This window comes from Muscardinus avellanarius, assembly GCF_963383645.1.
Source record: "Muscardinus avellanarius genome assembly, chromosome: X".
In the NCBI taxonomy this organism is placed as follows: domain Eukaryota; kingdom Metazoa; phylum Chordata; class Mammalia; order Rodentia; family Gliridae; genus Muscardinus; species Muscardinus avellanarius.
In genome coordinates this window covers 30,539,288-30,683,466 of record NC_137792.1, presented here as the reverse complement: position 1 = coordinate 30,683,466, position 144,179 = coordinate 30,539,288, and the positions used below count along the sequence as shown (strand labels likewise).

At 36.1% G+C, this 144,179-nt stretch overlaps 2 protein-coding genes across 2 annotated transcripts; both read right to left on the bottom strand.

Annotated features, from left to right (window-relative positions):
• Nucleotides 1–9,504: 9,504 nt before the first annotated feature.
• LOC308278839 (protein FAM47E-like) lies at nucleotides 9,505–11,417 on the bottom strand (the record flags this gene model as incomplete). The annotated part of the gene is made up of 2 exons (XM_080718848.1): nucleotides 9,505–9,518; nucleotides 10,136–11,417. The coding sequence occupies 2 exons, from the start codon at nucleotides 11,415–11,417 to the stop codon at nucleotides 9,505–9,507; spliced, it is 1,296 nt and encodes a 431-aa protein (XP_080574974.1).
• Nucleotides 11,418–39,688: 28,271 nt separating this feature from the next.
• Nucleotides 39,689–120,213, bottom strand: PRRG1 (proline rich and Gla domain 1; the record flags this gene model as incomplete). Its single annotated transcript, XM_080718847.1, has 5 exons — nucleotides 39,689–40,174; nucleotides 63,884–64,044; nucleotides 89,014–89,063; nucleotides 104,596–104,653; nucleotides 120,078–120,213. The coding sequence occupies 5 exons, from the start codon at nucleotides 120,211–120,213 to the stop codon at nucleotides 39,689–39,691; spliced, it is 891 nt and encodes a 296-aa protein (XP_080574973.1).
• Between the last annotated feature and the right edge of the window lie 23,966 nt (nucleotides 120,214–144,179).

Here is a 144,179-nt window from a genome sequence, read left to right as displayed (position 1 = left end):
ATACAATATCAAATTGTGAAAATATTTCTCTGCAAATAGTACATTTGACCAGCCACTTAATGCTATGTTCTATAATGCATGGCACTTCAAAATATTTTTAGTTCTTCGTGTATTTTTAATAAAGGTTGGTTTTGTTCGTTTGAATTTAAAATATAAATGGCAAAGCTCTAAAGTTGAAAATTCCTCAAAGGTGTGAGAATTGATGCTATTGCTAGGCATGTACACTGTAGCTTAAAATTAATTCTGATCTAAAACCTTTAAAGGCAGTCAGGTGTGGTGTCACACGCTTGTAATCTCAGCGCTTGGAGGCTGATACAGGAGGATCACACAGGTTCGAAGACAGCCTCAGCTACTTAGTGAGGCTCTCAGCAACTTAGTGAGACCATGTTTCCAAATAAAATATTAAATAGGTTTGGGAGTATAGCCTGGAGGTAGAAGGGTTTCCAGGAACCCCAGTACCACCAAAAATAAAAAAAAGTAAAAATTTTAAAGGACACCTGTTAATGTATCTGTCATTTTGCTGTCATTTTGTCATTTTGTTGACCTTTTGCTAACAATTTTAACACATCAGGTCAATTTTTGTTGACTTAATGGGGCCACATATAAAAATTAGGTGACTTGAAATGTTCTATAAAGAACATATTTGATTCCAATTGTGTTTTGTTGTTGTTGTTTGTTTTTTGTGGTACTGGGGATTGACCCCATTCTACCTTCAAACTACATCCTCAGCCCTTTTTATTTTTTTATATTTTGTTTTAAAATGGTCTCACTAGTTGCTGAGAGTCTAGCTAAGTTGCTGAGGCTGTTCTCTAGTCCACAATCCTTAGGTCTCAGTCTCCCAAGTACTGGAATTACAGGTGTGTAGCATCATGCTTGGCTAATTCCAATTGTTAATTGCATCTACAAACTTAAATAGGCTTTTACAAAAAGCATCTGGTAAATATAAATAATACTCTAAGTATATAGTGAGTATTGTTAAATGGACTAAAACAAAGGGGCACCAAGATATAATAGATGCTCAATGACTTAGAAATTGCTGAAGAATCATAGAGTCAGAAAAAAAACATTAGTCCATTCTCCTCACTTTAAATTGAAAAGGTAGCCAGACATGGTGAAAGATTATATATATATATATATATATATATATATATATATATATATATATATGTTTTTGGTGGTACTGGAGGTGGAACTCAAAGGTTTTCTACCTCTGGGCTATACTCCCAAACCCGTTTTATACTTTATTTGGAAGCTGGGTCTCACTCATTTGCTGAGAGCCTCACTAAGTAGTAGCGAGTGGCTTTGAACCTGTGTGATCCTCCTGTCTTAGCCTCCCAAGTGCGGGTAATACAAGCGTGTGCCACTACGCCCAACTTACTCATATAATTTTTGCTAACCTCATTATGAGGTCTGTTCTGTTACTATCCCCATTTATGAGTGAAAAAAATTGAGGCATAAAGTAGTTCAAAAATTTTCTTCATATTATTGAACTATGAAAGTAATACAGTCAGACTGCAAACACTAGTAGCTCACCCTGAGTCTGTACCTTTAACCAATAAAACGTAGATATGCCTTAATAGTCACCATACTTTAAATATATCTTGGATAATTTTCTTCTCTCTAGATAGTATGCTCCTGGGGGGAGAAGATGTACTCATATTACTGATCATGAACTTATAAATATTTTATTACTAGCACATAGTAGGTTTCTTCTAAATGAATTACCAGTAACTTTTGAGCACATTTTCACTGGGAGAATATATATATATATATATATATATATATATATATATATAATTTTTTTTTTTTTGCGGGTCTGGGGATGGAACCCAGGGGCATTCTACGTCCAAGCTACACCCCCCAACCCTACTTTTTAAAAATTCTTTATTTTGAAACAGGGTGTCACTGAGTTGCAGAGGGCCTCACTAAATAGATGACGCTGTCCGTGAACCGTGATCCTCAGGTCTCAGCCTCCCAAATGCTGGGATTACAAGCATGCACCACCAAGCCCGGTTAAGTACAGAATATTTAAAAAGTCAAAAAGCTAATCTCCTATTACCTTTGCCAAGAGTCTTAGCTACTTATTTAGCCAAGAAAATGAACGTTAAAAATTTCTATGTACTTTTTTCTTTTCTTGGTGGTACTGGGGTTCCTGGAAACCCTTATACCTCCGGGCTACACTCCTAGACCTGTTTTACACTTTGATTTGGGAACAGGGTCTTTTTTTGGTGGAACTGGGGTTCCTTGAAGCCTTTCTACCTCCAGGCTACACTCCCAGACCTATTTTATACTTTTTTTTATTTTTGGAAACAGGGTCTCCTAAGCCAGCGCGTGCGGCTGGCTTCAAATCTGCGTGATCCTCCTGTCTCCGCCTCCCAAGCGCGGGGATTACAAGCATGTGCCACCACGCAGGGCGAAACAAGGTCTCTTAAACCAGCAAGGCTAGCTTTGAACCCGCTGATCCTTTTGTCTCCGCCTCTCAAGCACGGGGATTACAAGCGTGCGCCACTACGCCCGGCAAAATTTCTATGTACTTTTCATATTTATTTTCCCCTCATTTCAGGTTTACCCCTTATGACATAGATATAAAAATGAATAAATTCAACTGAAATTGAAAGAAAGTAAAGTCTTCACAATTTAAAAAGACCACTAAAAACAAGGTCCATTCCTTCCTATCCTTCATAGGTTTTGTGTGAGACGTCTATACTATCTACCAGCAGGTGGCACTGTAGCATAGGACTTCAAACAAGGCCTATGAAAGATGAATTTCCAATGCTGATGCTGAAGTATGTATTTTGTTTGTCTAGTTTGTAATATGGCTTGGCAATATATATTAAAGCTGAACAGGTCTGAAGGTAATTTTTAAAATCTTGATCTTATATTGGTCCCATGGCTATTTTTAGTATATGTAAATACAAATATGTCTTGGGTAATTTTCTGCTCTAACATTTTGTAAGATACATCTTTGTGCCTTTTATCTATATTTATGTTATATATCAATAAGAAATCAAAACCAGAAAATGGATGCTTTCATCTATTGGGACTGCTATAACAAAATGCCATAAACTGTGTAACAACAGAAATCTAATTCTCAAAGTAATGGAAGTTGAGAAGTCCATGACTAAGACACTAGCACATTGTCAGGTGAGGGCCTGCTTCCTCATTTTGCATGGTAGAAGAGACAAGAGAGTTCTCTCAGGCACTAATCCCACTCATGAGGGCTCTGCCTCTATAACCTAATCATCCCCCAAAGGCCCTCACCTCCCTATATTATCACCTTGAAGGCTAGTGTTCCAACACATGGACTTCTGACAGTCTGGTGTGGTGAGTTAAGATGGTTCCACCATGGCACCCATAGCCACAGCTGTTAGAGGTGGGCAGTATACTTATCTGCTCCCTGATTAGCCTTGTAGCTTTTTTCAGCTACTTTCACTTCTCGTGCTCTTCCTAAAATTATGCTGCGTTTTTTCTTAAATCAGAATACTGTTTTCACCATAATGGAGACTGTCAGCAGGACTGATATGTGGTGCTTCCCTCGGTTGATATCTTTCTGGAAGTCCACAGATATTCCTTTTATAATGATTTGTTAATTGTACATTTATGCTATATGTCCTCTACTGTAGGCATATTTCATAATAAAATGGATTCTAAAAAGCACATTTAAATAGGACACGCAGCTTACCTTAAACACCCATAATCTGATCTTATCTGATCTCAGAAGTCAAGTACTGTCAGGCCTGGTTATTGCTTAGAAGAGACATCACCTGGAACAAACAGGGATCATAGGCTTTTTTCAAAAAGTATATACACATTTCACTTGTAAACTACATTTCTTATTAATTGCTACAAAACATCTTGCCAATGAATAATGTATGATTATAAAAGTAAATTAAGTCAGGGACTGGTTATAGATCAGCCCTGTCCAATAAAGCTTTCAGTGATGATAGAATACCTTCACTGTTCCATACAGTAGCCACTGGCCACCTCTGTCTATTAAGTACTTAAAATGTGTCCAGGGTGACCCAAACATTAAATTTTAAATTTTGTTCAATGCTAATTAATTTAAATTTAAGGTCTTGTATGTGACTAGTGGCTACCATATGGGACAAAATAAGTGAGCATGATTTGGCATGTGTAGTCAAATGCTGGCAAGGATGTAGTCAAATGCTGGCAAGGATGTGAGGAAAAGGTAACATGTACACACTGGTGATAGAAATGTAAATTAGTATAAGCTCCATGGACATCAGTATGGTGGTTCTGCAAAAGAAGAATGGAGCCAACATATGACTCAGGCATACCACTGCTTGGCATTTTTTCAAAAGAAGTATGAATAGTATGTTAAGGCAAGTATACCCATGTTTATGGTGGCACAATTCATAATAGCCTAGTGATAGAATCAGCCTAGGGGTCAGTCAACAGATGAATGCATACTGAAAGTGTGGTATACACACACAATGAACATTTACACAGCCTAAAAGAAGAATAAAGTTCTTGTAATTGCCAGAAAATGGCTGGGTCTGGAAAAAGTGCTATGTGAGGTCAGCCAGACTCTGAAAATCAAGTGTAGTATGTTTTTTTTTTATAATATGTTGAAGATAGAAAGGAGAAAGGGCCTCATGAAAATTAGGAGGGAGATCAGTAGAGTAGGAGAAGTAGATTAGGTGAGAAAGGAGGGAAAGCGAGGAGGGAAAGGGGAGATTTAAGGAAGGAAACAGACCAAATAATGTTATGTGCATATATGAAAATATCGCTATAAATATCACTCTTATGTGTAAATATAATAAGGTGATAAAAATTTTTAAAGAAACATCTAACTTGTTTTTAGATAAATCTCAATTAGAACCACAAGTCTGGAGCCTGGCGTGGTGGTTCACACTTGTAATCTCAGCATTGGGGAGGCTGAGACTAGAGGATCAGGGTTCATGGACAGCCTCAGGTACTTAGTGAGGCCCTCTGCAACTCAGTGAGACCTGGTTTCAAAATAAAGAATGAAAAGTAGGGCAGGGAGTGTAGCTTGGAGGTCAAATGCCTCTGAGTTCCATCCCCAGATCCATTCCCCCCAGAAAAAGAACCACAAGTCTGTCACTACCATCAATAAGACTTAAAGTGGTTTACTTGGCTTCTCTGCTTCTCAATATACTCACCAGGGAAATGGAGATAAAAGGGGATATTTCTTAATTTTGGCACAAGGACTCTAGTAAATTAATTTATAATAGGAACTAATTCTGTATTTTCCAGTATTTTATATTAAAAAATGTTTTCCTTCCCATACTTATATAGTCAGCTTGAATGTGTGTGATCTCCTTCAAATGAGGGCTGAGTAGAAGAATTCAGATGATTTTGTGCAGCATATCCAATATTCCCAGGACATATCTGCAGGGCAGTGACACCATCCTTGTAGTTTTTCAGCAGGCTTCTTTCAAAATAAAGCTGCTCATGTTTCCAACAAGAGACACATGGTATCTAAAATATAGAAAAAGACCTCCTTTTCACACTTTATTTTGTTAGGCTTATGTTTATACTTTTTTTTCATTTTCTAAGCATGATGTATTATTTGTCTTCCTTAGTGAATACCTTTTCAAAAATTTACCCTTTGATATAAAGAGGTATCATCCTTTATATAATATTAAAACAATTTATATTGTTTCTCAACATTTCAATTTTTTTTCAATTTTACTTTAATGTGTGTTAGGATATGACCAGTAGTTCTGAAAAAATTTAAGTGTGTGAAAAATGGAATTTGTATTCACAATCTCTCTCCCCATGAGACATCTCAATATGTGTGTATTTATAAATATACCTTGCCAGATTTTTTTTACCAGCTATCCTGATTCAATTGCTTTAGTTTATATAAAAAGGTGTGGTGGCTGCAGTTGACCATACACTTCTGCATGAGCCAATAATGTAAGAAACTCTTAAAAGTGTAACACTTTGGGTCTGAGATTGTATCACAGTCACATGATCTCTATAGAGGAAGTAAAGTTTCCCCCTCACTCATGACCAGTCATTCCACAACTGAAACACTTTTTCAATTATGTGTAGCACATTGAGAAGGGAGGTAAAAGCCACATATTGTACAATAACCATGTGTGGAGCACCAAACTATGTGCACTTTGCACACTCAAGCCTCCCACCAACCCATCAAAGTTGGCATTGATCCATTCACCCATTGTTAAGATGAGGAGGCTAAGGGTAAGGGAGTCTGGAATCTCCCTGAGGTAACACAGCTGTTAAATGCAAGAAAATTCAGTGTAATTTCATCAAACCAATTTGTAAACAAAGGAGTGCAGGGAGAGTGGGAAGGGGCCTGGATGTGGAGCTGTCTGCCAAGATTGGAAAGGCTTGCTGTTTTTAATCTGAAGAAAATAAACCAATACCCTGTGGATTCCTGAAAGGAAGAGAAAATAGGATTAAGTGAGGTCATGTATACCATAGAACCATCTCTTCTGAAGTCTTCTAATGCATGTGGACAATCTCATGAGTTCCATGGATCTCTTGTTCCCTCATCCCCACAAAACCTTTTCACCGCACACCTACCTGTGCTCTTACCCCATGGCTAACAAGATCTTATTCATCCTCAGCTCTTCTCTATATAAGTCCACCAGTTTGGGGCTTTCTTTCCTCTCATAGGATCACTCAGTTCCACAGAAAGTTCAACTGAAGAAGTTTGTTGTCTCGCTGATATGGCTATAAGAGTAGTTGTCTCTTTTTCAATGTCATGTACTGACCTCATGGATGCTTTCTTGAGAACTGAACTATTGCTGTAAAGTCAATCTTTTCCACAAGAACACTTTATTCTTTCTGGGTGATGTTCAGAAAATCTTGTGTGGTTGCCTCATTCAGAGACCTTCACCTTCTTCTACTTCTGCCATCCTTTCTCATTGTCACAATTTCTCATTGTCACAATTTCTCATTGTGATTTTCATCTCTAAGTGTACCACCTCTAAAGTCTCCATCTCACATATCCACCCTCTGACAACCATCTCTTGCTCCTTCCAAGATATAAATAAATGCACACAGCCCTTCCTTTATTTAGAATTGAATGTCTCCAAAGAACTATATATTAAATGTCTTCATACTCAGAGTGGCACCATTAGTAGTTAGTGGGACCTTTAGTAAGTAGAGCCTGGTAGGAGATCCCTCTGTTATTGAGGGTGTTCCCTTGAAGAGTATTGTGGGACCCCAGTTTCTTTCTCTCTCTCTCTTTCTTTCTTTCTTTCTTTCTTTCTTTCTTTCTTTCTTTCTTTCTTTCTTTCTTTCTTTCTTTCTTTCTTTCTTGTTTTTGTATGGTCCTAAGGATTGAACCCAGGGGCATTCTATTTTTGAGCTATATCTATTCTGTTTTTTTATTTTTTATTGTTGAGTTATATTCATACATCTTAATGGGGCACAAGATAGTGGAGGCAAAAATACACACTTCACCCAATTAGCCCTTACCCAGTTCCCGCCCCATTCTCTCCCCCTACTTCCTTCTCATATTTGGCTTAGTGATTGACTTTGATGTTTGTCAATGTAAATCATGTGGATTCAAGAATTTCTCTCTTCCCCCCTCCCATCCCCTCATTTAGGTCACCTTATTTACTGATCTAAAATAACACCTTCTTCATCTAGATTTCCTCCTATGACCCATCTGGTTTTTAAAATTTTGAAACAGGGCCTCGATAAGTTGCTGAGGTCTTTAATAAGTTGCTAAGGCTGGCTTCAAATCTGTGATCCTTCTGTAGCAAACTCCCAAGTACTGGGATTATGGTAGTGCACCACCATACCCAGAATTCAACCTTTCCTTCCCTCTCTCTTCCTTCCTTCCTTCCTTCCTTCCTTCCTTCCTTCCTTCCTTTCTTCTTTCTTTCTTTCTTTCTTTCTTTCTTTCTTTCTTTCTTTCTTTCTCTTTCTTTATTTCTTTCTCCATTTCTTCCTCCCTTTCTTTCTTTCTCTCATGTTTTCAGGCCACGAAGTGAATGATGTATGAATCATTTGACAGGTATTATCCCATTAAGAAGCCTGCCATATGTTGAAAACAATAGAAATTCCTTTGGCCAAAACTTTAGCTAGAATAAGATAAAAGAAAGAACTCTCAAATAAATATAATCAGAAAAGAAAGAGAAGACATTATAACACATGCTTCAAAAATAAAAATGGTCATAAGGGATTATTATGAATTATTACATACCAATAAATAAGATAATCTAGAAGAAGTAAATGAATTTCCTGAATATGATATCTACTAAGACTGAATCATTAAGAAATACATAGCTGTAACAGACCAATAACAAGTAAGATTTAGTCTATAATCATAACCTCCTGCTATGATATAGATGAGGTTCATTTACAATATTACTCAGCTTTTATAGCACTGTAACAACCTACTAAGGTAATCAACTTAAAAGATGAAAAGTTTATTTGGGCTCACTATTTGGGAAGTTTTAGTCCACGATCAGGTGGTCCCATTCCTTCTGGTCTGTGGCAAGGCAGGGCATCATGGCAGGGGGTGCATGGAGGAACAAGCTTCTCATTTCATGGATGCTGAGAAGCAGAGAGAAAATACTCATGCTCAACAATCCCCTACAAGTGAATGCCCCCAATAACCTAAGATACTAATAATGGGCCTGTGGGACCATGTTATCTTACATGCAAACTGTAGCACCCCTCAAAAATCATTTAGTTAGAATATTAGTCCCCAGTATGATGTTAATGATCTGGTAGAATCTTTTAGAAATGAGGCCTATTAGAAGGCGGTTTAGGTCATGGGGGAACTGTCCTTGGAGGTGAATAATGCTGGTCTTGTAGAGTGAGTTATTCCAAGAGTATAGCACTTGTTTCTTTTTAACTCAGTCTTTTTTTCCTTTTCCCAACTGTGTACCATATTTTGATGCAACCAAGGTTGCTCTGACCAGAGGCTGAGCATATGGGGCTGCCTGATTTGAATTTTTATTTTCCAAAATCTGTGAGATAAATAAATCTCTTACTTAGCATCAAGTATCCTGTCATAGCAATATAAAACAGACTAATATACCTCCCAGCAAAGAAAATTTAGAAACAGATGGCTTCATGGCTGAATTCTAGACAACATTCAAAGTGAATGAATACAAATCCTTCCTAAACTCTTTCAGAACTAAAATGAGAAAAAAATTCTAACACATTTTATGAGGTAAAAATCACTCTAATATCAAAACTAGGTTACAACACTAAAAGAAAAGAACCGGCCAATATCTGATGAATGTAACTATGAAAATTCTCAATAAAATATTAGCAAGCTCAACTCAATAGCACATTAAAATATCATTCAACATGACCATTGGAATAAAGAAATAGTGATACATATACACATTGGAATGTTTTTCAAACTTTCATATGAAGATGTTACAGTGCCATTTGTGATATCATAGATGAATCTGGAAGACATCATACTAAATGTAACAGGACACAGAAAGATAAATACTGCACGAAGTCTCTTATGTGTATATTCTAAAACATTCAAATTGATAGAAGCAGAAAGGAATTTTCCTAGTTGTCAAATGCTGCAGGCAAAAAGATATGAGGAGATGTTACTGGAAGTGTACAAAGTTTCAGTCATGCTAGATAAAATCATATTGGAGATCTAATGTACAACAATGTTACTATACTTAATAATACTGTATTGTGTGCTTCAAGTTTACCCAGAGGTTTGCTCTAAAGTATTCTCAGTACATACATGCAATAAGAATGAATGATTGGTTTAGAGATATAGTGGTTGTCGTGGATGTCTAAGGTCTATATTTTGAATGCCCGAGTCACCACAAAAAAGAATATATGATGGATTCCAAAACATAAATAGACACATAAACATTTAAAAATTATGGTTGTGAGCCCCCCAAATAATTTGAAACTAAAATCATTAAAGATCATTATGTCTGGAAAGAACATAAAATAAATGGCAAGAAAATACTGATGAAAACAAAGCAGTTTATTGATAAATGTTTTACAGACATTAGATGTTGAACTTACAAATGTTTCCAGTTAGAATTGTACATCTATAGTAGTACACTCAGATACTCTTGTTGATGCTTACAATAAGAGAAAGAGAAAGCCAAGTGAGTAGTAAATAAGAAAGCTGTCTAGTCATCATCATCATTATCATTATCATCATCATCATTACCACCATCATCATTATCATCATCATCATCATCATCATCATCATCATTATCTAACATTGCATATGCTTTGAGTATTCTTGGTATTGGAGTCGTAACGACATCATAATCCCATCCCTTCCTTATAAACAACCTCTCAAGGATGTCTGGCATATCATAGCCCTTGCTTACAATGAAATCCTTAAAGGCAATTACCCCATAAAGATCATCAATAATGTCTGGTTGAGGATTCATGTTAGCTTGAATTTCAAGTAAGACCTTAGGATCAATCAAAGGTTCATTATTTACTAGTTTTCTCCATAACTTGGGCTTCAAGTACCATGCTCCGTATCTTATCTCCACCCAGTCAGGTTTATAAGGATTCCGTGGCTTCCAGAATTTTCTTTTAAAGTCCATTTCCTTTAAGGAAAATCTTACCTCCTTCACTTTGTTTAGCTTGGTGCAGGACTTGATTTCAGAAGGAAGCAGGTTTACCCTCTTCTTGTGATAGTCCTCAAATGTTGGTGTGTACTCAAAGCCAACTTCAATCTGCTGCATCATGAAGTCTTCATCAATGCCCAGGTCTCCAAAAGTAGCAACCCATTCACAAAAATCATGGATTCCTTTTGGTACGTACATGTTATAGGGAGGCTCAGGCAGATCGTTTTTGCTTGGTTCCTTCTCTTGAATTGACTTTTCTTGATGTGATCGAGGCACCTTGAGAGGTGCCAGGAAGCCTTTTGTTCGACGACGGTGTTTGGGAACCTTAGCAGGCTCCTTGGCTCCTTTGCTGTGGCCCTCGCCACAGGTGTGCTCCATCTTCTTATCAGGGTTCAGCACTTCTAATGCCTTTCCTAAGATGTCTGCAGGAATATCTTCTTTCAGTGTCGGGTAGAGAGCCAAGGGATTCTGGGTGAGGCGGTCCTCGATGTTCTTCACATATGCCTTGCGCTCTAGCTGGGCTGCTGAGAGTGTGGAAAACAGCCCTTTGTCCTTAGACAGCTTTCTGCGATTTTTGGGGGGAGCAGGGCGGGAGACTGGGTGAGAAATTGTGGGGAGAAAAGCCTCCTTGGAGCCACGAGTGATGAACCCTTCGCACGGAGGACAGCCTTTCCTGAAGTCGTCCAGCCCTTCCTTCACAAATATCCAGCGCCGGCCGTCCAGGGAGGTGGGGAACTTCATCAGCTTGTTCTTGTGCTTTGCGAAACACTTGGAGGGCAGACGGTCATTGTACCAGGGCTTGCAGTTCATGCCCAAGGGCATTGGCTCCAGTACCCAAGGCCGAAACGGCCGCCTCTCGTCTGCCATTGTGTGTGTGGGGCTCCAGAGCCACCGCCTGAGCTTCAGTGTTGTGTTTCCTAGAATCCATTCTGGTCTCTAGGATACCAAACCCACACAGCTGGGGTTCCACAGGAATAGTCAGAGACTGAGTGCTCCACCTACATCTCATTCTATAGGAAATCTTATTTACCCATTTGAAATTGATGGACTTTTGTGATGTTTCCTATTCAGATTATTATAAAGGATGTTTCTATGAATGTTTGTATCTACATCTTTGTGTGCTCATGGACTTTCATTTCTCTTGAGAAATGATAGCTAGGAGTGCAATGGTGGGATCAAGGAAGATGCATGTTTGTTTAAGCAGCCGCTAAACATTTCCCAAGTGCTTATACTATTTTTTAAAATGACAGAAAACAATTGTATGTGTTTATCGTGTGCAACATGATTTTTGTAATATATTTATATGTGCACATGTGTGCACATATAAATCTAGCTTATTAACAGTTGTATTACCTCACATAGTTATCAGTTTTTTAGTGAGAAGAGTTATCTTCTAATTTTTACTGTGTTAACATTTAAAAAAAATTCAACATATTCACAATTGTCAGTTTTTATATAGTAGATCTTTTCAACTTATTCCGCATATCTACCTGATTTTTTTTATCATTTGACCAAATGGTTGTACTATTTTGTATTCCTTCTAGCAGTGTGTGAGAATTTCAATTTCTCCACATGCTCCCAAAGGAGATATGGTTAATCATTTTAAATTCATTTTAATTTTGGCTTTTCTGCTAGTTATGTGGTCCTAGCTCATCATAGTTTTAATTTATACTTCTCTAAATAGTACTTTTGTTCAACATTTGTTGACATGCTGATTTGACATCCATATATCCCTTTGAGAAAATATATGTTCACATGTTTATTAACTTTTAATTATGATGTTTGATAGCTCATTGAATTTTGAGAGTTATTTGTGTTCTGGACTTAAGTCCTTTATCAAATATATTATTTGAAAACTTTTTTTTACTTTGTCTTGTCATTTTATTGTCTTATCAGTATATTTTAAAGACAACTTTGGTGAAGCCTATTTTATCAATTTGTTCTTTTATAGATTGATGTTTTTATACTGTATCTATGGAAACTTTGCAGATCCAAAAGTCACATGATTTTTATTCTTTTAGAAGTTTGCAACCTACTTTTTCACACTTTGATTTGTCATCTATTGTATTTAGTTTTGTAGATGATGCAAGGCATGGATCAAAGCTGTTCTTATTTTCTGCCTATGGATAGAAAATAATTATACAACTATTTTTGAAAAGATGAGGATTCTCCACTGAGTTTCCTGATAACTTCATAGAATATCCATTATGTATATTTCTGTGGATTCATTTCTGATCCATTGATTTTTCTATTTTTGAAGCAATTCCACACTGTGTTGTTTGCCTCTAGAATAATAGGTGCTGAAATCAGGCTATATTAATCTTTAAATTACATTCTTCTTTTCACAAAGCTTTTTTTTGTTCTCCTTCATCCTTTTAATATTTATGGAATTTTGTAATCAGTTAATGAATGCCTACAGAAAAGTCTACTTGAAGTTTTATGAGTGAGTATTCTGTAGAAACTATAAATTGAGGATAATTGACACCTTAATATATATATATATATATATATATATATATATATATATATTAGTGGTACTGGTGTTCATGGAAGTCCTTCTACCTCCGGGCTACACTCCCAGACCTATTTTTATACTTTTTAAAATTTGGAAACAGGATCTCTTAAGCCAGCGCGTCTGGCTTCGAACCTGCACGATCCTCCGGTTTCTGCCTCCCAAGCACAGAGAATACAAGATTATTTTGTAGTTCTGAGTGTCTTCTTATCTTTTTTCTCTGGATTTTTCCTGAATGTTTTTTTTTACACTATTATGAGTGGTATTAAATGTAAGTTCTGAGAAAGGGAAAAGAGTACACTGTACTACATGTTTGCTGGTGATGAATTTATCTCTTTTATTTGTCTGAAAAAGGTCTTGTTTTGCCTTGGTTTAGAAACATGTTCTCTGTGTATAAAAATTCTAGATTAATAGCTTTTTAACAGTAATTCAAAGTAGTAGCTCTATTCTTATTTTACTTTTATTTTTTTGAAATGAGAATTCTGAAGCCTCTGACTTTTGTTTCTTTGCACCTAGTGTGTCCTTTTCCTCTGGATGGTTGTAACAGTCACAATTCCATGCTCTGTGTGTGTAACAAGCACTTGCGATCTTTTTAGGTGATTCTTTTCTTGAACCAAATCACTTGGTTTAATCTCCTCAACTTGATAAGACTGTGGGTCTCTGCCTAGCTTTCCCTTTCTGAGCTATGGACCTAAGAACCCAACATCAACTCTGAGGGTGATCATAGTGCTTTTGTTTCCCATTCCTAAAAGATTAATCTGTGTTACCTGATACCCAGTGCTTTGCACACTATTGGCTTAAAGTTTTTCCCAATCTTTAATTATCTTAAAGAATACAGCTGATTCTTTTTAGTTTATCTTATGAAAAGAAACATAAATTACTTTATATTTCCCCATTACCACCAATCATGTGAAGGTGCTTTCTCCAGGGTCACCAGAGACTTGGAAAGTATCAAACTCGTCATTATATTCTTACTGATTCACTATATGAAAATGTGGATCATATTCACTTATGGAAATCAACTTATTCCTTAGATTTACAAAATTCTACATTGATTTTTCTCCTAATGTGCATGATAAATATTGCATTTAAATTCTATAAAATGAATAACAAACTCCTCAGCATACCATACTCAGCATTTTACAGCTTTCATCCAGTATTGCTCTCCTCTTTTTCATCACTAAAAATTCTCTAGGATGCAAATAACAGATTAGACATCATTCCTCAACCTTGGTGTATTCTGGGAAAGAACACTGTTAACTATATGGGTGGATTTATTTCCTCCAATCTTGATTGCATCTTCACTGCCACTCAGCAAGCCTTTTAAAAATTCTGTCAATTATGTTCTATAATGTAAGCTACATAATCTATACAAAAATTATCTTACCCAACTCTCAGCAAATCACTGTTTTCACTTTTGGTATTGGAGTCATTTGATTACTAACCACTGATCTCAAGCACTGGCAGATAATTTCAGGGTTATTGTAAAGATGGAAAAAACTTTTGTTCCTTTAGTGTTCATATTCTAGTAAGAAAGAAAAATAAATAAAAAATAAACAAAATTGCCATTTTTCTCTTATTTTCCCACATAAGTATATAAAAGTTAGTAAACATGCATATGAAAATTAAAGTATGATATATATTAAAGCCATAGTAATAAAAACGGCATGACATTGGCACAAAACCAAACACAGATCAGTGGAGCATAATAGAACACTCAAATCCACACACTTAGAGCCAATTGATTTTTGTCAGGTGGGCCAAAAACATACACTGGAAAAAAGATCACCTCTTCAAAAATGGTGTTGGCAAAACTGGTTAATCATATGCAGAAAAATGGAAAAAAAATACATCACTCTCTTACCCTGCACAAGAGTCAATTCAAGTTGGATCAAATACTTGGAAATCAGATCAGAGACCTTGCAGCTCCTTGATGATGGCATACGTCCAACACTACAGCATATAGGCACAGGTAAAAAACTTTCTCAACAAGATCCTAAAGGCATAATAGATTGAAAAAAGGATCAACACATGCGATTACATTAAATCAAAGAGCTTCTATACAGCACATGAAACTATCAAGAACCTCAACACAGTGTCTACACAGTGGGAAAATTTTTGCCAACTATTCCTCTGATAGAGGACTAATACATAGAATATACAGAAAACCCAAAAACCTCACTGCTAAGAAAACAAATTACTCAATAAAAATGGCAAGTGAACTAAATAGACACTCCACAAAAGAATTCAAAATGGCTAATAAATGTATGAAAAAATGTTCAACATCATTAACAATCAAAGAAATGGAAATAAAAACTACCCTGAGATTTCACCTAACTCCAACTAGAATGGCAGTCATTCAAAACACAAACAACAAATGATGGTGAGGATGTGGAGAAGTGGGAACTCAAATACATTGTTGGTGAGATTGAAAATTAGTGCAATCACTTTAGAAAACAGTATGGAGGATCCTCAGAAGAATGGGAACAAAACTACCATATGATCCAGCAATACCATTCTGGGTATCTACCCAAAAGTATGGAAGCCAAACTACCAAATGAATACATGTATATCTATGTTCATAGCTGCACAATTCACAATTACCAAATGATGGAATCAGCCAAGATGTCCATCAACAGATGAATGGATTATAAAACTATGGGATATATACACAATGGAGTTTTACTCAGCCATAAAGAAGAACAAAATTACACAATTTGCAGGGAAATGGATGGAATAGGAGAACATTGTGCTAAGTGAGATTAGTCAGTGACAAACAGTAAGAAATCAAATACTCTCCCTAATATGCAGAAGCTAGGGAAAAAAGGGTCATAGGAGAAACTCTAGATGAAGGAAAAAACATAGATAAGTATATAAGGCCACCTATTGAGGGGGTCGGGGGAGAAGAGAGAAATTCTCTAATGTACATGATGTACATTCATAAACATATCAAAATTAATCACTAATCCAAACAGGAGAAGGAGAAAGGGGGGAAGGAATGGGGTAGAAATTGGGAAAGGACTACATAAGCAATGTGTGCATGTATGCCTCTAACATCATTTACTCCATTCAGATGTAGGACTACAATGAACCAATAAAAATTTTAAAAACAAAGAATTCAAGGTTTTATAGTGGAATACATAAAACCAAAAACATGGTAATTATAATTAATATTTTTGTGCTATAAATAAATGACCATTCATTTATTCCAAATATGTATCTCTCAGTGTGCTTGCTTCTGAGGACACAGCAAAGAATCCAGTTTGGTCCCTCTTCATGAAATACAACATAAAACTAGACAAGCTTATATGTGGCCTAAGTTGATTTTAAAGTTACAAATACAGTACTATTTTCACTTAATCGTTTATTCACATGGCTGATTGGTATACCCATTTTAGTTTCTAGCTTCTTTTTTTCTCTTTTAGATATGGATACTGTGTTATATTCAGTGTTTATTTATTCATTGTGTTGAGTTTTTAATTTTTTAATAAAATTTCTGGTATTTCAGAGTTTTTTTTTGCTATTATTACCTCCTATAATACCCTATTCTCCTTTATAAATCTATTGTCTTCCTTAAAATTCTGAGAATATGAATTGAAAAATTTTGGTAATATTCTTTCTATAGTACTATATCTGTTCTTCCTCAAGAATTAGATTTTTTATCACCATCTCATCTAATTCTCTTAAATATTTGTCTAACCTTTGTTCATTTGTAATAGAAAATCATGGACATTTTGTATTCTCCTAGGAAATTAGCATGGTACAGATGGACAGCTGTGAAGGCCTCTTGACTAACAGGCTTCTCTGATGGTGAGGCTAGATTGCTTAAATTATTTTATATTATTTTATTATTTGAAATTTTTATTGGTGCACTGGAATCATGCATCTTAATATGATAAAAGACTTATGGAGACATACATGCACACATCACCCAATTAGCCCTTACCCAGTCCCACCCTATTTCCTCCCCATCCCACCTTCCCATGCTTTGCCTAGTGATTGATTTTGATATGTTTAAGTACATCATGTGCTTTAGAGAGTTTTTCCCTTCCCCACTCCCATACCCTCATTTAGGTCGCCTTATTTGCTCCTCTATAGGATCTTCCTCTTCATCTAGAGTTCCTCCTGTTATCCATTTTTCTCTAGATTTCAGATATTAGGGAAATAATCTGATTTCTTATTTTTTTGTGACTGACTAATCTTACTTATCATAATGTCCTCCAGTTCCATCCATTTCCCTGTAAATGATGTAATTATGTTTTTTAATGGCAGAGTAAAATTTTATTGTATACATATCCCACAATATTGTAATTCATTCATCTGCTGATGGACATCTTGCCTGGTTCCACAGGTTGGCAATGGTGAATTGTGCAGCTATGAACATAGATATATATGCATTAGTTTGGTAGTTTGGTTTCCTTTCTTTTGGGTAGTTACCCAGAACTGGTATTGCTTGATCAAATGATAACTTCCTTCCCATTCTTCTGAGGATCCTCTATGCTGTTTTCCAGACAGGTTGCACTAATTTGCAACCTCACCAACAATGTATTAGAGTTCCCACTTCTCCATATCCTCACCAGCATGTCTCATTGTTTGTATTTTGAATGATTGCCATTCTAGTTGGAGTTAGTTGAAATCTCAGGGTAGTTTTGATTTGCATCTCTCTAATTGACAATGATGTTGAGAATTTTTTGTGTATGTATTGGCCATTTGAATTTCTTCTTTCATGAAGTGTCTAAATCACTTGTCCATTTTTTGATTGGGTTGTTTTCTTAGTACTGAGTTTCTTGAGTTCTCTGTATATTCTGAATAAGATATTAGTCCTCTATCAGAGGAGTAGGTGGCAAAAATCTCCCATTCTGTTGGCTCTCAATTGCAGTTATTGACAGCTTCCTTTGCTGTACAGAAGCACTTCAGTTTCATTCAATCCCATGTATTGATTCGCTCTTGAGTTTGTTGTGCCTTTGGGGTCCTGTTGAGAAAGTTTTTATCTATGCCTATGTGTTGCAGTTTTAGACCTATTCACTCTTCAAGGAGCCTCAAAGTCTTTGGTCTAATTTCCAAATCTTTGATCCATCTTGAATTGATTCTTGTGCAGGGTGAGAAAGTGGTATTTATTTCCATTTTTCTTCATATGGTTAACCAGTTTTGCCAACACTATTTGTTGAATAGGCTATCATTTTCACAGTGTTTGTTTTTGGCCCTTTTGTAAAAAATCAATTGGCTGTAAGTGTGTGGATTTGTTTCTAAGTTTTCTATTCTGCTTCATTATTCTATGTATCTGTTTTTGTGTCAGTACCATGCTGTTTTTATTACAATGGCTGTAATATAGTTTAAAGTCAGATATTGTGATTCCTCCTGCATGGTTTTTGTTGATAAGAAATTATTTTGCCATTCTGTTTTTTTTCTGTTGTTCCAAATGAATTAAGGACTGATTTTTCTATGTTTGTGAAGAATGATCTTGGTAGTTTAATGGGCATTACATTGAATCTGTAGATCACTTTTGGAAGTATGACCATTTTGATGATATTTATTTTGCCTATCCATGAACACAGAAGATCTTTCCATCTTCTAAGATCTTTGATTTTTTTCAATGTTTTATCATTGTATTTGTAGAGGTCTTTTACCTCCTTGGTTAAGTTTATTCCTAAGTATTTTATTTATTGTGGGAAATCCTGAGTGGAAGTTTTTCTAAATTTCTTTTCCAGTGGATTTATGGTTGGTGTACAGAAAAGCCTCTGATTTTTAAGCCTGATTTTGCTACCAGACACTTTTTTGAATTTGTTGATCAGTTCTATAAGCCTTTTGGTTGAGTATTTTTGGTTTCTAAATAGAGTATCTTTGTCATCTGCAAATAGTGAAATTTGAGTTCTTCTTTTTCTATTTGAACTCCTTTTATTTCCTTTTCTTGTCTTATTGCACTGGCTAGGGTCTCAAGTACGATATTGAAGAGAAATGGTGATAATAGACATCCTTATCTTCTTCCTGTTTTTAGGGGGAATTCTCAAAGTTTTCCCTCATTTAATATGATATTGTCTTCAGGCTTATTGTAGATTGCCTTTATGATGTTGAGGTATATTCCTTCTATTCTGATTCTCTGCAGTGCTTTTATCATAAATGGATGTTGGATTTTTTTTCAAATGCTTTTTCAGCATCTATTAAAATGATCATATGTTTTTTTGTCATTGGTTCTGTTTATATGATAAATTACATGGATTGATTTTCATATGTTGAACCAGCCTTGCATCCCTAGGATGAACCCTACCTGGTCATGGTGTATGAATTTTGATGTGCTTTTGAATGCGTGTTGCTAGTATTCTGTTGAGCAGTTTTGCATTGGAGTGCATCAGAGATATGGGCCTGTAGTTTTCCTTCCTTGAACTGTCTTTATTTGGTTTTGGTATTAATGGCTTCATACAATGTATTTAAGAGAGTTCCATTTTTTTATTTCATGAAATAGATTGAATAGTATCAGGATTAGCTCTTCTATAAAGCTTTTATAAAATTCGCTTGGGAAACCATCTGGTCCTGAGCTTTTCTTTGATGGTAAGATCTTTATTGCTGTTTCATTGTCTTTGAATGCTATTGGTTGGTTTAAATTTTTTTATCTTTTCGATTCAGGATGGTTGTATTTATGTAGAAAGTTGTCAGTTTCCTCCAGATTTTCCATTTTTTTGGACTATAGTTTTTCAATGTAGTTTCTGATAATCTTCTGGATTTCTATACTGTCAGTAGTGATATTATCTCCTTTTTCATTTATTATCTTCATAATTTGCATTGATGCTCTCTATTTTAGTTAAGTTGGCTATTGGTTTATCTATCTCATTAATTTATTTTGAGAAACCAGGTTTTGGTTTTGCCAATTTTCTATATTTTTTTAAATTCTCTACTTCATTGATTTCTGCTCTGAATAATTTCCTGTCTTCTCCTGGCTTTGGGTTTAGATTGGTCCTGTTTTCCAAGGAAATTGAGGTATGTCATTAGGTTATTTACTTGATGATTTTCTGTTTTTCTTTTGTGAGAACTCAGTGCTATAAGTTTTTCTCTCAATACTGCCTTCAAAGTGTCCCAGAAAAGACACAGGGAAGTATGTCACATTTTTTTTTTAATTTGCTAGTGCTCACTTTCTGGCCCAGGATGTGATCTATTTTGGAGAAGGTTTCGTGAGCAGCTAAGAAAAATGTGAACTCTTCTGTAGTTGGGTGAAATATTCTATATGTGTCTATCAGGTCCATTTGATTAATGGTGTTCTTTAGGTCTGAGGCATCTTTACTGACCTTTTTACAGAAGATCGGTCTAATGGTGTGAGAGGGGTGTTGAAGTCTCCCAGGATAATTGTATGGAGATTTATGTGTGACTTAATGTCACAAAAAGTTTGTTTTATGAAAGTAGCTGTACCTATGTTTGGGGCATAAATGTTGAATTTCATTATTTCTTCTTGCTGAATTCTTCCTTTTACCAGTAAAAATGACCTTATTTGTCTCTTCTAATAAGCTTGGTCTTGAAGTCTAACTTGTCTGATATCATAGTTTATTCCTGCTTGTCCTCGAGTTTCATTGGCATGGATTATGTTGCTCCAGCCCTTTACCTTAAGTTTCTTACTATCTTTACTTGCAAGGTGTGCTTTTTGCAAGTAGTAGATAGATGGGTTTTGTTTTTTAATCCTTTTTGCCACTTTATGTCTTTTTATTGGGGAGTTGAGGCCATTTACATTCAGTGTGATTATTGAGAGATGATTTTGTTTATGTTTGAAATACTGTTTGTTCTTCTTTGCTTAGTTGTCTGATGGGTGGAAATTCTTTTTTCTCTGATTCTGGCATACGTTACTCATTTTTCTTTGTAGTTAATCTCTTTTATTTTTTATTTTTTTTGTGTGGTACTGAGGGTGGAACCCAGGGGCTTTCTACCTCCGGGCTATACTCCCAGAATTATTTTATACTTTATTTGGAAACAGGGTCTCACTAAGTTGCTGAGAGACTCACTAAGTAGCTGAGGGTGACTTCAAACCTGCATGATCCTCCTGTCCCATCCTCCCAAGCCCTGTGATTACAAGCATGCACCACCATGCCCGGCTTTAGTTCATCTCTTTTAGTATTTTCTTTAGTGATAATTTTGAAGACATACATTTCTTCAGTTTCTGTTTGTCGTGGAAGATTTTTATTTCCCCACCTAATTTGAGATATAGATTTGCTGGGTAGGAAATTTTTGGCTGCAAGTTGTTTTCTTTCAGGGTTTGGAATATGTTACTCCAGGTCCTTCTGGCTTTTATGACTTGTTTTGGGAAGTCTAGAGTGATTCTAATTGGTTTGCCTCTGAATGTCACTAGGCCTTTTGTTTCTGTTGCCTTTAAAATTCTCTCCTTGCCTTCTACATTGGTCATTTTTACTGTTATGTGGAATGGGGAACTTTTTCTCTGATCTTGTCTAAAGGGGGTTCTGTAAGTTTCCTGTGCCTGTGTATCAACCTCTAGCTCTATGTTTGAAAATTTTTCTGCTGTTACTTCTTTGAAAAATTGTTGATCTTTTTGGTTGTTCCTTCTTTCCCTTCCTTTATGCCAATTAGTCTTAGGTTAGCTCTTTAAAGATGGGCTCATATTTCTTCATCCTGCTCTCAAATTGTTTTTTCTATGTTATAAACTAGGTGTTCATTATTGGAGTGATCATATTGTAGGAGCAAGATTCTTTTCTCCATGTGGTCTAATCAACTGTTTATAGTTTGATGTCTTACTTCAATGATTGCTTGATTTATTTCTTTCAGACTCTCTCTAAATTCCTTTCAGAATTCGTGTATTATTTCTATAGTTATATTCCTGATTTGACCTTCTGGAGATCCCTGCAATTCTGTTATCAGGTTCTGTTATTTTTGGGTTGTGGGAGCTCATTGCTCTCTTGTTGTTTATCCTTTTCATAATTTCAGAAATTTGTACCTGTTGCTTTTGTTAGATTTCTCTCAGTCTCTAGGTGTCAACTGGTATATCCAAGGGCAAGTTGTATGGTATTCAACAGTGAAGGTTGAATAAAGAGTGGAGACAAATGAAGGAGTAAATGGAAAAATAGGGTAAAGTCTCAAATAGGGTTGAATAGAATGAGAGTATGAGTTTGGTAAGGTAGTATATACTAGAGATTAGAGATAGTAAAAATGTAGTAGTATTCTAGTAACCAATGTAGACTTTCTGATATAGAAACACATAGTGGCCGGGCATGGTGGCACATGCTTGTAATCCCTGCGCTTGGGAGGCTGAGACAGGAGGATTGCACGGGTTCAAAGCCAGCCTCAGCTACTTAGTGAGGCTTTCAGCAACTTAGTGAGACCATGTTTCCAAATAAAATGTAAAAAAAATGTCTGGGAGTATATCCCAGAGGTAGAAAGCCTCTGGGTTCCACCCCAAGTAACACCAAAAAAAAAAGAAAAGAAAAGAAAAGAAAGAAACACGTAGTGGATTTAGTACAAGACAAGGGAGAGACAAAAAGAAGAATAAAGATAGAAATGGGATAGAGAGAAGAGTGTAGGTATGTGTAAGGGAAGGGACTTGGGAGAGAGGGTTTTGGGAAGAAGGTTAAAAAACAACCAGTCATACACACTCACACACATTCACACACACACACACACACACACACACACACACACACACTCACACACACACCCCCAAAAAACAAATCAACCCCAACAAGAAATTAATGCAACTCTACAAGTAAATGACTATTCAGCAGATAGATCCTCTGCAATCTCTGTGCAGATACCAAGTGCCACTGGTGCCTTTTCTACTGTGACTCTGGTTTTCTCAATCTTTCTCAGTCTATGCAGATGGTCAGTATCAATGGGCTGGATTTAGTATTAAGCACAGGTCACCCTTCATGCTTTCCACAGATTTGGAGTCTCGGACTCTTCCTGCCTCCATTGGTATCATATGCCATTGAGACCAAACTCAATGTAGGAGTCTCTGTTTCCACATCTAGGGCTGGGCTAGTCTGACTTCTCCCAGTTCACAATGATTGGGAGGTCTGTGGTGATCCTGGAGATTCTAATGGTTGGATCTAGTGTTAAGTGTAGGTCTTTCCCCACACTTTCCTCTGATCAGACCCTGAATCTGTCTGAGCCTCTGCTATGTCCAACAACAGACCCCCCTCCAACCTTCTCTGGGTTTTATCACCAAGTCTCAGACCCAGGGAGTTTATCAGGGCTGCGCGACATCCTGGGGACTCTAGGCTGGGGATTTTGCTGTGGATACCACGATTTTACGTATGGTGTTATGAGTGCTGCTCTGGATCTCTGGAGGGTGTGGTAATCTCTTTGGCCACTATTCCTTCAATGGGTTGAACTGCAAAAATCTCAGACCCAGGGAGTTTATCATGGCTGTGTGAGTCCCTGGGGATGCAGCACTGGGAGTTCTCCTGTGGGGACTGCAGTTTCACTTACAAATTTGGTGCATGCTGGACTGGATCTCTGGTGGGTGGTGTGATCTCCGCTATGCCTGGCAAGATGGTGCCACCGTGGTGCCCTTGGCCGTTAGGGGTGCGGATTTCTTTTCTGGTGTTGAGCTCTGCTCTGTATCCCTGGAGCTTGGCTGCTGGAAGTTGTAGCTGGTCTTTGTGCAGGAAAAACTGATGAGTTACAACTGACTGATCTGTAGCTGTTCACTTCAAGTCCTTATTTTCCTTTTTGTCTGTGAATTCTTGTGCTGTGAGGCAAGATGGCGCTGGTGTGGCACCTGCCACTGCAAGGTGGGTAGCTTTCCTTTCTGCTCTCTGGTCAGTCTTATCTTCGTTTTCTCTGTCCCTTGAATTCATCATTTTTATTCCTCTACTGATAGTATTTTCTGGCTTTGTAGAGCATTGTTTTTGAAGCAATGGAGATCGATTGTCAGCAGGACTTGTAAGCGCTGCTTCTCTCGGTTGCCATCTTCCCAGAAGTCCAGAATGCTTCAATTAGACAATGCTCCTCTCCTTTGGCAATACATGGCATAGAGGTAGCAGGTAGGATAGGGACCATCCCAGTTTCTAAAATTTGGGCATATCTCACATTAGAAGACTTTAGTGGATCACTCTTCACAGTGATACATGCATATGTTTTGATGCCCTAGTATTTCTGTTGTGGCTTGAAGCTTAATTTTCTCTTAATTCCTCAACATTGTAGAAAACATCATTACTGTTATTTTTTGAGGGTTTTATCCTGAACACCAGAGTGATGACTGTATTTTCAAACTTTAATTTAAACACTTGTCTATGCTCATGTTTTAGAGATCTCCAAAATTAAACTCCTTGACTTTCTCCTCAATTTAAAACCAATAAATAAACATAGGGTTCTGCTAACTGAAGCTGTGATTTGTAGGCAAATTGACTCAATAATACTTTTTTTTTCTTTACTTTTATTTATAAATGGAACATATTGAAAGTGGTATACAGTTAGACTGTGCTTGGTGCCCTCTCCCCTAACCCCAGTTCCCCTCCCCCTCCCAACAATGAGTGTCCAAGTTAACCATGCTATATTCATACTTTTACACATATTTGGATGTAGCTCCTCCATTACTCAACCTTACCCTTCTTCATCTCCTATCCTTCCATTCTAGCTTTCCTGAGAATTCCCCTCCATTATTTGGAGTCCTTCTGGTATCCCCAGTGCTCCCTAGTTTGGGCATTTTAGAGAAACCATATGTCCCTTCCCTTTCTGTGCTTGGATGGTCTCACTTAACAAAATGTTCTCCAGATCTTTCCATCTTCTTGCGAATGCCATGATTTTCTTCTTCTTTATAGCTGAATAGAATTCCATTGTGTGTATTTCCCATAATTTTGCAATCCATTTATCTGTTGATGGAGATCTGACTTGGTTCCATATTTTGGCTATTACAAATTGTGCTGCTATGAACATATGTATGCATATGTTACTGTAGTTCTCTGATTTCAATCCCTTTGGAAAAATATCCAGGAGAAGTAGAGCTGGATCATATGGTGGAACTATTCCCAGTTTTCTAAGGAATCTCCACACTAATCTTCATGCAGCTAAACTAGTTTGCACTCCCACCAACAGTGTAAAAGACTTTCTCTTTCCCCACATCCTTGCATTGATTTCTTTATATTTGCCACTCTGATTGGGGTTATATGGAATTTCAGCATAGTTTTGATTTTCATCTCCCTGATGGTTAATGATGTAGAACATATTTTCCTGTATCTATTGACCATTTGTATCACTTGTTTTGTGAAGTGTCTATTCAGTTAAGGCTATATTTTCAGGGATCATTTCTATAGTATGTTACTAGTCATACATCTTAATGGGATAAAAGACTTGTGGAGACATACATGCACACATTACCCAATTAGCCCATACCCAATCCCCACCTCATTTCCTCCCCATCCCTCATTCCCATGCTTGGCTTAGTGATTGATTTTGATATGTTTAAGTACATCGTGTGCTTTAGAGAGTTTCCCTCTTCACCCTCCCATTCCCTCAGTTAATTTACCTTATTTGCTTTTCTATAGGATCTCCTTCTTCATCTAGAGTTCCTCCTGTTACCCATTTCTCCCTAGCTTTCACATATTAGGGAAAGCATCTGATTTCTTGTTTTTTTATGACTGACTAATCTCACTTAGCACAATGTCCTCCAGTTCCATCCCTGTAAATGACATAATTGTGTTTTTCTTTATGGCTGAGTAAAATTCCATTGTGTACATAGTCCATAGTTTTTTTTAATATATTCATCTGCTGATGGACATTTGACTTTTTCCATAGTTTGGCAATGGTGAGTTGTATAGCTATGAACATAGATACACATGCATTAGTTTGGTAGTTTGTTTTCCTTTCTTTTGGGTAGATACCCAGAAGTGATATTGCTGGATCAAATGGTAAATTTGTTTCCATTATTCTGAGGATCCTACATACTGTTTTCCAAAGTGGTTGCACTAATTTGCAATCCTACCAACAATATCTTAGAATTCCCACTTCTTAATGTCATCTTTATAAAAAAAGTCTTGAGAATTTTCTTCAGAAAAAATTTATCCTAACATGAAATATGAACTCTAAACAGCCAAAACAATCTTGAAATAGAAAATAGCTAGAAGACGTACATTTTCTGATTTCAAACCTTATAAAGCTACAATAATGAAAACAGTGTAGTATTGCTATAAATTCAGATATATAAACCAGTGGAGTAAAATAAAATGCCTATAAATAAATTCTTCCACATATGGTTATTTTTGACAAGGTTTTCAAGAACATTTGGTGAACAAAATAATAATCTTTTCACTAAATATTGTTGAAAAATAATAATTGCATGAAAAAGAATAAAACTGAAACCTTACTTAACACCATATACAAATATTAACTCAAAATAGGTAAAATACCTAAATGTAAATCTTAAAACTATAAACTTTTAGAAGAAAACCTGGGTCATAAAACTTTACAACATTGAAATTGGCAGTGATTTCTTGGATATGATTCCAAAGGCACAGGCAGCAAAAGAATAAACAAACTTCATAAAAAATAAAAATATTGTACATCCAAAGACAATGTAAACAGAATTAAAAGTTACTGATAGAATGGGATAAAATATTTCCAAATCCTATATCTGAATGTATATTAATATTCCAAATAGAAATCCTAAAAATTAGCAACAATAAAAGCAAAAGATACAATTTAGAAATAGGTAAAAGACTAAAATAATGAATTCCCAAAGATTTTATATGACCAATAAACACATGAATATCACTCATCATTATCATAACTAATCATTAAGGAAATAAAAATAAAAACTATACTGAACTACTACTTCACATTTGTCAGGATGGCTACTTAACATGAATTACCTTGCTCCAGCCCTTTACCTTGAGTTTGTTACTCTGTTTACTGTAAAGTGTGCTTTAAGTAAGCAGCAGATGGATGAATTCTGTTTTTTTTTTTTTATCCATGTTGCCACTTTATGTTTTTTTATTTGGGAATTGAGGCCATTTACATTCAGTGTGATTATTGAGAGATAACCTTTAATTCCTAACATGTTAAGATTTTATTTCTGTTTGAAATACTGTTTATTCTTCTTTGCTTAGTTGTCTGTTGGATGGAAAATCGTGTTTCTCTGGTTCTGGCTTGTATTACCTATTTCTTCTTTATAGTTAATCTCTTTGAGTATTTTTGGTTTTGAAGACATAAATTCTTTCAGTTTCTGTTTGTCATGGAAGCTTCTTATTTCCCCATCTAATTTGATAGTTTTGCTGGGTAGGAAATTTTTGGCTGGAAGTTGTTTTCTTTCAGAGTTTGGAATATGTTACTCTAGGCCCTTCTGGCTCTCATGACTTGGTTTGGGAAGTCTGGAGTGATTCTAATTGGTTTGCCTCTGAATGTCACTTGGCCTTTTGCTTTTGTTGCCTTTAAGATTCTCTGCTTGGCTTCCACATTGGTCATTTTGACAATTATGTGGCATGGAGAACCTCTTCTCCCATCCTGTCTAAAGGGAGTTCTATAAGTTCCCTGGACCTGTGTATCGGCCTCTTGTTCTATGTTTGGAAAATTTTCTTCTATTACTTCTTTAAAGAGATTATTGATCCTTTTGGTTTCTCCTTTTTCCTCCTCCATTCCAATCATTCTTGGGTTAGCTTTCTTAAAATGGTCCCATATTTTTTCAATATCAAATTCCTGCTGTCAGATTTTTTTCTAAGTTATAAATTATGCATTAGTTTTTGGAGTGATCATCTTCTAGGAGCAAGATTCTATTCTCCATGTAGTCTAATCAATTGTTTATAGTTTGAATTGATGCCTTTACTTCAATGATTGTTTCCTTTATTTCTTATAGACTCTAAATTCTTTTCTAAATTCGTGTATTATTTCTACTGTTATATTCCTGGTTTGATCTTCTGGAGATCTCTGAATTTCTGTGTTATCAGGTTCTGATATGGTGGGGTTGTAGGCATTCATTGATCCATTATTATTCCTCTTTCCCATAATTTCAGAAGTTCGTGCCTTCTCTGGATTCTTCCCTTGGTCACCATGACTTAATTTAGGGTGCTCTGGATCTCAAGTTTGTGGTAATCTCAGTCACCACTACTCCTTTACTGGGTTATATTGCAAAGTCTCAGACCCAGGGAGTTAATCGAGGCTGAAGGAGACTGTGTGGGTGCTGGGCTGGGTGTTTTCCGAACATGGGGAGCTGCGACTAGGGTATGGTATCTCTGCCACCACTACTCCTTCACTGGGTCAGACTGCAAAATCTCAGACCCAGGGAGATTATCCAAGCTGTGCAAGTCCCTGTCAGTGCAGTGCTGGGATTTCTCCTTTAGAAGCTGCAATTTTACTTATGGTTTTTGTGTGCACTGATCTGGATATGTAGCGGGCATGGTGAACTTGCCACCACTGCTGGCAATATGGTGCTGCTGCTATACCCTCGGCCGTGAGGCTGGCATATTTCTTTTCTGGTTTTGAGCTCTGTTCTGAGTCCCTGGAAGGTGTGATGAGCTTGGCCACTGGGAGTTTTAGACGTTCTTTGCACTGAAAGCTGCTTATTTATACCCGAATAATCTGCAGCTACTTACTTCAGCTCCTCCTTTACCTTTCTCTCTGGAGCCTGGTGCTGTGAGGCAAGATGGCACTGGTGCAGTGTCTGCTGCCACAATGTGGGATCATTTCTTTTCTGGTTTTTGGTTGATCTTCTAATCTTCTTTCTCTCTGTCCCTTGAATTTACAGTTTTTATTTCTCTGCTGATAGTGTTTTTTGTCTATGAAAAGCGCTGATTTTGTGGCAATAGAGATCGAGTCTTAGCAGGACTCATAAACGCTACTTTCTTGTTCGTCATCTTCCTGGAAGTCAATAATACTTTTCAATTAGAAAGTAAAAGCTTATTGTGGCAGAGTACGATTATGAAACTTCATATTCTTTTTCATCACAAAAATTTACTATATAGTAAAATCCTGTGCAGTCTGTATGCAGAATAGAGAAGGAGAGATCCTAGACATATCCACATTAAGGAAGGAGCCTGGATCTTTGAGTTATATATGAAGAATACCTTCCCACCCAATACTGCCACCACCAACCTGCACCAGACCTTAATAAGAGCAAAAAGTAAAGATTAATTTAAGAAGCCAAAGATATTTGGACTGTTATAGCAGATAGTTTTCCCTGATAATCACAAAGTATATTCGCAGGGCCCTTGTAGGCTTATGAATGTCTTCCAAAGAAAACCCTTGAGGAAGCTGAATCATCCTGCTTTCTTCCTTTTGCCAAACTCATCAATAATCTATATCATTATATTACCTTTATTTGCCCCTAGATGGTAGAATGAAAAATACTTCATAGACATATGAGGAGCAAAGAAAATAATTTAGTATTTTCTTCTCTGTAATTATCTACGATTGAGATGAGGCTAGTCCTTAGGTGCCTAACCTTAAGCAACAACAACAGGCACAAAGGATAGGGACTATGACTATGGGATCCCTGAGGCAGTGGGCCATAGTGATGGAAGTGAGTTATGTAAGGGTATGGGTACCCACCCTGGAGCCATATATCTGGACTCTATGTATGTGGAACAATTCCCAGAGGGAGCGAGCTATTTGCAGCAGGTGGGAGGGGGGGCTAAACAGATGGCACTGGACATCTGAGATGGTGTCAGGTTATCTTTTTTGATGGATTCTGAGTACTGCAGTTAGAGCCCCTCATTTTTTTTTTCTGTCTCCTGCACTGCAGACCTGGCTTGAAGTTTAGCACATTCCTCACCTTGGAAAGAGCAGAAAGAGAAAGGCGCAACAAAGACTGGCTCATAATGGAAAGGAACAAACTGAGGCCTCTATGGCAAATGGAAATAGCTTTAGCTCATAAGTGCAAACCTCAAGTTGAGGCTGGGGGAAATGAAAATGTCCATAGAAAATGCCTTTGGGAAGTGTTGCCTGTCAGTGCCCTCTGTAAAGTCCACAGTCCAGAAGCCTGGCCATAGTGATGGCTAACTAAGAAAATGACTGAGTTTTGGATCTGTCACCAGATAAGTAGATTGTTTATTTAATTCCACGTACAGCAACTGGCGGGTTGCATATTGGGTTAGATGTTGAGGATTTTGTCGCTGTATCCTTATGAAAGTGAATTATAATATGTACTGTTTGGCTGATGTGATGAAAGATTATGAACACTGGGAAAAGAATGAGATATTCAGGGGTGTGTGTGTGAAGGCTGGTGTATCGTAAGTCTATGGGCAAATATAATTGAAGTGAATTATATAATTATTAATATGCCCTAGGTATTATTAATTACCCCCATTCTCTTGAATCACTCCTGAAAAACCATGCCATATAACTGAAACTTACAGTCTGGGACTAGCACAAGAAAATTTTACATGACTACATTTGCTGGAAGAGAGGAAGATGACAGTGATGATAGTGGTTGAAGAGTGGAGTCTATGGGTAGAGAAAAGATATTTCAGTTAGAGAAATGTTATTTAAGGTACGGAGAAGTGTCCCACACTTGGTTATTTGGGTCTGTTAATTATGTTGCAGCTTCCAAACTCTTGGAATAGTTTGAAAAGAATTGGCAACTTTAGGCAACTGTCTTGTTAGAAGAACATATATACTTGTGAGTTGAGAACAACTGAGCCAATAAGAGACTTTTAATACTTTAACTTCTAAGACTGGCTGATCTCACTTAGCATAATATTATCTAGTTCTGTCACATTTCCTGCAAATTACAATTTCTTTATGGCTCAGTAAGATTTCATTGTGTTTACATACCACATTTCCTTTGTCCTCTAATTATTTGGTGGGTATTTAAGTTGATTCCATAACTTGTCTATTGTTAATGTGCTGCAATAGACATGGGGTTGCATGTATCACTACAGTATTCTGACTTTCTTTTTGAAAGGTACTGAGGAGAGGAATAGCTAGATCACATGGTGGATCCATTTCCAGTTTTCCAAGGAATATCCACATTGATCTCCATGGCACCCGAACTAATTTACAATACCACCAACAATGTATAAGAGTACCTATTTCTCCACATCCTTGCCATAATTTATTATTGTTAGTATTCTAATTGGAGTTAGAATTACAGTGTAATTCTTATTTGCTTTTCCCTGATTGCTAATGATGTTGAACATTTTATCAATATATTAGGGTTCAATGAATAAGTGTTCAAAAGTTATTTTCTATTGCAGAAAGTTACATAAACCATAAGGTGGACTAATGTATAGGACTGTGTAATAAAGACTACTTATAAATACCAGGTGCCATTGGCAAGAAGAATCTCTGTGATCTAGAGTAAAATTAGAGTTATAAACATCTTTTGAAAATAAGGTTATCCCTGCATTAGTCTGATTGCAAAATCCATAGGACAAAGGCTACTTACACTATTACTTTCTAATTTCCTTAATATCTCACAAAATAGGAATTTGGTCAATATCTATAATGTGCACAGTAAAAAGAAATAAGTTTAGATAAGTTTCTGGGACAAGATCATAGAAGGCTTTGAAGTTATAAAAACAAGAATTGATTAAGTAAATAACATTAGAACAAAATTTCATGATACAAATTTTACGTGGAAAGTAACAAAAATTACAGCAAGCCAGGCGTGGTGGCACACTATTGTAATCCCAGGATTTGGGAGGCTAAGACCAGAGAATTGTGGTTTGCGGACAGCCTGAGCTACTTAGCAAGGCCCTTCTCAACTTAGTGATACCCTGTTTCAAAAATAAAGAGTACAAAATAGGACTGGGGATGTAGCTTGGAGGTATAATGCCCCTGGGCTCCATCCCCAGATGTGCAAAAAAAAAAAAAAAAAGAATTACAGTGTAGAGTAGGGAGTGTAGAGCATGTGTTTAGCATGCACCAAGCCCTGGTTTCAATCCCCATTGCCTAATAATAATAATATTAATAATAATAATACAGTAACAGAAAGACAAAGATTAATGAGACTAGCCAGAATGTACTGATTATTTGGTCAATATATAGCCTAAACAAATAATAGAGTCTCATTTTTAGGTATTTGATGTATTGGGGGAAAGGAGTTAAAATGATTACACAATTCTTGTCTGAAAAGAGCTTTAAGAATGTACTCACTGGGACTTGACCCAGTGGGAGAGGGGCGGTGGCAGTGATATCACACCATAGGAGAACGTGCAACCTGGCACCCCCCCCCAGTCTAAAGCAGCCTCTATCGACTCTCTGGGTCGGAGACTCTGTGATACAACCCAGTAAAGGAGTAGTGGGGTCTGAGATACTACTGACTCGAGATCCAGAGCACCTTAAGTGAAGTCATAGTGATCCAAGGGAAGAACCCAGAGAAGGCACAAACTTCCGAAATCATGGGAAAGAGGAATAATACTGGAGCAATGAATGCTCACAACCCCACAACATCAGAACCCGATAAAACAGAAAATCAGAGATTTCTAGAAGATCAAATCAGGAAAATAACTGTAGAAATAATAGAGGTGCTTCGAAAAGAACTCAGAGAGAGCCAAAAAGAGATAAAGGATGCAATTAATGAAGTAAGGCCTCAATTCAAAGCACAAACAACCGTTTAGAACACATGGAGAACAGAATCTCGCTCTTAGAAGATGATCATTCCAAAAATGAACGCATAGTTTCTAATCTAGAAAAAAATATCCGACAGCAGGAATCTGATATTGAAGAAATATGGGCCCATTTTAAGAGAGCTAACCTAAGAATAATTGGAATAGAGGAGGGAAAAGAAAGTGAAACCAAAGGGATCAACAATCTCTTCAAGGAAGTAATAGCAGAAAATTTTCCAGACATAGAGCAAGAGGTCGATACGCAGGTCCAGGAAACGTATAGAACTCCCTTTAGACAGGATCGGAGAAGAGGATCCCCACGCCACATAATTGTCAAAATGACCAATGTGGAAGCCAAGCAGAGAATCTTAAAGGCAACAAAAGCAAAGGGCCAAGTGACATTCAGAGGCAAACCAATTAGAATCACTCCAGACTTCCCAAACCAAGTTATGAGAGCCAGAAGGGCTTGGAGTAACATATTCCCAATTTTGAAAGAAAACAATTTCCAGCCAAAAATTTCCTACCCAGCAAAACTTTCTATCAAATTAGATGGAGAAATAAGAAGCTTCCATGACAAACAGAAACTGAAGGAATTTATGTCTTCAAAACCAGCACTAGAGAAAATACTCAAAGAGATTAACTACAAAGAAGAAATAGGTAACACACATCAGAACTAGAGAAACAAGATTTTCCATCCAACAGACAACTAAGATTGGTTATCTGTGGAGATTCATTATTTATGTTAGTCTTTTACCTATCTCTAAAGGGTATTGTTTGCCTTTATTGTTGTTAATTTTTAGGATTTCTAGTTGGAATATTAATATACCTTCAGATAAAGCATTTGGAAATATTTTATCCCATTCTATTAGTAACTGTTAACTCTGTTTACATTGTTTTTGGATATACAATATGTTTTTTATTTTTTAGGGAGTTTGTATACTCTTCTGTTGCCTGTGCCATTGAAATCATAACCAAGAAATCACTGCCAATTTCAATGTTGTGAGGTTTTATGACCCAGATTTTCTCCTAAAAGTTTATAGTCTTAAGATTTATATTTAGGTCTTTTATCTATTTTGAGTTAATATTTGTATATGGGATTAGGTAAGGGTCCAATTTTATTCTTTTCCATGTAATTATTATTTTTCAACAATATTTAGTTAAAAGATTATTATTCCCACCACCAAATGTTCGTGGAAACCTTGTCAAAAATAACTTGACAATATAGGGAAGAATTTAGCTCTAGGCTTTTATTTAATTCCAATGGTTTATATATCTGCCTTTAGGATAGTACTACACTGTTTCAATTATTGTAGCTTTATATGGTTTGAAATCAGAAAATATACATCTTCTAGCTTTGTTCTTTTTCAAGATCGTTGTGGGTACCTAGAGTCCATATTCCATATTAGGATGGATTTTTTTTCTGAAAAATAAATATATAAATATATGATAGTTTCACCTAAAAAATAGAAAAAATAGATTCTCTGGTAAGAAAGAAAGCAAAAAGAAATATTGAAATGTTATCTTTAAGTCATCAAAAGCTTGGTATCAGACAAATGAAACTGTTATGTGAGATTATCATTTTTAATTTTTGATAAATTGCTATAATACTAGATGTCAATCACTAAGCCAAGCATGGGAGGGAGGGATAGGGAGAGAATGGGGTGGGGATCGGGTGGGGGCTGACTGGGCAATGTGTGCATGTATGTCTACAAAAGTATGTATCCCACTATGATGTATGAATACAGTGCACCAATTAAAAATTAAAAAAATAAATAAATAAAATAAAATAAAATAGGGCTGGGGGTGTAGCTTTGAGGTAGAGTGCCCCTAGGTTCAATCCCTAGTGCCACTCCTCAACACACACACACACACACACACACACACACATACACACACACACAGGCTTCTTTGTTTCGTTTGTTCATCTGTTTGTTTTTGAGTCAGGGTTTGCTCTGTTGCCCAGACCAGACTTGAGTTCCTGGGTGAAGGTATCCTCCTTCCCCAGCTTCCAGAGGAGCTGGAACAACAGGTTCGTACCACTGTGCCCTGCAGGAGCACTGCTGTTTAATCTAAGGCTTACAGTTTGGCTATTACGAATTGTGCTGCTATGAACATGGATGTGTGTATGTTGCTGTAGTTTTCTAGGTTTCTATCATCAGATTAATGGATTGCAAAATTATGGGACATACATACAATGGAATTTTACTCAGCAATAAAGAAGAACAAAATCACATCACTTCCAAGAAGATGGAAAGTCCTGGAGAACATTATGTTAAGTGAGATCAGCCAAGCACAGAAAGAGAAGGGACATATGTTTTCTCTAATATGCCCAAACTAGGGAGTATTAGGAATACCAGAGGGACTCCAGACAATGGAGGGGAAACTCAGCAAAGCTAGAATGGAAGGAAAGGAGAGGAAGAAGGCTGAGGTTGATTAATGGAAGAGCTACATCTGAATATGTGTAAAAGTATGGATTTAGCATGGTCAACCTGGATACTTGTGGTTGGGAGGGGGGAAGGGGAAGTGGGGGGGAGAGGGGGCACCAAGCACGGTCTGAATGTATGCCATTTTCAATATGATCTACATAAAAATAAAAATAAAAAATAAAGTAAAAAAAAAAAGAATGTAGTAACGATCAGAAAATCAAGTACGTGATTTCAAGGAAGGCTAAGAAATGGAAGAGCATTTCAGAAACTGGCTGAAATCTTTTGGAAATATCTTAAGAGCAATTATCTTAAATATCTTAAGAGCATATTTAAAAAAGGCAAGTCCATATGGCTACAGCCAGGTGTAAACTTCTAAAAAGTGATCTATTATCACAGTTATAAGAAAAGTTATATTTAAGGAGAGGGTTATGAGGTAAACTTCTGAGATCCTAGAAATATCTTGATATGGATGTTGAGTTTCATGGTTATGGTCATCAAGCTGAAAGTTGTATGGGTTTTAGAAATTTCTGTATGTTTTTTAAAGCACTATTATGCATTTTTGGAGTATTTGCTTGGGGTGTGTGTTTACAAAATAGATACAGACTTATAATTTATATTTAAAATTCTTCCTAGATATAGAGTAAATAATTTTAATTTTATATAATAAAGATAAACTTTAATTTACATTTGATTGCACTAGATTTTACATTTTGAGGTAAACTACACTTAGGAAAATGCCATATGGTCATGATGTTTTCATTTTGTCCTTTCTTCTCTCATTTTCTCAAATGTCAAAAGCATGCTGTTCTGCTAATCAGGAAAAAACTCCAACTTTATTGTTGCCTATAAATACTACCATTACCAGACTTAGTGAGTCCCTCCACAACTTAGTGAGACTCTGTTTCAAAATAAAGAATAAAAAATAGGGCAAGGGGATGTAATTTGGAGGTAGAATGTCCCTGGGTTCCATCACCAGACCTGCAGAAAAAAAGAATATTCAAAAGTATCATAGTTCTTTTTTATGCTGAGAACATCTTGAGGGATTTATCAGGTGATTTATTTACTGAGCAATATTCCATAAATCCACAAAACAGCAATATAATCAATGTATCTTAATTTAAGAGAACATAATTAATAATAGTGTATGCAGTATGCTTATTCCCTAGTCATAATACAAATTACAGAAAACAACACGTGGGTTTAAAAATAGCTTTATTTAGCATACCAAAATCACAGAAACATAAGAAAAACCCTACCTAGTATAAACATAAAAATAGTTAAATACCATAATTTAATGTAAACCAAGCATTTAAAAATGTGAAATATTATCATAAAATTCGTGCTATTTACATAGAACCAAGTTAAAGCTATCTCCACAGTTATTGGATCAGATCGATCTTGAAGATTCATCATTAGCAATGAAAATAAACACAACATCTCTCTTTTATTGGGCAATAGGCAAAGAAGAAATCATTTTATTTTTTTAAACAAATAAAATTTATTGTGACATTTAGAGGAGGTAAACAAAATGCCAGTTCTAAGATTCTAGACATACCAACTGCATATGGAGGCTTGTAAATAATTTCATTGGAATACCATTAAACCCATTCTTTAATTTCAATACAAATGGGTTAATTTAATGTAGTTACTGATTAAGAAAGGTAGTAAATATATTCTGAAAAAATAAACTTTTATTAAAAACGATCAAAGGTCAATGTATCAGGTAAGAAAGGCAAAAGCATAAAAATATAGATTATTCCAGACAAGCCCCTTAATTATAATATTAAGAAACTGAGTGTATAAAACCAGATGGGGTAGCAAAAGGGGTTTAAAAACATAAAAGCCAAACCATATTCAAGCAAAACAAATGAACCTAAGATAATAATTCATGAGCAGTGTTATATTTATTTTATTTTTCATCATCATGCAAAAGCTGCCATGGGATTTATGTGTGGCTAATGTAGCTATAACTATGGATTAATGTTTTCTTTAATCAATAACCTAAAAGGATGTAGTTATGATCATTTTAAATAGTTGGCTTTTCTTTGAAGATCAATATTCATTCTTATACTGCATTTCAGGTATCTCAAAGAGGCAGCATTAAATCTACCATCAGAAATTTAAAAAGTAAAATAAAGTCCCAAGAATAGAGAGCTCATTGTAGAAAGTCCTGTTTCTTTTTTCATCCTATAGTTCTGAAACTTTTTGTCTCCAGATCTCCCCCTTTGCACTTTAAAAATTTAGTGGGATCTGGATGCCAAAGAGCTTTTATTTATGATATTTATCTATTGATATTAATCATACTATAAAATAAAGTGAAAATTTTAAGTATTAAATCATTTAAAAATAAAAATCCATCATATGCTAACTTATATAAATAAATAACATTTTTATGAAAAATAGCTATGTTTTATAAATCAGAAAAAAAGAAGATGTGTGGGAAGACAGAATTGTTTTATATTTTTCAATTCTTTTGTTAGAAGAGCTAAAATGAAAAGACAAATAATGCCTTCATATTGTGATGAAAATAATTTGACCTCTCAGATTCCTTGAAATACTTCAAGGAACCTAAGAGTTCCAACATGAGCCACACTTTGATGAAAACTGGTGCTTTAACCTAAAGCTTGATAATAATAACAAAAAAGGATATGCAGGAAATGAGCCTTAATTTTCATTTAAAAACAAACCTGAAACTCCACACATACATATATGTCACTGAATCAAACACTTCCACACTCAGATTTGATTAGAAACCTAAGATCAGATTTGATTAGAAACCTAAGATCACTAGGTATTCCTGGCAAAATTTGTATCAATATTGCCAGTTTTGGTCTATGAAAGCTATGACACCTATTAACTAAACTCACACATTTTAATTACCTTTCCAAAATTTCTTCACCCTGTTATTACTCAGTTGGTAATAAACTTTAGCTTGGCACAACTTTTATAATGATTATAGTATGGCAGGGGTTAACTAAATACCCTTTGCTCAGATTAGGAATATGTTAACTACTCATGGAGCAGCTTGCTCTGTTTTTCACTCAATATACGTTCTGATAGATTTTAGGGACAGAGGGAGAAAATTCTCCCAGAAGCACAATAATAACATAATACCAGGATCTTATACTTGGATAGTCCTTCATATTGTATAAATTACTTGTGCACTTACCATCTCAGTGATCCTTTTTTCCCCTTCAGAGCTAGTTTATGTTGGCAGTTCATTCATAACCATTCCCTCTGCTTCAAGGGAAATATAAAAACCCTGCATTTAAAAAATCTGATGAAAATACAAAATGAAACATCAACAATAATGAGATCTTTGTGTGACTATAGCTAGATTTACTGTGCACCTGTCACAATAGGTACATTGTGGTCTTTACCAACTGAAGAGGAGTACAAAATCCATAGTTCATAATTGAATGGAAAAGGTCTCCTAGTTATCTTGATGCAAAGGCTTCAGACTATATAAAAACATTAAGAATTTTTTTGTGTGTGATACCAGGGATTGAACCCAGGGGCATTCTACCTTTGAGCTACTGCCCCATCCCTATTTGTAATTCTTTTTTTTGAAACAAGGTCTACCTGAGTTGCAAAGGGCCTTACTAAGTAGCTGAGGCTGTCCGCAAACTTGGATCCTCCTTGTCTCAGCCTCCCAAATGCTGGGATTACAAGCATGTACCACCATGCCCTGCTCATTAAAAATTCTTTAAAAAATTATTTTTAGCTAAACTCATGGGTGCTTGAAGATTATATAGTGGTAGGAGAGAATATAGTAAAAGACAATGAAGCCACAGAAAAAAAAATTATTGCTGCCTGCCTCCTAGAAGCAAAAGTGTAATCAGCATTATTGGCTGTCATTAATTCCTATATATACTTTAGAAATTATCCCATTGCCAAGAATTCCTCTCTGCCATGATATTAATAAAAATAGCACAAGACATTCAAAGATGCTAAGCAAACTGTTTAATTTGTAGGGGTTAGTTAACCAAGAAGAAAACTGCTAGTACAAAATGAGTTAAATACCCACTAAGGACCAATGCTTTCCTTGTTATACACTGTAAGCAAGTTCCTGCTACCTGTGTGCATATGCTCTCTCTTTATGAGATGTTTCTAAAATTGAGAATGACTCCATGAATTTTTTCCCTTTTAACATGGATGAAAATATGAGGTTAACAAAAATCCATAAGAATTTGAAAACATGCTAAGTACATACTGTTTGCAAAATTCTACACCGTGTGTTGGTGCTCTATTATTTAAATTGTCAGTGCCCCTTTTCCCCAGTTTTGGTGAGTAATACTCTCTTTACAGGCAATTTAGATAGAAATCAATTGATTTTAATACAGTTGTTTATATACTGGGTTGATACATGGATATATGCATATATATATACATAGGTACACACACATATATGTATGTTTACTATGTCCTCGTGTGTGTGTGTGTGTGTGTGTGTGTGTGTGTGTATGTGTGTGTGTTATTACATCGCATCACAACATCACTTGTAATCCCCCACTGGTACATTTTTTCCTCTTCATGTATTTGCTCTAGCCAAAATGAGCATGAATAATGATTTTATAATAGAAAATAGAACTGAGGAAAATCAAACCAGTAAGTTTGAAGTGGTATGCTCTAAGAGTCTACTAAAAGAAGTCAATGCACATTTATGTAGTAAAGTGCTATTAAGTTCTTTCATTAGTATTTTAAAAATGATTAGAATAGAAAATGTATGCAGCTTCATTTGATGGTGGTGACCACAGGCACCATAGCAATGGCACTGGCTGAGTTGGAGTTGACTATGTCCTCATATTCTGGGGGTGGGTCTAAATGAGGTTCTGTTTCACTCCTCCGCAGGTTCATCTGACCAGTGGCTTCCTCATAAGTTGGCGGGGGATCGCAATTGGACAGGCGAGTAGAGACAGAATCTGAGCGCCCAACTACATATTCCAGAAAGCCTGGAGACAATCCACTGCTATCAAACACTTCATCTGGTGGGGGAGGTGGAGTAATAATGTTAAGATGCTGAGGGAAAGGAATGTGACCTTCAGTCACTGTCTGTCTCCGAGTTTTGTTTCTTAGGAAGCATCTCCAGATTAGGAAAATGACAAGGAGGATAATAAAGAGACCAAAGATTAATGGGAAAGTAAGGTAAAATTGAAACCAGTCACTTCCTCTGTTGTTTTCTCCTTGTTGTGCTTTTGTGTAGGTGCTCCAAAACTCCTTCTGAAAATATAAAACAGAAAATATCAAAAATTAGTATGATCAAAAGATGGCAAAAATTGGAAGACTAAACATATGCGTTCAATGAATGTAAATGAAGAACAGACCAAGACCGATTTGTTGGTTCAAATGACCTATAGTCTTATAGTCTGTATTTTTCATAGAGAGAGGGAGAAGGAGAGGGAGAGGGAGAGGGAGAGGGAGAGGGAGAGGGAGGGAGGGAGGGAGAGAGGGAGAGGGAGAGGGAGAGGGAGAGGGAGAGGGAGAGAGAGAGAGAGAGAGAGAGAGAGAGAGAGAGAGAGAGAATAACAAAATTTAAATAAGCTAATACATACAAATCTAATCAAGTCCCTGGTATATAAACTATAAATATCACTTATTATAATTAAACTTTATAAATTATATTCAAGTCTCTGCTTCAAAATGAGTCATTGGTCCATCCCATACTTTGATACAGAAACCATCTTCAATTTCAATACTGTTGATTTCATCTTCTCCTCCTCCTCTCCTCTCTTTCCCTCCCCTACTTCCCCTCCTCCTCTCTTGTCCTTCTCCTTCTCCTTTCTCTTCTCTCCTCCTCTAACCATTTTTAATAGGGATTAAGCCCAGAGCTTTTTGAATGTTAGACAAGTGCTCTCCCATTGATCTGGATACCTAGCCCTTGACTCCATTCTTCCATGTTTAAACTTAGTCAATATGCCAGGTGGCACAGTAGCACACACCTGTAATCTCAATATTTGGTAGGCTGAGACAGGAGAATTGCAGGTTTGAGATCAGACTTAGCAACTTAGTGAGGCTCTCAGCAACTTATTGAGACCCTGTTTCCAAAAAAAAAAAAAAAAGTAAAATAAAAAGTACTGAGGGCATAGCCTGGAGACTGAATGTCCCTGGGTTCCATCACCAGTACAAAAAATGTTAGTCAATAAACACTACTCTTATAATCATAATTATATGCATGTATTACAAGTCACTGATAATCCTTAAATCTTTGGCATCAAGGGAACCAAATTGCAATAAATAAGTTGGGAGAGGGAATTTGATAATTACCCAAGTAGGCAAATTGAGGGAGTTTGACTATATCAGGTATTTTGTCCCATGAGGGCATGACATTTCATAAAATACCAAATGTGATACAAGGTAAGACTAGGTGCACACAAATTGTGTGTTTTATAGTTCTTTATTTTATTTACTTAGTCACAAAACCTTTTAAAGTACAGTGTGGGCACAGGAGTAAGGTAAAGTCATTAGTGTTCTACTCTGAAACGAAATTTTCTCTAAGGTACATTATTACTGCAAAATTCTGTGATTCTAAGATGAGTTAGGATGCATTATGAGTGTTATAGGAAATATTCCATGATATATTAGAGGTTGAGTATATATTCGCAATGTACTTAATATATGCAAGGCTCAGCATTAAAATAAGCCCAAACAGAAAATATATACCACAGACAAAGCATTCATTTCAAGATAATACCAAAAATGTGAAATTGTCAAATGACTTATTCATTTCACTAATATTAAACTCATGATGAAAACTCATGAAATATAAATGGAGACAGGAGGATCATAGGTTTGAGGCCAACCTCAGCAACTTAGGCCCTCTGCAAATTAGTGATATTCTGTTTCAAAATAAAAATAAAATAGGGCTTTTGTAACTCAGAGATAGATTGCCCTTGTGTTTAATCCCCAGTACCACAAAATAACTTAAAATGTAAAAAATAAATTTTAATTATATACAATTTTACTAAAGCATAAATAGCTCCACAAGAAAAAATCATTTGTAATTTCATCACAAAGATGAAACATGAACATCATTTTGGTTTTCATGATTTAAAAGTGTGTTTTATCTATTTTCTCTTCCATGCTTTTATCAATCATTGTTTCAACCCTATAGAAATACACAATACAAATTTGGAATCAAATTACACTAAGTGGGATGAAAATTGTAATCATCTATTTCTGGAAACCTATCAAGTAACTTACACAGGGTCAATTTTCATTTGTCTGCCAATGAAATTTTACCCTCTCTCTTCCTAACCTCTCATATCACTACATCCTTTGACTCCATTTCACCTTATCTATAAATGCAGATAAATAAAGGAATTTAAATAATTATATAAAGTTAACACTAGATAAACAATAAAAAGTGGATCTTTCATATTGTCCACATTAGCTTAGGACAATCAAATATCAATACTACACAAGAAAATTAGACTTTTTTGCATACCTGGCTGGCATAATTCAATTTCTGTGGTTTATTTGGTATGATACGAAATTAAAAAATCTATAGACAAATATTCTCTTTTTTTCTTTTAGAAAAAATTAAAAAATATAATCAGACAATTAGTTGCAAGACATAAAAAGAAAGTTTAAGCAAACATGGATTTAATAAACCCAATTTTTACTTTATATCAGATAATGTAGGTACTATTATCATCCCCATTTCACACATGAGGAAATGGAGGCCCACAGAGATTATATAATAACATAATAATAGACTCTAGATCATTTGTTTATTTTTGTGGCACTAGGTATTGAATCCAAGGACATTCTACCTCTGAGCTATACCACCAGGCTGATTTTTTTAATTGGTGCATTATAGTCATACATATTAATGGAGCACCAGATGGTAGAGGCATTAATGCAGACATCACTCATTTAGCCCTTCCCCAATTACCTCATCTCTTTCCTCTTTCCTCCTTCTCATGTTTAGTTCAGTGATTTATTTTGATATGTTTGGAAATATACATCATGTACATTAGGGCATTTCCCTCTTCTCCCCTTCCCAAACAACCCTCAGGTAGGTTGCCTTATTTGTTCATCTATGGTTTCTTCTTCTTCTAGTGTTCCTCCTATGACCCTTTTTCTCCTTAGTCTTGCTGAGTTGGTGAGGGTCTTGCTATGTTGCTGAGGTTGTCCTCAAATTTGTGATCCTCTTGTCTTGACCTCCCAAATACTGAGATTACAGGCATGTATCACCATGCCTAGCTTCAAGATCATATAAAATGCATACTGTGGAGCTGAGGTTTGAACTCATGAGGCCTGGCACCAAAGCAAACCATAAAACAATCCAAATTGATGTGCAAGGTATTTTAAACCCGTTTGGCCCCTATCCTGAAAGATTCAATGTTCCCTTCATGTTTGATGTGTAGTAAAAAGTGAGCCTACTCATTTTACAGATAAAATATTTTCAATTAAGGTAACAATTATCTGAATAAAAAGGTAGTGACAGGTTTGTTTCTTTCGAAAATAGATTTATTTTTGTCCTTGAGGTCAGAGATTCAGATGAAAATTTACTTGAAATCAAGACTAATATCATAATTGTCATTCAGACAAATAGCTGTGTCTCTATAAGTTATTCTTATATATTTTTATCTTATTGAAAGCAGCCAAAATCTATTTGAAAAGAGCAAATGATTTCAAGATGTTAGGTGGGCAGTGCTTTTGAGGGCAGGGAAACTACTGGTTAGCAATTTGCTTACAGTTGTACAAACTCTGACATACCCAATCAAGAACTTCTATACATAAATCATATTTTATAGCAATAATATCACATAAAATATGTAGTTTTAGAATAGGCTAAAATTATATGAATGATAAAGTCACATGGCCATCGCTGTAGCAAGAGAGATTATTGGAACAATACAACATGATTATCATGATTGATGTAGACTAATCATGATTTATTTCTAAAAACTGGGTACACTGTCATCCCCCCCCCCAAAAAAAAAAACACAGTGTTGCATTGACAAAGCAAAAGGAGGGAAATGATTTTTGGGTAATTAAACATTAGAACCTGCCATACTTCCTTTAGTTGGAGATGTGATGTTAAGTTAGTATCATCTAGATAAACTTAGTACACTACTTTTCTTTCTTCCATAGTGTGTCTGGTTGGAAAATTGATTACTAATTGGCAAGAGCACATCAGGAGAATAAAATGGTTGGATATTCAAAACTACTTTGAAGCTTATGTGCAATTAAGGCCTATAACAAGCTACTATAAAACTGTCAGCAAACATCTTTTCTTAAGAACTAGATAGTAAATATTTTAGAATTTGTAGGTTTTAAGGTTACATATTAACTCTACCTGTGTTGAATGAACCCAGCAACAGGCAATATGTAAACAAATGGCCATGCATCTGTTCTAATGAATCTATAAACAAGACCAGATGGGTTAGATTTGGCTTCTATACCATATTTTTAACTCATGTTTGTGATAAAACAAATTGGTTGCTAAGCTGCTTATAAAACAGAATGATAAAAAGTATGTACATATGCGTGTGTGTGCACTTAACATAAATGGAAACTGAAACAGTTTTCAAAGTCTCTCTGAATATTTTTCAGTTCAATAATTGTTATTGAGTTACAGTAAGTTTTTAGTTTTTTGTTCAGTATGTTCATGAGAGCATGGTTGAATAAGGCAAGTTCAAGCATCAATATTACTTTTTTTTTTTTTTGCGGGTCTGGGGATGGAACCCAGGGACATTCGACCTCCGAGCTACACCCCCTGCCCTATTTTTAATTCTTTATTTTGAAGCTGGGTCTCACTGAGTTGCAGAGGGCCTCACTAAGTAGCTGAGGCTGTCTGCGAACCGTGATCCTCCAGTCTCAACCTCCTGAATGCTGGGATTACAAGCATGCGCCACCACGCCTGGCTTCAAATATTACTTTTCAGAATCCTAGGTTATCTCAAAGTATAGCCATGGTTGAAAACCAGAACGCTAAACAGAACTTCATAAACTTCAGTGTGAATACTCATTGCTTTGTCAAAAAATAGATTATGATCTAGCAGGTTTGAGGTGGGGTTTGGGATTTGCATTGCTAAGATGCCTTCAGGTAAGGTTCATACTATTGGCCCACAGACTACTCTTAAGAGCCACATGATGCTAACACTGGTTTTCAATGCTTGGGATGCCTAGGTCCTGCCTAGGCTGATACATTTGGTATGGGATGGGTCTATGTACTGAAATTTCCAAAAGCTCTGCAGGAGACTCTACTGTACAGAGGATCTTGAGAAACTCTCCTAAAACTTATGACATGGCTTTAGTTATTATGTGATCATTAGAACAAATGTGGTCCTTTGTACTTATCATCCCCCACTTTTGAACACAAATAATGTCATTTTCAGGTTTAAACATTTGAAGAAGGTAGAGAACAGGGTTAATACTTCATGCTTTTTCTCTTATCCATCTCTGGGGGGTGGGAAGGAAGTTTAAGGTGAAAGCAGGATGCTCAGGCATCAGGGTTTGGGGAGAGTAAGCACAAACAGTTCTGGGGTGATTTAAAAAGAGGGCAGATGGAGACAGAACAGGAAAAATCACCATGGAATGATGTCACAGATCCTGCTTCCAGTTCAGGCCTTGGCTTAGAGCAATGTAAACAGAAATCTACCCTCCTGAGTCCTGTCACCTGACAAACAAAGGCACTGCTAAGGTTTTCTGCTTCTTAGTAGGCAAGAAGAAATAGTTGGTAGAAATGCAAGAGAAAACCTCACAGTGACAAAGTATAGATATAACATCTTTCATTAAAGCCTAAACATCATAAAGGAATCAAATAGTGAGTGTAAGATGATCAGTGATTATGATGATGATACAGGATAGTGAACACATATAGTACTTAACACTGTTACAGGTATTCTTCTAAGTGATTTACATATATTGACTTATTTAATCTCAACAACAAAAAGGGTTGATACTATTATTATCCTTATTTTACATTTGAGAAAATGGAAATGCAGAGAAGTTAAGGGCTTGCTCAAGTTCAACCAACATAGTATGTGGCTAAATTAGGATTTGAATATACACAATATGAAGTGTAGAAACCACTATAACAAACAGCTTTTCCAAGAGAGAAATAAAAAGGAACCATAATAAACAGTTATAAATACAAATAGATTATTATTGCTTTGTTTTTCCTCATGTCTAGGACAGAATGGTTCATTGGTATGATGTGTATGTTACAGAGAGTGAAAGAGAAGAGAGGGGCTCTCAAAGAAGGGAGAGAAAGAAATATAGTGAGAAGATCACGTCAGATTTAAGATTAGTAAAGGGGCAAGAATACTTTCTTTGTTTAAATTGGTTTTTGTTGGAGCATTGTAGTCATACATCTTAATGGAGTATAAGATGGTAGAGGCATATATGCACAGACCACTCAACTAGCCCTTACCCAATTCCCACTCCAGTCCCTCCCTCCTCCCTCCTTCTCATGTTTGGCTTAGTGATTGATTTTTATATGTTTGGGAATATACATCATGTACATTAGGGCATTTCTCTTTTCCCCCTCCTATACCCTTCAGTGAGTTTACTTTATTTGCTCATCTATAGTTTCTCCTTCTTCGTCTAGAGTTCCTCCTATGACCCATTTTCTCCCTACCTTTTGCATATTAGAGAGAACATCTGGTTTCTTTTTTGTGACTGACTAATCTTTTTTTTTTTTTCTCAGTAACTATTTTAGCATAATGTTCTCTAGTTCCATCCATTTCCCTGTAAATGATGTAATTGTGTTTTTATTTATGGCTGAGTAAAATTTCATTGCGTACATATCCCATAGTTTTGTAATCCATTCATCTGTTGATGGACATCTTGGCTGGTTCCATAGTTTGGCAATTGGAAATTGTGGATATGAACATAGATATTCATGTTTGGTAGTTTGGTAGTTTGGTTTCCATTCTTTGGGGTAGATACCCAGAAGTAGTATTGCTGGATCAAATTGCAGGTTTGTTTTCATTCTTCTGAGGATCCTCCATACTGCTTTCCAAAGTGGTTTCACTAATTTCCAATCCCACCAACAATGTATTAGAGTTACCAATTCTCCACATCCTGGCCAGTGTTTGTTTTTGTTTGTGTTTTGAATGACTGCCTTTCAAGTTGGAGTTAGGTGAAATGTCAGGGTAGTTTTAATTTTCATCTCTCTGTTAATGATGTTGACCATTTTTCATACATTTATTGAAGAAATTAAATTTCTTCTTTTGTGAAGTATCTATTTAGTTCACTTGCCCATTTTTTATCGGATACTTTGTTTTCTTAGTGCTGAATTTTTTTAGTGTTAAAGTACAGCCATGAAATATGGGGGGTAATTTTTGCACAGCTAAACTTGTTCACATTTTACTTAGTATTTAAACCAATCAATTAGCTATAACAGACCCAATATCCATGTAACTTTGAATATTGCATAGAAAATATGTAGTTTCTTTTACTTGTAACTCATAAGTAGAAGAGAAAAACAAGATATTTTGAGTGTTTTTCATGGGCATTAAGAATCTTAAGAGTTCACATAGAGTTAATCTAGTTCACAGGCATGGAGAATCTTTGGAGTTTACAGAATAGACTGAGACAGAAGACACAATTTTCAAAGGAAAGATAAATAATACATGTCTATCATTTGCCTGAGAAATTTTTTGCCCAAGAAATTTTTTCACCCACAGCCAAGAGACAATGTAAAAATGTTGACTTTACTACATATCCTCAAAGGAGAAGCCAGAGGCTACAGGGAAATTAAAAAAAGGGGGGGGGTTGATTTGGTAATATCCTGGGAGGGAGTGCTGCTGCCAAGTTTAGAATTGGTCCAAGTCAAAGTGGGACTAGAAGTTCCCTGAGTATTCCATTATTCCATTTTAAAGCCCCTGGTATAATCATTATCGATTAAATTAGGAGAGATTTTGTTCAGAGGAGGAGGTATGAGTAAGAGAATGGGGAAGACACAGAATGAGGAGACTTGGGACCTGGGTCTCATTTCAGGCTTCATCAGTATCTTATGATTGGAAAATGAGGAAATCAACAACTTCCCTGAGGCTGTTATTTCCTCATTTGTGAAATAAAGAACTTGACCTACTTGGTTTCTGTGGACCCTATGAGAAAATGATTGGAATTTATTACATGAGTCTTTCTTCAATAATGGAACAGAATTATATAGCTTCTATTAGCTTCTTTGTGATAAGTAGCCATTTACATCAAATATTAGCATCAGGAATTGGATATATCTCAAAATTCAAATAATTAATAATAATAATAATAATAATAATAATAATGTCTTTTTAAGCTATGGCATTAGTCTGAACATTTAAAATATATAATTCAAGAAAGCAAGAGCCCTTCTTGGATCTACTGGCTACTCTTTGCTGCCATAGAGGTTAGATTCCCTAGCCATGGGGGACCATGCTCTAACACTACAAGGAATAACCACTGACAAAAACAAAAGAAATCAGCAGTCGCTAATTGTAACAGATATTGATTTACAGTAGTGGTCTCATTCACATTACAATCTGAGAGTGGGAAAGGGTGGTAATTGGTTACTGTACTTAATCAAATATACCATAAATGGAAAAACACCATTTTATTTTTTATTTTTTATTTTATTTTATTTTTTGTATTTTAGATATATCCTCACATTATGATTTAATATTATTTAATATTATTTAAATTATCTCTAGATTGCTTACAACAACCAATACAATGTATATAATCATGTAAATAGACCATACATGAACAGTGTAAAAATTTTACTCTCCCATTTTTTTTATTAATTTATTTTTTTAATTGGTGCATTGTAGTAATATATCAATCACATTGGAGTACAAGACTTGAGAGGATATACAAGCACACATCATCCAATTAGCCCTCCTCCAGTCCCCATCCCATTCCCTCCCCCTCCCTCCATCCCACGCTTCTTTGGTGATTAACTTTGATACATTTGTTTATGTACCTCCTGCGTTTTAAAGAGGCTCCGTCCTCCAGTCCTCTGATTGGTCACATTAGTTGCTTCACTATAGGGCCCTTTCTATAGCTCAACCTCTTCCTGTTGCCCTTTTCCTCCTAGTTATTGCTGATTAAGAGAAGCGTCTGATTTATATTTTCTGTGATATTTCTCTGTGCATGCTGCGTTGCAAGTACCGATCCCACTCTTGATGGTCCCAGTAGTGGCCTGGCTACTCAGTGGACTGATCCAGACCTCGCTGGCTCAAGCAGCGGCCTTGCCTCATGGGAGGCCCCAGTTCTGGTCTCGCTGGCCCCTGCACCGGTCTAACCCCTAAGCTGGCTTTGGTCCCGGCCTTGGAGGCCGCAGGAGTGAACTTGCCTCACGCCAGGCTCCGATGCTGGCCATTGGCCCCTGCACTGGTCTAACCCCTTGGCAGGATTCCAATCCCGGCCTCGGAGGCCCCAGCACCGGCCTAGCCTCACGGCAGGCTCCAATGCCGGCCTCGTTGGCCCCAGCACTGGCCTAACCCCTCGGCAGGTTCCGTTCCCGGGTTAGGAGGCCCCAACACTGGCCATTTCTCACGGCAGGCTCCGATGCTGGCCTCGCCTCACGGCAGGCTCCGATGCCGGCCTTGCTGGCCCCAGCACCGGTCTAGCCCTTCGGCAGGTTGTTATCCTGGCCTCAGAAGCCCCAGTACCGGCCTTGCCTCACGGCAGGCTCTGATGCCGGCCTTGCTGGCCCCAGCACCGGCCTAACCCCTCGACAGGCTCTTATCCTGACCTCGGAGGCCCCAGTACCAGCCTTGCCTCAAGGCAGGCTCCAATCCCGGCCTTGGAGGCCTCAGCACCGGCCTTGCCTCACGGCAGGCTCCAATGCCGGCCTTGCTGGCCCCAGCATCGGCCTCACCCCTCGGCAGGCTCCAATCCCGGGCTCGGAGGCCACAGTACCGGCCTTGCCTCATGGCAGGCTCCGGTGACGGCCTCCTCGCTGGCCCCAGCACCGGCCTAACCCCTCGGCAGGCTCCGATACTGGCCTCGGAGGTCCCAGCACCGGCCATGCCTCAAGGCAGGCTCCGATGCTGGCCTCACTGGCCCCAGCACCGGCCTAACCCCTCAGCAGGCTCCGATCCCAGCCTCAGAGGCCCCAGCACTGGTCATGCCTCATGGCAGGCTCCGATGCCAGCCTCACTGGCCCCAGCACTGGCCTAACCCCTCGGCAGGCTCTTATCCCCAGTACCGGCCTTGACTCAAGGCAGGCTCCGATGCCGGCCTCACTGGCCCCAGCACCGGCCTAACCCCTCGGCAGGCTCCGATCCCGGCCTCGGAGGCCCCAGCACTGGTCATGCCTCACGGCAGGCTCCGATGCCGGCCTCGCTGGCCCCAGCACCGGCCTAACCCCTCGGCAGGCTCGGATCCCGGCCTCGGAGGCCCCAGTACCGGCCTTGCCTCAAGGTAGGCTCCGATGCCGGCCTCACTGTCCCTAGCACCGGCCTAACCCCTCGGCAGGCTCCGATCCCGGCCTTCGAGGCCCCAGCACTGGTCATGCCTCAAGCAGGCTCCAATGCTGGCCTCGCTGGCCCCAGCACCGGCCTAACCCCTCGGCAGGCTCTTATCCCGGCCTCGGATGCCCCAGTACCGGCCTTGCCTCAAGGCAGGCTGATGCTGGCCTCGGAGGCCCCAGCACCAGCGTTGTCTTACGGCAGGCTCCGATGCCGGCCTCGCTGGCCCCAGCACCGGCCTAACCCCTCAGCAGGCTCTTATCCTGGCCTCGGAGGCCCCAGTACCGGCCTTGCCTCAAGGCAGTCTCCGATGCCGGCCTCGCTGGCCCCAGCACAGGCCTAACCCCTCGGCAGGCTCCGATCCCAGCCTTGGAGGCACCAGCACTGGTCATGCCTCACAGCAGGCTCCGATGCCGGCCTCGCTGGCCCCAGCACCGGCCTAACCCCTCGGCAGGCTCTTATCCCGGCCTCGGAGGCCCCAGCACTGGCCTTGCCTCACGGCAGGCTCCAATGCCGGCCACACTGGCCCCAGCACAGGCCTAACCCCTGGGCAGGCTCTTATCCTGACCTCGGAGGCCCCAGTACCAGCCTTGCCTCATGGCAGGCTCTGATGCCAGCCTCGCTGGCCCTAGCACCGGCCTAACCCCTCATCAGGCTCCGGTCACATCCTCGGGGGCCCCAGCTCTGGCCTTGCCTCACGGCAGGCTCCGATGCCGGCCTCGCTGACCCCAGCACCGGCCTAATCCCTCAGCAAGTTCCAGACCCGACCTCGGAGGCCCTAGCACAAGCCTTGCCTCATGGCAGGCTCCAATGCCAGCCTCGTTGGCCCCAGCATCAGTCTAACCCCTCTGCAGGTTCCAATCCTGGCCACGAAGGCCTCAGTAGTGGCCTTGCCTCACAGCAAGCTCCGATGTCGGCCACTGGCCCCAGCGCCCGCCTAACCCCTCAGCAGGTTCCGATCACTGTCTCTGTGGTTATTATTTCAAAGGTTCCAGGTGTAATGTATCAGATCTCTGCCTCCCCTGAGTATTGGCCACTGACATTGCCACTGCCTCCACTGTTTCAAATCCTTCCCAGGCTCTTTTTCCACTCTGAATGTTGTCCGGTGTTCCTAAGCATGCATGATGGTAGCATTCGACATTTGGTGTAATTTCTGCAAAAAAATAAAGTTGGTAAGATCCGGTTTCTGCTTCTCCTGAATACAAGTCTCCACCACCATCGCGGAGAACTCTTTCAACACCGCATTTCTCCTTGGTCTCTGCTAAACTCTCTCCTTATATGTGATGTCTGAGATTCTTAACAATATAGAGAAATAGAAGTCCTCTTTCACGGCGAATTTTTCCATAAGTTCCAGTGCATTTAGATAAGTTTTGTCTGCATCTCCAGTGTCCTGGCATCCATAACGGCTTTCTTACCTCCTCTCCGATATTTTTCTTTATCTTTTTCTGTTCTGGGCCCGGTTTCTCCAGGGGTCTGGCGTGCTACTCGCAGTTCGGCCTGGGGCCCAGAGTCCTGCGACCTGGGCCCCAGCTGGCGTGCCCCGCGCGCGACCTCAACCCAGAACCCAGCATCTTACTGGGCCTGGTTTCTCCAGGGGTCTGGCATGCTACTCGCAGTTCGGCCTGGGGCCCAGAGTCCCGCGACCCAGGCCCCATCTGGCGTGCCCCGCGCGCGACCCCTGCCCAGAACCCAGCGTCTTACTGGGCCCGGTTTCTCCAGGGGTCTGGTGTGCTACACGCAGTTCGGCCTGGAGCCCAGGGTCCCGCGACCCGGCCCCAGCTTTTGTGCACCGTGCGCGACCCCCGCCCAGAACCCAACATCTTACTGGGCCGGTTTCTCCAGGGGCCTGGCGTGCTACGCGCAGTTCGGCCTGGGGCCCAGAGTCCCGCGACCCGGGCCCCAGCTGGCGTGCCCCGCGCGCGACCTATTTTTTATTTTTATTTATTTATTTTTTGGTGGTAGTACTGGGGTTTCTGGAAGCCCTTCTACCCCCAGCTACACTCCCAGACCTATTTTATATTTTTATTTGGAAACAGGGTCTCTTAAGCCAGCGAGGCTGGCTTCAAACCTACACAATCCTCCTTTCTCCACCTCCCAAACACAGGGATTACAAGTGTGTGCCACCATGCCTGGCAAAAACACCATTTTAAATATTAATAAAGAAAAAGGACTGATTTTAATTAAGCCATGATATGCCATTGTTTGTAAGCAGCCTGGCAATTTCAAAGAAGTTAAAATGTGAAAAATGATTGATGAATAAATAAAATATGATGGTGATTTTTGGGTTTTGTCATCAACTATTTTGACTACATTACTGAAATAGCTACATTTTTTCAATATTCATAATTATTTTATAATTCTTTTTATTTGTGCCCCCCATTGTTAGCTTACACTATGAGGTACAAAGATGGATACTACAAATAAGAAAATGTTAGTGAGGCCCTTTGCAATTCAGTGAGATCATTTAAAAGTAAAAAATAAGCCGTGTGTGTGGGCTCACGCTTGTAATCCCAGCACGTGGGAGGCTGAGATGGGAGGATCATGGTTCGTGGACACCCTCAGCTATTTAGTGAGGCCCTCCATAACTTAGTGAGAATCTGTTTCAAAATAAAGAATAAAAAATAAGGCAACAGGTGTAGCTCGGAGGTTGAATGGCCCTGGGTTCCATCCCCAGACCTGCAAAAAAATAAAATAAAAAATAAAAAATAGGGCTGGGGATGTAGCTTGGAAGTAGAATGCCCCTGGGTTCCATCCTCAGTACTGCAAAAAACAAAAAAGTAAAAAAAGTAAAAAGTCACTTTCTGTAGGCTATCATGTTATGCATTTCAACCACATCATAGAATGTGTGGGTTTTGCCCCCTTTATCTCTTTTCCTCTTCTGAGAGGAGTTTTGTGTATTGGCCTCAGGAAAGTGATTTTTTTGGGTAACAGGTAATCCTTTGATCTCTGAATTACTAATTACCCTCCTCCTCTCAGGTAACATCATCTTTCAGATGGCATCATAGATAATCCTAAACATTTATCAAGCAAAGCTGTTGATCTAGGGTCCACACAAATTCCAATGTGAGTGTGCAGGTTTTGTTCTCATTAGTTCCACTTGACTAGTTTCAGCTCATTATTGGATACGTGGGCCATTTACTATGACAGGATTGCTGCCAAGGAGACAACCATCTCAAAGCAGCAACGTAATGGAGGAGATGGCCACAAGGGTCCTTACTGTAGATGTTAGGTTGGCCTGCTGTACTTTAATAGATTCCAAGATATTGTCTGGACCCTAAGATTATGGGTTAAGGGAGCATCAAGGAAGCAGTTGTCCATTACCTGAAAAAAAAGAACACTGATCTAACTTCCCATGAGGATGTCTATTTAAGCATTGGACTGGCTGATCTAACCTACTTTTTTCCCTTATGCCTATATTAAGGCTAGGGTATATTTGAGAAAAAAAGCAAGGTAGAAAACAGGATCAATAATGGAGCAGACTTCTTTATATTAACTAAAAGGAGGTATAGGAATTTTCTGTAGGTTAGAAGAATATTGTGGGAAGCTTTAGTTGTATTATTTTATTCTCTCCAAGAAAGATGGTTAGCAAGCAAAAGGCCCCAACAGCAAGAGAGCAAGGTGTGTACAACACAGTGAAAACAAGATAAAAAGGGGCTCAAGAGGCTAACCTTTTCCTGGGTAGCCTTTTTCTAACCCCCCTTTAAAGTATACTAGGTACTACCCACCCAACTCACAGTTGGACCTACCAAAATATTATTGATAGTCAGAAAGAAGCTAGAGGGATACCAGTTCACTTAGAGACATCTGCCTATTTTCTCAATCTTCCTCAAAGTCCTCAGATTACCAGAGAAGAGAAAGTAGAAGGTTCTAAGAGTTAAAAAGAGATTATGTCTCTTCTTCTCAATCCATGATCTTGAGGTCAATGTTTAACAGCAGCTGAAGGAGCAGAGGTAAGCATAAAGCATATCAAACATTGATGTTTTAAATGGATGAGAGTAGATAAATTTTTACTTTTTATTTAAATTATGTGAATTTATGGCACAAATTATGACAGTTTGATACATTTGATATATAGTAACTGATATACATCAATTGACAATTATATATAGTTTGTAATATGCATATATATGCAGTATATGATAATCACATCAGGATAGTTAGCAATTTCATCTCCTTAAACATGTAAAAGTTTTGATTGCCACATAATTGTACATATTTATGAGGTACAGTGATATTTCAAATGTATTTACGATACTTACTGATCAAGGTAATTACTGATTAGGGTAATTAACATTTTTATCTACTTATCATTAGTTTTTTGGGAGGTGTTTTACCCTTTTCTTTGAGATAAAATATATAATAGCTTACAGTGAAGTTCAGTCTCCACACTGTGCTGTAGAACACTAAAACTCATTACTTCTCTCTGGTATCTATTATCTAACTCCTCTGAATTTTCTCTCCTCCACACTTACCAACCTCAAGTAATCCTATTATACATTCTGATCAACTAATTCAACTTTCACATCTGAGAGAGATCATGTAGTATTTGTCTTTTGGGGTCTGACTTATTTCACTTAAAATAACATATGGTCCAGCTATTCCACTCTTGGGTATATAACCAAAGGAAACTCTTGTCAGCATATTCAAAAGATACCTGCATGCCCCTTTATTAGGGTACTATTTACAGTAGCTAAGATACAGAATCAGCCTAGATGCCAGACAATGGATGTATGCATAAACAAAATGTATTATATATAAGCAATAGTATATGATCCAGCCATTATAAATGATATCCTATGATTTGCAGCAAAATGGATGGAACCAAATAAAAGACTTTTATTCCTATAAGTGCATATAAAAAGGAATGAGATCTGCTTGGCTCTAATCTCCAGCAGTTCAGACAAACTAAAGTAGCTACACAAAGCAGGGTCTTTTAAAGCACCTAACTCACCATTTATGTAACCTCAAACTCTGGTGCAAGAAATAATATTGCCATAGGACACTTGGGTTTCCACTAGATTGATGCGATGAACTTTTAGCAAATTAATTCTAAGGAGACACACTGATAAGATCTAAGATTCTGTATGTACAGTTCAATAATGGGTAAATAACAGCATATTTGGAGTTTAAATGAGGCATTATTAACAAGACACTGCTACCTATAATATGCAGAGTTATTAAATACACACACAGTTCAGCTGATTTTACAAGTGAGAGCAGATGAATCTGTCCATCTCACTAGTACCAGTATTGAGTTCAGCTCTGAAAAAGGTTCACTGGCACTAGGAGAGAAAACCTGTGGAGGTAACTTTAGGTCAAGGCTAACAGACTGCTGGCATAGGCAGGACAGACTCCTCCAAGAGCAAGTATGGTATTTTATTATTATCATACAGACTGAAGCCCTCCTAATTAAGTTAGAACTATAACCCAGTAAGAATTACTGGCACTACAGAGGATTTATTAATCTACAAAAGAACCCAAGTACCAGAGACTAAAATTCACCACTAACTTAAAAGCAACATAAACAAAATGATCAACAAAAACTTGCTTTAAATGATAAGGAACAATGTTATGCTTGCCTACAGAAATGAAATCTTCCTCATCCCTGCAGTAGCTTAGAACACCGATTACATAAAATGATACATCTTGGTCCTGTTTAAATTCACAGGGTGTCTCCCAAAAGTAGTGAGGAAGACTTTGGCAGCCCCAGGAAGCCACCCCCATATATCTGAAGAAAATTTCATATTTGGCTCACTTATGAAGGCCTGGGATATTCTAATGTGGGAAAATAGAGATATAAAAGTATAGGGTATGGCTGAAAGATGGTCATAGTCATGCTTCAAGTTTCCCTTCTATATTTCTGTGCTCACTCTTGACTTCCAACTCCTTTCCTTCCTGAATTCCTTTATTCTTCACTGGTCTTTAGTCACCAAGGGTGAGGTAAAATTCTAAATCTGTCTTAAGTGCCATCAGCAGATCATGAGAGGCTAAATGAAATAGAAGTTTCCTGAATAGTGCCAAAGAATCTGAGTTTCTGCTTGAAAGTGAAATGAGTACTATTCTGGAACCTAGTGATCAATTCTCACATACCTTAGACACTAAGCCCTTCTTATAACCACTGTCACTAACAAATATCTATATGCTACCTCCTGCCATGGACTCTCATATTCAGAGAATTCCAATGTTGCTTTTGTAACATAACCTAGTTTGAAGGGGCTGCATAATTCTTTCTTTCTTAATAATTTCCACAAAAATTAAAATGTAAAGCCCGGCGTGGTGGCACATGCTATTGATTCCAGTACTTGGGAGGCGGAGACAGGATGACTGTAGGTCCGAGGACAGCTTCAGCAAGTAGTGAGATGCTCATCAACCTAGCGAGACCCAGTTTCAAAATAAAACTAAAATGTGGCTGGGGGTGTACCTCAGAATTAGAATGCCCCTGAATTCAATCCTTAGTACAATAAAAATTAAATGGCAGTACTGGAATGAGAGAAATTACCTTAGAAAGGAATTGCTGTACTTACACCTCAAAACCTTGGATATTACTAACTCTGTTTTTAAAATACAATGGCTACAAGGGTGTAGGTTAAAGCATGGAGTGTACAGGGAATGGGATAAAGTCCTAGGATGATGCATCCAGTCATGGTCACCCATACCACCAGAAATACCAACCGTTGCAGAGTTGAGTATTCCAAATAAATGCTTTTCATTAAACCACCTATTTTAGTATCTAACAAATTATAATTTAATAAAGCAAGTTTTATGGACATTGGAGACCTGGGAACCCTCAACCGTGCATTTAAAAAATAAAATTCATATTATGGAATAATTTACAGAAAAGTTAGAGATGATATAGAATACTATTCTGTACACATTGCCATTTCCCCTAGTATTTACATATGCATTAGCATGGTACATATGTTAAAATTAATGAACCACTATTGATTCACTTCTATTAACTAAACTTGGATTTCATTAATTTTCCCATAGAGAGAAGAGATTAAAAATGGTATAAATTAAATAATAATTCCTAAGTAGAGTGGTTATTACTTAGCACCAAAAAAACTAGAATAAAATATATTTATCAGAGGCTTTCTTTGTGCTAGGCACTACGGTAAGTGTATAGTCTCAAATCTAATGCTGTGGGTGTAATTTCTTCCCTTTAAAAGACAGAAAAATTGAGGCCTATAAAGGTGAAATGTTTATTAAAAAGAGACATAGTCAGTAGATGGCAGAGTTGAGACATCAAATACAATCCATCTGATCTTAAAGAAGAGGATTTGGCCCAAGATAGGGAGTAGTAGGGAGGGACTCCAGATGATGGAGGGAAAAATCTCAGCAAAGCTACAATGGAAGGATAGGAGAGGAAGTAAGCTGAGGTTGTTCAATAGAGGAGCTACATCCGAATATGTGTAATCATATAAATATAACATGGTTAACCTGGATACTCTTTATTGGGAGGAAGGAATTCCGGGAAATGGGGGGAGAGGGCAAGAAGCACAATCTAAATGTACACCATTTTTAATATATTTCACTTATAAATAAAATATGGAAAACAAATAAGTAAAAGGCAAAAAATTAAAAAGAGGATTTGGCACTCAAATTACTGATTTTTTCCTACTTCATCTATATTGAAATATAAGTGACAAACAAAAACTTTATGTATGCAAGATAATACAAAGTATACACCTGAGTCTTTGTGCATATGTCAGGTGTCTCGACCAGCTCTCAAAAACAACAACAAAAACACACACAAAAAAATCAAGAGCGAGAAGCAGCTTATTCATTGTAGTATGCCCTGCATCTATTACACAGTAGATGCTCAACAGAAAACATCTGAATAAATCTGACTTAGTTCATACTTGGTGAAAATGAGAAGCACTGAACACAGCACATTTTCTCCCATTGTATATTTAGACTAATGTTCCAAATTAGGTAAAAAATTACAAATAAACATTATACATAAAAGTAGACTTCTAAATTTATAAAATCCACATTTGAGGATGATGAAAATATATATGAGTAAATCTTTTCTTTCTTTCATTTTTTTGGGTAGTACTGGGGTTTCTGGAAGCCCTTCTACCTCCGGGCTCTACTCCCAGACCTATTTTATATTTTTATTTGGAAACAGGGTCTCTTAAGGAAGCGTGGCTGGTTTCGAACCTGCACGATCCTCCTGTCTCCACCTCCCAAGCACGGGGATTACAAGCCTGCATTACCATGCCTGGCAAATCTGTTTTAATTGATAAAATTTGGTAAACAAAATATATTTAAGAGTAATAATCAAACCTTAAAAGTCAATTATTTTCTTCACTTTCAAGATTAAGATTAAACTGTTTTAAACCAGCTGTGGTGCCAGCGTACACTTGTAATTCCAGCATTCAGGAGGCTGAGACTTGAGGATCACGGTTCACAGACAGTCTCAGCTACTTAGTGAGTCCCTCTGCAACTCAGTGAGATCTGGTTTCAAAATAAACAATAAAAAATAGGACAGAGGGTGTAGCTTGGAGGTAGAATGCCCCTGGGTTCCATCCCCAGACCCGCAAAACAAACAAACAAACAAACAAACAAAAAAACCTGATTAAACTGTTTTGTCTAATGCTAGACACTTCTTAGCACATAACAAACATTAAACTAAAATAGTTGTTCTAAAGAAGATTTCAGGGTTATTATACTTGGACAGAAGCTCTTTAACACACTCTGTTATAAATGGTATAGTTTAGTAACATAAGCAAACTTAGATGACATACTCTAAGCCACAAGGAAAGGGATAATCATAATGCCAATATAATAAAAATCCACTTTAAAGTTCACATCTCAGTCAACTTGTAAATAAAATTTAAATCACATTTTCCTATATATTAAATATATTTTGCAATATGCCAATCCATTACCCCACTCCATCATCAAATATTTACTTATACCCTATTATGTGACAGCATTGCTAGGGAACATAGCTATGAATAAAACAGACAAGAAATGTTGCTGTCAGAGCTAAAAGTCCTGGGGAGAGAGCAAACAATTAACAACTACAACAAATATATGTTAGGTGATGATACATGCTGGGAAAAAATAGTACAAAGATGGGACTCAAGGTTAAAATTCAAGACAGGATACTTCTTCATTGAGAAAGTGAACTTTAGCAAAGACCTGAGAGTGATCAGTGATCTCAGACATATTTTTCTTGAAGAGGAAAGAACAATTACTAATGTCAAGTAGGACATGTGCTGTGTGTGTCCGTGTGTGTGTGTGTTTGTGTGTGTGTGTGTGTGTGTGTGTGTGAGAGAGAGAGAGAGAGAGAGAGAGAGAGCAAGAGAGAGAAAGAGAGAAAAGCCACATCAAAGTGAATATGAGTGGTAGAGTGTCATAGGAGTTGTAGTAAAAAATAACTGTAGGAGAATGGAAGTTTGGGGTGGAAATGACTGTGTAGAGTCTTGTGATTCTGAGTACTTTGACTTTTCTGAGGGAGATGAAAAGCTAATGCAGAAATGAGATTTTAAATCATAGCATAGCCAGGTACGGTGGCACACACCTATAATCCAGTACTTGGGGGGCTAAAACAGGAAGATCATAGGTTTTAGGCCGGCCTTGGCAATTTAATAACACTCTGTTACAATATAAAAGATAGAAAAGGCTGAGTGTGTAGCTTGAAGGCAGAATGTCCTTGTATTATAACTCTAGTAACAAAACAAAATACAAATAAAGCATAATCTGCTTCTTTGAGAATCAATTATGGGGAGGGATGCCAAGAAGTCATACATAAGACAGGGTGGTGGTGACTTTCATGTGAAGTAGTAACAAGTAAAGATATTGAAAGATTACTCGATACTGAACATGTTTTCATGTTAGAACCAACTGTTGGTACAACTATGGAATGTTGGATACGAAAAGGAAAGAATAAGTGAGGATAACAACAAGGTTTGGTGATCAGAAATTGGATAAATGAAGCTACTACATACTGAGATCAGTTATGATAAGAGCAGATTTTTGGGGGAAAAGTTCAAAAATGAAAGAAATCTCAATAAAGATAATGACAAATTAGTTTTCTGGACTAGATAAGTTAATAGTAAAATTTATACATGAGAGTAGACATATAAGAATAGCTCACAAACAATAAAAAAAAACCTAAAAGGAAAAATCTCTTTCTAGTATATACTAAAACATACTAGATGCCTACTATATATAAACTGTGGTCCTAGCATCTGAGCAGAAAGAGGGCCTAATGGACTAGAATAGATCCTGAATAGACTAGGCACACATGGAAATTAGGTACCTGATGAAAGATAACTAGTATTACTAGGAAAAAGAAAAACTTATTCAATGGTATTTGGATAGCCATGTGGAAAATCAGAACTTACACTGTACACAACCAAAAAAAAAAAAAAGTCATAGTGACCCAAGGGAAGAAGCCAGAGAAGGCACAAACTTCCAAAATCATGGGAAAGAGGAATAATACTGGAGCAATCAATGCCCAAAACCCCACAACATCAGAACCCAATAAAACAGAAAATCAGAGATTTCTAGAAGATCAAATCAGGAAAATAACTGTAGAAATAATAGAGGTGCTTCGAAAAGAACTCAGAGAGAGCCAAAAAGAGATAAAGGATACAATTAATGAAGTAAAGGCCTCAATTCAAAGCACAAACAACCGATTAGACCACATGGAGAGCAGAATCTCACTCTTAGAAGATGATCATTCCAAAAATGAACGCATAGTTTCTAATCTAGGAAAAAATATCCGACAGCAGGAATCTGATATTGAAGAAAAATGGGCCCATTTTAAGAGAGCTAACCTAAGAATAATTGGAATAGAGGAGGGAAAAGAAAGTGAAACCAAAGGGATCAACAATCTCTTCAAGGAAGTAATAGCAGAAAATTTTCCAAACATAGAGCAAGAGGTTGATACACAGGTCCAGGAAACTTATAGAACTCCCTTTAGACAGGATGGGAGAAGAGGATCCCCACGCCACATAATTGTCAAAATGACCAATGTGGAAGCCAAGCAGAGAATCTTAAAGGCAACAAAAACAAAGGGCCAAATGACATTCAGAGGCAAACCAAATAGAATCACTCCAGACTTCCCAAACCAAGTCATGAAAGCCAGAAGGGCTTGGAGTAACATATTCCAAACTCTGAAAGAAAATAACTTACAGCCAAAAATTTCCTACCCAGCAAAACTTTCTATCAAATTAGATGGAGAAATAAGAAGCTTCCATGACAAACAGAAACTGAAGGAATTTATGTCTTCAAAACCAGCACTAGAGAAAATACTCAAAGAGATTAACTACAAAGAAGAAAGAGGTAACACACACCAGAACCAGAGAAACAAGAGTTTTCATCCAACAGTCAACTAAGATTGGTTATCTGTGGAGATTCTTTGCTTATGTTAGTCTTTTACCTATCTCTAAATGGTATTGTTTGCCTTTATTGTTGTTAATTTTTAGGATTTCTAGTTGGAATATTAATATACCTTCAAATATATCATTTGGAAATATTTTATCCCATGCTATTAGTAACTGTTAACTCTGTTTACATTGTCTTTGGATATACAACTTTTTTTTTATTTTTTAGGGAGTTTGTATACTCTTCTGTTGCCTGTGCCATTGAAATCATAACCAAGAAATCACTGCCAATTTCAGTGTTGTGAAGTTTTATGACCCAGATTTTCTTCTAAAACTTTATAGTCTTAAGATTTATATTTAGGTCTTTTATCTATTTTGAGTTAATATTTGTATATGGGATTAGGTAAGGGTCCAACTTTATTCTTTTCCATGTAATTATTATGTTTCAACAATATTTAAAGATTATTATTTCCACCACCAAATGTTCCTGGAATCCTTGTCAAAAATAACTTGACAATATAGGGAAGAATTTAGCTCTAGGCTTTTATTTAACTCCAATGGTTTATATATCTGCCTTTAGAATAGTACTACACTGTTTCAATTATTGTAGCTTTATATGTTTTGAAAGCAGAAAATATATATCTTCTAGCTTTGTTCTTTTTCAAGATCGTTTTGGGTATCTAGAGTCCATATTCCATATTAGGATAGATTTTTTTTCTGAAAAATAAATATATAAATATATGATAGTTTCACCTAAAAAAATAGAAAAAAATATTCTCTGGTAAGAAAGAAAGTAAAAAGAAATATTGAAATGTTATCTTTAAGTCATCAAAAGCTTGGTATCAGACAAATGAAACTGTTATGTGAGATTATTATTTTTAATTTTGGATAAATTGCTATAATTCTAGATGTCAACCACTAAGCCAAGCATGGGAGGGAGGGATGGGGAGAGAATGGGGTGGGGATCGGGTGGGGGCTGACTGGGCGATGTGTGCATGTATGTCTACAAAAATTTGTATCCCACTATGATGTATGAATACAGTGCACCAATAAAAAAAAATTAAAAAAAACTCAAAGTGAGTCAATAAAGCTTATGAAACTCACAGGTTAACAATTTATAAATGGATTTTGCAGCCGGATATGGTGGTCTATGCCTGTAATCCCAATACTTGGAAGGCTGTAACAGGAGGATTGCAGGTTCAAGGACAGCCTAAGCAAGTAGTGAGACTCTCAGCAGCCAGGAGAGACCCTGCTTCAAAATAAAAATAAAATAGGACTGGAGGTAAATGACCCTGAGTTCAATCTGCAGTATCAAAAAATAATAAAAATAAAAAATAAATGGATTTTGCTTTTGCAGTATACACTGGAATCTAGCAGGCAACTGTGTTTCTCTAAGCTTCATTCCCTGACCATCTCTGAGGCCTTCTCTACCTAAAAAAAAGACCAAATCCCTTTTCATAAATTCTTCTACATCTGCTGCTACTGAGGTGTAGTTGATGTCCCTTTAGCACATCAGACCCTACTAGTTTAGCATGTAGTGTTATCTTCCTGGTTCACAGGATTAGATATTTATACAGTAGATATTTATACAATATTTATACAATAGATATTTATACAATAGATATTATACAATTAGATATTTATACACCTCTAGCAGTGTAATTTCTGATCATGAAGCAGTCCTATAAAATTTATATTTGTGCCTTGTACTTTCCCAACCCTGCTTTCCTTGAATAGTATGTGGTCTAGCATGAAGAAAGGGAAACAGGAATATTCTCAAAGAATGGGGTAAGAATTCTAGATATTTCTTTTTTATGAGAAGTAAAATTTTAAAACCGTTATCAGCATTCATTGGCTTCCTTTACCATTTTTCTCTAATTGAGAATAGGATAATAATACCATTAACTTTCCAGAACAAAGATTTGTGTGAACTAAATGTTTCTCTTGCCAAAATTATAAATCTTAGTTCACCATAGTCCTATGGAAATACACAACATAAAGGGATGTGAACCTAGCTTCCTCATGCATAGAATATTATTAGATACCACTTTCATATTTCTGAAATTTTTAGTAAATTTTAACAGATAGCAATGCACATTCTTTGGAAATGTAGATTTCACATATGCATAAAAATTGTAGGCAAATCTGTGATAATTTTTAAATTTCTAGTATACTTACAGTTTTTTCATTATTTTCAAAAGCTTCTCTGGCTTCTTCATATGTGCAGACTTCTTCTTTGCATTCACGCTCAATGTTGCCTTGTCTTATTTCTTCAAGAAGCCCATTAGCTCTTGGGTAGCGTTTCAAAACTGAATTGGCTTTTTCTCCAGTGAGAAACACTAAAAAGAGATACAATAATAAGTATAGAATTGTAATAAAAAGTGCATGAGGGAAATTAATATATAAGATAAAGACTTCTAGGTGCACTTTAGAAAACATAGGCAACATCCTAAACCTCTTCCCATGAGTCAGCAGTGAAGTGACACTTAGCTCTTAACTACTGCATCTGCTAGCTGCATCATGTGAGTATGTTCTTTCATAAGCAGTTGCCCTGGGCAGGGACACTGACATAATTTACCATGTTATGTTCAGACTTTAGCACATTCCTACCCACCATGGGTGTTTAAATATAGCAATAATGATAGCACTACTTATATTCATTACTGTAAGTGGATACCCCCAGGCATTTGGCTGTTAGACAGCAGGAACTAAATCAAAATAAAATCTCTAGAAGATCAGTATTTATCTTTCTAACTAAAAGGAAATAAAACTCCAATTGACAGAATATATAAACCCAGAAAAACCTGACTTGTATGAAATATTGAGAAGACATAATATTTGGACATAATAATTACAAGGAAACAATAATAGCAATTTTGTTCCAAATGTACTTAAGTTAAATATGGTGTGGTGACACTTTAACATACCCCAAAGTCATTTAACTTAAGAAAACTACTTTTCATACTTCATAGAGGAACTTCATGTAAGCATTTAAAATGAATTTATGATACCTAGTTAAGAATAGAAAATATACGCCAGGCACGGTGGTGCACCCTTGTAATCCCAGTACTTGGGAGGCTGAGACAGAAGGATTACAGGTTCACAGCCTGCCTTAGCTACATAGTGAGGCCCTCTGCGACTTAGTGAGACCCTGTTTCAAAATAAAGAATAAAAAATAGGACTGGGGGTGTATCTCAGAGGTAGAATATTCCTGGATTCAATCCCCAGTACCTCAAAAATAAAAATAATAAAAATAGGAAATATACCCACACTTCTGCGGGATTTTTTATATTTTTATACACAAATAGATTTATTTTGCCATACTGGGGATGGAACTCAGGTACAATCTACCTCTGAGCTACATCCCCAACCCTATTTTTTATTCCTTTTTTAGGATTTTATTTTATTTTTAAAATTTTTTATTGGTGCACTGTAGTCACATACATCTTAATGGAGTAGAAGATGGTAGTCATAAATGCACATATGACCCAATTAGCCCTTACCCAATTTCCACCCCATTTCCTTCCCCCTCCCTCCTCCTTATGTTTGGCTTATTGATTAACTTTGATATGTTTGTTCACAGACAGCCTCAGCTACTTAGGCCCTTTGCAACTCAGTAAGACCCTGTAAAGGGCCTCACTAAGTAGCTGAGGTTATTTACAAACTGTGCTACTCCTGTCTCCGCCTCCAAAATGTTAAGATTACAAGTATGCACCACCATGCCAGGCTTACACAAATAGATTTTAAATTGTACTTTAATTATGCTTTTAAAGTGTCATGCTTGTTTAAAGACAAATATAATGTCACTAGAATTTAATCTCTGTTATATAAAAAGGTTAGAAATTTATAATTTTATGTATTTCTAACATGGAGGAAAATACTAAGTAATTCAAGATAGTAAAAGAAAGTCTTGCTTTCCAAAAAATTCTGTAATAATTGAAAAACTGAGCATTCTTTTTAAAAAATAACAATGTTAGCAATGAATTAAAGTTTTGATTCATTGTTTAAAGGTGTACTTCACTTTATGTAAGATATGGATTTCTTAGGTTTCTCTTTGATGTTGTTTTAAGTGATGGAATTATACCCAGGGCAACATGCATGCAGGTCAAATACTGTACCACTGAGCTACACTGTCAGCCTCAGGATCCTTTAAATACTCAAATGAATACCAGCTAGAAAGGACCTTCACTGGAGTGAAAACCATAGTTGGCCTTTGGTAAATATTTCTTTCTTTTATGCCTCATAAAATGAACCATCTACAAAATAGATTATACTATATTAAAGAAACTTTAAAAATACAAATTATGGTAAATGTTCTTGGTGAAAGGAAGAGTGCTGTTAAGTTTGATAATAACAATGGGATTTATTAACAGTGCTTCTCACTTTTTAGCAGCATGGAAATCCCTTAGGATCATTACACAGATTGCTGGGACTCATCCCTAGTTTCTGATCCTATTGGTCTAGGTCAGGACCAAGAAATTATATTTTTAATTAGTTCCTAAATAATGCTGTTACCAGTTACCACAGTTTGAAAATTGATATCCTAATGCCAGCTTCTTAGAAAACTAATAAAAGATTTTTGTGGAATTCTTCAATTTAAAAGTTTACAGAGATTATTTACTGCACAATTTTTGGGGCCCTTAATATATATTTAATATATACTTGTAAAGCTCCTGAAAAGGAGCATGGTACATGCATTCATATTTGTTTGGACTATGTTGGTCTTTTCTAAGAGACATTTTACTAAATTACAACTTCTTAGCCACTGGTCTTATTTATATCCTCTAAAATGACAAACAGACCTCTTCTAACTAAAAATGAATAAAGATAGCAACTAGTTCCCCTTGAGGCTTCTCATTTCCAAGATAAAAAGATACTATTGTTTCATCTGTTTGTCATAAAAGTGGATATGATTTTCTGTACCACCTTTCTCTCATCAAAGTGTCCTATAGTGAATGCAATATCCCATATATAAGTACAAAGTTGATTAAATCTATCAGCTTACTTGTTTTTATTATTTATTTTTTATCTTTTTACTAATTGGTCATCTTTATTTGGATAGAAGTTTTCATGATGGTTCTATGTTCTGAACAAATTCTGCATTCACTTTTCTCCCTGGTCACTTACAGCAGTGCTGTGTACATCAAATCAGAAAGCTTTCTTGTTTTTAAACAAAACACATATGCCAATGCAGTCTAAGATATCCCTAGGTTTCAGATCAGTTTTCCTGAGGGTAAACCACATAATCAAGAATAAGATATTTTGAGCATTTAAAAGGGAAAAGCCCCCAAATACTTCTAAGATGACATTATTTTCTTATATGTTAGCTAAATTTAAAAAAAAAAAGGGAGTCAAGGAAAGCAAGTAACTCCTATAACCAAACAGCAGGCTAATTCAGAAGGATAAGCAACAGGAAGGCAATGTAGCGGGACACAGGTCTTCTAATTTCATCCTAATCAAATTACCAAGAGCATTCCATAAATATCTCCCATGTATTTCTTGTACCAAGAAGCAAGGTAACATAACACTGAGAACTCTAGATGGACTAAGTTGGCAAGTAGATTTTATCTCACTCCCCAATTGGAAGAACTACATCTTTGTGTAAAAATGTGGTCAGTATGAAAGTTACTACTATAGATTAGTTATGTCTTCTACATATTAGGGAGCAGAAGTGGTTGATGAAGCATTTTCCAGTCTTTTTCAAGGTAATTTAGAAATCTCATGGGTCTTACATAATAATATCAATATTAGATTATTTTCAATTGTAGAAACAAAGGAGAAAGTGATAGCTTTAATTTATAGAATGAGATCAGATTATTTCCTCTCAAAACACTGGGCAATTTCCAGGTTGTAAGGGTTTGTATTAGTACTTCAAAATTCAAAATTAGGAGCTGGGAGTGTAGATCAGTGGTAGTACCTACACTCCTGATGCATGGTAGCATGTATCAGGTCCTTGGTTCAATCCTTTACACCAAAGAAAAGAAAATCAAAACTAAAGCAATGATATTCAAGCTTAGATTGCTCTCTTCCCTGTACCTCCTCTTAAACTGAATTAAATCACAGTTGTCAGGAATCATGTACATACCTTAATTATAGATTACATGATGTCACAAGTATACAAACTGTAAATGTATTTTGAGAACATAACACTGAAATGTTATTTAAAACATGCACTTTTTTCACTAAATGAAACAAAAAATATCTAAGCCTTTTTATTTGGATTCAGTTAGAATACATTCTTATAGAAAATATTTTAAATCTAAGACATTTACATATACCCACAAAACAAGTATATTTATTAAAAATATCAACTTTTTAATAATGTCAAAATATATAAGCTTTCATGCTTTCTCTTTAAAAGAAAAGAAAAATAAATGAAGTAAGACAATTCAAATTACTCCCTGGAATACTTGCTTAGATAAAAATATTTACTTGTGCAAAAATTATTATATATAGTGTGCTGCATGTTACTAAAACTGACATTTTAATGCAAACAATCTTTAGGCAAGTGAAATAATGTTTAAAATTTGCTGAAAAAGAGCAGATCAGACCTGAAAATTAATAGCCCACTTATAAAAATCTTTATTCAAATTATCTAATTAGTTCTCTCACCTTGGGTTCAATTTCATTGAAGGAGCCAGTATTTTTATTTTTATTTTTTAGTTTGCTACTAGGGATTGAACCCAGGGGAATTACACCTCTGAGCTACATCTCCAACAGTTTTATTTTTATTTTTTTGAAGCAGGGTCTTGCTAGGTTACTGAAAATCTCATTGAGTTGCTGAGGCTGGTACTGAAACTAAGATCTTCCTGTCTCAGCCTCCCAGGTATGGGGATTACAGGCATACACCACCATGTCTGGCTTGAAGGAGCTAGTATTTAATGTTTACATTTTTACTTTATGTTATCAAAACTCTTTTTATTAGTCTATATTTATGAAACAGAAACTGTGTATAATGAGAATGGGACAAGTCACAAAGATAAGTAGAAAATGACCTCTGCCCTCAAAGTTCTTCAGTGCAAGGGGTAACAATAAAGAGATGCAAAAAGAGCTCTACTTTATGACTAAGCATGATGAGTTCATTGAGGTCAGAAAGCAGCAATATTGCCACTGGGTGTTTGTGTCTGTAAGTGGGAAAGGACCTCAGAAAAGTGTATTTGAGCCAGCTTTTCAAAGGGTGGCAGGATTATACCCTGAAAAAATGGCAAGAAAAGATATCCTTGGAAGACAAAACAGTAAGCACAAACTGGAATTGGAACTGACCCAAGCAAAGGGCATAAATGACATATAGTGAGGTCAGTAGAGCCATCATAGAAAATTCAAAATATCTGGGAAATGGACCTGGAAATAGCGACCAATTTCCAGGTCAAGGAGATACTTAATTTTAGCCTAAAATATCTGAACTATTTTGTAGTCATTCAAAGTTTTAGATCAATATTTTGGGAGAATAACCTAAAAAACCCTGCATATGTGCATAACATATTTAAGAGATAGATAAAGGGGAAATGAAGGAGTGAGTCAGGAAAAGTCCCCTTAAGACAGACCAGGTTAAGAAATAATGAGATCATGTATTAGACAGGTGGCAATAGGAATGGAAAGGAAAGGACATGAAAGATAAAGATATTGGGTGATTTACTTGGCCACTTCACCCAAGATATATCTTATTATTCAGTCAAACCAAATTACACCATTTTACACATAGGATCTTTTATACTTCTATAATTTTGGACCTCATTTTGTTTCTGCCTCCTAAACACTGATTTCAATCTAGCATCCTCTAAAACCTCTCCTAGTCTTGACTCCCTACTTCATTAGACAGACCTGCAATGGTCTCTAAGTATTTATGCATACTTCAATTATAGCAATTAGTCAAATTTTATTATAATTTTCATATGACTCTAGTTCTGCCTCAAAGCTATAAACTTCTTGAGGGCAGGAACATATATTATTAATTTGATTCAAACTGTCTTTTTAAATACCTAGAAAAAAACTTGGTACAGAACAGAATTCAATAAGGATGGAATAAATGAATAAAATGGGAAATAACTGGAGACTTAATGAAAAGAAACCATGAAAAGAGGCCATGGATTATGCCTCTAATTATGAAATAGTACTGAAATTTAATATAGTTGTGAAATGTGTTTATATACTATATAAAATATATTTGCAGCAAAGTTTCTAGGAGAGCACTTGAATATCCTTCTAGCACAACAGAAACTATGGTTTGAAATTATAGAATACTTCTATTTTATTTCCCTTAAAGCACACATTTTGTTGTCTATAAAAATGATCTAATTTCTTCTAGTTGTTATGTAGATGAGAGTAGCTGCATACCTACTGTTCCAGGAGGTGGATATATGCAGATGCTTTGTGCTTTGGCAAGGAGCTAGAACCTTGGTTTTCAAAGTGTGCAGCAAAGCCCCCAGGGTGATGCAGCAAACTCACAGAGGATATACAAGATATTTTAATTTTTGAAGGAAATTCAGTGATTTTTGAAGAAGGATTCTCAACATCTATCAGATGCCACAGAAACTATAGCTTGATGTAATTCAGATTCATCATTAAAAAATTCTAAATTCCTTTTCACACTAAAAATTCCTGGATTTTTAGTGGTGATAAAAGAAATATAGGAAGGCAGGCGTGGTGGTGCATACTTGTAATCCTAGCATTTGAGAGGTGCAGACAGGAGAATCTCAGTTCTCGGACAGCCTCAGCTACTACTTAGTGAGGACCTTCACAACACAGTGAGACCCTGTTTCAAAATAAAGAATAAAAATAGGGCTGAGGTATACTGTCCCTAGGTTCCATCTTTAGTACCACAAAAAGAAAATAAGAAATATGAGTTATGAATATCAACAGGAAATATCAGTGTAGAATAGGAAATGGAAGTGTCAGTATTGATTCTGATCCCAAGTTTTGAGAAGTTTCAAAGAGCCTAGTAGACACATTATCTCCAATGAGTATACTGCATGTACTTTTTAAGATTCCCTGTGTCTTTTCAGACCCTAATGAAATGAAATTAGAAATCAACAATAATAAGACCCAGAGAAACCACATAAACATGTGGAGAACACCACAATTCTTCTTCTTCTCCTCCTCCTCCTCCTCCTCCTCCTCCTCCTCCTCCTCCTCCTCCCCCTCCTCCTCCTCCTCCTCCTCCTCCTCCTCATTCTTCTTCTTTTTGATGGTACTGGGGGTGGAACCCAGGAGCTTTTTCTACCTTCAGGCTATACTCCCAGACCTATTTTATACTAAATTTGGAAACAGGGTCTCACTAAATTTCCGAGAGCCTCGATAAGTAGCTGAGGCTGGCTTCGTACCTGTGCAATCCTCCTGTCTCAGCTTCCCAAGCGCTGGGATTACAAGCATGCACCACCACACCCAGATAAAACCACACTTTTAAATGAAGAATGAGTCATAGAAGAAATAATGGTTGAAATCAAGAAATTTCTAGAAACAAACAACAATAGAGATACAACATATCAAAACGTCTGGGACACTTTGAAGTCAGTATTAAGAAGAAAATTTTTAGCACTGAGTGCTCACATTAGTAAAACAGAAAATCATCAAATAACCTAATGACACACCTCAAAGCCCTTGAAAAACAGGAACAATCTAACCCAAAAGCCAGTAGAATAAAAGAAATTATTAAAATCAGGGCAGAAACCAACAAAGTAGAGAATAAAAATACAGAAAATAAAACTGAAAACTGGTTTCTTGAAAAAATTAACAAGACAGATAAACCATTAGCAAACCTAACTTAAAAAAAAGAGAATCAACCCAAACTATAAAGAGAAGAAAAAGGAGATAATCACTACTGACAGTGTAGAAATCCAGAAGATTATCAGAAACTAATTTGAAAAACTATACTCCAACAAAATGGAAAATCTGGAGGAAATTAACTTTTAGATAAATACAAACTTCCTAAACTGAGTCAAGAAGATATAGAAAATTTAAACCAACCAATAGCAATCAAAGAGATCAAAACAAACTTCTGGGAAGATGGCGACCGAGAAAAGCGGGGCTTAAGAGCCCCGCTAACAATCAATCTCTATTACCACAAAATCAGCGCCTTTCATATCCAGAAAACACCATCACCAGAGAAACAAAAAAATCACCAGCCCCAGAGAGGAGGGGGTCTCAGAACAGAGCTCAGAGCCACAGAGAAGATACGCCGGCCTCATGGCCGAGGACGCAGCAGCAGCGCTTTACTGCCGGCGGCAGCAGCGAGCTCACCGGACGGCACCAGACCAACATACTCAACAGCCCACCAGGAGCCAGAGAGGAGCGGCGGACAGCAAGCCGAGGTGAGCCGCTGCGGATCAGCCCAGCAGGAATCGGCAGATTTTTCGGTGCAGGGAGCATCTAAAGCTCCCAGTGGCTGGGCTCAGCACACGCTGCAGGGACTCAGAGCGGAGCTCAAAACCAGAGAAGAAATACGCCAGCCTCACGGCCGAGAGCGTAACAATAGTGCCATATTGCCACCACCAGCAGCAGCAGCGAATTCACCAAGTCCACTACAGCTCCATCTGTGTACTCAACAACAGTGAGTCAAATTGCGGGCCCCAGAGGAGAAATCCCAGTACTGACTCCCAGGGACTTGACCCAGTAGGGGAGTGGTGGTGGCAGAGATATCACACCATAGGAGAAAGTGCAACCTGGCACCCCCCATGATCTAAAACAGCCTCTATTAACTCCCTGGGTCTGAGACTCTGCGATACAACCCAGTAAAGGAGTAGTGGGGTCTGAGGTACCACAGACTCAAGATCCAGAGCACCTTAAGTGAAGTCGTAGTGACCCAAGGGAAGAACCCAGAGAAGGCACAAACTTCCGAAATCATGGGAAAGAGGAATAATACTGGAGCAATCCATGCCCACAACCCCACAACATCAGAACCCGATAAAACAGAAAGTCAGAGATTTCTAGAAGATCAAATCAGGAAAATAATTGTAGAAATAATAGAGGTGTTTCAAAAAGAATTCAGAGAGAACCAAAAAGAGATAAAGGATGCAATTAATGAAGTAAAGGCCTCAATTCAAAGTACAAACAACCGATTAGACCACATGGAGAACAGAATCTCGCTCTTAGAAGATGATCAATCCAAAAATGAACGCATAGTTTCTAATCTAGAAAAAAAATCTGACAGCAGGAATCTGACATTGAAGAAATATGGGCCCATTTTAAGAGAGCTAACCTAAGAATAATTGGAATAGAGGAGGGAAAAGAAGGTGAAACCAAAGGGATCAACAATCTCTTCAAGGAAGTAATACTAGAACATTTTCCAAGCATAGAGCAAGAGGTCAATACACAGGTCCAGGAAACTTACAGAACTCCCTTTAGATAGGATCGGAGAAGAGGAGCCCCACACCACATAATTGTCAAAGTGACCAATGTGGAAGCCAAGCAGAGAATCTTAAAGGCAACAAAAACAAAGAGCCAAGTGACATTCAGAGGCAAACCAATTAGAATCACTCCAGACTTCCCAAACCAAGTCATGAAAGCCAGAAGGGCTTGGAGTAACATATTCCAAACTCTGAAAGAAAATAACTTCCAGCCAAAAATTTCCTACCCAGCAAAACTTTCTATCAAATTAGATGGAGAAATAAGAAGCTTCCATGACAAACAGAAACTGAAGGAATTTATGTCTTCAAAACCAGCACTAGAGAAAATACTCAAAGAGATTAACTACAAAGAAGAAATAGGTAACACACACCAGAACCAGAGAAACAAGAGTTTCCATCCAACAGACAACTAAGATTGGTTATCTGTGGAGATTCATTATTTATGTTAGTCTTTTACCTATCTCTAAATTCTATTGTTTGCTTTTATTGTTAATTTTTAGGATTTCTAGTTGGAATATTAATATACCTTCAGATATAGCATTTGGAAATATTTTATCCCATTCTATCAGTAACTTTTAACTCTGTTTACATTGTCTTTGGATATACAATATTTTTTTAGGGAGTTTGTATACCCTTCTGTTGCCTGTGCCATTGAAATCATATCCAAGAAATCACTACCAATTTCAATGTTGTGAGGTTTTATGACCCAGATTTTCTTCTAAAAGTTTATAGTCTTAAGATTTATATTTAGGTCTTTTATCTATTTTGAGTTAATATTTGTATATGGTGTTAGGTATGGGTCCAATTTTATTCTTTTTCATGTAATTATTATTTTTCAACAATATTTAGTTAAAAGATTATTATTTCCACCACCAAATGTTCGTGGAAACCTTGTCAAAATAACTTGACAATATATGGAAGAATTTAGCTCTAGGCTTTTATTTAACTCCAATGGTTTATATATCTGCCTTTATAACAGTACTACACTGTTTCAATTATTGTAGCTTTATATGGTTTGAAATCAGAAAATATATATCTTCTAGCTTTGTTCTTTTTCGAGATTGTTTTGGGTATATAGAGTCCATATTCCATATTAGGATAGATTTTTTCTGAAAAATAAATATATAAACATATGATAGTTTCACCTAAAAAAAAGAAAAAAATATTCTCTGTTAAGAAAGAAAGCAAAAAAAATATTGAAATGTTATCTTTAAGTTATCAAAAGCTTGGTATCAGACAAATGAAACTGTTATGTGAGATTATCATTTTTAATTTTGGATAAATTGCTATAATACTAGATGTCAACCACTAAGCCAAGCATGGGAAGGAGGGTTGGGAAGGGAATGGGGTGGGGATCGGGTGGGGGCTGACTGGCCGATGTGTGCATGTATGTCTACAGAAGTTTTTTGTATCCCACTATGATGTATGAATACAGTGCACCAATAAAAAATAAAAAAGAGATCAAAACAGCAATAAAGTATTAACATCAAAGAAAAGCCCAGGACCAGTTGGTTTCCCAAGTGAATTTTATAAAACCTTTATAGAAGAGCTAATACTCCTCATTCTATTTCGTGTAATAAAACAAAAATGTGACTCTTCCAAATACATTCTGTGAAACCAAAATCATATTAATACCAAAACAAAATAAAGCCAGTTCAAGGAAGGAAAATAACAGGCCTATATCTCTGATGAACTCTGATGCAAAACTGCTAAATACTAGCAACATGCATCCAAAACCACATCAAGAATATCATAAACCATGGCCAGGTAGGGTTCATCCCAGGGATGCAAGGCTGGTTCAACCTACAAGAATCAATCCATGTAATTCATCATATAAACAGAACCAAAGACAAAAATCACACGATCATTTCAGTAGATGCTGAAAAATCATTTGATAAAATCCAACATCCATTCATGATAAAAAGCACTGCAGACAATCCTAATAGAAGGAACATATCTCAACATCATAAAGGCATAATCTGCAATAAGCCCACAGCCAACATCATATTAAATGGGGAAAAACTTTAAGAATTCCCCCTAAAAACAGGAACAAGACAAGGATGTCCATTATTACCACTTGTCTTCAATATAGTACTTGAGACTCTAGTCAGAGCAATGAGGCAAGAAAAGGAAATCAAAGGAGTACACATAGAAAAGGAAGAACTTAAACTTTCACTATTTGCAGATGACATACTATACTTAGAACTGATCAACAAATCCAGTAAAGTGTCTGGATATAAAATTCAATCTGAAATAAAAATACTGCATTCTTCCAATGTGTGTGTGTGTGTGTGTGTGTGTGTGTGTGTGTGTGTGTAATTTTAAACAGGTATTTTTCTATGAGGATACAAATACTTAATTTTTTAAATGTAATTAATAAATTGAACTATTGGTTAAATGTATATCTTTTATGAAGTGTCTATTTAGTTCAACTGCCTATTTCTTGATTTGGTTACTTGTTTTTTAGTGTAACATTCTTTAAGTTCTTTGCATATTTGAGATATTAGTTCTCTACTAATGGGAATAACTGGCAAAGATATTTTCCTATTCTGTTGGCTTTTTGTTCAGATTCTTGATGGTTTTCATTGATAAGAAAAACCTTTTTGGTTTAATATCACCCCATTTATTAATTCTTGTTTGAATTTCCTGAGCTATGTGGGTCTTGTTGAGGAAGTTTCTACATGTGCCTATATTTTGGAATGCTGGATCTGTGCCCTCCTTTAGTAGCTTTGAAGTTGCTGGTCTAATTTCCAAATCTTTGATCCATCTCGAGCTGACTCCTGTTCAGGGTAAGAGATAAAGATTTAGTTCCACTTTTCTACAACTGGATAACTAGTTTTCCCAACACCATTTGTTGAAAAGGCTGTCTTTTATCCAATGTATGTTTTTGGCATTTTTGTTGAAAATCAATTGGTTATAAGTGTGTAGGTTTGTTTCTTCATTCAGTTGTGTTCCATTGGTCTATGTGTCTGTTTTTGTGCCAATACCATGCTGTTTTTATTACTATAGCTCTGCAGTATAATTTGAAGTCAGGAATTGTGATGCCTCCTGCATGGGTTTTATTGCTAAGAATTGATTTAATTATTTTCTTTTATTTCTCCATAATAAATTTTTGATTGATTTTTCTAGGTCTTTGAAGAAGGCATTGGTATTTTAATAGAGACTGTATGACTCTGTAGATTACTTTTGGTAGAATGGCCATTTTGATAATATTTATTCTGCCTATCCAAGGACAAGTTGGATTACAAATTAGTTCAGCTTCTATGTAGATCAGTGTGGAAGTTCCTCAGAAATCTAGGAATGGACCCACCATATCCTCCAGCTATACCACTCCTGGGTATCTTTCCATAGGGACTGAAATAAGATAATTATAGTAATATATGAATACCCATGTTCATAGCAGTGTGATTCACAATAGCTAAATTATGGAACCAACCTAGGTGTCCATCAACAGATGAATGGAGTTCAAAATTATTGGATATCTACACAATGGAATTCTACTCAGCAATAAACAAAATTTTGTCATCTGCAGGAAAATTGAAGGACCTGGAGAATATTATGTTAAATGAGATTAGCCATTCACAGAAAGAAGAGTCATATGTTTTCTCTAATATGCAGAAGCTAGGGAGTAATTGGGATATCAGAGGGACTCCAGATAATGGAATAGAAACCTCAGGGAGGTGGTCTAGGGGGGCAGGAGGGAAAGAGTGAGGATTATGAAGGAATTACTCCTATCAGTTTTGTATACATATGTAAAAATACCAATGTCAATCTCAGTATTGTGTATGAGGAAGGGGTGGATGGGGAGGGAGCTAGAAGGACACCAAGTACTGTGTATATGTATGTCACTATAAACATGATTTATTTTACAATGTGAGACTATACTATACCAATAAAAGCTTATTAAAATAAGCGGAACTAGTATGTCTTTATTCTGACCTATACCTTCTATTAAAAATCACTGTGACAGGAAAAGGGAGAAAGTCTGGGAACCTCTGACATATTGGCTCTGGGGACTGATAAAGTCTGGCCACTCCTCTTCTCAATCTATTTGGCATACTGAGCTTGAATGGGCTAGGAAGTTCCATCCATGAGAAAGAAGTTTGATATCTCTTTTGAAGTTCAAACTTACTAAAACTTGTCTGATGGGTTATTTTAGTCCTGATAAGAATTACAGGTAGCAGGAAAAAAATATAGTGCAGATCCATGTACTATCCAGTCGTACTACATAGTTTTAGGTTAGCCTAAGCTAGCACTACCTCAATTAGCCACCTTGGTTCTAAGACCTTGCCTGAGGAAGAGGCCAGATGCTATGATTTGGATGTTTTTTGTCTTCTCAAAGTTTCATGTGTTAGAGATGTGGTCGGTAGTTTTGTTTGTTCATGAACTTTTAAGAGCAGTTTGTTCATGAACTTTTAACAGAAGGAGCCTAGCCAGGCATGGTGGCGCAGCCTCGTAATCCCTGCTCTTGGGAGGCAGAGACAGGAGGATCGCGCAGGTTCAAAGCCAGCAGCGTTGACCTAGGAGACCCTGTTTCCAAATAAAAAAATATAAAAAATAGGTCTGGGAGTGTAGCCTAGAAAAGGGTTTCCAGGAACTCCAGTACCACCTCAAAAAGAAAAAAAGAGGAGGAGCCTAGTGAGAGGTCTTTAGGTCAGTAGGATGTGCCATCAGAAGTGATTGCAAGATACTAGAATCTCCACAGCTTCCCAATGGCAATGTGATTTTTCTCACACAGGCCCTTGCCATTGCCATCCACCATGATGTAACAGAATCATAGGAGGGGTCCTTGTCATAGGATTTTTAAACTCCAACACTCTGATCTAAATAAATATATTTTCTTTATAAAGTTAGCCTTCCTTAGGCAATTCACGGTAGTAACAGAAAATAGACCAATACACTGAAGATATTTAAACTAAACTATCAGGTTTACACAATAGGCAAAATAGTGAGAAACCAAGCCTGTTATGGAATGGCATAAGCACAGGGGAGTGAAATGCGGGGTAGAAAGGTATCCTCTCAGCATTACTGTAAATTACTAGCGACCCAAATAAGGTAACATGACTTAGCTACTGTAGTGATTCCTCTAGTTATACTGGAACTATTTTGAGTACCAGAAAGCTGGACTTGGGTGACCTATTTTTAATGTAAGAATACATACCAGCAATAGTAGCAAGAATATCAAGAACAAAAGAAAACAGGAATTTCCAAAAATGATCCCAAGTATCTTTGCTTCAATCTAAGGGTCAAAGACTATGCCTCTAATCCTACTGTGCAATTCTGGAGTTCTTGGATTTCTTATGAGAACAGGACTGGTTGAGGAAGAAAGAAAGACATTCTTGCATTATGGTGAGTTTGTGATTGTTTAATTTGAGACAAATGTGATTTTTATTGATATCCCAAACTTGTTTAGTGGTGCACATTAGTTAGAAAGTAAGTAAAAGTAAGCCGGGCGTGGTGGCGCACGCTTGTAATCCCAGCATTTGGGAAGCTGAGACCAGAGGATTGTGGTTCGCGGACAGCCTCAGCTACTTAGTGAGACCCTCTACAACTCAGTGAGACCTGGTTTCAAAATAAAATAAAAAATAGGGCAGGGGGTGTAGCTCGGAGGTCGAATGCCCTGGGTTCCATTCCCAAACCCGCAAAAAAAAAAAAAAAAAGTAAGTAAAAGTATTGAAAGGGCAAACAGCTATGTTAGAAAAGCAAAAATATAAGCACCACTTCTTTATCTGTGAGTCTAGAATAACAATAGCACTAATGTCATAGTTATAAATGAAGTAATATACCCAGAATACTTTTCTCAGGGCATGGCAAAAAATGAATGTCCAATAAATATTATTATGACTTATGGCAGTTATTCCAGGAAAATATAAAATGACTGAAGTGATAGTAAGAATGTACTTAGAAAATACAGAATAATCAAGGAAGGATAGGGTTAAATTGCAGTGAGTCTGTCTGCTTAACTTCAAGAATGGCTAGGAGTTTTGCTCCCTTGATAATATATGGGATGAACTGTGCTAGCTTTATAAAATGCTTTTTAAAGTCTAAAACTTCCTTACAGGCACTTTGTACTAGCTTATCTAATTTTTTATTGAAAAGGTATACAACAATGCTTTACACATGATTTAATTTTAAAATCTGATGATATTCCTTATGCATCAAGGTATATTGCAGCAACCAGACAGCATTGTATAATTGAAGGGATTTATAAGATTCTAGAGGGTATATTCTCATAAGGATTTAATAATGGCTATAGATATGGTGCAACAGCAGAGAGATTACTCCCATGGTGCTTTTTATTCACATAGGACACACATGTCTTCTAATTGTGAATCAGCACCATGTATTCAAGATAAACTTGGTCTCAGCAAAGCCAAGGAATACATTTAATAAGAGTCTTCTTTGATATCCAAATTGTCATATAGCTAAAACTATGCTGTGTAATAAGTTTTAAGGTATCCTGTATCTTTAGAAGTCAACTCATATTCTGAATGTATAGAGTGTAGAGTATAAACTACATAAAATAATCATTTGCAGAACCTGTAAAATATTCACCACACTCAGAAAATTAAGGACTATTTCTGGTCCTTATTTTCTTGATATTTGTAACAAACTCATAAGGAAACATCATTTACTATAATTTGTATACTTGCTTTTAACTCCATTTTTATATAATGTATGTTGGTAGGTAGATAGTCAGTCCATCATCTTTGGAAGTTTAAAGACAAGTCACAAAGAAGTTTCAGGAAGTATAGGTTAAGAAAGGAAAATTACATATGTGACAGACACTTAAGTATAGAGAATCATGGGTAGCTACAAGAATTTAAATGTTGAGTTATGTTATATTGAATTTTAGGTTGATAGTTCAGGTAGATATGTAATATTTTATATAATCATTGTGGATATTAATAATAGTAATACCTTATTTATGAAGAAGTCTTTCAAGTAAACCAAGTCTCATAAACTCATAAAGAAGAAATTGCCAAGGCCATATATTACAATTTACCTCTTGCTCTACCTACAGGAGAGCTCCAACTTCCTTAGGAAAAATTAAGAGACAGATAATTCTACCTGTACCCATGAGTCTGGTTATGAGACTTGAAGGTCTCATTGAACATTACAACTAAAATGTAGAAAGCAAAGGAAAAGAAAAGCCCTTTGTGCGTTATTTCGAGAAGGATCTAATCCTGCACACTGACCAAAGCAGTAGACATCAATGATTATTTATTATGGTTAATGTGAGTCAACAATAAAGAGCCATATGATACTCAGATGTTTATAGAGGCACTAAATTGTATTATGTAATTTAGAAGTATTTCCCATAAAATATTTTAAAAACAGTTTTAGACTTTTACTTATTATCCATGTTTCTATCAACACTATTTAAAATAGTCAAAATATAAAAACAACCTAGGGTTTGTAAACAGATGAATGGATAGTGAAAATGTGGCAATACACACAAAAGATTACTCAATCATAAAGGAGAATAAATTATGTCATTTACAGGAAAGCCGAACAGAAAAATGGAACTAGAGAATATTATGCTAAGTGAGACCAGCCAGTTGCAGAAAGTCATATATTTTCTCTCGTATGTGGAAACTAAAGAGAAAATAGGAAACAAGGGGACTTTAGGCATATTAAAAGAGAATATACTTGATAGTAGAAAAATATTGGAGAAGAGAGGAAAGGAGGGGAAAAAGAACTGATAAAGGAAATAGATCACAGAATATGTCCAAATATGAAGGTTACAGTACTGATCTCACTAATATGTATGGAGAGGGGAGAGTGGGGTGGGAAACGCATCAAGTGCTATGTGGATGTATGTTTGTATAACTTTGAAGCTCACTATTGTATATGATCATAATGCATATATAAAAGTATAAAAATCATTTTCTTTTTCTGACATGTTAGGGATTGAATCCAGCACCCAGTTCTCTTGCTATGCCTTGTGCATGTTAGGCAAGCACACTACCACCAAGTTACATACTCAGCACCTCCAAAATTTTTAACACATTAAAAATGATGAGCAATTAACAATCTGAACAATATGCCTATTCAAATGGGAAATCTATTCCCAGATAATGTTGTGTAAATGTTGGTGTACCAGAGACTGAATCTGTGATGAGTCCACAACCTAACCAGGAAGCTGTCTTTTCTGAATAAATATGTAATACCTTATTTAGTTGTGAATTTTTCATAAAAGACTGCAGAACATACAAAGCTATCTGCCTTATTCAAGGCTTCTCTTTGGCCTAAGAAAGGTGCCTTTTGTTGATATACTGTTGAAGCCTAAAATAATCAATTTCTACTTGTCATGTTGACCAGCCCTACATTTAGAGAAGTGAAACTGTAGGATAAGAGAAAATAGTAGTGTGGTGTAAAGGTCCTGAATTTGTCTATGCAGATTTCTGTAACAGGTCTGGCAATAAACTGGCTGCATTATAATAACATTTCCTGCTAAAATTTCTTTGGGACTGTTTTTTAATTTATGAACAAAGGTGTTTTATGTGATTTGGAAAACAGTTGACAGATTATTACAAAACTAAATATACTCTTACTATAAGATCCAGTAGTGATGGTCCTTGATATTTACTCAATGCAGTTAAAAACTTATGTTCCCAAAACCTGCACATGGATGTTTATAGCACTTGTATTCATAATTGCTAAGTCTTAACAGTAACTTGTGTAGTCCATCTGTAGATGAACAGATATATTGTGGTACATCTATACAATGGAATATTATTCACTGATAAAAAGAAATGAGCTAGCAAGCTATGAAAGACACAAAGGAACTTTAAATGAATATTACTAAGTGAAAGAAGACAATCTGAAAGTCAATATACTATATGATTCTAACTATACGGCATTCTGGAAAAGACAAATCTATGGATAAAATAAAATGATCAGTGGTTGCCAGGATTTAGAGGAGAAGAAGACTCATTACAAAGAATTTTTAGGTCCAGTGAAAATAACTTGTCTGAAACTATAATAGCGGATATATATATGCCATTATACATTTGTCTAAATCAATATAAAGTATAACACGAGGAATGGACTATAATGTAAACTATGGATGCTAAGTAATAATATGTCATTATAGGTTCAAGGGATGTAACAAATGTACCATTTGTGTGGGTAATACTGAAAATGAGGGAAGCTATGATAATGAGGGCAGAGAGGTTATGAGAAATCTCAATTTTGCTATAAACTTAAAATGGTTATATTAATAAATATGTTTTAAAAATAAAAATAAAAATACCTTTATAAAACATAATATGCGAAGTTTAGATTATCTCTTGATATTCCCTTTTCTTTATTCAGTATCAGTAGTTTTCAACTTTATCTCCCTACAGGATATATGACAGTGTCTGGATAAAGTTTTAGTTATCACAATTTTCAGTGCTGGAGGAGCCACTAGCATCTAGTGGAGAGATGCTAAAGACACTGTTAAACATTCAACAATGCACAGAACAATTTCTACAACAAAGAATTATCTGGTCAATACTCATTCTTAGATATATACCCCAAATAACTAAAAACAATATTAAAACAAGAACTTGCACATTAATGTTCATAGAAGTACTTTTCACAATAGCTCAAAGGTGATAAGAGATACATTTTCATCAACTGATAGATAAATGAAATGTAGTATAATCATACAATGTGATACTATTCAGTCAAAAAGGAAATTGATATGAATACTTACACAATATGGATAAACCACAAAAAATATGCTAAGTGGATAAAATAGACACATATGTGCACCAAGTGTGCCACCAAATGTAACATATTGTACTTTTCCATTTATATAAAATATCTAGAATAAGTGAATACATAGAGATATACTGAAAGCAGATTAGAAGTTGCCTGTGTCTGGGAGGCAGGAAGAATAGAAAGTGACTGCTTAATGGGTATGGTATCCCCTTTTCAAGTTATGAAAATGTTTTGGAACTATTTGGTTGTACAGCATTCTGAATATTAAATACTATTGAATCTTACATCTTAAAATAGTCATGTCTATAATATGTAAACATTGCCTTAATTAAGAATGTCAATATTGTTGAGGTTGAGAAACCATTCAAAATGTATATAATAATAAATAAAAAGTATGCACCAAAATTTTTCTTCATAAATAAGTAAAAGGCAGAGAACATTGCATTAAAGACAACTCACTATATGGAGGTTTTTTATCATGCATTATAGTGATATATCTCAATGGGGTAAAATATGGTAGAGGCATACATGCACACATCACTCATTTTAAAATATAGCCTGAAAACCCTTTTTTGTGGTCAGAAAGAGGTGCTAGGAAAAAATAAGGGTAGCTGTCAGCCCCAAGCAGATTTGTATTACTTTTATAAAATCGTGAAAAGTTTACGATAAATTGGTGACATTATTTAGACAAGAGAGGCATGAATATGTCACTATAATACAGACTCTCAGATCTAATGTAGGCCGGTAAATGAAATAATTAATTGACTTTAAATGTATGCCTTCACTTGAACTATAAACCAGGAAGCTGCCAAATAAAATTAGGCACTACATTATGAGATTGTCGCTTTACGAGGCTTGTCAGTTTGAAGATTCATTCCCTGTTTGAAAATAAGGAGCTGTGTGCTCAGAATTAAAGTTTTAAATTGGTCTCAATTGAGCTGTAGTTCAGCAGTGAATCAAGAAACTTAAGAGATTTTCTGTGCTGGCTGTAAAACACCTTTCCTTTACAGTAAATCTTAATAAGCTGGGGACATGGTTGGGTTTCTTGGGCCAAAGGAACCAAGCACATCCATAGGCCCCAAAGAATGTTGCTATGTTTTATTTATTTATTTATGTATTATTTATGTATTATTTATTTATTTATTTATTTATTTATTATTTATTTATTATTTATGTATTTATTTTGTGGTACTGGGGATGGAACCCAGGGACATTCTAACACCAAAGCTATACCCCCAGCCCTAATTTTTATGTTTTTTTATTTTGAAACACAATCTCACTGAGTTGCAAAAGGGCCTCACTAAGTAGTAGCTGAGGTAGTCCATAAACTGTAATCCTCCTGGCTCAACCTCCCAAGTACTGGGATTACAAGTGTGTGCCATCATGCCTGGATGCTGCTATTTTTGTTTTGTCTTGTTTTCTGTGGTACTGGGAATGGAACCTGGGAGCATTCTACCTCTGAGCTACATTCCCAGCTCTACTTTTTATTCTTTTTATTTTGAATCAAAATCTCACTAAGTTGCAAAAGGCCTCACTAAGTAGCTGAAGCTGATCATGAAACCTGACCCTTCTATCTCAGCCTTCTTAATACTGGGATTAAAAGCATGCACCAACCACACCTGGCTGCTGCTATGTTTTAATAAGAAATGAAGATACTAAGTGAGGGCACTGGTGCTGTTGATAGTATAAGTACTTATTTATACCAGAACATCAAGTACATCTCACCATTCATGGGCATTATTTCTATTTTGTGACAGATAGGTAGAATCATCTGTGGTTTTCTATTATTGAGACAGCACGGTGAACTACTTCCATGAACTCTTAAGGTGAAAACAGTGAAAGAAATTAGCTATCAGTAACTAACAGATGTCACAAGTTGCTGTTATAGCATTTAGAAGATGCAATAAGAGTGTTCTAAGATAGAAAAGTCATATTATAAACAGATATATTTTAAACATTGTTATGAAAGCAACAATCCCAGATATTTTTAGCAAGAAAACATGCAAAAGTTATTTTGTGAGTAAAGATAATAATTATTGGATGTTCTGGGCCTTTTATCATTTTACCTCAGATATACTATTAGTTTCTCAGGAGAGAAATGAAAAGGTAGAATAAAGCCTTAAGTTCCACCTAAAGACGATTAAAGATAACTATGCTAGGTCATGTGTGGTAGTGCATGCCTATAATCCTAACAACTCAGGAGGCTGAGGCAGAAAAACTGCAAATTCATGGCCAGCCTTTGAAACTCAGTGAGACACTGTCACAATATAAAATTAAAAAGCAAAGAGGAATGTAGTTCAGTAGTAGATAGTAGTAGCTAGTAGCAGACTGCTCCTGGGTTGAATTCTCAGTGCCATAGAAAAGAAGGATGAATATTCTTATGTACACAGTATTTTCCCTTTTTTTTGCCATACTGAGGATGGAACCAAGGGGCATTCTACATTTGAGCTATATCCCCAGACCTAGTTTTAATTCTTTATTTTGAAATAGGGTCTCACTGAGTTGCCAAGGGCCTCATTAAGTAGCTGAGGCTGTCCGCGAACCACAATCCTCTCGTCTCAGCCTCCCAAATGCTGGGATTACAAGTGTGCACCACCACGTCTGGCTGTACAGAGATTTTTCTAAACACACACACACACACACACACACACACACACACACACACATAGTCATAAAGTCCTCACATTCTCTTTTGTGTAAAAATGCTAATTCTCATCTATATTTTATTTATATAAGTCATTCTTTTTTGAACCAGATCTTCTTCTTGTCATTTCAAATGATTCTGGTGGTCCATGGTGCATTATATTCTTTGTGTCAAAAAAAGCACAAGGATAAAAACTCAGTCAAAAAGGGCTACTTTCACATAGGCACAGTAATCAGCATCAGGTCCCTTAAATTAGGCATCTCTTCAAATGGGTTGTATAGAGCAAAGCTTCCTAGTTGAATTGTCGTGATACCTACTATGGTCATTTACAACCAGTGCTACTGCATTTTGAATTACTTCAGTCAAAAACTATTGCTGCTCAAGTGATTTTATATTTGAGGCACTCAACTGATACACATGTGTTTTAGCTGTTACCAAAAATGCTGATGGACACAAAGCTATTTCCTTTTGCCTATTCACCCAGCCTTCCATAATAATATGAACATTATAAACCTTACAAAATAATTTATTTTATACTTCTCACAGCAACAGAGGGTACCTAAGTTTTTCATGTTTAGAATCTTGAAAATATGGTTTATTAAAATAGAAAAGAACTGAATATGACAATACATTTTGCATTTTGGCTTGACATTTACAGGGTAAAGACTATAGGTAAAGCTTTCTTTTATTAGTCTCAGCTTTATAATACACAAATTGAAATTAATATCTTTATTTTATAGGGTTTTCTCACCACCCAAATAAAGAATGTAGAGGAAATATTAGTAGCTTATGAAGTACTCTACAGATAATTATTAATATCATATAAATACATATTCTCATGAGTCTCAAATACTAAGCCCTGACCAATATGTCAAATGCATTAAATAGTATTACAATGTCATATACAATAGAAACTGGTGGTGCTCTAATAAATTAAATGCATAAATCCATTATTATAACACTCCCTATTTAAGACTTAGACTTTATTTATAATCTTTCCTGCCACATATATAATTCTTCTAACACACATTTTACTTTCTTCATCCTTATTACAAAGTACTAAACTAAATTCATCTCAATTTTAATTCAATTTTAACTTCTCACCTAAATTATATAGCTGTCCTGCTGTGTTCTTTGTTTTAATGAATTCTTAATTCACTTAATGAGTGTTGGTGCCATATCTTTGTGATATTTTCCCTTTGTCCTTCCCTTTGTGCGACACACTGAGCTATATTTGTGAGAATCTTTGCCAAATCTAGCAAAAACTTCATTGTACAGCTCCAGAAAAGAGAAAAATGAGCATGCAGTAGCATCTCTCTCTCTTTTTTACTGACAGTGTCAGCAATTAACAAACATAATCAGGCAAACTAAGCAAGCTTGGAGAATAAAGGACAATCTCTGACATTCAGGGTATTATGGATGCTTTTGAAATGGTCAACACAAGCAGTCAAAATGCTGCTATCACAAGTTTCCATGTTTGTAAAAGCAGCATTGTATGAAGTACTTCCCTTATCTCCTGGTTGGAAACATGCCCATCTTTGCAGATTATATTATCAGGCCCTTTTGGTTAGCAGGAAATCTATTAATTGCCTGACTAGTTGAACAAATACTTGCTGAGACATCTTTTAAAGTAAAAACCTAATGATCCATTTGCTAGTGCCTGATAATCAGTTTAAAAAGAAAAAGAAATAGGAAAAAATGGGCTGCTTGCCTCAGTGCAGCTTTCTTCTCCATACAGTTAGGGTGGTACCCAACAATCAGCATATTCTCCAAATCTACTTGAAGCTTTTGTGATTGGGTAAGGACCAAGCCACAGTGAGGTATTCTGAAAGCTTTAATGGAAAGCTGACTTTGGGACAGGGCATGGTCTAGACCAGCTCCAAAATCTGCTTATTTATTTATTTATTTTTGTGGTACTAGGGATGGAACTCAGGGGCATTCTATCTCCAAGCTATACCCCTAGCCCTATTTTTTATTCTTTATTTTTGAAACAAGGTCTCACTGAGTTGTAAAGAGCATCACTAAATAGTAGCTGAGCTTGTCTGTGAACCCTGATCCTCCTGTCTCAGCCTCCCAAATGCTGGGATTGCAAGCAAGTTCCACCACGCCTGGCTTGCCTAGTTAATTTTAATTTTGTATTTATTTTTTAAATTTCTAAATCCTCAGAGTTAGACATCTTTTGTGAATGTTTGGAAAGAACCAAAATCTCTAGGACAAATCAGTTTCCAAAAATAGCTCTAGAGCCAGGTGTGGTGGCACATGCTTATAATCCCAGCATTTGGGAGGCTGAGACAGGATTGTGTTTTGCAGACAGCCTCAGGTTCTTAGTGAGGCCCTTTGCAACTCAGTGAGACCCTATTTCAAAATAAAGAATAAAAAATAGGGCTATTTCAAAATAAAGAATAAAAAATAGGGCTGAGAGGGTAGCTGGGAGGTAGAATGCCCCTGGGTTCCATCCCCAGGATAGAAAAAAAAAGCTCTAGAGAAAACAGGGGCAAAAGTTAATTCAAGAAGGACCAGAAATATATTTTCCATGACTGATCCACCATTTTAAGGCTGCAAAAAGAGTGATAACAAGGAAAAGCAAGAAGGGTACAACAGTAATGAGAAACTCTTTATGCAACATAAGGAGGAATCTGCATAATTTTAGTCACAGCTCTGCTGCCTACAGAAGCATCTGATCAAATAATTTCATTTTGACCATTAAAAGAAATAATAAAGATATATTTATTCAATAAGAGTAGCAATTCTACTACTTTAGTCCATTATACTTTAGAGTTCTCAAGACACATGTATCCTCACATTATTCCAACCACAGTTTCCTGAGGCTGGAAATAAAGAAAGAATGTATTAATCCCACCTCTGAGATGGACAAACAAGTTTTGGGAGGCTGTGAGATTTTATGGAGATGCTAGATGTAGAACTTGAACTCAGGTTTTCGGATTTTGTGTAAAATATTTTCTTACCATACTACACTTGTAAAGTCTCCCAGTCCTTTATACCACTATGATTTTATGATCTACATTGATTAGAATTATTTTTGAAGTTTTTCTTTTTTCTGGTGGCTGGTTAATGTTTATAATGAAATGACCTTAAATGTATCTATTGCCCATAAATAGCCTTATGAGAAAGCAAAAATAAGCAGAAAAAATTCATCTAATGATTCTTAGTGCTGGACTCTTAACATTTTAAGGAAAACCAAAACCGTTTACAAATCAGCCTCACAAATAAATATTTTACTATGGTCTTTGGTTGAATAGTAGAAATATTTTTGTTGTTTGTGTTATTATTAACAAAACTTCAAAACCATTTGAAGCATATGGGTAACTTTGCTAAAGGTTATAAAGAAGTTGGGTTTGCACTGTCTTTCCTTATACTTAGAGATTTCTTGGGGAAAAAACATAAGAAAATAAAAGCCTGAGTGAGCAACTCATGGAATACTGGTCTTTTTCTGCACAGCCTTGCTTCAGTCAAAAACTTTCCAGCACTTAACAGGAAATACAATTTAGAAGTGAACAAACATACTTTGGGTTGCAAATTTAATTTCCTGACTACAGTGCATTAATACAGAGAGAGTCTAAATTACTTAAAAGGGAAAAGAAACTTACCCCTCCCCATATTTTTTCCTGGCCTCTGGCAAGTCCTGGATGATGATTCCCTGTACAAAACAGAGCACATACATAGTCAGATTCACAGAGGCTGAGTCACTCATCAGATAAGCTCCATTACAGCAGATGTAGTCAATGCAAGCATTTCATTTCAGTGCATTCCAATCTTGCTCTCTTACGAAAAATGTTTTCTTTATCACAGATATCTAACTGCAGAGGATAGAAACACAGTATTCTCGAAAGCATGGTCTCTATATAAACTTACCATGGGCTTCTTTATCTGGTATTTGTTTATGTCCTTAACAAAAAACATCAAATTAGTCACATGTTTATCTTTTAGGAAGGCAGTGATGCCAATAAAGATCAGTGAATAAAAATGCCAAAAGACCCATTGTTAATAACCAGACTAGCAAGTTATTAGTTTGTCTGACCCTTTATTCCCTTCAATACCATTCTGTGACGAATCCAATACCATTTACAGTATAACATTTTCCTGAATGGTGTCAAGCAGCAGCACCCCTAATCAAATTATTCTTGAGGCAAAGCAGCCCATAGAGTTATTTCCAATAAACAATATAATTAAATGACTATGAACCACTGACTAGAGAAACTTTGGATAAACAAACAAACAAACAAACAGAAACTCCACACATAAACACACACATATTGCAGTTGAAGAGGGAGGGTGTGGACAGGAGAGATGCATTTCTGTGTATAAAAGAAGAGAAAAATGTATTTATACAAAGACTATTCATGATGTAATGCTTAATTTTCTTACATGTTTCAATCACAGAGCTATTATATATTTATTATTCACTTATAGAGTTCTCAGTATGGAGCAAAACACCTGAGAGTTAAAGCTATAATCTTTCAGTCCATTACAAAATGTATGGCCTATTTGGAATTAAACAGGAAAAATAAAGGATTAAATACTAGACTCAGATCTGATAACTAGCTGAGTGACACTGGATAAAGCATTTGTTTCAAGTTTTTGCAAAAGGAGAAGACTCAACTATGTGGGTGTTCCCAAAATTTCATTCCACAGGATGACTAATAGGGTGTTATTAAATAAAAAGTCTCTTTGACCAAATAGACATAGGGAATGCTACTAAAAGTTTTTCAGGGTTTCCTTATTAAAAGACTTTTCAGAGCCCATAAGATGATCAGTGTGACAAAAGTAAAGTCTCAACCTACATGGCTATATAGACCTTTTATAAACAATCAGAATTTCTCAAGAGTCCTAAACTTTGGAGCTCATTTCAGGAAACTGGAGAAGATAACTGCTAAAGACTCTTGCAACTCTAGAAACTGTAAAATGCTATTATTTTAACAAAGCATTAATTATAAGAAATAAATTAACGTAAAGTGAATCAAGAAAGAAGGGAGCTGGACTGTCAAATACTTTTGGACAGTTATTTTGTCTAGTTATTTCTCATTACTTCAAAATTTTTAAATCAACAAAGTGCTCTCAAAATGTAAAATAGAGCCAGGCGTGGTGGCGCACGCTTGTAATCCCCGCGCTTGGGAGGCAGAGACAGGAGGATTGCGCAGGTTCAAAGCCAGCCACGTGCGCTGGCTTAGGAGACCCTGTTTCCAAATAAAAATGTAAAAATAGGTCTGGGAGTGTAGCCCGGAGGTAGAAGGGCTTCCAGGAACCCCAGTACCACCAAAAAAATGTAAAATACCAACTTATGAATTGAGTTAGTATAGAACTCTTCCAGTTTAATTGGAGTGGTGGGCTATAGTCCTACTTGCTGGGATCTCTCCTTAAGGTAGCCTGGATATACAGTCATCAGAAACCCAGCATTATAAAAAAAAATCAGGGTTTGAAATCTGGCATTCACTGACCCTTCAGATGAGGCTATTCTGGGATGTCATTAGTAAATGACTGAAACTTTTACGTACATTCACAGGCTGGTCCTTTCCCAAATGACTCAATTTACCAATAAACACCTCCCAATCTGACAACATAATGAATATGTAAACAGAATTATAAAGCTCTTCTACTTCCAGGGGGAAAAACATGAGAAAGCCAACATATTAAAGTATAAATCCATGTACAAATGAGAAGGCATGAAAGAGTTAAACAGGGGAGTAATATAGTTCAATTTGGATTTTAAGAAGATATCTGTTAATAGAAGGGAAAGGAGATTTGAGGGGCAAGAGTGGGTTGACCAGGGACAGTGATATCAGATCTATTAGATAAATCTGGCAGGATTTCTTATACTTTATTCTTATTTATTCTTTAATATTTAATAAAGTCTTGTTGAGAAGAATCAAGCCTATTGTGTTAGGGAGAACCACACAGGAAAGGGTTGTCAGACGAAGGCCATGATTTTCAAAGAGGAATTGCTCCTCTCGAGGTCAGCATGGTCCAGACAAGAAGCATCATGGGAAGCAGCTACCTTCTATGAGAGGATGAAATCAAGAAAGCAAAAGTGAATACTACCTATCAACCACCTCACCTGACCTAGAATATTCGAATCTTGCTTTAAAGAAGACCATTACCTTACAGAGTTATAGGGTTCATGGCCTACTGCCAGTATCATCCCAACCCCTAAACTCCAAGGTTAACTCCTTGCTGCTTCATCTATTGCCAGGGTTTACCTTGCTCTTTCCACTCTGATCTCCTGCTGCTCCAGTCTTCAGACCCTTCTTTCAACTAGTAAGTGTGTGTGCGTGGGGGGGGGTACTTTAGATTTATAATGTTCTCTAATCAGGACTATTCATCAATCTCGATTTTCAGTCATGTTGCCACCCCAAAGTAAACATTAGTTTTAAAGTAATAGCAATACACTGAAAAATAATAATAAAGAAGCTTTTATTTAGACATTAAGATATGCAAATAAAATAACCAAACTTCCATGGATGTATCCAGCTTAGCATGGAACACACTCTATAACCATCTGCCTTAAGAGTTGTACTAAATCCCAGCTAATTCAGCTTCTAATTATCCTTTAAATATGCTTTAAAGTGTTCCATCTCCATGTATCTGTTCATTTCATCTGTATTATCTACTCCTATAAAAGTTCCTTTCATACTTTAGTATCAGTAGTGAAGTCATTCCTCATTAAGCAGTAAATAATGTATTTTTCTCTGAATACTCACATAATATGGAGCTTGGGTTCTCTCTTAAATAGATGTATACACCTTATAGTATCTATCAATTTCTGTACCAATTATTATGGTGTTGCCAATTCTCACTATGCCCAATTCTCAGAGGGTAACCAATTTTCTTCTATACCTGTATCTAGTCTGTGCAGGATACTAGATCATTCCCACTCAAGGTCCTAGTGGGCTTAAACTGACTTAGGGGAAGCTCACATAGCAAGCATGTTCAGGACATAACATGTTTGCCTGTTTGCCTAAGTATTGATCAGTGTTTCAGACTCTAGCTATCTATATGCCATTTTAATCAAGGTGGTTAGTTTTGCTAGTCACATTTATTATCTACACTTACATGTTATTTCTTTTTTTTTTTTTGGTAGTACTGGGGATGGAACTCACAGGCTTTCTACCTCCGGTTTATACTCCTAGACCTATTTTTCTATTTTATTTGGAAACAGGGTCTCACTAAGTTGCTGAGAGCCTCACTAAGTAGCTGAGGCTGGCTTTGAACCTGTGCAATCCTCCTGTCTCAGCCTTCCAAGCGTGGAGATTACAAGCGTGCGCCACCACAGCTGGCTATGTTATTTCAAATATTAGTTTTCTACTACAATTTCCACTATAGTGTTGTGCTATAAATATGTGAAATCATGTGCTTGTACATTTTAATGCTTGTAAAATGCATACTTATTAAAGTTTTAGGAATTTTCTCAAGTTCCATTTAAGAATCACACTGCATACCACAAATAGACATTTTGTGGAACACTAACAATTCCTCTCTTCCATCAATTCAAAAATATTTAGTGTCTTTTGCCAGGTACTGTTTTATTTTTCAAGGCAGTATTTCTTAACCCTTAACCAAGGATGATTTTCCCCTACAGGGAAATATTTTTGTTTATCACAAATGGAGAGGTATGTTCCTGTTAGTGTGAGGCCAAGGATACTTTCAGATATCCTACTGTTCAAAGAGTACCCTCCCACAATAAAAACTTATTCAAGCCTAAATATCTACAGTATTAAGGTTAAGAAACACTGCTTTAGAGAACCAATTATGAACAAGAGACAACAAAGTTTCTGCTTTGTTTGCACTAAAATTTCAGTGATAGGATGTTATAGATGACACTCTCCTTTTATATATTTAAGTAGAAGTTATTATTCTATAGTACTCAGAACTTTTTCTCTGGGTGTATGTCTTATATATGAAAGTCATGCTGGCACTGAGCAAATGTATGCATCTCAAAATGAGTGTTACAAAGCAGACACTATGTTTTAAATTCATACCAACATTACATCAACATCCTGGATATGCTATCAGTTCAGTTCAGCAAATACCAAACACCATTTTATAACAGTTAGTCATTTGAATCAGATTGAGTAATTACTACATAATAATATACCAGGAAGGGTATTGGGCTCTTTTATATACTGCTTATTTGTTGAGGTAAAATCTCAATTTTGGATAATAACAATAGAACTTAGACCATATTTTATATGGCTTCAGGGTAGCTCACTACTACACCAGCCTTTTTTTAATTTATATATTTGTAACATGTAGACAGGACTAAATTGCCATGCTTTTCTTCAACATGCAATTCTCCTGCCTCAGTCTCTCAAGTGGTTGAGATTACAGGTATGTGCCACCATGCCACCATGTCTAGCTTGATATATTTATTTTGGTAGGTGTATATAATGTCAACAGTCAAGCATGGCTTTTTTTCTGGTGGTACTGGGGTTCCTAGAAACCCTTCTACCTCCGGGCTACACTCCCAGACCTATTTTTTTATATTTTTATTTGGAAACAGGGTCTCTTAAGCCAGAGAGGCTGGCTTTGAACCTGTGAAATACTTCTGTCTCCACCTCCCAAGGGCAGGGATTACAAGCGTTGCCACCTTGTCCGGCAAGCATGGCTTTTTAAATAATGTCAAGTTTTATATATCCTGAGGAAGCATTCCAACAAGAAGTGAGAGCATGGGTTTTGTACCATGCATATCTGGGTTTTAGGACCGGCATACCAATTATTCTCTCTTTCACCTTGGGCAAATTATTTATCCTTTAAGGCTTTGTTTCTTCAACCATTATGGGGTCATTAATGTAGCTCTATTCTGATAGGCTTTGAGGGAGGAATAAGTTAAAACTGCTCTATCAGTTCTTAATATCAGTAAGTAGGACCTGAGAAGACCCTACTGGCAATTTTTTCTCTCCACCTCAATTTATTGGTTAAATTTGGTTCTTATAAGCCAGGCATGGTGACGCACGCTTGTAATCCCCGCACTTGGGAGGCTGAGACAGGAGGATCGCACAGGTTGAAAGCCAGCCTCGGCTGCTTAGTGAGGCTCTCAGCAACTTAGTGAGACCCTGTTTCCAAATAAAGTATAAAAATAGGTCTGGGAGTATAGCCCAGAAATAGAGAGCCCCTGGGTTCCACTCCCAGTACCACAAAAAGAAATTGGTTCTTATGGTTTATATTTCAATCTGGCTTAATATTACATATAATTACATATAACTATTAGTACTTAAAGTGAACTATAATGTATATTTTATGAACTGAATTTTGAAAATTGAAATTTGATTTTTTATGTTTTAGAATCAGCTGTACAAACTAAGTTCTGAATATATATACTCCAGTTTTTTGTTTGTTTGTTTTTGTGGTACTGGGGATGGAACCCAGGGGCATTCTACCTCCAAGATACACCTCCAGCCCTATATTTTATTCTTTATTTTGCCACTTGTGATGTCCATTACATGCCCTTTCTTCACCTTTTCTCAGCCTTCCTGTGATAATCAAAGTTTGGAAACTCCAATTACTAGTGATTATTCTTCTTCCAGTAGTCCTCTGAGATTCAATTATAGCTAGGTCTTTTATTAGTTCTAAAACACTGCCGGCTACAATTTTATTTGTACAGAAGTACTTCCATGCTGGCTTTACTGTTCAGCCACATGGCTCTCTTAGGCTGGGTTAGGTAGAACAATTACTTCACTGTTCTCCACTATGCTTGGATGCACCATTAAAATAACCTTTGATCACCCAACTTAGAGTTTTGACAGTCCTAGTCTCTAGGACTTTCCCAAACCCCAAAGCCCTTCTTATTTTTCAGGACAACAGGAATAAAGGGCCCTGTACCATACTCTAGAAATGAGGTGTTCCCAGTAGTACATTCCCTCCTTTTGATATTTCTTAAAGCCATAGTTCCTTTTCAGCTGCCTAAGAGCTCTCCTTTAAGTAAAAGTATTTTCCTTCTAGGTATTTAGGAGCTTCACGTGTTGTCTTTTCTGATTCCAAATTCTTCAGATAATAAAGATTCAACTGGCAATTTCATTGGGATAAGGCAGTTTCACTTTTGTCATCTTAGAGCTCTCAATTCGTTGAGGTACAATAATATATATAAACAAATGATAAAATATGATTTCAGAGAAATCATTTCCCTCATGTTCATATGGCTAACAAATAGGGGCATCTCAGCATTGCTCTCTAACTTTTCAACATATTTGCATCAAAAGTGTCAGGTGTGTTCACACACGCTTATAATCCTAGTACCTGGGATTCTAAGACAGGAGGATCACAGATCCATGGCTAGCCTCAGCTACTTAGTGAGGCCCTCCGCAACTTAGTGAGACCCTGTTTCAAAATAAAGGATAAAACATAGGGCTGAGTGTGTAGGTCAGAGGTAAAATGTCCCTGGGTTCCATTCCTGGTACCACAAAAATAAAAAGCGCTAACATTAAACCTCAATGATTTGACACAGACTACCTGTGTAACTAGCATTCAGATCAAGATTCAGAATATATCATAAGAATTTAACCCAGGTTTTTTGATACTAAGTCATGTGCTCTTTCAAATATAGATATTTAACATTATAACTAAATATAGCTATTTAACATTATTTAACTATTAATATTTCCTTAATGCTTAAGTTATTTCAGTAATTTTGCTGAATTCTAGGTAGTTAATGGTGTATAAGACAGATGTAATCCCCACCCTAACAAAGCGTCAAGTCTATTGGGGAGTCATAATATTTTTAAGACTGTATGTAATTGAACTTATGTCATTAAGAGTAATTTAAAGAAGTTGTGCATGACTTTAGCATGGAAAGCAAGAGAAAGAGACAAATGGTCAAACTGAACAAAGTATTTACTGGCTGGTAAAACATTTGGATTTTTGTTCTACATGCATTGAAAAACCACAAAGTATTACTCCTGAATTCATAAAATAACTGATTCCCAAATAGATTGCTTAATTCTTTTCTTACCCTCACCTTTACAGAGTTCCTATAATGCCATTCACTTTACCAGCCAACTGTCTGAAATGTATAAAAATAATAACTGATACTGTAGCGTGAAATAAAGATTTAACATATGTAAATATTATATCTTAATATAATAATTATTCATAAAATCAATAAATCATAACATTAAAATATGATAACATCATCAGATGTTTTATAATTAATATTACACATGTAGTTCTGCACTAAGTAGCACCACCAAAATGCTATCAGAATGAATATCAGGATAGTTCCTAAAATCTGTGGCTCAATATAAGGAATGTTATACAAATGAAGAAAGGATACTTAGCTTCAATCTGTTTTCTAGTTATCCTCAAATTTGAATATAGTAAGATGGAACAAAATCAGCAAAGTCATCTTTTTAATTCAATAGATATAGAGGGTGTCTCTACTCAAACAACATTGTGTATCTGCCAGATTCCTGGGTTCTGAGAATACAGCTATAAACAAAACAAACAAAAATCCCTGACCCTAAAAGATACAATTGAGCCGGGCATAGTGGCACACGCTTGTAATCCCAGCATTCGGGAGGCTGAGACTGGAAGATCACAGTTCGCAGACAGCCTCAGCTACTTAGTGAGGCCCTTCACAACTCAGTGAGACCCGGTTTCAAAATAAAGAATAAAAAATTGGGCAGGGGTTGTAGCTCGGAGGTCAAATGCCTCTGGGTTCCAGCTCCAGACCCCCCCCCCAAAGATACAATTGAGAAGGAAAGAAATGCAATAATTACTACTATGCTTATTCTTTTAAACAAGCAAAATGTATATTAGGCTAAATAGTGATAAAATGTGGTACATACTAAGGAGACAAAAATAAAGCATAAGACAGAGATTATTTAAGCAATAATTACCTCTACTTTTTGATACTTGTATTTTATTAGTTTATATATGACATAGAGGTTCTTGTACACTGGAGGTCAGCAGAATTTATGTAAATGACCGGAGAATAAAAATTTTCAGAGCCAGGCATGGTGGCACATGCTTGTAATCCCAACACATGGAAGCCTGAGAGAGGATGATTGCAAAGGTTTGAAGCCAGCTTCAGCTACTTAGTGAGGCCCTTTGTAACTCAGTGAAACCCTGTTTCAAAATAAAGAATTAAAAAATAAACTGCTGGGGATATCACTCAGAGGTAGAATGAATGTCCCTGGGTTCCATCCACAGTAACACACACACACACACACACACACACACACACACACACACACAAACAAAAATCAGTTTTGAGGGTTTCTGTCCTGATAGCCCAATTCTTTTTTTTTTTTTTTCTGGTACACCCTTAGCCCTATTTTTTATTCTTTATTTTGAAACAATGTCTCACTAAATTGCAGATGGCCTCACTAAATAGCTGAGGCTGGCTGCAAACCTGCAATCCTCCTTCTCAGCCTCTCAAGTACTATGATTACAAGCATATGCCGCCACAACCAGCTAACTATCCAATTCTGTTACCATATTATGAAAGATGCCACAGAAATAAATTGTGTGTGGCTGCTTTAATAAAACATCATTCAAAGATATTGAAATTTGCATTTTATGTAATTTTCATGTGTTATGAAATTTTAATTTTTCAACCACTTAAAAATGTAAAAGTCATTCTTGGTTCATGGCTATACAAAAACAAACAGCAAGCCATTATTTGTCAATCCCTGGTATATACAACAAAATTCAACTTACTGAATTTTGATAAGTCAACAAGTCAAAAGGAATACAAGGAATCTCAACATAAGTATTGAAACACAACAATCCAACACCATCAATAAATAGAAAATTCTCTAAAATCTTTTCAGTGAGTTATTAATTTTATATGACAATGGACCTTAAATTTCAAAGTACAATAAAATATTAAAGATAATGGTATAATCACTTAAATAAATCATGTTAAAACTATAGAAGCACCTCAGTGAATAAGAAGCAAATGCAAACTACATCAAACAATCTAGATGTCCAATAAACACCTGATGAAGTCAACTGTATTTCTTGATAAAAGTAGTTTATTTTATCCACTGTAATGCCTTAATTCCCACTTCCATTCCAATAAAACACAAATGAATATATCTAGCCCTGACCTTTCCCCTAAATTCCACAATTTCAAATGCCTCAGAAAAAAATCTAAATTTGGATTATCTTGCCACAACTTGAAATACAGTAGGTCTAAAATCAAATATTTTTCTACTATACATATAAATTATCTATTCCTCAAAATTCTTTAGTTTTTTAAGAATATCTTTATTACTCAATTCAACCTTAGTTTTGTGAGATGACATTTTCAAGTATTAACTAAAATTTTGTGTTTACCAATAGTTCACTTTCATTCTTTTTTCTTTAGTCCTTACCTACCACCTCCCCAACAATAGATTGATAATTATCTAAATTACCATTTGAAGTGAATACATTCTGTGTTCACTGCTTCAAATGAAAGACAAACTTGGATTAGAAAAATAAAAATGCAGTTTTTCTGTTTCCTAAGGTACTTGGTGGGAGGCAGAAGTCTGCTAGCAGAAGAAAATGACTGAAGAAAATAATGAGCGCAGGAATTTCTTCTCCAATCCCACCTACCCACACTCTCCCTCCCTGGCTAGAAAGGCAACGTTCAGTTAAAGGGAAGGGAGAAGTCAGTGGGGCTTACAATGATGCCACACTCGAAAGGACAAAATCAAGGTCCGTTTTTATTGAGGCCATTGCTTGAATGCCCAGAACTCCTTGGAAGATGGTTCAGCGTACACTGACCATTAGAGCAAGCATATGAACAGAGTATTTTCTGATAGTGCATCTTCCTTCTAGGATGTCTATCAATGTTTGAGGCTTTATCTAATCTCTACTGAATTTGCCCCATACAGTCATCCTCATGAAGGTAATTAGTGTTCTTATAAAAGAGACTTAAGGAGATAGGCATGGCAGTATATGCCTGTAATGTCAGTACTAGGGAGGTTGAGACGGGAGGATTGTAGGTCTGCAGCCAGCCTCAGCAACTTAGTGACACCCTCAGCAACTTAGTGAGAACCTGTTTCAAATGAAAAGTAAAATAGAGATGGTAGCCGGAGCATGGTGGCACACGCTTGTAATACCCGCACTTGGGAGGCGGAGACAGGAGGATCGCGCTGGCTTATGAGACCCTGTTTCCAAATAAAAAAATGTAAAATAGGTCTGGGAGTGTAGCCCGGAGGTAGAAGGGTTTCCAGGAACTCCAGTACCACCAAAAAAAAAAAAAAAAAAAATAGAGCTGGGAGTATAATTCAGAGGCCTGCCTTACCGCGTACAGGAGTCAGCCATCTTAGAAACAGATCCTTCAATACTATATAAGCCTTCAAATAACTGCAGCCTCAGTATATGTTTTGATAGCAGTCTCCTGAACCACCAAGCTAAGCTACCTGTGGATTGTTGGCTCTCAGGAAATGAGATAACAGGTTTTTCATTTGAAACTCCCAAATTTTGGGATAATTTGTTCGGTAGCAGCACTTATATAATCCAGTGCATACCATAGTTTATATATTACTTTAAAATTATAACATACACACAAAAAGGTACAAAAATAAAAATATATACCCGTTTTGAATTTTCAGAAAGCACACTTACGTAACCAGTACTCAGATCAAAACATTGAACAGGACATTTTTACCATCTCAGAAGCCCTCTTTTCTTCCCTGTGTCCAGTCACTTTTAGGTTTATTACAAATAGTCCTGTATACATTCTTATAAATGTATTTTGATGAATCTACATATCTATTTTGAATATATGCCTATAACTGGTATTACTGAGTCATAGGCATGCCTGTATTCAGTTCTATTCATTTCTGCTAGAAATTCCACTAAGGTTGTACTAATTTATATTCCCAACAGAAGTACAGCAGAGTTCCAGTTACTCTACATTCTTCAACACACTTGGTATTGTCATTTTAATGTTTGTAAATCTGGGAATGGTGGTGGTAATATTACCACATTGTGCATCTTTCTGATAAATAATGCTGAACACCTTTTTTGTTGGTAACTGGACTTTTTAACATCTTTTATAGAGTACCTGTTTCATGTTTTGTCCCTTGAAGCAAATATTTCTTTTAAGATCAGCAAAAGACCAAAATTTCTAAAATAATGATTTCTCTACAGTATTGTGAAAACAAGTACATTTGAGCAAAATAACTAACAGTGGGACTATGACTATGTGTCTTTTCTAAATGGAGAAATATTTTGAGAAGAGAAAGAAGAAAAGGAATAAGGCAGAAAAGACCCTTAAATTAAAAATGAGACAAAAGGGGAGTATTATTAAGACAATGCATATGGTTAGGATTTGTTTCTTCTTGGTAGGTGAAAAGTAAATCACATACAGGAAATAGCTTGAGAATCACATTAGTCTGTCTCTGTACAGAAAGTCTTTTCTGAGGAAAAGAAGTGGCACAGATGTTCTTTAGGCTTATGTTATATTACAGTGTAATTCAGGGGAACTCAATGCTATTAGGCAAAACAGTAGATATTCTGCAAATAAAAATGTGTATCCCTTGTAAGTGTGGTCCCATTATAGCATGGTTCTCAAGGGAGAAAAAAGTCATTTATATGTACCCTTGAATAGCTAAACAGTATATACTAACCTTCCTTTCACCTTATAATCCTGCATTAAGCTTTATTTTTCCCTTTTATGAGTTACCAGAATGTATTATGGCATCAGCTGCTTATTTTTAGTTTACTGATTAAATTTTAATAAGACTCTTCAGATAGCAGAACAATCAGTTAAAGAAAGTTAATATTGCTGGACAAGATCAATGCATAATGGACACCATGTGTGAGTGAAAAAGTAAAAGAATAAACAATGTGGCTTTGGTTTTATTATCTTAGGCATACAACAGCACAGAATTTTGGTCTCAAATAAAACAAACTGGTGTTTTAGATTTAATCATATAAGAAATTCATATATATCATTTTTAAATAAATAAGGTCAGATATCTCATCAGTTCAAGAGCTAAACATAGACAATCAACCTAGAAAGAAATAGGTTCTCAGATTTAACATTTTTCTATAATCCTATTGTGTATGTATATTCCAAAAATAACGTTGAGAAATCATTACAAATATCATATTGGACAAATCTAATGTACCTATAAAGTCTTAAAAAGGTTCTTTATATGATATGTATTACTACTGTATTATTGTCTAAAATTGTCATTGTAATGAATATATTTAAGAATATTAAAGCTACTGAAAGAATCAAAATGTAGTGGCTGGAAATAAATATTAAAACATTAACGTAGGAGCTGGGATATAGCTAAGCACTTCTGCACCATGCATGGGACTTTGGGTTCAACCATGAACATCCTCAAAGGAGTGGGGCGGGGTGGGGAAGAAATGACAAACAATAAAACATTAAGCTCAATTCTAAAGCACAAACATTTTTCAGGATGAATTTCTTAAATAAACAAAATTTAGTTTCTTTGTTTCTTCGATAGTGATTGTTTCTGAGTAAAGGTCCACTTCAAAAACATAAAATAAAGAATAAACATATTCTAAAACATATAATAAAGTAAATTTATCTCAAAAATTAAATTGATAATGTTGTACAAACAGAATTACATCTATAGAAGTATGAAACTGTATTTGTTTATAAGGCAAAATAAAAAGCACTTGCATAATTTTTTCTTTTTAAAACTAGTATGGAGGAGCTACATTCGAATATGTGTAAAAGTATGAATGTAGCATGGTCAACCTGGAAACTCATTGTTGGGGGGGAAGGGGAAGCGGGGGAGGAGAGCACCAAACATTGTTTGAACGTATACCATTTTCAATATGATTCACATAAAAATAAAAAATATAAAAAATAAAATACTCAATTTTGAAAAAAATAAATAAGTAGAAGCCAAATAAATAAATAAATGTTTAGAAAAAGGAAACATTAAAAAAAAAAAAACCTAATACCTTCTCCTACAGTAGCAGCTCAGGCAAAAATCACAAGGACAGATTCTTAGGAAAAGTTGATGTTACTGGACAACCCTAACCAGAGAGGCAAAGAAAATATAAAGATGATGGGGATGCTAGGCTTGAAATGTCTATTGTTTTTATGTTAAACTCCTCTGACTCAATCTAATTGAACTAGATCACTATGGCATATGAGATGAAAAGCAGAAGAGTAATGAGATGAAAGCCCTAGAGTCTACAAACTAAAAAATGAGCTTTATCCTATTTGACTAGAGATTTCCAATCCCCAAAGGGAGATTTAATTTTGTGATGATATTCCATTTCGTTTAATGCTGACAAGAATCATGTATATTTGCTTGATGCTATATCCTCATACTCATCACATCCTAGGCAAACAAAATATATTGAATAAAAAAGATGTTTAACAAATGTTTAGATCATATGATATTCCATTTTGTGTCCTACTTTTTTCACCACACTTTGTAAGAATCTTTCTATAAAAATAAATACTTCACAAACATGTTAATGGTTACATTATATTCATGTATCATAAGTTAAGCGTGTCCTAAATGTGTTGCCATTCAGAAATTAATCTTTAGCCGGACATGGTAGTGCATGCTTGTAATCCCCGTGCTTAGGAGATGAAGACAGGAGGATCACGCAGTTTCGAAGCCAGCCCCGCTGGCTTAAGAGACCCTATTTCCAAAAATAAAAAATATAAAATAGGTCTGGGAGTGTAGCCCGGAGGTAGAAGGGCTTCCAGGAACCCCAGTATCACCAAAAAATTTACTACTGTTACATCTACACACTGAACAATTACATAGGCATTAGGGATTGGGTCATTTTTTTGCTGTTAAAATGAGGTAGCAATAAATATTTAAAATATAAATTATTATTTTCATTTCTGATTACTTCCTCGGGACCAATGAATGTGAAAAACTGGATTTGGATATCTGGAAATATAGCTACTTTACTCTTTTGAGAAAAATAAGCATATATTGCTGGTAAAATTAAAGAGAGGGTTATCAGCATATATAAAAGTATGAATTATTTTATCAGCTTGCTTCTTACTATCTAGCTGAAATATGAAAATTGAAATTAACCTGTAGTGTCGTGGAGATGGCATATCAGTGAAAGAGCTGGATCATAAAGGATGAGTGTAGGGTAATTGATACTGATGAGGCAATACATACTAGGTCAGTCTGTTCTGTTCCTTAATCAGTTTTAAGTTATTTCTAGGACTCTGTTTCCTCTGCTCCAAAAGGCTTCCAGGTAAAATACAGAAATTCAGAGATGCTTGGGGTAAAGGACCAGGATAAACGTGTATATTCTGAGTATTCATTGTGGAGGTTATTATTTGCATATAATCAGTTGTTGCTTTAGCTCTTGAACTATCTTACCTAAAAGTTCAATTGTTACAGATTTCTGTATATCACCTAATTGGTACACCTAATTGGTACAGGAAAAAAAAAAGGAAAAATGTACACCAATAAAAACCATTTGAGGAAAAAATGACAAAGCTAAAAATAAAAAACATAAAAGGCAAAGGTGGGAGCCAGTGGTATTGGTGCATGACTTGTGATTTTAGTACTTAGGAGGCTGAGATAGGAGGATCGCAGGTTTGAGCAGCCTTGGCAACTTAGCAAGTCTCTCAGAAACTTAGCAAAAGATCCTGATTTCAAATAAAAAATAAACTAGGGCTGGTGGTGTATCTTGAAGGTAGAATGCCCCTGGGTTCAACTTCCAGTTACACACACACACACACACACACACACACACACACACACACAATGCAAAGGTAGGATTCAAGTTTGTATAGAAAAACTGTTTGAAGGGTTCTGTTACTTTGATAGAAGAGATAAGCCTCCTAGTATCTAATGCCAAGAAACAGTTATTTGCATAAGCCATGGTATCACTCAGATAAAAAACCAGTTTCCCAGGAGCTACATTACTTAGGATTTGAGATTAGAAAGAAAAATTACCTCTAAAATGCTTAAAATAAGAAATGTAGTAGAAATGTCATCAGCATCCATATAGTAAACAACAATAGCACATTTTATATCATAGTTTCTTATAGCTTCTCTCTCATAAATAGGCCAAAGGTAAAAGAGCAATGTACTCTATATTTATAAAATATATTTAGAAATTGGTCCATGAAAATGGCTTTACAAAACAGCCTAGACACAAAATTAAAATCACCCAGTGGAATGACTGTGCTGAAGAAAACTCATTGCACCTGGCTGATCCAAAACAATGTCTGATGGGCATTAAATAAAAACCTAAAAGATATGACTCACTCTACTGGCCCTTCTCCAGAAATAGCAACAGTCTTGACGGAAATGTTGATAAGCAAATCTGTGGGCAAAGAGAATTCAGAATGTCATTCTATTCTAAATTATTAAGGGCATAGGATTATAGTTCATTTGAGAGTAGCCTTCGGTCCCTAAGAATGAATATAACCAGGAGCAGATTGTGGAAAACTTTGCTAAGTTGGTTTACCAAATCAGTGCAGCCCTGGTATCAATCAAACAAAACAAGACATGATGTTTGCTATTACATAGTTATGGCTAAGAAGTGTAATTTCAAGACCTTATATGGTAAACCATCTGTGTGGGGACAACGTACTAAAGGTTCTGGTGCTGACTAAGGGGACTTTTATGAACTTTTGTCACTTTAGTACACCATTTTCAGGTGGGTTATAATATCTCTCTAAATGCTTTCTCATAATCACACACCTTTTTTCCTAAGTTGAAGTTAGAAAACAGAGGGTGCAAAGGGGAATTTGTTTGGAGATTTTTTTTTCTTTTGCTTCCTCAGCTCTCCATCAAGGGGAATATATATATCATTTCACTTGATCTCCATATTAAGAACTCTGTAAGTCCAGAAAGGTAAATAATATATCTGTTTTACATATGAGGAAACCAAGCCTCAGTTTGGTTACAGAGCCACTACTTGGTTACCACTTGTATCACATCCCAGGTCTGATTCTTCTTCTAATGCTGTTCCTACTATAGCATTGAGCCAAAAAAATGGAAAGCTTTCAGCTCTTAGCTAAAAACATGTCCTAGGGTGGATTCTAACATTAAAACCATTTTTGCTAACTGAAATTAAACACAAAAAGGAATGGCATGTAAACATGAATTATAGGTCCTAAGACAAGGCTCTCAGCATTCTGGACCCTTTTTATTGGCTCTTCATGAATGTTACAAATTGAGTCAAGCTACTTTTCTGCAAATGAGTTATCCTTTCCCACTTCCAAGAATTTGTTCTCACCATTCCCCTTTATTTAAATATGGTGTTTCTTCCATTTTGGCTTGAGTCCTAAAACTATTATTAATGATGATATTATTCCTTTTCTCCTTAGAAATGCATCTCCATCAGCCCAGCAGGATATTTCCCTGTCCTCTGAATTTCGATAGGATTAAAATCTATAGTACTCATTCTTATTTGCTCACTCATTTTCTAACTATGCATATTATTTTCTTCATTGTAAACTGCTTGATGGGTAAGTAAGACCAGGAGCTTCTTCACTCTAATAATACCATCCAGCACCCAGGCGGCACATGGAAAACACTAACTGATGCCTAAGACACAAAAGCCCCTTCATAGTCTAAACAAACAAGCTGCCTAATTCACTGTCTTTCTTTTACTGTAGACTTGACCAATCTTTTAATTTTCTATGTTCCCTGTTACCTTTCTTTTTACTTATCCATATGATTTAACATCAGATTAGATATGAATTCTTATATGACATTTATGGGGAATATTTTCTGTTCACTCAGCTGATGTAAATTTAAGGCAAAAGTTGGGAAATCCATAAGTTTTACTTGCTTCTTCATAATCATTATATGCATTTTTTTCATTTATTAAACCAGTCCTATTAGTGTTTCATCCTTACAATGAGAAGAAACATTCACCTACATTTTACCTACATTTTCCTGAGATTAAATTCCAATAATAAATAATTATTGATAGCCTGTGATAAAAAAAGACTATTCCAATTTCATTTTCACCACCAGTGTACAAGAGTGCTTGATTACAAAGAATGGTTGGCTCAGGTTGGCAGTGGGGGGATTGGCACTGGAGTTAAGTGGGAGGAAGTAAGGAAAACAGATTAAGGAGGATTAAGTATTAAAAATATATGTAAAATAAAAAGGTTGACTCAGAGTTTTTATTTTACTGGCCTATCGACTATTTGGTATGCTGATCTTATATAATTAAAAAATACTTTTAAGGCTGCCTATTCTGCATATTTATCAGCAGTGATTATTAACATTATGTTTTCAACTTTGTGAATGCAGTAAGCTAAAGATTTTATCTCATTACTTTAGTTTACAATTTTCTATCACTATTAAGACTGAATACATAGTATATATTGTACATATGATCTAGCTATATTTTTGTCTCTAATAGTTTTTGGATAAAATTGTGTGTTCTCCATCTATAGGAAATTCTATCTTTCAAAATGTAAAGGCATGCAAGAACATTTTTTCTCAAAAACTAAAATTTTTACCCCAAATAACTACCCTCTCAGTAGAATCTGTACAAAGTTAGCCTTATTTGATCTTTTCCTCCTTAGATATATGGCTCCCAAGGGAAAAAATATTCTCTATTACTAAATTGGACATAAATTTCCCAGAAGCAATTAAAAAAGAGAAACATTCAGAAAACATTCCTTTCTAAGAACAATTGAATGGAAATACTCTGGAGGAAAGTTTGTTCTCTGAGGAAAGGGATTAGTCTAACATATCAACACAGGGTTTTCCTGTTACTGTATCAAGGGCAAGGAAATATGTGGCTGAAACAAGTGTTTTGTATTTGGAGAAAGAATGAGATATTAAAATTGGTAATTGCCTAGAGAATACATAAAGGGCACATATAAACTCATTAACTAAAGGAAGGAGGACCCCAAGAAGGCAATGGAGAATAAAAACCAGGAGAAATAGAAAAGATTAGGGGGTCCTAAGGGTTTCTAGCTACCTTTAGCCTCATTCTAACTAGCTTAAAGAGGATAACTCATTGGAACCCACAGATTCTTCATTGTTTTATAAATTAAACTCACACTAACGGATAAGGAGCCCTGCCAAATGCTGCAGCCCCTCCCACTATCAAATTGAATTCACAGGAGAAAGGAATTGAAAGCTAAAAGGCATCTACAAATCTCAGAATCCTAGAAATAGACATTATTTTAATATAAGTCAACATTTTCCAAATTAAATATTTTCCATATTACTGGGGCCATTATGGAGTTTACTACTTACATAGTAAAATGATTTCCATACTGCTGAGACCAGGTTCTTAGAACAACATCCTCTTATACTATTGCTTATTTACCTCTTTACCATATCCTTCATCTTGGTAATGTCCAAAAAGTTTAATTTGAAACCATAAGCCAGACTACACTTTTAAAATAGATAAGAAGCCGGGCATGGTGGCGCACACTTGTAATCCCCGTGTTTGGGAGGTGGAGACAGGAGGATTGCGCAGGTTCGAAGCCAGCATCGCTGGTTTAAGAGACCCTATTTCCAAATAAAAAAGTATAAAATAGGTCTCGGAGTGTAGCGCGGAGGTAGAAGGGTTTTCAGGAACCCCAGTACCACCAAAAAATAAATAAATAAAACAGATAAAAAGAATTTGAAGAAACAGCAAAAGCAATAGCTTTTGCCTTGAGATTTTAGATGGTGAATCTGCTTGTACATAATTAAATGTATGTCATAATTGAGTGGACATGTACTAGGACATTTTGAGAGAAGTCTTGATCATGAACATGATACGCAGACTGCACAAATGTCATCCACAATTCCTTTGTCCCCTGCCATTCTCTGTTTAATGGCTAGAAAAGTTTTCATATTCTCTTTCAACAAAGGATGGACATTTGACCCAATTTTGATCAATGTAATATATGAAGAAAAGTCTTTTCAAGAAGATATACTTCTGGCAAACCCTTTTCAATTTGCCCCTTTATTCCTGCATGGAATATAGAAGTGAGGCATGAAATACAGGCACTGTAAAATTATGAGGATGAGAACCATGTGCTAAGCCTGGTAGATTGCAAAAATAGACACATATCCTTTAAGATATTTTTCCTTAACTATCTATTGTCAAATTTATTCTGCAAGATAATTCACATCTATTTAAGTTTCTATTAACACTATTACTATATTAGTGTTATATTGCATCCAAATGCTTTAATAATAATTGAGTGCTCAACTGCAGTGGAAAGAGAAACACATTAAAATAAAAAGCATATAGACGCTATAGTGTACATTAAGAGAAAACTAATTAGGCTAAATTTTACCTAGAAATGATATGAGGGCTTCAAAGACACATAAGAGTTTGGAAACATGAAGTCTTGCTAACCAGGAACAGAAGGGAAAGAACACTTTACTCTGCTCATGTGCAACATTGTCATTTCTATTTCCATATTAAAAAAAAGTGAGACCTATGTACAGTGCAATACAATATAACTTCTCATCTTCCAAAAAACTTACCAGAGCCAACATTTTGCCAAGACTCAGTAATTACCAAAATTACATAAAATCTGTCTTCATTCTGCTTATGGTCTAATGTACATCTTTAACACTATCTCAACAAATCATCTAGTCAAAAGTCAGTGACTCCAGAACTATATTTTAGATACACTGTTTTGTCTGGCCTGAAGTATGATTTTTCCAAGTACTCTGAACTAACAACTACTCCTGTTCCTTATCATGTAGTAATTACTTCACTCCTAGAATATAGAAGGACATCACATTGTCATTTGTGATCATTAAAAATCTCAGTGCAATTACAAACCTGGCAAAGATCCCAGGAGATCAAATCAATCCATTGTGTAACTCAAAGCTTCAAAGTCTCTGGAGACAATCAGGATCCAAGTACTTTAAAATTACCTCACCATCTAGTTACCTCCTTGGAAACTACTTCAGAAATGTCTGCAGCACTGGCTACCAAAGAAAACCAACTTAGGGCAAGTTCCTCCCACATACTAAAGAGCTACTAATTTGAGGGGAAAACTTTCTTTGTCCAAGCATTTTGCCTAAATTCATATAAGCATTACAGAATTCTAATTCTTTGTGCTGCTAATTCTAAAGCAAACTTTCTCCCTGTCCTTACCACATAGACATTTAGATACGAGGAAATCCCTTAAAAATATAGCTTCTTGCCTCCCATTTAATTGAAACACTTACCTACCTCAGAGATTGTAGAGAAAGACAAAGAGTAGTAAATTAATGTGGTCTGGTATAAAATCAACAGGAATTCAACTGTGTCCTCAAAAGAATCAAACAAAAAGCCATTATTTATAACTTATTCTTTCAGTATCATCTGGAAGAAATATCCTGCTGGCAATCTGTTAAAACAATCTTCAGCCTTATAACCTTGTTATTCTGGTCAAAATTTGTTTTTCACATTTTTAGTGCTCACTCATACATTTAAATCCTCAAAGCAGCTTGGAGCTCCGGATTTGAACCTGGGGTACCTGAGTGAGAAAGAGGCTGCACACAGGTTCATCTGTAGCTACGGGTTATTACAGCCAACAGCAAGATGGCTTCCATACCACTCTCAAGTCTTTTGGGATTCCCCAATCTGCCTATATCATAGAGCAGATGGAGATCTAGGACAAAGAACTGAAGGCAGTTTCTGAGTTATGATGCTCAACACTTGGATAAATACCAGGAAAGGTTTCCACACAAACATAATTTCTTTTATAATATTCACCCTGACAAGCCAATCCCAAATGTCTAAATTTAGCGAAAGATCAATAAGGCTACTTCAAAGTTTCCTATTTAATACTGAACAGAACCTACAGTAAGGCCTGTAAGTTGCCATAATGGTATAAAGACCCCACATATTCTCTTAATATGCATTAATCAGAGGATTAATGAGCCATAAGTCAACAGTGTTGCAAGTTATATTTTAATTAATTTTATATATCATGTGTGCAGACATATATTCCAGACAACTTTAACCTCTATATCAGAGAAACCTTCATTCCTTGCTAGTTTATATTCTAAATTCCATAATAACTTATATAAGCCCCCTAATTTCTATATGTATCATTAAGGTATTTGTGTTAGTAATATCATTTATTTTGGCTGTTACATGAGGTGGAAACTATGAAATTTATCTAATTACCTATTTAATTACCTATCTCACTATTTTCCATAATCCTAAAAGAAATTTTAGATAGAATACATCATTTAGGATACACAATTATAGGGATCGCCTTCAAATTAATTCATTTATACAGTACTATATAACAAATTATATCATGACAGATAAATCTTTTGCTTAAATTGATTTGTACCTACATGAATACAAAAGTATATTTAAATATTTTTAACTAATTATGTTTTTCTGAGATAATCAAAAGGTTAAGTGTACTTATTTTACTAATACTGAGCAACTTATTATGGTGAATCCATACTTAATGGATTCAGTTAACATTTATAAGATACCTAACTTTATTAAATATATAACATTTAGCCAGGCTGTGGTGCTGCATGCTTGTAATCCCATTGCTTGGGAAGCTGAGATCACACAGGTTCGAAGCCAGCCTCAGCTACCCTGTTTCCAAACAAAGTATACAATAGGTCTGGGAGTATAGCCCAGGAAGTAGAAAAGCCCCTGGGTTCCACCCTCAGTACGTATGTGTGTGTATATATATAAAACAATGTATGTGTATGTGTGTGTATACACACACACACACACACACACGTACACATTGTCTTGCTGTATTGTGCACAGCAAAAGAAAGCAAGCATTTGGTTCAAAACAAATATATACATATATATATATATATATATATATGTATATATATATATATATATATATATTTTAATTCTGCAGATTCACCAGAATACAGTCATACATGTCAATAACCCCAATACTTGGGAGGCTGAGGAGGATTGCAGGTTTGAGGACAGAACACAGTAATTTAGTAAGACCTTGTTTCAAAATAAATAAAAAATAGGGCTGGGGTGTAGTGCAGATATAGAACACCCATATGTTTAACACAGAAACCCCCAACACACACACCTTCAGATTCTGTGAAAAGTTATGCAAATTTTAACACAGTTTAGGAAAGCAGAATTATATAGATGCTCACAGGCTCTAAACCATTGTGCTTATCTCCAAATTTTATCCCTCCCATTTCCTATTGTATGAATAATAAAAGATTGTCAACTTACTAACAGTCAGTGAAGTGAAGGCACTTTCTAAGAGATTATTAAGTAAGTCAGAGATAGTTTTCATTTGTTTTGGTTGGTTGTTTGTCCTCAGCTAAATGTTCCTCAAACTTTCCATTTCTCGGTATGACGAACTGAGAACCTATAGCACTTCCTCCCTCCCTAGCACTTATACTTAGAAAATAATTATAAAGCCCGGATATAGTAGAAAAGATTAATGTTCTTAAGATACTGGACCGTGAACAGAAGCATATAGACCCTGAGAAGGAACCCACAATTTCTAGAAGGAATGCAGACAGCTAGCTATACAAATTAGGTTTTCATCACCTTGGCTTTTAGCTTGGGCTGAATGCAGCACTTGTGAACAGCAGCTAGTGGAAGAGAGGAAGTACTTGGGGGGAAAATCTCATTGTTTTCTGCCCCACAGAAGCAAAAAAGTTAAGCACCGTAAAATGCTGAACAGAGTATGGGAATACCATATGAAAGAGAGGTAGAGAGGGAATTCTCATATTCTTTTCTACTCCAAAATCTAAATCCTGAACTAAGTGTGTGTGGAATAAATGCAAAAGAGGAACAATTCTGAGCTGGGGGATGGTGTGCCTTTTAATCTAGGACTAGTTATATTCAAAATATACACAGCAGCAGTAGGCACATATGAAAAACCTACTTATTCAGTTCAGCCTTGCAAAACCAGATAAAATGAATCCAAGAAATCATGATTACTGAGAAGAGATAAAGAGTAAATTCTTAAACACTGTCTACTCACCTCTGACTAAACTCTGAATGATGTTTACACAGACCAGACTATTAATGGCCCATCCAAAAACAAAAACAAAAAATCTAAAGAAAGATAAGAGCTTCTGCTCAAATAATGGAGTTAGCTATTCTAGCCCAGCCAAGAAAACTAGGTTCCAAAACAAAGGAAACAAAGCAGCATGGTACTGGCATAAAAATAGACATATAGGTCAATGAAACAGAATTGAGAGCTCAGACATAAACCCACGCATTTACAGCCAATTGATTTTCCCCACAGGTGCCAAGAACACACAATGGGGAAAGGACAGTCTCTTCCAATAAATGTTGCATGAAAACTGGGTTATCAACATAAAGAAATATGAAATTAGACTTTTATCTCACAACATATACAAAATTCAACTGAAAATGAATTAAAAACTTACAGACAAGGCCTAAAACAGTAAGAATACTAGAAAACATCTTAGGAAGAAAGCTCTTTGACAGTGGCCTGAGCAATACATTTTTGGATATGACACCAAATGCATGGGCAACAAAAGGGAAAATACATAAATGGGATTGCTGCAGACGACAAAGCTTCTTCTGTAAAGCCAAAAAAAAAAAATAATCAACAGTGAATATACAACCTATGAAAAGGGAGAAAATATTTGTAAGTCATACATCTGAGGAGTTAGTAGCCAAAGTATACATGTATTTCAAACAGATCCACAGTAAAACAAACATCTTATTAAAAAGTGAACAAACAAGCTGAGTAGGCATTTTTCAAGAGAACACATACTAATGCCCAACAAGTATATAAAATAAGTGCTCAGCATCAATAATCTACAGGGTAATGCAAGTTAACACCACAATTAGGTGTCATCTCATACTTAGTAGAATAGCTATTTTAAAAAGACAGAAGACAACAAACAATTGATGGCAAGGATGTGGAAAAAATGAAACCTTTGTATACTGTTTGTGAGAATGTAACTTTTATAGCAATTCTGGAAAAGTCTGGAAGTTCTTTAAAAATTAAAAGTAAACTACCATATGGTCTAACAATTCCACAACTGTATGTTTATAGAAAGGAAATGAAATTGGTACATCAAAGTATTCTCATATTCATTGAAGTCGTATTCACATTAGATGTCATCAACATTAGATATTTTTCATGTAAAAGTAAAAGCATTGTCACTGGAAAAATTATTTAAATAGAAGATAAATGATACCAGATGGAATTGGCATAATCCAAAATGAATAATGACCATCAGACATGGTAAATGGCTGAGTAAATGAAAGAGTTTTTGTTTTCTTTTTTCTTTTGAATTTCTTATAAACCAAATAATTGTTTAAAACTAAAATGCTGCCGGCATGGTGGTGCACGCTTGTAATCCCCGCGCATGGGAGGTGGAGACAGGAGGATTGTGCTGGTTCGAAGCCAGCTACGCTAGCTTAAGAGACCCTATTTCCAAATTTAAAAAGTATAAAAATAGGTCTAGGTCTGGGAGTATAGCCCGGAGGTAGAAGGGTTTCCAGGAACCCCAGTACCACCAAACCCCCCAAAAACAAAAAAACCTAAAATGCTAATAAGAGTGTTATAGGATGTGTTTTAAATATAACTGTATTTATAACAAGAACAGGATTGTGGGACTCTAAGTTTGTAAGATTTCCATATTTAACTTGAAGTACCATATTTTTAACTAATTAAATGGATTATGTAAAGGTATGGCTGTATATTATAATCTCTAAGGCAGTCACTATAAAAATAGTGCCAAAAAGAATAGGTAAAATATCATGAGAAAAAATAAAATAAAGTTCTTCTGTTTTTGAGACAGGTCTCCCTATATTGCCTAGGCTAAACTTTAACTTGTAATCATTCTGCCTCGGCTTCCTGAATAGCTGGAATTATAGCATGTGTCACTGTGCCCAGTTGAGTTATTATTCGAATGGAACAGAAATAGAAAATTTATTCTAATACTAAAAACAGAAGCGTAGGAAACAATGAGAGATTAAAGAAACTGAAGATATGTAAAAAAAAATGTTTGGTCTAAGCTCAGGTATATTGACAATTATATTAAATACTATTTGATTAGACTACAATTCAAAGCAGAGATTATAAGACAAACAATAAAATAAAACAAACAATATGATGTTTGCAAGATACTAATTTTTAAATATAAAAATACAGGCAGGGTAAAAGTAAATTGAAGATATACCTTGCAAAGAGTAAGCAAAAGACTGGAATAGACATTTGTATCAGAAGACAGATATCAAAATCAAAAGTACATTATGTTAAGTGGGATTAGTCAGTCACAAAAAATAGAAAAAATCATATGCTCTTCCTAATATGCGGAAGCTAGGAAGAAAAAGGGTAAAAAAAATACTAAAAACAATCTAAATGCCCATTAGTTAGAGACTGGATAAGTAACTAGAAGATTCAATAAATACAATGAATTACAAGAACATAGTTGCCTCTAAGAGGTGCTGCTTAAAGGAGACTTTACCGTTTCTGATTTGATTTCTGGTGGCATTCTTACTTTGTCATTTTAATAAATCCACACATCTTCTTTTATAAAAAAATCAAATGTATTGTAAGAGATAAAATAGGACACATCGTAATTATAAAAAGGTTAACAGGAAGTCATCATAAGAATTTTAAAATCCATGAAACAAGCCGGGCGTGGTGGCACACGCTTGTAATCCCCTTGCTTGGAAGGCGGAGACAGGAGGATCGTGCAGGTTCGAAGCCAGCTGCCCTGGCTTAAGAGACCTTGTTTCCAAAAATTAAAAAAAAGTATAAAATAGGTCTGGGAGTGTAGCCCAGAAATAGAAGGGCTTTCCAGGAACCCCAGTACCACCAAAAAATAAAAAATAAAATCCATTAAACAAGAACTGACATAATTAAATGGAGAAATAGACAATTCAGCAATCATAAGTGGATATATTAACATTCCTGTCTTAGGAACTGAAATAGAAAAAATATAAAGATAAAGAAGTTCTGAGCACTTTCAGCAATACTGCCTTAATTAATACATACAGAACAATACACCCAGTAATGGCTGGAATACTCACTCTTCTCAGAGTACACAGTGTACTTAGCAGAAAAGTTCATATTGTATGCCATAAAACAAGTCTCAAAATAAAAAATTGAAACCATAAAGTTTGTTCTCTGACCACAAGTGAATTAAATTAGAATACAGATTTGAGGGACAGAGAACTACTATCTAGTTCATCTAGTTCAGTGACACATTAGAAAGACTCAGTAGGTTATACCCAATAGTACAATTTATTGAGCAAATAATAAAAAGTAAAAGCATCTGGAAAAAGTTATCAGTAATGCTATGGTTTGAACATTATCACAAAAATCATGTTAAAACTTAATCTCTATTATGAGATATAAAAGGTGGGACTCTGCCTTCATAAATGGATCAATGGATTATGATAATGGCTTATCTCATCTCAAAAGTTGGTCTGCTATACACCTTTTTCCCTTGATATGATGTCCAGCACTGTCTGGGTACTCTAAAAAGAGTCACATCCAAAAAAAAACCCCTCATCAATCAGATCTGTCCTTTGATCCTGGACATCCCTGCTTCCAGCACTGTCTGGGTACTCTAAAAAGAGTCACATCCAAAAAAAAAAAAAAAACCCTCATCAATCAGATCTGTTCTTTGATCCTGGACATCCCTGCTTCCAGAACTGTAAGTTAAATAAACCTTTTTAATTTAAAAATTACCTAATCTATGGGCTTCTGGTATAGTAACAGAAAATGAACTAAAACAACTGGGTAGAACTCAGCAACACAGACTTATTATAAATAATTTATCCCTAATATCAAAACACAAAGACATGTATGGAATATCTCTGCTGAGGGAAGTACAGAAAAGCACTTGAATGTTGGTTTTATGGAGGTTTGGCCATGTAATAACATATTTCTATGCACCCAGACATGGTTACCAAATCTCAGAAACATCAATCTTCATGTGTGTACAAAGCAATTATTTCAAACAGGTACATAGAGTATTGTCCATTGCTCTAGGTGTACAAAAAATATCAAACATTAAAATTAAAGAAAAACTTTCTGAGGACCACAATCCTAGGGGTTGGTCAAGAGTCAATCATGGTTCCAAGTTCCCTTGGAGACATAAAAGAGTTTTAAACCAGACTTGCTGTGCTAACATTTTCCTCAGAAATATAAATATGAAAACCGGAAAAATTGTACCTATTTTGAAAATAAGCAGCACAACTCTAAATAATCTTTGGATTGTAGAATAAATTACAAGAGAAAGTAGACAAAATTTTGAATTAAATGTCAATAAAAATAAAGCTTCAAAATCTGAAATGTTGTCAGCATAGAGCTTAAAAGAAAACAAAACTATAAATACTTATTTTAAAATGCAAAATTAACAAGCATTGTAGTAACTTTTTTAAATGCATGATTTAGAAATTATCTTCAATGTTGACCCCTATTTTTCCAGATATAATGTCAGAATCAGATTATTTAGAGATGTTTACATGGTGGAATTTTTGGATTCTTTGCAATCCAAAACATCATGGACTGAAGAGATTACGGAATTGATAAGAAGAGGCAAATCATATCAAAATTGTACCACTCTGAGTTGGCACAAACATGACTACCACTAAACTTTCTATCCTACCATATTCAGATGAGTATGAATAAAGGGGCAGCTTCAGAATTGGCATGGTCCTCAAACTGTATAAATACATTTCTCTTTTTTTATTAATTTATTTTTTTTATTGGTGCACTGTATTCATACATCATAGTGGGATACAAACTTTGGTAGACATACATGCACACATCGCCCAGTCAGCCCCCACCCGATCCCCACTCCATTCCCTCCCCATCCCTCCTTCCCATGCTTGGCTTAGTGGTTGACATCTACTTTTATAGCAATTTATCCAAAATTAAAAATGATAATCTCACATAACAGTTTCATTTGTCTGATACCAAGCTTTTGATGACTTAAAAATAACATTTCAATATTTCTTTTTGCTTTCTTTCTTACCAGAGAATATTTTTTCTATTTTTTAGGTGAAACTATCATATATTTATATATTTATTTTTCAGAAAAAAATCTATCCTAATATGGAATATGGACTCTAGATACCCAAAACGATCTTGAAAAAGAACAAAGCTAGAAGATATATATTTTCTAATGTCAAACCATATAAAGCTACAATAATTGAAACAGTTTAGTACTGTTATAAAGGCAGATATATAAACCATTGGAGTTAAATAAAAGCCTAGAGCTAAATTCTTCCCTATATTATCAAGTTATTTTTGACAAGGTTTCCACGAACATTTGGTGGAGGAAATAATAATCTTTTAACTAAATATTGTTGAAACATAATAATTACATGGAAAAGAATAAAGTTGGACCCTTACCTAATCCCATATACAAATATTAACTCAAAATAGATAAAAGACCTAAATATAAATCTTAAGACTATAAACTTTTAGGAGAAAATCTGGGTCATAAAACCTCACAACATTGAAATTGGCAGTGATTTCTTGGATATGATTTCAATGGCACAGGCAACAGAAGGGTATACAACTCCCTAAAAAATAAAATATTGTATATCCAAAGACAATGTAAACAGAGTTAAAAGTTACTAATAGAATGGGATAAAATATTTCCAAATGCTATATCTGAAGGTATATTAATATTCCAACTAGAAATCCTAAAAATTAACAACAATAAAGGCAAACAATACCATTTAGAGATAGGTAAAAGACTAACATAAGTAATGAATCTCCACAGATAACCAATCTTAGTTGTCTGTTGGATGGAAAATCTTGTTTCTCTGGTTCTGGTGTGTGTTACCTATTTCTTCTTTGTAGTTAATCTCTTTGAGTATTTTCTCTAGTGCTGGTTTTGAAGACATAAATTCCTTCAGTTTCTGTTTGTCATGGAAGCTTCTTATTTTTCCATCTAATTTGATAGAAAGTTTTGCTGGGTAGGAAATTTTTGGCTGGAAGTTGTTTTCTTTCAGAGTTTGGAATATGTTACTCCAAGCCCTTCTGGCTCTCATGACTTGGTTTGGGAAGTCTGGAGTGATTCTAATTGGTTTGCCTCTGAATGTCACTTGGCTCTTTGTTTTTGTTGCCTTTAAGATTCTCTGCTTGGCTTCCACATTGGTCATTTTGACAATTATGTGGCGTGGGGATCCTCTTCTCCGATCCTGTCTAAAGGGAGTTCTATAAGTTTCCTGGACCTGTGTATCAACCTCTTGCTCTATGTTTGGAAAATTTTCTGCTATTACTTCCTTGAAGAGATTGTTGATCCCTTTGTTTCACTTTCTTTTCCCTCCTCTATTCCAATTATTCTTAGGTTAGCTCTCTTAAAATGGGCCCATATTTCTTCAATATCAGATTCCTGCTGTCGGATATTTTTTCCTAGATTAGAAACTATGCGTTCATTTTTGGAATGATCATCTTCTAAGAGCGAGATTCTGTTCTCCATGTGGTCTAATCAGTTGTTTCAGCTTTGAATTGAGGCCTTTACTTCATTAATTGCATCCTTTATCTCTTTTTGGCTCTCTCTGAGTTCTTTTCGAAGCACCTCTATTATTTCTACAGTTATTTTCCTGATTTGATCTTCTAGAAATCTCTGATTTTCTGTTTTATCGGGTTCTGATGTTGTGGGGTTGTGGGCATTCATTGCTCCAGTATTATTCCTCTTTCCCATGATTTTGGAAGTTTGTGCCTTCTCTCCTTCTCTGGCTTCTTCCCTTGGGTCACTATGACTTTTTTTTTTTTTTTTTTTTTTTGGTTGTGTACAGTGTAAGTTCTGATTTTCCACATGGCTATCCAAATACCATTGAATAAGTTTTTCTTTTTCCTAGTAATTCTAATTATCTTTCATCAGGTACCTAATTTCCATGTGTGCCTAGTCTATTCAGGATCTATTCTAGTACATTAGGCCCTCTTTCTGCTCAGATGCTAGGACCACAGTTTATATATAGTAGGCATCTAGTATGTTTTAGTATATACTAGAAAGAGATTTTTCCTTTTAGGTTTTTTTTTTCATTGTTTGTGAGCTATTCCTATATGTCTACTCTCCTGTATAAGGTGCTCTGGATCTCGAGTCTAGTATCTCAGACCCCACTACTCCTTTACTGGGTTGTATCACAGAGTCTCTGACCCAGGGAGTCGATAGAGGCTGCTTTAAACTATGGGGCGTGCCAGGTTGCACGTTCTCCTATGGTGTGATATCTCTGCCACCACCACTCCCCCACTGGGTCAAGTCCCAGGAAGTACAGTACTGGGATTTCTCCCCTGTGGCCCGCAATTTGACTCATTGTTCTTGAATTCGCAGATGTAGCTGTACTGGACTCGTTGAATTCGCTGCTGCTGCCGCCGGTGGCAATATGGCGCCGCTGCTACACCCTCAGCCGTGAGGCTGGCTTATTTCTTCTTGGTTTTGAATTCCACTCTGAGTCCTTGCAGCGTGTGCTAAGCTCAGCCACTGGGAGCTTTAGATGTTCCCTGTGCTGAAAAGTCCCGCCTGGCTGTTCCGCAGAGGCTCACCTCGGCTTGCTGTAGCCGTCCGGTGAACTCGCTCCTGCCGCCGGCAATATGGCGCTGCTGCCACGTCTTCGGGCGCGAGGCTGGTGTATCTCCTCTGTGGCTCTGAGCTCTGTTCTCAGTCCGCTTTCTCTCTGGAGCCTGGTGATTTTTTTGTTTCTCTGGTGATGGTGTTTTCTGGCTATGAAAGGCGCTGATTTTGTGGTAATCTAAATACATTTCTTATGAGGAGGCCTCGCTATTTTCCTTGGTATATCAATGTGAGAAAAGCAATCCAGAGTAATTTTAATAGAAAGCCCTGGCCTCAGCCCACCTGCCAAACTGAAGGTCCCATTCTGCCTGGAACAATCACAAAGCACAAGGAGTATCTCACAGTACTCATACCAGCTGCATGTTTGGCCAATGACAGTCCCCACTGTGTCACAAAAATATTCCCAAAGCATCAACATGGTGACTAACAGGGATGCATGTATTACTACAGCAGCTGTTAGATTAGCCTGCCAAATTTCAATCTATTTGGCTGGTAAGGAGACAATTTATTACTTACATAGACAGAAAAAGCAAAATCAGCATGGTATCAGTTCCCTGAGTTCCTAGTATCACATGATGACACAAAACTGGAGAGGCCAAATGACCGACAGCCAAAGAGATGGATCATGATGCTGTTGAATAGCCATTGCTAAACTAAACTCAAAAAGCTTTATAGACTTAACACTAAACTAGTATTTGTACTCCCACAGTACATAAGGTAAAAATTCTTAAACTCAAAAGTAGGAAATGGTTTTATGGTAGTTTTCTATATATGATAGGACTGTGACACTGCCTCATAGTAGCTCCTAACCAGGCTTCTTATCTTCTTAGCTCTGGTAAGAATAACAGTGTTTCACTACAATTTGGAACCACCTATATGAAGTGATGGTGCTACTCAATGAAGCTTTCCTACACTATAATGAGCTTATCTACTTCTCTGTTAGCCAGAAATAGTATATGATATTCAATTCCAAATTTATCATTTTCTAAGATGGGAAACTGTTTCAGTCAGTCCCTGAATTAGTTAAAAAGAAAGTAATAATGGAGAAGTGTGAAGTTTTTAATAGAATATACTTTGTCACTTCCCATAAAATCTAATGCAATTAACCAAACAAAATATAGGTACACTGTAAGCCATGGGCCTATTTGTGGTAGTTATGTGCTTTGAACTGTGAAGAAAGCACTGTACCAGCTTAGTAACTTCCCTAAGCACTTATTCTTGATTCCGTGGAAGGATATTCTTAAGGTCTGATAATACTCCCCAGAATTAATGCTACAGTTTCTCTTTAAATCTAGTGAGATCAAATCAAAGGCTATTGTTCTTAAACAACCTTTGCGCTATAATCAGAAACATTTACCCCAAACACTGTGAGAACATGGGGCTATAAAACAAGCCCACGTCAGAGCTCTTTGGGATATTTTTTTCTACCTTAGTCCTGACTGTCTGAGAAACCTCCAACAAAATGAGTTTGAATCACATTTGTTTAAATATGGATAGAGAGAGAGACAGATAATGGACAATCAGATAGCAAATAAGATTTACCTATGCCAAAAGAGGCTGGAAGTGCATTAATGTCTGGACATCTTAATAAAATTTATAGCTTTCATCAATACTACATAAGGAGCTACGCTAAGACATTTTTTAGAATAAGAATGCAATGACTCTTATAAAGTTCTATTTAATATGGCTAAATGAAAAAGGAACACTTAAGAATTTTTTTGCCAACATTATACAGAGACAACATGTAACTTAAGGCCATTTGTGATCATTTATATACATTTTAAAACAAATCAGTCCTACCCAGTGAGTGATGAAGAAAAAAAGAAAAGAGAAATTCATATGCCATTGTAGTAATATAGTAGGAAAATATAACACCACCAGTTGAAGTCTAGTAACTATAGTTCAAGAAAGATAAATCATGGATAGACCCAGAGAAATAGGTAAAAGTTAACTGTACTTTGTCACTGGCAGATCCTCTGTTGAAGACTAAAGTAAAAGGAAAAAAGAATCTGCAAAACAACTTGTGGCCTATTATCCATCCATCTGGAAAAGAAATGGACAATGGGGAAAAATCTATACAAACCTAGAGAGCATTCTATGTATGTGAAACCTCAATGGAAATTCAAGAGACTATGATTGTTTTCACTAGTTTAAAGACTACAGATAGACAATCTGACATGCTAAGCCCGCAATGCAGCATAAAATCTTGAGGTAATTTACTAACTCAAATGATTGCTGTAGTCAATTAAATGTTAAATATCAAATGAAATGTAAGACGATTTTAATCCCAAGACTTACTTTTTAGATATAAGCTTGGAATTAGACCTGTAAAAATGATAATCAGAATACATCCTGTAACACATCATGCTTATTTAAAGGAGGTAATGAGAAAAAGGGCTCCCTCTATTTCCATCTTTATTTGTATCAGCATGGAAGAGTAGAACGTTAATTGGCAAGAAAGCATTGAAAGGTAGGAATTTTTTGGATGGAGTGACACAGATTACCACTAGCCCCTTAATTTAAGGCATTTAATACCACTAGCCCCTTAAGTTAAGACATTTAACTGCATAAACAGGACTATAATATTTCAAACATTCAGTGAAGGGAACCCCATGTAGTCATATTGATGTTTATTCACAGGTTGATTAGTCTAACCACAAAGCCTTCTTCCCATTTAAAATATGGGAAACAAAGTAGGAGAAGCAGATGCATAGTTTGAGTAGTAGGCAGGGGGGAAAGTTCTGTTTTAGACATTTTAATTTGAGGTAGGCATTCATGTATATATTCCTAGAACATATACATGTATATTCTCCAGGCAGAAAACAAGAGAATATAGATGCTTTTACCTCTGGCTAGTGGATTTGTGATTCTGGAAGAGAACTAGCACCAGTTAAAAGATTAAGAACTGAATATAAATGAGGAACACAAGTAGAAAACCAGAAGAAAGGCTAGACACAACTCATGGAAGTAAAATACATGTAACTTTTGAGAGGGTAAACAGTTTGGTATGTAGGGTGGATATGGGCTTTCAGAAACACTGTGAAAGATGGTGTCTGAAAATTGAAGGTTCTATTGTATCTGCGGATAGGCAGATTTGGATTAAGGACAGGCAATAAATGACCAGGGAAACCATTAGTTAAAATATATTATTAGTGTTAGGAAAGAAGTAAGGTACTCAGAGATAAGACAAGAATAAAATAGACTATTCAAAATTTGCAAAAGTCAATTCTAAAAATTGATAGAACACATATAATTTAGAAAATAAAGTAAAAAGAAAATACTAATAATAAATATAAATACCATTTTCATATTAAAGTTTAAAATTCAAAAAAGTTATTTTCACAACATTGTATTTAATACAAGATAAAAACATTTGTACTTTTAGATACAAATCTAAAGAAAGACTTTTTACTTCTATAACAATATTTTTGATCAATACAAGGGAAAATGAGTAAGATACTGAAGCAGAATAAAATTTAAAATTACATAGTAAAGTAAATATATCCTTGGTAAAATAATTTTTCTGGTTCCATAAGTAATACTAACACAGGAAAAGAAACTTGAAATATATTCCATTAACTTTCTTTTGCAGTGACAGCAATTTTTTTAAACTAGGCTGTTTCAGGCTTTTTCTGTTTTCTCCCTGAAGGAAACATGTCAAAGTGGATTATCATGGCAAGTTACTTATATAGTTTCTTAAAATATGGTAATGCATAACATTAGAAACCAAACCACAAAGAAGAGGCACACTGGAGATGGACTGAAGAAGAGTTGGCAAACATAAAATCCTTTGCATAACAAAGATTTGCCACTGAAAAAAGAGGCATTTGGTTAACTAGGACTCCAAAAAATGACATACATCTTATGACACAAGGTTTTGAAAGAAGGAAAGAAATAGAACATAAGGAACTTACTCCAAGTTGAGGAATTAAAATATAGCACATTTTTCTCAAGAATTCTAAGCTTCTAAATTTTGAGGCATTGAAAAATGTGTCTAAGAGTTCAAATTGTTATTTCAATTCTAGTCCATTTAATTGTCAAGCTTTTTGAGAAGATAATGAATATTATAAAAAATTCATCACCAAGTATTTGAATAAATTTGAAAATAACAATGCCAATTATTAATACACAAAAATGGAGAAAGCAAAGCAATGATGAGCATATTTAAGAACTATGATTACCCCACCATGTGGCTCTTTCATTCGCACTTCATTATGCCCAAAAATATTCTTAAGAAGTATTTGTTTCTAATTTATAAAGGAGAAAGCCAACATACATATCCATTACACAATAAAGATATTCAATAAATGCTACAGTAAAATTTGATATATAGAATTTTATTTCCTTAAGATATTCTACAAGTCAACTTGTGATGACAATATTTCTATAGTCCCCCAGGTCTGCAAGATAATTAAATCACTTTGCCATTGTAAGAGAGATGTTTCCATAAAGAATTGTCTTCAAAGCCAGGAAAAAGAAAATGAAAGAGCAGGGACTATATTTCCTATAAAAGTCCCAATAGAAAGTTTTATTCTTTTAACATAATTTCATTGGTGTATTAGTCTTACATCATAATGTAGTTCAGAGTGACAGGTACATACATACATACAACACTTTGTGAGCTTCCCCTTGGCTCCCTTTCTTCCCTCCTTCTCCATATATTATATTGAGATTGGCATTGTTAATTTCACATGTGAACAAAAGCCTTCAATCTTGTCTGTTACTCCCAAGCATATAGAAGCCAGCACACAGACACTTACACACAAGGGCATCGGTATGTCCTTTTTAACTTTGCTTTGAGTCAAAATAACATGTTCAAAATAAAGCTGGCAAAACTTTGCCTAGTACTGAAAGAGGCAATGTGAGAAATGTTTCTATTACCATATATTTTATTCAAATCTTCAATCTGCTACATTGATGACAAATACCCATTTTAGTATAAAATAATTGGTTTCTTCTTAGCTTCTAATATGAGGGGAAGGGGAAACACTACATAGACAACTAAAGAACAGTTTCCCACATTTTTCCTCCCAGATGAAAATTTGTACTGCAAATAACTGAATTATCTACAGCACAAAAAATGGAATTAACTAGGGCCTTATTATTACTAACCCCTATCATTTTCTGTGGAAAAAACAACATCAGCATCACATGGAAATTTGATAGAAAGGTAGAATCTCAGAGACCACTCAAACCTGTCAGAATCTGTATTTTAACAAGTTCTCCAGGGAATTCAAGTGCACATCAATGTCTGAGAATCACCCAACTAATGGATGTATGGCCTAAGTGCAATACTGAGCAAAACAAGAATGAACATATCCATGCTTCCACATATAAAATTCAAAACGGGCAAAATTAACTAGTATTTAGAAATATTGTAAAAGTCATAAGAAACGCAAAAAGAAACTTCTAGTTTCCAGTCTGTCAGCCTGTCACACACATATGTGTGTACACAAACAAACAAACATTAAAAATGATACACTATACAGGAGGTAGAAATTAGGAATGTTACATAAAAAGGTATTTGTACCACTCATGGATAGTATGGTGCTGTTTGAAAATGGATTGGGTTAGCTGTAAATGTATTTTAGCAACTATAGAGCAACCATATAAAAAGGTTTTTCTTAAAGCATATTGTGCCAAAAAAGAGGCAAGATAATCACACTTTTAGCCATCTTTTCATCACTTTAGCAAATTGTTCAGACACCTTATAAAGAGAAAAGGTTTGTTTTGACTCAATTTCAGAGGTTTCCACCCATGATAGTTCCCACTGCTTTGGGATGTGTAACAAGACAGTATATTACTATGGGAATAGGCTGAGAATTGGAAGTGAGAGAGGAAGGGGCCAGTGTCCCTCTATCTTTTTCAAAGTTGTACCCTCTAATGATTTAAAGACCTCCCAATAGCTCTTTAAAAGTTCCACCATCTTCTAACAATGCTACTCTGAGGACCAAGTATTTTACTGTGTGGAATTCAGAGATACGAATCCCAACAATTACACATATAAAAATTATTAATTAAACTCACAAAAAGCAAAAAATAGCATGGAATAAATATTAAGGGGAACACATAGAAAATGATAAGTACATAGTAATTCAACAAAATATTTTAAATGTCAATGGTTTAAATATAATAAGAATAGATTTATTAAAAAGACTTAACTATATGTTGCCTACAGGAAACTCATTTTAACTTTAAAAACACAAAAAGCTACAATTAAAAAGATGAATAAAAATATGCCATGCTAACACTAGCCAAAATAAAGCATGATTAGATATATTAATTTTAGACAGAAAATTTAGAACAAGAAAAATTAACACTCATGAAGGACATTACACAATTATAAACATGTCAATACTCCAAGAACACATAAAAATCTTCAATGTGTATGCATTTAACTACATGCCAAAATACATAAGACAAAAGCTCATAGAACTACAAAGAAAAATCAATGAAACCACTATTTCACTTTAACACTCCTCAAATAGAAATGGAAAGACCTAGCAGGAAAAAAAAAATTAGTAAGGACACAGCTGAGCTCAAATGTACAATCAATCAACTGAATGTTATTGACATCTTAAGCTACTTCATCCAACAAGAGTACACATTTTTCTTAAGCACACATGGGAAATTCACCAACACAGAACACATGCTAGGACATTAGGCATATCTTAACAAATTTAAAAGAATAAAAATGCAATTTCTGCTCCTTATATCATGAAAGAATTAGAGTTCAAATGAACTTGAGGATGAAAAAATTTAGAAATATGGCTGAATATCCCCAATACTTAAGAAATATAACAATATACTTCTAAATAACATAAATGTCAAAGAAGAAATGTCAAGAGAAATTTTAAAATATTTCGAATTAGCTGAAAATTGAAATTCAACTTACTGAGATTTGTGAGATATAGCAAAAGCAGTACTTAGACGAAAATTTATAGTTTTAATGCAAATATTAGAAAAAAGAATAATCTAAAATTAGTTATCTAAGCTTCTATCTCAGGAAACTAGAAAAAAAGATGAAATTAATTCCTAAGTTGAATAAAAGAAGAAAGAAAGCAAAAAGAAATATTGAAATGTTATCTTTAAGTCATCAAAAGCTTGGTATCAGACAAATTAAACTGTTATGTGAGATTATCATCGTTAATATTGGATAAATTGCTATAAAACTAGATGTCGACCACTAAGCCAAGCATGGGAAGGAGGGATGGGGAGGGAACGGGGTGGGGATCTGGTACGGGCTAACTGGGCGATGTGTGCATGTATCTATACAAAAGTATTTTCTTTATACCTTTTATGATGTATGAATACATTGCACCAATAAAAATAAATTAAAAAAATAAAATAAAACTATTTAAATATTGCAAAAAAACCAAATCTATGAAAATGTAGAAACTCAATATAGAAAAAGCAATGATACCATAAAATAGTTCTTAGAAAACACCAATAAATTAGATAAGCATATATCCAGGCTGATTAAGAGAAAAACAGAGGACTTAAAATGATTATTATAAAGCATAAAAGAAGAGATATCAGTACAGAATCCATAGACAACAAAAGGATAATAAAAGCATATTAAGAACAATTTTATGTCCACAAATCTGATAAACTAGATGAAATGAAAAAGCTCCCTGGAAGACAAATCTTTCAAAATTCATTCAAGTAAGAAGAAAGAGACATTGTGTATAGGATTATACTTATTAAAGTAACTGAAGCACTAATCAATAATATTTCAAATTAGGAAGCTCTACACCCAGGTAGGTTTACTGCTAAATTCAATCAAAATGTAAGGGAGAAATGATAACAATTCTCTGCAATCTCTCTAGAAGATGGAAGGCAATAAAGTATGTTCTAAGTCATGCTATGAGGCCAACATTACAGTGATAAAATATAATGTGGAGTTGGCAAAAGAATACCCAAAAAGATCCATATAACAGAATAAGGATCTGCAATATAGATCCATGTAAATATAGTCAACTTGTGTTTAACTAAGGAGTAAAGACAATACAATGAAGAAATGGTAGTCTTTCTAACTAATGATATTAGAAAAACTGGATGTTCACATGCAAAAATAAATTTGAATCTAGATAATTTATATGCTTAACAAGAAATGAGTGAAAATAGATGGTAGTTTTACAAAGCGATAAAACTCCTAGAAGATAACATAAAAGACACTCTAGCTAATCTCAGACATAATGATGACTTTTCAGTTATAACAAGAAAGGTATGGTCTATGAATGAAACGATTAATTAACTATACTTCATTAAAATAAAACCTTTTTCTCTGCAAAGACATTACCAGGAAAATGAGAAGTTAAGCCACAGACTGTGAGAAAATATTTACAAAAGAAATACCAGATAGAGGAATATTATCTAAAATATATAAACAAGACTTAAACCTCAGCGATGACAAAACAACCAGATTTTAAAATGGATAAAACATCTGAAGAGACACCTCACAACAGAAGACAATCATATGAAAAGTTGCTCAATATCATATGACATTACGGAATGGCAAGTTAAGAAAACAATGAACTACTACTAAAACATCAAATGCTGTCAAGGATGTGGAGCAACAGGAACTCTCATTTATTGCTTGTGGGATTGCAAAGTGGTATAGCCAGTTTGGAAACAGTCAGTTTCTTCCAAAACTAAACATACACTTACCATGTGATCCAGCACTTGTGTGCCTTATATTTACTCAAAGAAGTTGGAAACTTATGTACACAGACACACATTGCACACAAAAACTTGGAAGTTACCAAGATGCTTATTTAGTAGATGAATAAACAATCTAGTACATCCAGACAATGGAATTTAACCAGAACCAAAAAGAAACAAGCCATCAAACCATGAAATAAATGGAGAAAATTCAAATGCATATTTTAAGTTAAAGAAATCGATCTGAAATGGCTACATACTGTATGATTGCAACTACATGGTATTTGAACAAGAAAAATCTATGAAGACAGTGAAAGGCTGAGTGGTAACTAGGGGGTGGGGGTAAGGAGGGCTGAATAGACAAAGCACAGAGGACATTTAAGGCAGTGAAACTATTTTGTGTAATACTTCAATAGTGGACCTAAGTCATATATTTGTCTAAATTCATACAGTGTTCAACACCAACAGTAAACCTTGATATAAATAGTAAACTTTAGGTGATAATGATTTATCAATGTAGTTTAACACTTTAAACAAATGCTCCTCTATGGTATAAGATATTCTGATAGTACGGAAAGTTGTGTGAGTGAGAGAGTACGGAGGATATATGGGAACTCTACATTTCCATCTAATTCTTGCTTATCTGACCCTGTGCCTTAATATTCACCACATGCTACTCTACACAAAGGACAATTTTTTATTCATGGAAAAAGTTCTTGACCTTTTCACTTGCTGTTCTCTATGTCAAGAAAGCTCTTATAAATAAATGATTCTCTCCTACAGATCTATGTTGATAGCAAACTGATCACCACCTTCCAACACATCTTATTCAACCATGGGTGAATACTTGGTGGCTTTTTGCACTCATCTTTCCTGCTTTGTATTTCTCTTTAAAAAGCAGCAATATATAAATTAATATATACCTACACATGCATGAGTGTATGCACAGTTATGTGTCACTTAACAATGGGGCTATGTTTTCAGAAATGTATCTTTAATCAATTTTGTCTTTAAACATGCATCATAGAGTGGACTTATACAAACTCAGATGATATAGGTCAAGTATTGCACATGGTCTCTTGATGCGATCAAGAGATGACAGTAACTCAAAACTCAAAATATATAAGGCTGTTGGCACAGCAACGTGGCATACTGTATTTTCATAAGTAGAAGGAGTAGCCGAGCATGGTGGCGCTTGCTTGTAATCCCAGCATTCAGGAGGCTGAGACAGAAGGATCTCACAGGTTCGTAACCAGCCTCAGCTACTTGGTGAGGCCCTTTGCAACTTAGTCAGACCCTGTTTCAAAATAAATAATAAAAAATAGGCAGAGGGTGTAGTTTGGAGGTCGAATGTCCCTAGGTTCCATCCCCAGACCCGCAAAAAAAAAAAAGAAGTACACTTTAAAATAATGATTAAAACTACAGCACAGCAAATACATAAACCAGTACCAGTCATGTATTACCATCCTCACATGTTACATAATATACATATGTTTAGTAATTTTATATAATTGACAACACACTAGTTTTGCTTATACCAGCATCACCACAAACATTTGAGTAATGTGCTATCTCTGGGCTATACTCCCAGACCTATTTTATATTTTTATTTGGAAACAGGGTCTCCTAAGCCAGCAAGGCTGACTTTGAACCTCCACGATCCTCTGGTCTCCACCTCCCAAGCACAGGGATTACAAGCGTGTGCCACCACACCTGGCTTGTATTTTTTTTATATATATATTTTGCCTTTTAAATTTGTTTTGTCTCCCCCCAAAAAGATGTAAGCTATTTGAGGACAGAGTTTCCAAATAAAACACGACTATTTACATTACTATTGTATCCTCCATGCCTAAAACATTTATTTCCTTTTGCATCCCCAATCCCTAGATCATTGATAGGTACATACATAGTTGCATAATTGAATGAAAAACATATAAATACTTATATGAAAATCTTACAGCAAGGGCTGAGGCTATAGCGTTAAAACACAGCATATCTATACAATTTTTAAAAATCATTTGAATAAGAAAGGTTGTAAAAAATACAATTGTGTAGCCATTAGAAGTAACTAATGTTGCCAGGTGTGGGGCTCTCAGCAACTTAGTGAGACCCTGTTTCCAAGTAAACTATAAAATAGATCTGGGAGTATAGCCTGGAGATAGAAAGCACCTGGGTTCCACCCCCAGTACCACACACAAAAAAAGAAGAAATAACTAATGTTAAATGAAGGAGAAAAAACAGATGACTGGGATAGATTTTCTGCTTTACAGGCACAGAAACCTGGAATAATAATGTAGTAGTCAATCGTGACTCATTTTAAATTAAAATATCAATTCCATTATTTCACGAAGTGAGTGATTATTTGCTTGTGATATTCTCTCCCAGTGGTAAATCCATTCAGGAGATGAAAGCTGGGAGTCAGATTGAAGAGATTTAGTGGATTTGGTGAAGAACATGAGGGAAGTCAAGTTCTATTATGATCCAGAGGTGATTGGAAGGCCAGTGATACTGGTGGAATTAAGAGAATGTCAAAGTTAAGATGGTGAAAATAATCCAAGCAAATTAAGGAATACTGTAACTCAAAGAAACCCATTAGCTAAAGGCTCAAACCACCTTAAGCTTTAGAAGGAGCCTGATTATGGTACAGCTTTCTTTAGTTATATTAGGCTTTGGAGGCTACCACCTGGCAAGCTTGATTCATCAGTAGTACTTCCTAAGTTCTGACAGCACCCTATTTGTGGTTTTGATAAACGGTTAATTTTCACTAGATTCAGTACCAGAGTTTGGTTTAAAAAAAAACAACCTGGGGCTTGGGATGTAACTCAGTGTTATAGTGCTTGCCTAGCATGTGCAAGGTCCTGGGTTCCAACACAAAAATAAAGCTAGGTGCAGTGGTGCACACCTGTAATCCTAGTACTTAGGAGGCTGAAAAAGGAGGGTCATAGGTTCTAAGCCAGCCTCAGCAATTTAGCAAGGCACTCAGCAACTTAATGAGACCCTGTTTCCAAATAAAAAAATGAAATAGGGCTGGGGTGTAGTGTGGAGGTAGAACATACTTGGGGTGAATCTCCAGCACTGCATAAACAGGCAATAAATAAAAGCTGATCTTTTTCTGGTCCCTATTTCTCTTTTCTTTGCAGTTTTTGTACCTCTTTTATAAGGATAAACTATGACAAATGCATGAGAATATATATTTTTATTCCTTATCATATTCCAAATAACACTGCTCAGATAAAATTTCAACATTATAAATTTCCTGCTATGCCAGAAATTTTATGGAAAATCAATGTCTTTCTAACAGTATTTATTCTCATAAAACTGTAAATTTATTAAGTATCCACCATATGCCAAGTGGCCCTAGCAAGTGGGGTAACACAATAGACTGAAGTTCTAGTAGCAAAAGAGAAATAGGCCAGTGATATCACCTTAATGGAAAAGGGGATGATTAATTTATTCTAGGGAGTTGGCAAATATCCCCAAGAAATGAATTGGGCTGAGTCTTAGAAGGCTTAATAGGAGTTCTTCGGGCACTGAAAAAGGGAAAAGGAATCACCAACATTCCACATCCCAAGTTTGGTAATGTTAGCACCATAAAACTTAAAATAACAGAAAAATAAAGAAAAGAAATAATACGCCTCTCACACTATCCCTCCTCTGTCACCTCTATTCCTTCCTCTCTCCCTCTCTTCTTCTGCCTTCTTCCTTCCTCCTCTCTTCTTCACATCTCTGTCTTCCCTTTTTTCCCTCTCCCTCTCCCTCCATCTCCTTCCATTTGTCCACCTCTTCCTCTTTTCTCTTTTACTCTTTGCTTTCTTCACCCCCCACCAACATCACCTCACTTGAATAACCAGCAGCAAAGTTCAGGGAATTAATCATTACACCATGAAAAAACAAAAGAGAGTAAAATAGCAATAAAATGAGAAGAAACCCTATTCACTTTATACTGTGAAGCAATTCTATCTTTAAACATATTTCAGATATGAAAGTAAATATTTATAAAACAGGACTCACAATCATGGGAGAGGGGTGGAGAAGGAGAAAGTTCAGTTATGTTTTGTTGTATTAAGTTAAAACAAATGTGTAAAAATATCAACAACTTTTCTTGGAAATACGAATAACATCTTTCATAAAGGATTCTAAAACGGAAAATGAAAACCTTATCCAATAGTCACAATATTTGCCCAAGTGTTTTATAGTCCTAGTATCATTTTTAATGTTCTAAATCTGCTCAATTGCTTGGCAGCACCCCGAACCCCATTGCCTGCTTTTGATTGAAACAATCAACAGTATACTCTTAACTTTTCACTTAGTCTGACTTGTGCACCTTCACATCTTTCAAAGTCCGGCTTTATACTCAATCAAAAAATAATTTATCCCTACCTTCACCCTTCCATTCAATTATTTCTTTTTAAATTACATTAGTTTCATATTTTCCCAAAGGAACTCGTAGAACACATGAACAACACAATCACAAAACCAATGGCTGTAGCCAGTCTGAACGCTCACATTAACACACAGTCATACCCCTCTGGGGCTGTTCCTACCACTGATCAAAATCAGTGGACCAGGAAGAAGGAAAAAAAGCTGAAGCAGGAAGGTAGTTTGCTTCCTTCCACTTCCCCCACGCCAGGCCCCACTAGTTCCCCTGTCCCTCCAGGCCACATCCAGACTTCACAAGCATCCACACACGCACACCCGCCCCCCGCTGTCACCCGCCACTGCCTACAAAACAGTCATAGCCTTTGTTAAAACGTCAAGGAACACAATGGACCAGAAGAGAAACACATTCCCGGGGGAGGGGTAAAGTCACACGTACGCCACGCCCTCCAGGACACCAACCAGGCCCGACAGCCCACCTCCTCTAAATTCTCTCTCCAGCCATGGGGATCTTTTCTGGCAACTATGCACCGCGAGAAGGCAGCGCGGGGGGAAGGGATGAGCTCCGGATGCCACTCAGGGGCACCAAGCAGGGGGACTGAACTTGAAGCTGGGACGCTTTCCACCGCCCTTGGCGTGCTTCCCAGTCCTGCCATGCCAGTGTGCGAACTTCCAGTCTCTGGACGTCCTTCCTCCAATGTTTCTCCTCATACACACCCTCGCCCACTCCCGCCACCAAGCACTCCGCTCCCCACGAGGCCAGGGCCAGACACCCTTAGGCAAAGGTAACGTCAGCACATCTGGACAGTTTCTCCTCACTGGACCCAAATCACCCCCACACACCGATCAGTCTTGGGACCAAGTTTCCCAGGAGAAGCTCCGCGCAGCTGCCACACTTAGCGCCAGTCCTGCTCCGCTACTCCGCACTCAGGGAGATCCACGCTGCGCCTGCGCGCTCCCACCACAGCCAAACCTAGCCAGAGCTGAGAGGCGGGAGCAGAAGCCGACGCGAGGGAGGTGGGAAGCGCTGGGGCCGGGCTAGGGCAGGGTTATGGAAGAATGGGCGGGGCCAGGCGAAAAGGGGAAACTGCAGGCGGAGTGGAGTCGGCTTCCTCCACAGCCTCTGTGGGGAGATCAAGTATCCAGGACTTTGGGCTAGAGCCTCCCGCCCCCGTGCCCCGGCCCAGTGCCGCCGCCGCAGCTGCTGCTTCTTCTTCTTCTTCTTCTTCTTCTTCTTCTTCTTCTTCTTCTTCTTCTTCTTCTTTTTTCTTTTGTGGCACTGAGAATTGAACCCAGAGGCACTCTATCTCTGAGCTACACCCCCAGCCCGATTTTATTTCTTATTTTATTAACTAAGCCTTAAAGGGCCTCCTTGAGTTGCCGAGGCTGGCTGCCAACCAGTGATCCTCCTGTCTCAGCCTCACAAGTACTGGGATTACAAGTGTGCACCACCACGCCCGACTCTGTGTCTGTTTCTTATCATTAACTGAAGAGCCATTGAGGCCCCTCTGTGCACCCCCAACAATTAACCTAGAGAAAACCTGTCTTGGCATGGGGCCAAGCAGTACGCTTTCAGAGCTGCCAAGTTTCTTCCTGGAGTTACAAGGGTCCCCCTTTTCGCATGCCTATCTCACCGTACCCTGTTCTTTGTGGTCTCTCCTGGTCACAGGCAGTCCTCAGCCCTGGTGAAGCAAGGAGAGCGGAGATTTTTCATCCACAAATGACCTGTGCAGGTACGTGTGGGAACTCAGATCAGGACTAAAACCATCCAATTACCGCATGCTGCTACAGCTCATGGAATTGCCCTTTCCCTGAGGACAAACTCTTGCCTCTTTCTGGACTTTTGAGGACAATCTGCTTACTCTCAAAAAGAATGTTAAGTGAACCTACACTAATATCTTGGAAAGGAGAGAGCGCAGATTGTCAAATAATCTTTGAATCTGCTTTTTAGGAAGCTGTCTTAGAATTTGAATTTTAGAATTCTAAAAGTCACTCTTAGAAACGAAATATAAGGTATTTGCTGTTGTGTAGACTTAAACCTAAGGGTTAGAGATTTCCGGGCATTTAGCATTTTAAGGAGCCTAACTCGATTATTATTCTATGCTGCATGCGTGCTTAGTTTTAAGTTCTGTGTTTTTCTGTTTAGTCTCTGGCCAGCTGGGGCATCTCACATGCCTTCAGATCAGCTATTAAAATAAACACACACCTGAGTGAATCCAAAGTGAACTGAGCTGTGGACCTGAAGTGATTTATTCCAAACTACTTTTTCCTTATTTTTCGTTTTACTTTAATAATGATGCAATACTAAAAATATCTGGCTTATTAAGAACAAAATAATTGCCACGGGGCCACAAGTTCCCAGCAAGTATTTTGATTATGACAGGAACATTTTATGGGAACGTTTGATCTCTGCCTTTAAGGATCTCAGTGAACTTTGTGGTTCTTCCACTTGTGCATTTTACAAAGCAGACCTTACTGAACTCATTTCTATTTTGCATTTGTCAAATAAACATAGGGAGATTATGAGGAGAACTTATTACAGAAAGCTATGTTGGCAAACATAGCTACAAATTTCACTGTATGAATAAATCTGCCTGGAAACAAGACTTTGTCCAATTCATTTCACTAGTAAAATAAGTGTGTTATTAAAGGCAATTTTTGAATCTTTAATAGATGGATACATATCATCTTTAAAACTTTTTATTTGATAACTGGGTTTATTTTCTTCTTTTTTTGCCAAATTTGTCAGGTTATTTTGGTTGGAGTTAGAAAGACTAAATTTGAAATTGCTTAGTTATTGTGTAACCCAAGTTGTGAAAGGAGAAGTCTATGATTGGTCTTAGGAATAAACCGAACCAGAAGCTAGAATGCTTCAAATTCCAGCTCAGGCTCTCAATCTTGCCTCTCTCAGACAGGGTCATTCTTTTAGAACCTCCCAAAGTCACATTTTGCAAGGTTGGAAACATATCCTTAGACAAAGCATGGGCTCATGCTTACCAATATTCCTTTTATTTAATAAATAAGGTAGGATAAAAATGAAACTGTTACAGTTGATAGTCCATATTTTCCATCTACTTCACCAGAACTTCACTTTTCAGTTATCCGATATTCTTCTACTCCTCCTTTCCATTATTAGTTACCCAAAGGCCTTGGAAGGGGCTTCCTCCTCTAATAATCCAGTCCCCTTTAGACACACAAGTCAAGTGCAGATCCAGTTCTCTGCTTGAATGATGTCAAATAAGTATTAATGACTTACAAATAAAATCTGTAGCCCTAAACCCTGTTTCGATTTTCATATCTATAGTTACAATTGGCTGATATGTAAGTCTTTCTCAAGGTATAAGAAATGGAACTCAATTTTTCCTCCAAATTTTATATGTTTTCTTCTTTCCTTGTTAATGAAACCACCAGACACCCACTGCATACTTTCAAAGTGATAAATCTTGTCTGAGCATCGTGGCACATGCCTGTACTTGAAGAGCTGAGAAAAAAAGGATCACAGGTTCAAGGCTAGTAACTTAATGAGACCCTGTTTCAAAATAAAATAATAAAATATGGCTAGGGTATGGCTACAAGGTAGAAGCCTCTGAATTCAATCCCAGGTATGAAAAAAAATAACAGATGACTCATGACCATTTTTTCAACCTCCAGTTTTCTATTCATTCTACCTCCTATATGCTTTACACATTAATTTCTGTTTCCTGCATCATATCAGATTCATCCTCAGTTGTTCACTTTGCTTGGTTAAATGCCCATTTGGATGTTCATGCCATTAGCCTTTTCATGCTGGACCCACTAGATATAAATGACTTTTTTGTCTGTGCAATTGGACTACCTTGATGATTTGCTGACCTTTGTAGTATATGGAACTACCTGGACATTTTCATCCTTGTGGATGGACACAACAAAGATGTTTTACTTCTGTTGCAGGTCCTTGGACAGCAAAGGCTACACAATCTTCTTGCATAAATGTGAGAGGACATTGAAAAGGTGTTTGTGGATTTTATTCCAGTTTGTGATCAAGAAGGAGTTGGATTTCATGGTGGCAACCTAGCTGGTATCTCAACCTTATCTTTTCATACTGTTAGAACTTTCTTCTCTGTATGGTAGTCACATGCCTATAGACCAAGTTCAAAATGATATATACTATCTAAGGTATTCCATTTGCCATTCCAGACTAAGTAAACTAGTTATTGCTACTCCTTTCTATCTCAGTACTTGAACCCCTCTTTTTTCTTAGGACTTATGCTCTAACTTACTTATATTTGTGTCTTCCTTTTTACTAAGACATCCTTGAGCACAGAGAGAGTGAAGATCTAAGAACAATCACAAAATATGAGACATATTAGGATAAAAAATAAATCCTATGAAAAAAATATATGCTATGATTTATTTATTTATGTATTTTGTGGTTCTAGGAATTGAACACAGGAGCATTCTACATCCCTTCTACATATACTTCCAGCACTATTTTTTTATTTTGAAATATGGTCTTCCTAATTTGCTGAAGCTTTCTTGGAACCTGTAATCCACAATTAGCTCACACACCATACATACCAATTTGGTTAAAATTGAGGAGTTTAACACCTGCAAAAATTGGTGTATTTGTGGAGCTATTAGAATAAGTCATACATAGTTGGTAGAAATGAAAAAAATCATATACCTACTCTATAACCTAGCAATTTTCCTTATTTGTATTTACTTAAGAGAAAGAAGTATATACACATGTATATATGTATACATATACAGTACTTTGTATGATTGGCTCCGGTTTTGTGGCTCATTATGTAATATATCTCCTATCATTTATATTTACCTAAATTATTTGTTATGCTACTTTGAAACTTACTATACTAGTTTTAAATCTTTCTATCTATCATCTAGCTAGCTAACTAGCTAGCTATTATAGCCCAAGATTGCAAACCCATTTGGCCTTCACTAGGACGATGAATAAAAAAACTAGTACATCTTCACAAAAAGTTAATAGTACTTAGCAATTAAAAGTAATTAATGACTGAAAGAAATAACAATATAGATGAAAATGAAAAAATTTTAAGTGAATAAAGCCTCTAGTATGTATGTATGTATTATTATTATTATTTTTTTTTGGTGGTGGTACTAGGGATGGAACCCTTCTACCTCCGGGCTACACTCCCAAACATATTTTATATTTTTTTATTTGGAAACAGGGTCTTTTAAACCAGTGAGGCTGCCTTCGAACCTGCACGATCCTGATCCTTCTGTCTCCGCCTCCCAAGCAGGGGATTACAAGTGTTCTTCACCATGCCTGGCTGTATTATTATTATATTATGTGAATTATAGGGCAGATGAAATTCATATATACTGGGGGAAAAAAGAGACTGGTATTTTACTGTGGAGTGTTGTGATATTGACTGGGAAATGACATGAGGGCATGAGATAATAATCTGAGATAATACTGTTATTAGTTATTCTGGTTCAAAAGATTTGTGCATTTATTGAAATTCATTGAATAATATATTCAATACATTTAAAATTATAAATTTGTATCAAAATTTTACCTCAAAATAAAACCCACGAATATTAAACTTCAATTTTCATATATCTTAAGGGAAATCTTCCACTGTATGTAAAATACTTTCAAATGCATGAAACCAATTTTGACTGACACAAAGTATATTAGTCCATTTCCTGTTACTATAGCAAAACACCTAAGACTAACTAGTGTATAAAAAGGTATTTATTTAACTCAGAGTTCTGAAGATTCAAGAGCTTGGATTCTCCCTGGTTCTAGCAAGGACCCCCTTGGCTTTGTCACAACATGGAAGATCACATCATGATGGAAGCATCTATGAGAAGGAGAGATCATGTGGTAAGATAGGAAGCCAGAAGTATTATTCAGGAGCCAGGCTCTTTTCTTTTTAATAACAAATTACTCTCATGGAAACTATATTACCATAAGAACTATAATAATCCCTTCCAAGGGCATAGTTCCAATGACCTAACCACCATTCATTAGGTCCCACCTAATGGTGGCTTCCACCACTTCTTAATAAAAGTACATTGGGGACCAAGCTTCCAGTACATGAACCTTTTAGGGACAAATCACATCCAAACCATAGCACAAATATAGAGAAGTGGTTAGACAGATAAATGTGACAAGGCAGGTGATGTAATTCGTAGAATATAGATGTTGAGTATTCACTACACAATTGTCTCCACTTTTCTGTGTTTGAAAACTTCTGTGCTAAAATGTTGGGAAAATACTCAGCAAAATGTGGTGTGCTTAGGAGGTGTTCAGTGCTATCCATATTTACTATTTTCAGAATACATGAAATTTCTTTTGACTGCAGAATACAGAAGTCAGTTATGTAATAATTATGGCTGTCATTTATGTAGAAATTAATTTTCTTAAATATTTGTTATTCAAGGAACCAATGTTCACATTTCTTAAACGGTCATAAAGTGAATTGGAAATTCTAGCATATATCTATAGAATTCAATCTGTCTGTCCATATGTCTATGTAAAAATATATGTGAGAGAGTATCATTGGTTGTCTGTCATAAGAATAATCAGAATATGAATTTTCATTTCTAATGTTCCTGAGTCATTTTGATTATATCTTTTGTTCTCTCCAAAGCTATATTCTATCATCCTGAATCTGGTAAAACATAAGGACATATATAAAGCATATTTCATTTTCAATTAATGATTTGCATATCTCACTGATATAAAAGATATATTTAAATAATTTTTCATCATATTCTAGAAATGTAAAGTGATTCTTTATCCATTACAATTGGACAGTGCAGAATTTCTTGGAATATACTTGATAATAAGAATACAACTCTTCTAGCTGGGCGTGGTGGTGCACGCTTGTAATCCCAGCATTCAGGAGGCTGAGACCTGGAGGATCACGGTTCGCGGACAGCCTCAGCTACTTAGTGAGGCCCTCTGCAACTCAGTGAGATCTGGTTTCAAAATAAAGAATAAAAAATAGGGCAGGAGGTGTAGCTCAGAGGTCAAATGCCCCTGGGTTCCATCCCCAGACCCACACACACAAAAAAAAGAATACAACTCTTCTACTCAAATAACTGAAAAATTACTGAAGAATGTTGTTTTAGCATCTAACATGGGCTTGTAATAATAAAATATGATTTTGAAATCATAAATATCAAGTTAATGCAAAATATGAGTCAAATTGTGTTATTATTAACTAAGCATTTTACATTTCACTTTATGGGCTCAGGAATGGCTATTTTACTTGGTTGCCTTAAAAATAAAGTAGATCAATGATGGTATTTTGATAGGGATTGCATTGAATCTATGAATCAATTTTGGAGGTATGATAATTTTGACAATATTTATTCTATCTATCCAAGGCCATTAAAATATTATGCTGAGATCAGCCAGTCTCATAAAGTCAGGAGTCATATGTTTTTTCTCATGGGGAGAGACAATTCCGATAGAATAGTGGAAGGTATTTAGTGAAAGAAGGCGAGGAGAAGAAAAAGAAGGATTGAAGAAGGTAATAGTTCAAATAATGTTATGTTCACATAGGAAGGTATCACTACCAATCTAACATGTATGGAGAGGGAGGAGAGGCAAGCAGGGTGAAATAATACCAAGTGATGTGTGCATGAATGTTTGTATCACTTTGAAACTATGCTGTATAATTACAATGCACCAATAAAAGCATAAAAATAAATAAGAAGAAAGTAGATCAAAGTTAAACATATAATTTATTTAACTATAATTTTTAATTTATTTGAAATTAACTCAAAAATTCAATAAACTATATACAAGAAAACCATAAAAACTTTTAATTATACAATTGTAAACTATATTAGGCATGAAAAATAAAGAAAACTCTTATTCTAATAAGATGTTTTAAAGGTATGCATATTATGGGAAACTTTCTTTGGCATCCATGCAAGTGTACCACTATGATCTTCATTCAGAAAGAAAATTGTTTTACTTCTGCAAGGAGTAGAATTAGCTGGCAGCATCCAGCTATATCACATTCAGGTGAATGTGAACACACACTTCCTATGCCACCCTACCAAGTGATTGAGTACCAGGAGGCACTGAAGCCTGGCCATTTCTACACAATGTAGTAATCTTTAAACAATCTTTGCTCCAGAGCTCCCTCTTGGGTTGGTTGAGATGTTATCAGATCTACATCTTGGTCTAAGGTTTTCTCTGACCTGCTTCATTCCTTTCTTTGTTTTTCAAAGGTGTCAAATAAACATCTTAGTCTCAGGGCTTTTTCTTCCCAATCCTTCTTCCTCTCCCATTTACCTTTCCTAGATGTTACTTCTTCATCTTTCTCCCAAAAGTTTTCTAATACTGTCTCATTGACTACTTCTTAGAAAACCCAACTGGCCTCAGTAACTTCAGATTATCTTGATACTAAAGATTTCTTAGTTTGGGGAAAAGGGTAAATTATATTAATACAATATTTTTAATACTGGAATAAAGAAAAATAATTACCATAAGTATAAATTGTGTTTCTGAATATTGTTTAATTTCTAAGGCTTTTAAATTTATGATTAAAGAGGATGGGTACTGAATAAAATGCATTCAGAGACTCTAAACATTCATATAAAAGAGTAAGATCCAACTGGGCATAGTGGCATATGCCTCTAATCCCAGTAATTGGGAGTCTGAGATGGCAGGATCACAGTTCAAAGCCAGCCTCTGCAATGTAGCAAGACTTTCAACAACTTAGTGAGATCCTGTCAAAATTTAAAAAGGGATGGGAGTGTATCATGGAGATAGAATGCCTGTTGGCTCAATCCCTAGTAACACACACACACACACACACACACACACACACACACACACACAGATGTTACCTTTCATACTAGGGTGTAATTACTCAGGGATTTACCCTATGACACATTTACCCTATGACAGTAACATCTGTAGAGGTGGAAAATAACTTTAAATGATCACTTAAATAAATAACTCTTTAAGCCAGATGTGATGGCATACATTTAATCCCTGGAAAGAAGCCCAACAGAGCCTAACCTTAATGAATATTTTAATGCTATCTTCTACTTTCTTATTATTCTTTCCTTTTGACCAATGCTGTAGACTTTGGAGTATTGTCCCTAAAGCAGATCCAGAAATTGGGAAGATATTTTGTTCCCCAAAATTAAAAATATCAAATATAAAAATTTAGGAAAAGCCCAATTACCAATTGCCAAAACTTCAAGATGATTCTATCAGAAGATATCTGAAATCATACTATCCTTTGCATTCTAGTTTTTTTTTTATCACCTAGCCAAAATAGTTATGATCTTGAAGAAGTAAAAGGATCTGTTTATGTTTTTTTTTCTGGGGGGTAGTGATTCATTCCCCACATTTCAGCAGCCTCCTCTGGGTGATCCAGGGTGATATGATATGCTATGTCTCAAGATAGTTTTAATACCATCTACTCTAATATGATTTTAATACCATCTACTCTAATGGGACAAAGATGCAACAACATTTAAATACTTGGTATTAGATACAAAGGGATTCCTCCAGGGCTAGCTATCAAAGGTGATCTCACCTTAAATAAATTGGCCCTTTATATAAAATGAGTGTATTGATTCAGAAGAGCAAGAGTCAGAGTGGACAAAATGTCATAGGCTAAAGTCAGTTTGTTAGATTCTTTTTGTGTGGTGCTGGGTATTGAACCCAGAGGCATTCTGCCTCCAAGATAAATCTCCCAGCTCTGTTTTTTATTTTTCATTTGGAAACAGGGTCTCACTACGTTGCTGAGAGCCTTACTGAGTTGCTGGCTAATACTGGCTGCAAAGCTGTGATCCTCCTTTCTCAGCCTCCCAAGTATTGAGATTACATGCATGTGCAACCACTCTCATCCTAGGTTGGATTCTTAATCTTTAAAATATGTGTGAGAAGAAAAGGTTCGGTGTTGTGATGCTTATATGTCAGAGGAGCTCGGAATTTTTATATTTGAGTCTCATGTGTATATTTACATGCTTATAATTTAGAGATATTTAACCTAACATATAGAAGTATCCTTTATCATAAGCAATTAGGATTGGAATTGGTTGGTAAATGGGCAAAATTGAATAAGTGAAGAATTAAAATTTTCTATTTTAACACAAAGCTATATTTACTTTTATTTATCAGTTTTTAACAGAAAACCCAGGCTTCTTTGAGTATGGCTCCACCAATAAATGTTTCAGGGACTACTTATTTAATGAACTACATAAATATTAGCAGTGAACATATTAATAATAATAGTGGAACACTTACTATGCACCCACTATTGTTTATCCCCCCAGTATCCCTTGGAGGTAGCAATTTTTCTTATATATCCTAATTTTATATATGAGGTTAAGAAACTTGCCTAAAATTGTAGTTAGTAAATAGTAGATATAAGATTAAATGCACTTTTTACAAGTGTGTGCCACCAAAACACATGACATAAAAACAATTTTTATAACATTGCAACAAAAGGAGTAAATTGCTGTTATCACACCCTCCTACACTTTTCTCACTCAAATTCCTATTGCAAAGTGAAGCTTGGGAAGAAAAGTTTGAGATTGTGCAGAGAAAAATTTAAAAGAGGAGTGACTAATTTTCCTGCCTTAAAGGAGTTTATAAAGTCAGGATTTTGTGAAGCTAAATCTATATACCTTTATTATAAGGATTGTAACAAAAAAAGTTACATATGGTTTATGTATTCTAACTAGCTTGAAAGTATTGGAAATAACCATTTTATAATGATATTAAAATTATTATAAGATTTAATTATTTTCCATGTCACTTCTATTTTAATGACAGATCATGCTCATAGGCTTGTCATTACAAATTAGAGTAACTTAATACTACTGATAAAAATCTAGTTCTCATCATTCTTATTGCCCTTATTCTTTGAATTCTATTGAACTTTTCTTTCAAAACAAATTTCCCTTAAAGCTAGTCTTTTAACTTCTCTTTATTAAGAAGTTACTTTGTTTACAAAGAAAAATAAGGTCAATTGTAAAGTAGTTAAGTGGGCAAGGGTTAAAACAAGAGGAACAGATGCCAAAGATGCATAAATACCATAGAAGACTTAGAGAAAAAGAAAAAAAACTTTGGAGTCATACTCTCAATAAATTAAATCTCTTTCTTAAAAGAAACACTGCAAATACTTAAAACATCTTCAACTCTGTCATAAAAATGCATTTGGCATATTCTAAAATACATTTGTACCTGATGAGAGAAAATAGAGTAATGTTTAGAATATGTACACATACATTTTTGTTTTCCAACATTTTTTTGTGTTATGGTAGTTCTTTGTGACATATTTATTATGGATTAGTATCCTGATTCAATCTGATGTCAGGAGCATTTTCTTTGAA